The sequence below is a fragment of the Lemur catta genome, chromosome 13, assembly GCF_020740605.2.
Source record: "Lemur catta isolate mLemCat1 chromosome 13, mLemCat1.pri, whole genome shotgun sequence".
NCBI classification, from domain to species: domain Eukaryota; kingdom Metazoa; phylum Chordata; class Mammalia; order Primates; family Lemuridae; genus Lemur; species Lemur catta.
The window spans coordinates 18130784-18274962 of NC_059140.1; positions in this window are offsets into that span (position 1 = coordinate 18130784).

Consider the following 144179-nt stretch of genomic DNA (forward strand, 5'->3'; position numbering starts at 1 on the left):
ACATATATATTAAATTAATTTATACTGATCTTTGCAACATTAAAACAAGCTGAATAATTTTTCTTAGTGCATGTTCACATATTTCCATCAATTTTTTAACTTCATCTTTCCTATAAGATTGTTGCTTTATAAAAAATCTATTGTCTTTCAATGTCTAATCTTTTTTAATAAAAATTTCTATGATATTCTTCATAGTTGCATTTTATAGTCAACGACTTTGAAATTGTTTTTTTTTTTTTTTTTTTATTTCAGCTCATCATGGGGGTACATAAGTTTAGGTCATATATTGACTCTTCTCTAGGAGGCCAGGTAAACTCAGAAATTTTTGCTAAGAATAGAATATTCTCCATCTTAGCTTCTCTTGTTGTTTCTTTGTTTTCATTAATATGTAAAAGCATTTCAATCCACACATTTTCAGAGATCATATATTTTGCCTCCATTTGGGTTCATTTTTTAAACAAATGTGGTTATAAAACAAAACATCCGATATGCTGTTTCTGATTGTAACCAAATTTGTATATTAATATTTGTCAAAGTTTCATTAAAGGATTAACCCACAATTTGAAATATTCTAAATTGCGATGTTGAAATTTAAAAATCAAATATGCAATACTCTATAACCTGTCATGATTCAATTAATGCAGTTTCTCTCTTGCTTTTTTTAAGGGTAAGTTTAAATACCTTTTCTTAAGCATTTGTTTTGTCAATTGTAATTAACAAGTATCAAATTGTTACACAGTCATCCTCAGGTGTATCTTTTGTGAAATAGTTATTAACTTATGAAGAAGCTGAATTTCATGGAATATTGTGGTGTTGCATTCACCCCACAAAGGTAGGCTGGACTCACAACCAAAATAGGTTCCAGTGTTGAGACTGGTGATGCCACAAGCACACCGAAAGTGTATGACAATATTTATTACTCACCTGAATGTATTTATGGAGACAGCAGAGTCCTTTTAAGATCAAGGATATCCTAAAAAAGCTTGGAGACTTAGGGTGCTAAGGCAGTGGGGCAGGGGCCAGGCTTCCCTCACAAAGCCCGTGGCGTGGGCTATGGAAGGGGCGAGGCTTTCTTACCAGCCGGACCAGACCTGGGCAGAGGAGAAGGGAGAGGAGGCTTGAAAAGCTACCTGCAGCCAAACTTGAAGAATGCATTCAGACTTTTTATTACATACACTAAGCTATTTCTGTACATTCATGCAACCCTCCCCAAATCCACAGGTTGAAGTCCTAACCCCCAGCACCTCAGAATGTGACTACATTTACAGACAGGGCTTTTAAAGAAGTATTTAAATTAAAATGAGCTCATGAGGGCAGACCCCGATATTGGAGTCCTTATAATAAGAGGCGATCAGGACAAAAGCAGCACAGCCAGAAGGACCATATGAGCTCATAGCGAGAAGACTGCTGTTTCCAAGCCAAGGAGACAGGATTCAGGAGGAACCTGCTGACGCCTTGATCTTGGACTTCTAGCCTCCAGGATTGTGAGTAATAAATTTCTGCTGATTCCATACTCAGTCCATGGTATTTTGTTGGTCCATCCCCAGTGAACTAATACACCATGATTGTCAGAAATGCTGATCACTAGAAATCAACATTCATCAATTTTTAGGAAAAAATAACATTTCTGAGGAGACAAAATATATGTGGTTTAAAATGCATTCAAGGAAATGCAAAGTAAAGCCACGCTGAGCTACCATGACACATCCACTTCAATGGCTAACATTGAAAAGCCCATTATACAGAAGGTTAGTAAGGCCTTCGGGCAACTAGAACTCTTGTACGTTACTGGTTGAAAGCAAAATGGAGCAGTCGTTGGCGATTAATATGCATTTACTCTAAGGCCAAACAATTGCATCGCTAGCTATTTCTACTAGACAACAAAAACATCCTGTTTTTCAAAGTGTTGAACTTGAATTTTCATATCAGCATTATTTATACTACCCCCTAACTGGAAGTAAGTCAGTCTAAAACAGTGATGAATGGTAGAAAACATTGTGAAATAGCCATGATACTTGGCCATATGAAGAAAGAAACTACTGATACACACAAAAACGCATTGTGAATAATGATTCTTAAGACTGTTATGCTAGATGAATGATACCAAGCAGAAAGCTTATATTCTATATGTGACATCTTCATAAGAAAGTCCAGAAAAGACAAAACTGTAGTGAAAAATATTTGATCAAAGGCTGATACAGACTGAGATGGGGTGGAGGATTGAATGATATGTGGTGCAAGAAACCTTTTTATCCAAGGCTAAAAATGTTTTCTATCGTGCATATGGTGATGTTTTCTATCATGCCAATGGTGATGCTACGTGACTGTATATATTCACTAGATCTCATGAAAATGACAAATTAGTGAACATTATTATTTGTAACTATTACCTCAACAAAGCTAAGTTTTTAAAAGTTGCAGAAATGTTGAAAACATCAACAATTGTAGAGGACAGACTGGACATATTAAGGTCATTTATAGTTTGTCTCCACAACACCTGTTTATTTCTTGAGAACTGCCCTCCCTGATCCATAGGATATACTTTTCGTGACACAACCTCTCTGGTCTGAACTGATGATATCACATGTGAATGAATTTTCTAAAGCATACTGTTTAGGGAATTTCTAAATTAGAATTAAGGGCTAAAAACTGAAACAAATCACAAAAACTGTGATTTGTTAGCATTTCTTACGATTTGCAGTACTTACATTTCCTGCAGTGAACATGTATTTTTTTATAGTTTTAAGAATTAAACACATATTTATTACATTTTTTATTCTATCACAGGTTTGGATTTAACTCTGGGAAAGCACACCAGGCAGGATTTGTTGTTACTGTTGTTTATTCACTTGTGCTGCTACCTCTTTTCTCATTCCATGTTAGGAGTCCCGGGTCCTCAGCAGCACGCTGGATACCCAGGAGCCCACACCGATGCTTTCATGCAGCACCTCCTGCTTTGCATCTTTTCCTTGCCCCTTACTGTGTGTGCCATTCAAATTATTTAGGAGGGCACTGGAAGTGACCAATTGAACACAAATTGTCTATGAAAGACTGGCACATTCTTACAGGTGCTGCAGCACATGCCAGCTAAATATCAGCCCTGCCCATCCCCATGAGACACAACCTTCCTACTGACCAGTTTTTCTAGACCTAGTGGTTACTTTCCAGGCAAGTTACACACTGCTCCTGCTAAATCAAATGCATGCAAATCCCATAAATGTTTTTTTGGCATTTTTACCATACCTTAAAAAACACGGTGGTGAACTAAATGATCTCCAAAGTTTCCTGTTATCATTTGATTCAGCTCTGTCCTGAGAACCTGACACTGGGATTTATGTACAGTTCGCTTATTTGGAAAGTTGTGCCAGGAAGAAGGGATAAGTGACTGACTGAAGCAGGGATGGAATAAAACCAGTGTTAGAGTGCATTTTCCAGCTGTACACTGCTCTGGGTCACTGGGGCTTAATTCCACCAGGAACTACTGAATTGTCCACCTGAGGCTAGACAGCAGGGCTGAAAGAGAGACTAGGAGGTGAGACCTCATGGGCAATCTGATGTAATCCCTTAACTAATAACCTCCCTAGGAACAAAGCTGTGTGTGGGCTTTCTGCCATGATTCAGTCCGTTCTGTGAGTGACCACCTCTGCTTAGCCATAACACCATTACTAGTTATTTTAGCAGTAACAGTGGTCTAATCTCATTTTTACCTCTGCAGCAAGAAAAGGATTATCTCCAATACAAAAAGCACATTAAAAAAACAGCAAAGCATTTAAAAAATGTGTTGTAATATAGGAATAGTGTAGTCATCACAATGTAGAACTGAATTTGAGGCCTCCGACAAGATGACATGCCCAAAGTTCTCGATTCTTATCCCAGCTTCATTTAGATTGTATTTGTTGGCTCATAAGGACAGTTTGACAACTTTTTAAGGCCATGATGATGTCAAAATTGCAGCTTACCAGAATCCATCTGTTTTTGCTGCTACCCCATAATAATACAAGTGGGACCTGTTTTGAATATTACTGACAGTTTGAGGGTTCTAGCACATTATTTTGGAAACTTCTGCTAATTTATGTCACCGAAATTACTGATTTGAGACTGAGTGTTTGCCCACAGGCATGCATAATTAACTTTTTATCAATTATTTATTGAATTTGTTGATTGAACTTGTTTTTTTCCTACCAAATACCGAATCATTCTATTGATAGTTATTCATAATTCCCTTAAAATGTAGTAAAATGAAATAGAAGCCCATTGTGGTTTAAGAATAATATTATGTCTCTTGGCATTAACAAGATAAAGTTTATATAAAAGATTGAGATTGAGGTTAGATAGATAACCCACATCAATTCACAATGGTCAGAAAATCTATATCCAGGCAATAAGTTAACAGACTTCAAACGATAGGTTATATTTTGTTTTGCCTTTTTATAAAAACAAAGTACTATTTGCAATTTACTTACATACTAATATAGATCTTCCAGGTAGAGTTTCCATTAATGGATCTGTAGTGAGAACACTGATTGGAAGTTAGACTTACTTTGTTAAAACCTAGCCTCTCATATCCTACCTAGGGTAAGGCATACAAATTTTTGGTGCATTAGTTCTCTCAATCTGAATATAAAGATAGAACCTATATTATATAGATTTTGTGAGGATCAAATCAGGTAGTACATACAAAGTATGTAACAAAAATCATATTGGGCACATTTTGTTTAAAACTCCATTTTAGGTATTCAGGCCCATTTTTAAGCTAATTTGCTTATAACTAGATAAATTGGTACCAAACTTCAATGCAAGGAAAATAAGAATGAATGTCCTTAATGAAATACAGATTAAATGCTAAGAGAACTTCAGAGTAGAGAGATATAGATTCTACATAGCTGAATGCCAGTGTTCATTTATTATAGAGATAAAGTTAAGGACCAACATCAGAAGGCAGAGAGGCAAAATGACATTGAGTCTTTAGAAACTGATCTGTGGAATTGATTATCTTTGAGTAGGATGTCAGAATATGATAACAATTTGAACTTCTTTTCTACTTTCCCAAAGTCCCCAAAATTTTGCAGGGACATCGCCTATGCAAAGTAACTTAAAAAGCAATATATTTATATTTATATATACACACATAGACAAGTACACAGATACAGATATAATTATATATGTATATTAACACATATATGTATATTTTTATATGCTGTTTCAACCCTATTTAAATATATCTTCATCATAATATAATAAGTAGCAAAAACATATAATATTTTGTGACTATTCTGCAATAATAAGTAGAAAAACTGCTGAAAAAAGTAGTGTTTCTTAGGACTCAATGATATAATAATATGTTATTTTCTAGAACTAGGAGAAAAATGCATGCTTTCTATACCTATTTATTTTTAAATGACTATTGTTACTCCCAATAGTTGAAAATTTTAAAGCAGCTGTTGTCAAAGAATATTTTGGATGACATTTAGACAAACAAAATCAGCATTGAATATGCCTTGATATTTTAAAAGATGCTAATTCTTTGGAAAATAAAATTATTATTTTATATATCAGTAATTCTATAATCATTTTCATACTTTATAGACCTAATAGATTTAATGAAAGTTAAAGAACTGTCATTAAGTAAAATTTGATGGAATAAATGAACCAGTTTTAAAACTTCTTTTAAAGCATTCATTAATAATATAAATTGTCAATAATTTTTGAAATTACATCATGTTTTTTTGTTCCTTCTTAAATACCAATCTTATTAAAAACTAAGCTTGATAAACTAGTAGGTAATAATTAATATTTGCAAAATAAATAAATGATATATTAATTGGCAAACATAAGTTTCTGAAACTATGTGGTACAATTTCCTCATTTTCTCATGAGTACTGGGTTGGAAAAAAATAAAGCACTATTTAATGTACTCTGGCAGTTTTTTCTGGAAGTCAGCACAGTCAGTACATATCTTTGGGGCCAAGCTGAATTCAGCTAAATAGGATTCAATTCAGTTTTTAATTGAAACTTAGTTGTGGAGTTACAAGATAAAATAATTCAATAGCCCAAAAAGCTCAAGCTTATAGGCTAGGTAGATCCCAATAACTAAAATGGTGTGTCTAATTAAAACGGAAAATTTTCTCTCTTACATGATTCTGTTGTCTTTTCCTGGGAAAAAAATGTTCTTTCTGTTTTTCTTCCAATAATGAAATATAATGATCAATTAAAGAAAAATGTATTAATATTACCATTGCTACATGCAAACCTTAAAATACTCTAGAAATTTTCTCATCTTAGTTTTATTCATAGTCAGTGTTCTCACTTTTTTCAGTAGAAATATTCTATTTAGAAAAATGAGAAAACAGACCATTATATACTAAACTGATTAAATGTTCACTATGTGTCCCAATCTCAGAGTACATAGATTTAAAGTTTAATTTTTTTCAACAATAAGACAGAAACAAGTTTGGGAACAAAATAAAATTGAAATTGCATCAATAGCTCAATAAAGTCTATAACCACCACTGGATCTTTTAAGTATTAAAATATAATCTGTAGTAAGTATCTTGGCCTAAGTTCACTGTGTAATATTTAAAAAATGTAAAGAATTTTAAAATGTCAATCTAGTAAAAAACAGTTCAATAGTTAGTATTCAAATCCTAACTGATGATCACAACAGACAAGTTTTGTTTTCATCTTAGCCATAAGGTTATTTGTACCAAGTAGTATATATGTGTCCTTATTTAAGAAAAAAATTGCACCAAAGCATATACGGAAAATTAAAACTTGATTTTAATCAAGTCCCACAAGTATAGCCACTTGTCAAAATGTCATGAAGATATAGGCCAGACACTGAGAATGTCTACAATAGTGTCTTATTTAGAAACCTAATTAGAGTCTAATATACTACTTTTTAAATTAAACTTGCTTCTAAATTCATTATAAAGTAAAAAGTCAAACGACAATGACAAACGTTTTTCACCTGCACCCAGCCCACTCAGGAGCAGCAACAGGACTGAGGTTTTTAGAGTTCAGGCTTTTTCCATGTATGATGTCCTGCGTGCCCATGAAGCTCCACCAATGGAAGAAAATTAGTTGTATTTCTCCTCTGGTTCTTGAAAGTATTCTAAATTAGAGTGAGGCATGGTGCATGATGGAAATAGCATATTACAATTATTAAAAACGGTGACATGTCACTTGTAGTGCCATGTGCATAAAGTCTTTTTGGGTCACCCTGATGGTGACTGAGCCTGAGCTCAGAGTGGAGGATTTATCTACAGGCTTCTTTCTGCACTGGTTTTATACTGAAGAATGACTTTTCTCAGGCTGCCTTGTCAATTATCTAGAATGTTGGCTCACTGACTTTGAGCTGGTCAAAAAGCCAATTTAATAAACCACAAATATGCCTTTGGCTAAATTATGGCCTCAGTTGAAGGCAATGTGAACTACTCAAGTGTATCTGATGACAGCCCTTGGTACACAGTGCCCAGTTTGAATGCCCACTGGCCAGAAAGTTTCAGGCAGGTCAGAAACAAACCTTTGGCTTCAGAAAAGGTCAGTATTATTGAAAATCAAAGCATAAAGCATTTCAAGTATAACTATATAGCCTTAAAAATAGAAAAAAAAGCTACTTTTATATATATATATAAGTGTATATATATATATAAGTGTATAAGCTATACACTTATATAATAGTTTAGAATTAAATATATATGTACACACACACACACACACATTTTACCCCCAAGGGAAGTGTCTATGTAATGAATAATATATGTCTAGAAAGTACAAAATTATGGCAAGTCAGAATATCAATATATGATATTTAATAATGTGTACATTGATTGTTTTTAATTAGATCAATTTAACTGAAGTAAATCTACTAGGATTATGGTGCTTCAGTAGCCGCTACTGCATAAAAATATACCCCAATCGCTAGTATTTTAAAATAGAAATGCTTCGTAACTTCTCACCACTCAGTGAGGTGTTCTATGCTGCTTTCACCTGGCCTTACTCATGCAGTTGCAAGGTGACAGAGCTGGAAGTCCAGCAGGCTTTTCTCACATATCTGGTAGTTCTATAGGCAATTACCTGGCACTCCGCAGTTTTCTTCTATGTGGCCTCTTATCCTCCGAGAGGCTAGCCCAGTTTCTTTCCACAATGGTCTCAGGGGAATATTCTGAGATAGAGAAAGCAAAAATATACAAGGCTTCTTGCGACCCGGGCCCAGAATTTGTACAGCAGCACTTCCTCCGTGTTCTACTGGTAAAGCCAATCATTTGCCCAGGACAGATTCAAAAAGAGCAACATACTTCATCTTTCATGACAGAAGTAGCAATATCCTATTGAAGGAAATGAATGGGCAGCTATCTTTGAAAATAACACTTTCTAAATTTCCTCCTACACTGAGACAAAGTAGTAATATTATAGTCCCGAGTTCTAGTCCCATTTCCACATCACTCATAACGTTAAAGGATATCCATTATGGCTTAGAACTATTTTATATATCTGCAAAATGTTTTAGGCTTTGGAATACATATTATGTTCCTGTCAAAATAAGAACAATTCCTATTTTACAGTTTGTCTTTCTGTAGCTTCCTTAAACTTCATTAAAACCTTGCTCTAACCAGCTGAGATAAATAACCAAAGGCAATTAGTCTTAGAATGATATCTATAGGCTGCCTATCAGAGGAAATTTGCCCAAGGTTTTCCCTTTTACCGTAAATTGAAACTAGCATCAGATTTAAAACAAAGTAAGTAAATTAAATCATAAAATCAATTGTGCTAAAGTTTAAAAAAACCTACCATAAAAGGCAAAATGGAATATATCATCTTGATTCTTCCCTGAGTATTTTACTTCATTGCCAAATTGTAACCAGGGAGTTTCCCTAAAACAGGTCTTTTATGCTTTATGTCCTAGGCATAGAAAGAAATTATTTTCTTTTATGTACCTTCCAGAAACAAGCCATATACTGTGTTGCTGCAAATCCATGATCTGTTAAATTACATAGTTTTTTCTTCACTAGGGTTCAGGTAAAAACTCACTGAAAATTGTGCCTCTAGATAATTTTATTTATTTATTTTTGTTTTACTATTAATTGAATGAAAAATTTTCAACAATATACTCTTGATGTAGGGCTAAATCTTGTTTTTGAGGTATAAATCATTGTTTTTTTCTCTAACTTCTCCTGAATCTATTTATTTACTATTTTTATTAGGCATTTGAGTCTGATATTTATATGAGGTTCACAATCTCCAGGGCTTAGGTACATAAGTTGATATATCCAAGAAATAAATTTCTCTCTCCTTCTTATTTGCCCAGAGATGTGTTCATAATTTAGAAGTCATTTTATACAAAAGGTGATTGCTATTTATTTCCCTGGCACTTTACTGAAATCAGAGGCCAGATTTTATTTGCCTGGAAACACTAAATGTTTTGCTTTGGATCATTTTAGCTAAATAAATAATTTGACCTTCTGACCTAATGACTATTAAAAATTCAATAATATTTTTTTAAAAGATGGTATATAAAATGTAATTGTTCTTCTAAAGTACTCCATTAATTCCTCTGGGTATATCTCTGATCATCATTAAACAAAGATAACTGAAGTTAGAGTGAATGTAATTGAACTTGAAATAAACAAATTTTACATATGTAAAAACATCACTTTACACAATTGATTCCACCTACCTCTTGAGTGTTGTTTTTAAATAATGTGTATTTTTAAAACTAAGCCATATTTTTAAAAGACAATGAAACCTTCTTTCCCCTTGTCAAAGCAAATGGAAAAGTGACAATAGACACTCCAGCACGTGTGTGTGTGTGTGTGCATGTTTTGCAGTTATCTTTGAAATGTCTTAAAATGAGCCACAGTTACACATTAATATAATCTAACATTTAAGTACTTCTATTATTTATTTTATGTTTTTAAGAGGGTCCTATACATTTTAGATTTATAGCAGAAAACATTTAGAAGCTTAAAATGAGTGTCTGTTTTTACAGTAAATAAACATTTGATTTTTCTCAATTGGTAATTGCTGTCTTAATATTTCAGTTCTAGTCTAAGTTTTAAGACTCATTCCAATTCCAACGTTTGTCTGCTGTAGCATGAGCCACTGCTTTCTCTGACCAGCATACACTCTTACTGAATGGCAGAATGTGCTGTGTCCTTCCTCAAAGGATTTGTGGATCCCACCCTTTCTCCTAAACCTCAATCTTTATTACAAAGACACCATCACCTGTTGCCCTTACACCCTGATCTCAACTGCTTGACCTCTTGGACTACTGTCTATTATTTTCTCCAAGGTTCTCTTGATCCTATATACTCCTGACTTGCTGAGACAGCTGCCTGTCATCTAAGGCTGATCTCTGTGATGCCTCTCTTACCTATTAGAGAGCAGTCATAGGTGGATAGGCTGTAATAGTAGTTACACTAAGCAGTCAACAATCAAGATTAGGAAGAATGACTTATCTTTATGACATATGTTAGAGATTTGTGAAATATTTTTTATACTGTTTCATCCAGGCTCACACTTGACTCTGTGATATAGATAAAGTACTACTAAGGTCATTTTATATAAAAGGAAAGTGAGTCTCAGAAAGTTAAAGGGACTTATTTAGTATCACAGCACTAAAAAGCAGAAGGAGGACTCCACCTAAATTTTCAGACAAGTTTGTTTATTCTAATATGTATGCCCATGCTGTTATACTGTCTCTGGGAGCAGGGAGAGAGAGAGAGAGAGAGACATGGACATAGAGACAGAGGGAGAGAAAATAAATTTCAATCTAGCTGGATCTAATATCTATCAGGTTCCACTTTTAAAATTGTTTACTACACACACACACACACACACACACACACACATACACACGTACACAGAGGGGACAATCACATGAGAGAAACAACTAACTGGCCCCACACCCATTCATAAATACACCAACATTAGATTTTAAAGGTCCAGGAAATAATTGCAGAAGATCATCTATGTTGCATTTTGGAATTATAATAAACATATACTGTGAAAATATTAATATAATTGCTAGAGAATACTAGATGTACCAGAGAGTCTTCCAGAAGTCATATTTAAAGTAATAAAAAATTTGCATATCACTGCAGTAAGATATGTTGACGTGAGTTTTTGAATGGTAGTATTATATTATTGATAATATTATTAATTATCATCATCATCCTTTTCCAGGTATGGCTCAGTTTATACTGATTACTTCAATCATTCAGAGATATCCAATAGAAAGACAAACCAAGAAGGAAACATTATTATTCTACTACGACAAAAATTCTATTCATGATTGTTTTCAAAAATTAGTAACTAAAATGAAAGCAATTGAAATAATAAAAGAAGCCAATTCTACAGCATAAAAATATAAGTGACACAGGTATATTAATTGCATTATGTTAAATTATTTTATCATATTTTATTAGCCTATATCATATTCAAGTTGATATCTAACCCAAATCTGTCTTTCTATCATTTTTATCCATAAGCCACTATTCACATGAGAAAAATGACAATTTAATATTCTTGGCTAAAAATAATTCACTAATTTTGGAAGATTGCTTATCAGAATCACAACCCTTGCTTTAGTTATCAATATAATTAAATATAATTTGTATTAACACTTTTTTGCTCATGGCAAAATCAATAAAATGTCTCACTGCATTTTAATTCTAAGGAATGCAATTTGCTATAAACAAAACAATAGAATATTATTCCATTCACATAACAAAAAAGTAAATAATTCTCAGAATTTGTTACCCACAAACCAGATGTTACTATAGTAATTTGTTGAATTATTTCTAATAGATCTTCTTTTTATATAGAAACAATCTTTAGTTAACATACTGTGTTGTTTTTAGCTTCCAAGGTTGATTTTGTTTTTCATTTGAAGATATCAGTTTGTGTTTAGTAGAGTTATCACTTCCCACTTAAAATATACTCTATTATTATACTTACAACATTGACTTTTTAACACAGATTAAAACAAAAATAGCAAGAATAATGACAAAGGGAAAAAAAACATGGTTATTAGGTTATTTAATGTAACAAAACTCCTTTAGCCATTAGCAGTACAAACAATATACCATACCAAATAACAAGTATATGCAATGACTTTAATATCTTCCTGGACACACACACACACACACACACACACACACACACACACACACACACACACACACTCTCTCTCTCTTGAGTTTCAACAAGGCCCAGCATCTGAAGTGCAGTGCCATTCGATCTATTTTCAGTGGGATTTCTGTCAGTACAATGACAAATGTATTATAATTTGTCCCTTCTGGGAGATAATCTACTAATGGCATAAAGCAGCGATTTTTTAAAAAATTAATAGATTTTGTTGTTTTGGGCAGTTTTAAGTTAACAGAAAAAATCAGCAGGAAGTACAAGGAGTCCCCACATACCCCCTCACCCACCCTCAACAGAACTGCCTATTATTAACATTTTGCATTAATGTGGTTTATTTCCTATAATTGGTGAGCCAATGTTAATGTATTATTATTCAAAAACTTCCATAGTTTGCATTAGGTTTTGCCCTTGAGCTGTACATTCTTTGGGTTTTGACAAATGTAGAGCGAAATGTACCCACTGGGGACTGTGTCATAGAGAAAGTTTCACTTTCCTAAAATTCCCCTGTTCCACTCACTCATTCCTTCCTTCTCCACTGAACCTCTAACAACCACTAATCTTTTTTATGTCTCCCTGTATTTTTGCCTTTTCTAGAATGTCATGTTGTTGGAACCATATAGGATGTAACTTTTGCAGACTTCTTTCACTTAGCGATTTACATTTAATGTTTCCCCATGTCTTTTAATGGTTTGAGAACTCAGTTCTTTTTATCCATTATGTAAATGTACCACAGTTTGTTTATGCATTCACCTAGCAAAGGACTCCTTGGATGCTTCCAAGTTTTGGCAATCATTAATACTCTATTAATGTTTATCTACCAGCGGTGTGAAGTAGCACTTTTAAAACTCCAAGATGACTTTCCTGGTCTCCAGGAGCTGTTATTGAATCAAATGATTTCAACAGAAACCCAAATTTAGATATTTTTAATTTAAAATTTATTACACACATGAGCTTTACAGATTTTTTGATATATTTTAACAGGTGAACATATCACAAAAATAAAACAAAAATATGAAAAAAATAATAATGGTATTCAAGACTTCAACTCTTAGGGCAATTATTATATCATGAGTTAACAGAAAGCAGTCCTATGAAATCTGAACCGAGTCATCCCGTTTTTGGTTAATTTAAAAAAAGAATCTCTTAAGAATTCATTTCTAAATATAATAGCAATTTATTCTGTGCCCTGTTTATTCTGGAGAAAATTGAAATAGATTTAAACATAGTTATTTTTTATGTCAAAAATTTACCAAATACATAGTTTTTAGAGTTTCGAGAAAAATGACAGTATTGTTACTTAAACCAAGTTTATTACAAAACTGTCATTGCAAACTGTAGTCTTGTATTTCAAGAATTATGTTACACAATTCCAAATTGTCCTAAAAATATACAAGCTTAATGAGCAAGGCTTAAACAGTAAGAAACTTAAAAATTAGTGCTCATGCTGGATTTTCTAACTCTAAAAAGTGTATTCAGTGTATTTAATTCCTCAAGGTTATTCAGGCCTATAAAGGCTATTATAAAAAGTGTTAAAAAACACTTATTGTGAATTCTTAAATAACCAAATGAAGTGAATTAAATCAAGAAACCAATTATGCTTAAGTTTAATAAAACCTACTATATAATGCAAGATAGAATATATCATCCTCATTTCCCTATGCATATTTTCCTTTGCTGCAAACTGAATTCTTCATAGGTTAAAGTATCAAAATAATATATAACTATTCTTAACCGAAGAACTAAATATGATGTAATGTACTTTCCCAGGACATTAAACTCATTTAAATATAAATGACAAATGACTCTTTATTATATTAAAAGCTGCACTTTATGGGAAAATAAACAGTCCAATGAGATTATTAATATAGTATATATTAATATATTACAATACAAATTTAAATGATGTGGTAAAAATGAAGACATAAACTTTTACTGTCTGTATAAGCATATGCTTGATATTATGAAGCTACTGTTCTCTCTCTTTTCCGCAGCATTTTTCTATCTCTCTCCTTTAGTATGTAAGTGATAAAGGAAAAAGGGCTTTAGCATGATGGTTAGGAGACTTGTCTAGGCAGGGAGATGTCAAACAATGGCCATGATGAGTTTCAGTGAGTCTATCCCTGAAATCTTGCTCCCTCTGAAGTCCTAAGCTCTCCTGTTAACTGCTGTTAACTGTGTTAAATTGGGCTGACATCAGCTGAGAGCTTTGGAAAGGAAGAGGTAGAAAGTAAGAGGAGAAATATTTTTTTTCCTAATAAAGAAGGTAGTAGAGGTCACATGGACGAGAATAAGAAAATCCCTAATTAAAAATGAGCTTCTCAAATCAACACCCAAATTATTATTTTTAAAATGTAATTTTATTTGAGTCCAGTAATGTTCAATTTTTGATGGCATGAACACATTCCAAGCAAGATCTATCTATATCAATCTATCTTATATGTAAGATTATATATACACGATTAAGTTTATATATGGGTATGTATGTGTGTGTGTGTGTGTATATATATATATATATATATATATATATATATATGTCATGACTTGCTCACAAATTAACATGTTAATAATTCAGTATGAAATTCAATTGTATAAGATACCATTTTAAATCACTTTCTCTAGCTTTATTTTCCCATAGTTTATCCATTTTCCAAACTAGCATAGTCTTCTTTAACAGATTGTATGTTTAATAACAAGTTTCCAAGATTTGTGTTTCCAGTTATAATCAGTTGTGATATATCTCATGAATAGTGCCTGCTTACTCCACAGAATGAGGGGTTTTGTGAGAGAGTTAGATTCTGAAAACAGAAAATTCAGTTAAGTATACCTTAAATTGAGATTATCAATCCTAAGAAAGCAAGTTAAATCTTTGTATATTGGCTATGGTACATAACATAGTGCCTATACACCTGTAGTTTAACTATAAATGCTTGTTAATTCCCAAAAGAGTGTTTTAAGGAGATTTTGCTAGCTCATATATTTGACACGTTTGGTGATTGTTCTTTTCTCCTGTCATTTCTATCTCCTTCTTTTCTATCCTTCCTTCCTCCCTTCTCATATTACCTCCCTAACAATTTCTTGACATTTCTATCCTGAGCCTATCAGATTGACACTACGGCACAGTTGACATCTTAGGCCAAGTAATTCTTTGCTGTAGGTGGGATGTCTTGTGCCTTCTAGCAGCAAATCCCTAATGTTTCTGGGACCAGGGACTGGTTTCATGGAAGATAATTTTTCCACAAACAGGGGCAGTTTGCTGGGGGTAGCAGATCTCAGGAGATGATGCCAGTGATGGGGAGCAGCTGTAAATATAGATGAAGCTTTGCTTGCCCACCGCTCAGCTCCTTCTGTGTGCCCCCCACAAGGTTCATGGAAGACAATTTTTCCATGGAGGAGGGTGGCGTGGAGCTCTGCAGCCCAGTCCCCAATAGGCCATGGGTCATGGACTGGTACCAGTCCACCCCCAGGGGTTGGGGACCACAGCCTTATAGGATGTTTAACAACATCCTTGGTTTATACCTACTAGACACCAGCAGCATTCATTCCCAGTGTAAACAATCATCAATTAGTCCAGATGTCTTCAAATGTCCTCTAGGGAATGGAATCATCCTAAATTGAGAACAGCTTTCTTAGGAATTGATGTCACTTGTTTCACCAAGTGTCAGAAGGCAGTGGTATTGACAGCAGAAGAATACATGACCATGTAGTGGAAGGTAGAACTTGGAGAAGAGATAGCTTTGGTGTTCAGTAGTTGCACTTAGAGCATGCAGCAAGAGGTTATTTTTAATGTTTAGACAATGCAAGAGTGGTTGCAGACATATAAGACATTGCTTTGCATCAATATAGTCTGTGCCCTCCACCATTTGTACTTTAAGCAGAAAATGTCAGAAAGTATGCACTCAACCTGTTGATTGTCCTCAGGAAAGAGAGAAATAGACCCTTTGAAAAATAGTGTAGATAAAGAAACATGCCCCTTGCTCTCTTTCCCTTCTTGTCCATATTTGTGTCAGCCTTCTCTACCACAAAGTTATTCAACACAACACTGAGACGAGCAAAGCATCCTGATGCCTATTCACTTCTGAAAATGTTTATGCATTCTCAACAAGATCCACTAAACTTCATTTAACTTGAGAAAACTTTTGTGGTAATGTTCACACCTAAGAATTTTCACTAAATATGTAGTAAAGAGTGCTGGAATACTTAAATCTTCCAATTTAATCTCTTGAGTCACTTTCTGGGATATTTTGGTACATTTTGGAGAGAATATATCACATTTTCTGCTAAGGAAAATCTTTATATTAGGTCCCCTGTGGAAGAAAGACAGATGATTACCTAAATACATGCTATCTTGTATGAGAAATTATTTTACATTTATATTAAAGATTCCTATATAAATCAATGGGAGATGTGTCTATGGTTCAGAGAATTAATTCCTCTCATGCAATGAAGTTTGGAAAAACTGGGATTTGATTTTAGATTATAAAAATCAAACAACTTCATTTAATCTCAAGAATGGTAATGCAAGCTTCCTGCAGTTATACATTCTGTGTGTGTGTGTATGAATTTATATATATGTGTGTGTGTGTGTGTGTGTTTGTATGTGTGTGTTCAGAGATTATGAAAAATATCAAAACAATTCTTAATAAAGTCATGTAGTAAATTCTGTATGCCTAGCAAATACTACAACTTATTTGGGATTTCTTTAAGAATGAAATGGAAATAGAGAAGAAAAATTAATTTAATTAGATATGCTTCCTGCTAGGAGACACATAGAGCGTAGAAAGCATTACTTGAAAGAACAGAATACTAATTAAAACACCTTAACTGTTCCCCATTCAGTATGATGTTGGCTGTGGGTTTGTCATATATGCTTTTATTATTTTGAAGTATGATACTTCTATGCCTAATTTATTGAAGGTTTCTATCATAAAGGGGTGATGGACTTTACTGAATTCTTTTTCTTCATCTCCATCCTACTGAAAGGGGAAAAGTTGAAAGCATTCCCCCTAAGACCTGGAAAAAGACGAGAGTGCCCACTGTCACCACTTCTATGTAACATAGTACTGTAAGTCCTAGCCAGAGCAATCAGCAACAGAAAGAAATAAAGGGCATCCAAATCATGAAAGAGAAGGTCAGACTATCCTTGTCGGCCAATGGCATAATTTTGTATCTAGAAAACACTAAAGGCTCCACCAAAAGACTCCTAGAATTGAGAAATAAATTCTGAAAAGTCTCAGGCTACAAAATTAATGTACACAAATCAGTAGCATTTCTACATGCTGGTAATAGTTAAAGCTGAGAGTCAAATCAAGAATGCAGTGCCATTTACAATAGGTGCAAAGAAAATAAAATGCCTAGGAATATACTTAACCAAGGAAGTAAAAAATACCTATAAGAAGAACTACAAAACACTGATAAAAGAAATCCCAGATGACACACGCAAATGAAAAAAACATCTCATGCTCATGGATTGGAAGAATCAACATTGTTAAAATGTTCATACTAACCAAAAGACTTCACAGATGCAACACAATACTCATCAAAATACCAACATCATTTCTCACAAATCTAGAAAAAAATAAACCTAAATTTCATAAGGAATCATAAAAGAGCCCAAATAACCATAGCAATATTAAGCAAAAAGAACAAATTTGGAGGTATCACATTATCTGAATCCAAATTATACTACAAGGCTACAGTAAAAAAACAGCATGGTGCAAATATAGAGACATAGGCCAATAGAACATAACAGAGAACCCAGAAATAAAGCCATATAACTACAACCAACTGATTTTCAACAAAGCAGACAAAAACATACAGTAGGAAAAAGACCCTTACTCAAGAAATATTGCTGGGAAAATTTGATAGCCACATGCAGAAGAATGAAACAGAATCCCTATCTCTCGCCATGTACAAAAATTAATTCAAGATGGATTAAAGACTTAAATGCAAGACTTGAAACCATAAGAACTTTGGAAAAAATGTGGGAAAAATTCTTCTAGCAATTGGTCTAGGCAAAGAATTTATGATTAAGACCTGAAAGAGATTTGGGATTTTTTTATAAAAACCATTCTCATTGGAGACAAGTGATATCTCATGGTTTTAAGTTGCAGTTCCCGGATGATTAGAGATGTTGAGAATTTTTTCATATGTTTGTTGGCCATTAGTCTGTCTTCCTTTGCAAAGTTTCTGTTATGTTCTTTGCACACTTTTTAAATGGGGTTGTTTGATTTTTTTTTTATTGATTTTCCTGAGTCCTATATAGAGTCTAGTTATAAGCCCTTTATTGGATGTAGATTGTGAATATTTTCTCCCATTCTCTAGGCTGTCCATTTGCTCTCATGCTAGTTTTCTTGGCTATGCAGAAGCTTTTTAATTTGATCAGGACCCATTTATTTATTTTTGTTGTTGCTGTGATTGCCTTTGGGGTCTTATTTATAAATTCCTTCCCTAGACTAATGTCTATAAGGGTGATTTCAACATTTTCTTCTGGAACTCTTATAGTTCCATGCCTTAGGTTTAGGTCTGTTATCCATTGTGAGTTGATTTTTGTGAGAGTTGACAGGTATGGATCCTGTTTCAGTCTTCTACTTTAAGCAACCCACTTTTCCCAGCACCATTTTTGAATAAGGGTTCTTTTCCCCAGTGTATGTTTTTGTCTGCTTTGTAAAAGATGAGATGGCTATATGAAGACGGTTTTAATATCTGGGTTCTCAGTTCTGTTCCATTGGTAGATGTCTCTGTTCTTATACCAGTACCATGCTGTTTTGATTACTATAGCCTTGTAGTATAATTTGAAATCTGGTAAATTGATGCCTCCCAATTTATTCTTTTTGCTTAAGATTGCTTTTACTATATGGGATCTTCTTTGGTTCCATATGAAGCCTAGAATTGTTTTTTCTAGTTCTGCAAAAAATGATGCTAGTATTTTAATAGGATTGCATTGAATCTGTAGATCACTTTTGATAGCATAGACATTTTAACAATTTTGATTCTGCTTATCCATGATCATGGTAAGGTAAGTGTGGATACAGAGAGATAGGAACACTCATACACTGATGGTGGAACTACAAGGTAGTACAACAACTATGGAAAGTAGTATGGACATACCTCAAAGAGCTACAAGTAGAACTACTATTTGATCCAGCAATCCCATTACTGGGTGTCTACCCAAAAGAACAAAAGACATTCTATAAAAAGGACATCTGCACTCAAATGTTTATAGCAGCACAATTCACAATTGCAAAGATGTGGAAACAACACAAGTGCCCATCAATACATAAGTGGATTAATAAAAGGTGGTTTATGTATACCATGGAGTTCTACTCAGCCACAAAAAACAATGGTGATCTAGTACCTCTTGTATTATCCTGGACAGAGCTAGAGCCCATTCTACTAAGTGAAGTATCCCAAGAATGGAAAAACAAGCACTACATGTACTCGCCATCAAATTGGTATTAACTGAACAACACTTATGTGAACATATAGTAGTAACATTCATCAGGTGTCAGGCAGATGGGAGAGGGTGGAGGGGATGGGTATATTCACATCTAATGAGTGCAGTGCACACTGTCTGGGGATGGACATCCTTGTAGCTCTGACTTTTGGGAGTCAAAGGCAATATATGTAATCTAAACATTTGTACCCCCCCCAATATTCTGAAACAAACAAACAAACAAAAACAACAATCATTGGTGAAATAGGTCATGATCTTATAATTGCACATTGTTGAAAGTTATCACCAGTCACTTTATGAGTTTAATGTAATGTTTTGGATTTCATTTTCCCATAAATTAGAACCATCCATAAAAAGTTCATGGAATTAATCCTTTTTTCATGGAAAAGCTTACTTAAATTTAATAGCTATACACTGTTAAAATTGTAGGTGAATTAATTTCAAAAATAGAACACAAGTTCATTTCTTTGGATAAAAATTATAAATGGATATGCTGATTTGCTGAACTTGCTTTATAATCTCTTCCTCTACTTTTGTCAACTCTGAGATTAACCTCTCTAACATGAGTGTTTTTCAAACAAATCATAGAAGAGTTTAAATATGTATTACCTCCTGCAAATCATGAGGTCATAATCCACTCTGGATTTGATAAATTAATAGGAAAATAGCAAGCATATTTGCACATTAAATCTTTAAATATTGGTATAACTATTTAAAATAGGCCTAAAGAGGTTCTATATAGGAAATTGCTGTTTCATTCATAAATTTCTGGTTAGTTATGATGTATGATGATCAGTGCAATAATGATTCTCTTATTTCCTAAATGCTCACTTTCAACAATCAACTGGTACATTTTTTGTGAATATTTTCTCTTTTTATGCTATGATAGTTACTATATTTTATTGAAAATATAAGTTTATATATGTTTCTCTGCTAAATCTAAGAAAAAGACTCCAAAGATAAATACATCAACAACAAAAATAAGTGAATGGGACTTACTGAAATTAAAAAGTTTCTGCACAGCAAGGGAAATAATCAACAGAGTATACTGACAACTTGTAGAATGGGAGAAAATATTTGCAAGGTATACTTCTAACAAGTGGCTAATGTCCAGAATCTATAAAGAACTAAAACAAAACACAAGAGAAAAACAAATAATACCGTTAAAAAACAGGTAAAAGACATGAGCAGTTTTTTTCAAAAGAAGATATACAAATGCCCAACAATCATATGAAAAAATGCGCAACATCACTAATCATCAGAGAAATGCAAATTAAAACCACAATGAGATACCACCTTACACCTATCAGGATGACCATTATTAAAAGATCAAAAAACAATAGATGTTGGGATGGATGCAGTGAAAAAGGAAAGCTTATAGTTTGTTGGTGGGACTGTAAATTAGTACAACTTCTATGGAAAACAGTATGGAGAGTCCTCAAAAACTAAAAGTAGACCTATCATTTGATCCAACAATACCACTAGTAGGTATCTACCCAAAGGAAAATAAGTCATTGTATCAAAAAGACACTTGTACGCCTATGTTTATCACAGCCCAACTCACAATTGTAATGATATGGAATCAAGCTACATGCCCATCAATTGACAAGTGGATAAAGAAAATATGATATACATACACACACACACATAGACACACACACACACATACATACTATGGAGTACTACAGTCATGAAAAGGCATGAAATAATGTCATTTGCAGCAAGTTGGACGGAACTGTAGATCATTATCCTAAGTGAAGCATCTCAGTAATGGAAAAAGAAACACTATATGTTCTCACTCATAAGTGTGAGTTAAATGATGGGTACACATGGTCATAAAGTGATGTAAAGGCCATTGGAGACTAAGCAGGAGGGAGGGTGGGAGGGTGAGGAGGAATAAAAACTTACATATTAGATACAATGTACACTATTCTGGTAATGGGCACATTAAAAGTCCTAAATTCAGCATTACACAAATCATCCATGTAACAAAAACATGTGTACCCCCTTAATATTTTTAAATGAAAACTATTTTAAAATAAAGATGTGTGCACAAAAGTAATAAATTGCCATTTCCCTATTCTGAATTAATAAATTTACATACAGATATAAAAGTGTTATAAACAGGTTGTCTTTGCAGTTGGAAAACCCTATATATGAGGTTTTCTTTAATGAATAATATAATATTAGTGATCATATTATGACCTCCAAAGGACAAATAAACAGATTTAATAAAGTTGGATAATAAAAAAGAACAGTTAAAAAATGGTTTCTCAATCTTTCTTGGCAACAGTAATCTAAATGACTCTTCTATTTTCTGCTGAATTTATCTGACTTTTTCCACTAAAGTATTCCTTATTTAGAGGCATAAATCATTATTTCACATCATTCCCTTCACTACAAGATACAAATTTCAGGCTCTATGCTTATAAAGTGCTGACATTCATTTGCTGAGATTTATACTTACTTAAAAAAGTGCAACTGTCAACATCTGAGGATCATTCTGACTATATACCTGACTTGAGATTTTGTATCTTTTCTAAAATAAAAAAAGCTACTGGCAAGTTAAGGAATCTAGCATTTTGTCAGGATGAATGCATAATTCTATCTCCATTTACTTCTGAAATCATAGTTGGATTTTTAAAAGTTTTATGTGTGTGTGCATGCACAGACACACACACACACATATAATGCCAGTGGAAAGAGAAATGAAGTAGGCAAAAATAAAATTTCAGAATATAATAATTTTCTATTTAATTCAAATAATAAATTTGCTTTTGCATGTTATATGAAATTACAAAGAAATGAAAAAATGCTCAACATCTCTATTCATCAGGGAAATGCAAACCAAAACCACAATGAGATATCACTTAACTTTAGTGAGAAGGGCCTTTATCAAAAAGGCCCAAAATAATAAATGTTGGCATGGATATGGAGAGATAGGAACACTCATACACTGCTGGTGGGACTGCAACTAGTCCAACCTCTGTGGAAAGTAGTACGGACATACCTCAAAGAGCTACAAGTAGAACTACTATTTGATCCAGCAATCCCATTACTGGGTGTCTACCCAAAAGAACAAAAGACATTCTATAAAAAGGACATCTGCACTCAAATGTTTATAGCAGCACAATTCACAATTGCAAAGATGTGGAAACAACACAAGTGCCCATCAATACATAAGTGGATTAATAAAAGGTGGTTTATGTATACCATGGAGTTCTACTCAGCCACAAAAAACAATGGTGATCTAGTACCTCTTGTATTATCCTGGACAGAGCTAGAGCCCATTCTACTAAGTGAAGTATCCCAAGAATGGAAAAACAAGCACTACATGTACTCGCCATCAAATTGGTATTAACTGATCAACACTTAACTGCACATATAGTAGTAACATTTATGGTGTGTCTAGCAGGTGGGAGGGGGGCGGAGGGGATGGGTATATTCACACCTAATTGGTGTGGTGCTCACGGTCTGGGGGATGGACACACTTGAAGCTCTGACTTGGATGGGGCAAAGGCAATATATGTAACCTAAACATTTGTACCCCCATAATATGCTGAAATAAAAAAAAATGAAAAAAGAAAGCAAGAAACAAGAAGTAAAATTCCCTATGTGAAGTAAACACATGACAATTTATCACAGAGACAACTTGCCAATATGCCATTACTGTATTTCAGCCAATTTTCACAATGATGACCCTGAGTGATCAAAGAAAGGGAAGTTAGGTTCAGAACACTCTCTGAAGGGAGAGAAATGTTTAGTATGTTCTAGATATAATGATTTGAAAATGCTAAAATTACAAAAACTAAAGGGACCAGAAAACAAGGACTTGCAAAAAAAAAAAAAGAAAGAAAAAAAAGAAAACAGGAATTATTAAAAGAAAGTTCCATCTTAGTTCCCACTTCAGAACCTTAAGGTCGTCATCTTCACAAACCAATGTGGAGGTGACAAACCACGAAAAAATCATTGACTATCAAAGATTGTCTTTCACCTATAGTTTAATTTACCTGATCAAATATGCTTATTTTGCATCTACTGTGTATATAATTTATCTAAAGGATGAATTGTCCTCCAGCAACGTTCATTTAAATGCTGGAGTCCTAATTACATATTACATTCACTAACATCTTAATGGTTGGTCTGGCCATGGCATGCTGATTGGAATTTAAATTAAATAGTGGAAAAACTAGCATGATATATTTAAAACAATGGAATTTAGGAAAAATCTATAGACTGACCAGCATTAAATTTGTAAATGCAATATAGAGAATTTGAATTATGTTGTGTTATAATGGGTCTATTTTATTTTTTCTAGAAAAAAAATGTTAATAGAAAAAATGGAGAAAAATGATTTAATGAGCAATTAATATATGAATAATTTAAACATTTATAGTGTATATACTTACATATTCATTTATTGATATATTTGTCCATTATAAATCATCTATATTTTATTATATATTGATCTATTTATCATATATATAATATATATAATAAATATACTATGTATAAATATATAACCTATATGTTTATGGCATTTATTATATATACTTATTGTATCTTACCTACTGGCATACATAATTTTTATCCAACAACTCTTTCTTGAACTTCTCCCACCAGCTACATGCAAGGCTCTGTGCTTGGTGCAGAGGTGTCTGGGTGAACAAAAAGGGACACTTCCTGTGACTATAAGCTCACAGTCAGTCTGGTGGCAAAAAGTGACGTGAAAAGAGTGGCTCCAGCAAGGTATAATGCACTATTTTGCAGATAATAGGCATGGTTGGATTTGATCAGTGCTAGTTTCTCGACATTCTTGTAACAAGTACATTCCCTGAGTGAGTACTTCATGCTACAGTTGTGTTAACAGTTTATTTTGTTTTAAAACAAACAAACCACTAAGGGACATATTATTATTGTTCCTATTTAATATATGAGAGAATTAAAGTTAAAGATCCAGGTAACTTCCCCAAAGTGACAGAACAATTAATTTGTGATGCTAGAATATTAATGTCAGAGTGACAATGAATTCAAAATTTGTAATCATAGTACCAGTAATTGCCTACAGTTACAGCTTCAACGTTTGCCTCTAAAAAGATGTGTCAGGCTTTGTAATTCCATTGTTGTTTACTAATAAGTCAGTTTCTTATTGTGCATTTTATTATTTTCTTATTGAACATAAGCATCTGCTGCTGATGAAACTATGCTATGTAAATTTCTTAATTTAGGTTGATAGAGGATGGCAATCTTCTCTAAACTCATAAGCACATCCTGTGCATCTGCTTTTCTGCATTTCAGTCTGTTTTATCATTCTTTCCATTTCATTTTTTCCTCCAATATACACAATTTGTAGCTTGCCAGTGCCTTTCTCTCTCAATGTATTCATACCACATAGGGTATTTAGGTATTATAATATGGACTCAAGTTTAATAAGTTTATGATCTACTAAGGGAAAATATACATATATGTACATATATTTATATGAAAACATATATATATACAAACACACATATATGCATATACATGTATACATATATACATTTATACATATAAATATGTATACTGTTATGAAATCAAAAATGCTGGTGCCTTTGATAGGTAGACACATGCACATAATAAGAAACAAACCAATCCAATGAGAGCATGGGCATGACATTACAGAAGAGCATGGTAAGAATCCTGATGGGCTAAGACTGGGTGGAGGGTTATTGAGGTATATTGAACAGACCAGGAAAATGCAAAGGGAAGTGACAGGGCATGAAATGTTGACAGAAGGACTTTTTGAAAATTGAACAACAGCCTAGGTGAAAAATAAATGGAGACTATGAGGGACTTCTAAAACTCAATCCTGGCTAACCTGACAAAGTGTTGGTGCCAAAACAGACATGGGTTAATCTGGAAAAAAAACGGGTTTGGAGAAAATAAGAAAATAATATATATTTGATTTTGACCCAAGTTGAAGAAAGGTAGACATTGATGCTTGAGAGAGCCTAAGAGCAAGAACTAAATATCTTTTATTGACTTACACAGGTTGCATTTAAAGCCATAGGAATGGATTAGAATGCTGAACAAATTAGTTTAAGCAAGGAGATCAAGAAAACATCCTTGGGAAGAAACTGAAGAGGTGAAAGAGAAAACATTTCCAGTAGGGAATATGCCATGAAATGTCAACTAGTTCAGTATCATAGAAGCTAAGGAGGAAAACATTTCAAGAGAGAAGGGATGGTCAATAGTTGTACATGCAGACTGATCCAGAAGGATGAATACTAATGGGGGAAAAGAAATACAAAAGGTTTTGATGAGTGGGTCATTGACAATGTTTAAGGGTAATTTTGGTAGAATGGAAAGGCCAAATGCCATAATGAAAGTGGTTGTGGAGTGTTTGTATAGCAAACACAGACAGAATTCTACTTTTAATTAATAAATTTATTTAATGTGCATTCTCAATTTTGCATACGATTTTCTTTCTTTGAAAATCATCTTTGATGGAAGAGGAATCATACCTTTCTAATTCAATTTTATGGTGTCTCTAACACCACCTTGAGTTCTTAGCTGCTGTGGACAACCATGATGAATGACATTGGGAAAAACCGATATGTTTAGAGAAATTCTTGTGGAATTATACAGTATTGGCTATACTATGGGTTTAAGATTCAAAACCCAGCTGTTTGGCAACTGCCAGAGCCAATCAGCTATGAGTTAGGGTTTAGAATTTGCATTGCAAATAACCACCTGGTAATGTTAGTTACCATTTGCCACTGCTTACACATTACACATAATGGATTGCTTTGGGAAGGCCAAGTATTCAACAGGCAGGCAGCTAAAACTGTGTCTGAATGTTTGTGCCAAGAGGAAAATGTGCCCATATTTTTAATATGATTTTAAATTATGAAAATCCTCCTATCACGTTTTTCAAAGATTTGGCTTGTTTTTTTTTTTTTTTTTTTTAACCTTAAACCTTTTCAAGAAATTTTCAAACTGCCTCATAATTTTTTTTAGTAGGAAATTTTGCTTTTAATCATTGTTCCAACTAGGCTATTTTCCTAATCATCCCCTTGCCAAAGAATCCAAACAAAATTAATTTCCCATGAAAATGTCCCTTTCTGCCTTCCCTGTCATATTTAACTCTGAAATGATTAACAGATGCCAATTATGGAAGTTCTTCCCAAATGAAACTTTGGATGCATTTTAAAATAAATGAGAAGAATTATTTCTCAACTTGGTAAAACAAATACTGACACTTGTTTCCACATCTTTCATTAATTTACAAGAGTCTGTTTATTAAGGATAATGATGAAGCCAATTTGGAGGACTATGTAAGCCAAACTTATCTATCCCATTGCCCATTTCATATTTCCATTATATCTTTGAACTTAAACGTGAAAAAGGAAATACCTTGAGCTTTAATATCTCAGAATTTTATTGTTATATATGAGTGCTTGAGTGCTCTTCTGAATCATCAATTTGAAACGACAGAAATAATGAGTGAAAAGGTCTAATCCAAAATATTACCTTTCTCAATATCCATATCAATGACTTTTATCTGATTATGTTCAATGGCTCCTTTACAGTAACTAACAGCATTTGGTCACTTGGTAACACGTGGGTATACCTGAAAAGGACTAGCAAGGCAGAGTTAGCACCCTACATTCTAGAAATATAATATTCTCCCATATTTTCACACCAAGTATATTATTCAAGAGTCTGTCATATATGATTTCCCTAGTAAGTTCAGGTAAATTTTATTCAGAAAGATGATAAACTCATGTGTCAAACAATCCCATGGAGAAATAAAGGGGATTTACAAAATTCAACTTTATTATTGTCTGGCTATTGGTAAGAAAAGAAATAAAATATAATAGTTACGGTCTATTTTATGACAATGTCAAATTATTTGAATAAAAACATTTAGATAGTTGACTGGCAGAATAATATAGAAAGAATAAACTAAAACAGTATTGTTTACAAACCTAGAACTTTGATTGCTTTCATCTAAGTCATATCCTCTCATTATGTTTTGATGTAATGTTTAAAATCCTGAAGAACAAAATTACATAAATTTAGGATTAGGAAATATACTTTTGTATAAAAATGTTATTTACTTCATAGGCAAAAATATTGATTTATATAAATTTAATTTAGAGAGATAGTGTTAAATTATACGCTGATTATCACTTAGGAGGCCCATAGAGCATTTCAATAACTTGTCTTACTAAATTTTTGTTTTCCTAGGAATTTTTATTAGATTTCAGGTAAGAGAAATTAAAGATATACTTATTTATTCAACAAGTATGTGTTGAGAACATTCTGTATAGAGACACTTTATTATATCTTAGCGTAGTCTGGGGAAAAGCAACACACACACACACACACACACACACAAAACCAAGATAAAATGCAGTAAGAGCTGTCATATAGAACACTAGGTGAATGTAGAAAAAGAAAAAAAAAATGTTCATTTTGAGAAAGCAGACATCTGTGGTTTCTGTGCACTTTCCCAGGAATACTTGCTTAAAGAGCCCTCTCACATCTCTGGTTTTCTTCTGTACCTTTGACCTCAGCTACCACGTTTTCTCAGTCAGGGTTTTGCCAAGGAATCAAAACTCAAAAGAGCAACCATGAGTAGAAGAGGCTTCTCAGTCCATTTGTAAGGCTATAACAAAATACCCGAGAATGGAAGATTTAACAAGGACAGAATTTTATTTCTCACGGTTCAGCAGGCTGGGAGGTCCAAGATCAAGGTAAGAACAGTTTTGGTGTCAGATGAAGGCCCGGCCTCTGCTTCCAGGATGGTGCCTTGAATGCTGCCTCCTCCAGAGGAGGCAAACACTGTGTCCCTCATGGCAGAAGAAAACAAACTCACTCCCTCAGGCCCTTTCCTAAGGACACTGGCCTCATCCATGAGTGCTCAACCTTCATAAGTTCATCAACTCCTAAAAGCCTCACCTCTTAATAGTACCACTTTGGCTCTTAAGTTTCAACATATTAACTTTGAGGGACACATTTAGACTATGGTCCAATGCCGTTGCATTTAGCCAAGTGGACTTGTTTTTCTGGGAAGAATGATGTGCAGTAGACTCTATTTTCTAATGATCATACATGGGAAGGATGTTTTCTTACCCCCATGTTCATTTAATTAATTTAATTATTAATTAAGCTTTTAATTTTGAAATCATTTTAGATTCACATGCAGTCGTAAGAAGAAATAAGGCACAGAGATCCCACGTACCCCCTCTACCCAGTTTTCCCCAATGGAAGCATCATGCAGAACTCTGGTACAACTTATTTAGGGTACTTATACATTTACTCTTAAATTGAATTCTCTGTTTTCTCCCTGTGAATAATTCTACTTTAGATACAATGCTCTTCCATTCCTAGGCTCTCTTCTGAGATAGTTAGGGACAATTAACAAAAAGACCAGTCTCTAACTTCACTGGGGGCATTTCCTACTTCAATTAACCAGAATTTTTTTTAGGTCATCTACTCGGGGCTACATGGTCTTTGTCTGAAGCCTGTTTCTAGACTTCATCATAAGAACATCCAGCTTATAGTTCCTCAAATGGCTGCCATCTATTTAATACCTGCCCATGATAACAATTTAAATGAGCTACTTTTTAAATAATCATACCAGCTCCTTGTATACAAAGATTCTATTTTATTTACCACTATACTCCAAGTAGCTAGAACCTTGCCTGTTACATGGTTAAGACTCAATAAATCTTTGTTAAATATATAATCATGTTTATTTTTCAGCCAATAAATTTTCTATTATATGTGATTCTTCTCAGGATGGACATATATCATGGCTATGTTTAATATTATTTTTGTAATTTTAAAAGGGAACATTTTATACTAAATAATGCAGTACAAAGTTATCACAAAACAGAATTAATATGTAATTAACCAAATGAATTTTAATTCAATTGTTTTGCTGCAACATGAATAAATGACTAGCTCTGGTAATACATTTGTATACCAATCAAACCCATATGATATGCTATTTTGTAGATTTGTTATGAACTCATATGAACAAAATATATACCTCCTAAATAGGTGTGTATATTTGTGTTTGTATGAATGTATGTGTGTATGTGTATGTGTATGTATACATTTACACATTAACATGACTGTCCTACTCATAACTAATATAAATGTATAATACATGCGTTTTATAATTATTAAAATGTTTAAAGTATATATATAGCATTTAAAAACAAATTATTGACATTAAATGTACAAATTATGATTGTCATTATATAAAATTATTCTGTTAATATTTTGTGCCATTTGTGATCATTTGGAAACTTAAATCTTTTTTTAACTTTGACTTTCAGAATTGGTATATTTTATTTTAAGGAAATTACATAAATTTCTGGTACCAATGTTTGTGTTTTAGGAAGATGTTGAATATATATATAGTCTCAGAGTAATTTTAAAATTTTTGTCATGTTTTGCTTTAGAAATTAGTTAAATTTTCAATCTTCCTCTGTAGTGTGCATGTGAAGTTTATTTGATGAGTGTGTGTTTGTGTGTAAATGTATACACATGTGCACATAATTACATGCAATTTCAGATCTAAACAGCTCTTCTCACTGTACTTGGGTTGCTAAAACATAATACTTTTGACTTGATTACAAAATGGTAGATTTGAAACTAATGATATTTTACACTAAATATCAGGAGACAAGTTGAAGATGAACTTTTCTGAATGTTGCCTCCCATTGCTTTTCTTAAATATTTTTTCCCATGGTCAGATGGAAAGAGATCTTAAGAGCTAGTGACTTATAACATAATATATTCAATGTGATTTAAACAAGTGTTCCTTTCTCCCTTCCATCTAGATACAAGGTAGTTCCCTAGAGTGAGAGATACGAATATTCTAAAGTTGTGTGGTTCTTGCTGTCTTAGCACTCCTACCTGGGCACGAAATAAACACACTTCACTTAGGAACTGGATCTGTTGAATTTTCTTTACGGCCTTCTGTGGCCTAAAGACATAAATGATATTCTCACAAACTGAAAGTTTGTAGAAGACAACTTTGAAGCCTGGAGACAAAGATTTTTAGAGGATTTAACCTAACAAGTTCACACAGGGTTGAAGTTTAACAGAGAAGTCACAGACCAGAAATAAGGAATCCTGGATTTTTGTCACTATTTTACATCTGCCGCGGACTAATTGGATCACCTCACACAAACCACTTATTCTCTTTGGCCTCTCTTTACTCATCTGTGAACGTGCAAGGGTTGGTTCTGCAAGAATATATCTAACATTTCTTTCTTTTTTCATATTTTAATATTTTATTTTTCTTTCTGATTAGATAGTTTTTTTATATCTTCAGAAAGCACACTGTATATTTATCTATCATTTATCTCACTTCATAACATGCTGGGCTTTTGGCTTCCAAAGGCTAAATCATGACTTCATTTAGGGCAGAGGTCGAGTCTTTTCCAAGAGATACAAAATTAGCCCCAGAAGATGGTAGCTTTTAGATAAATATCTACTTCTAAACTGAATCTTATTCCAATTATTTAAGCAACTGCACAGTTTCTCTCACATGTTGAAGGACAAAGAGAATATCAGAAAGAAAAGTTCCAAAAGTTGTTCTGAAAATTTACATGTTCTAAAAATCTATTCAAAAAAAGAGAAGGTCAAAGAAGATATATAATAATTTTGCAATTTTTAAAGTTTCTTACATTTTTTATACATAGCAATATAATGGTTATACAGTTATAGCTAATAAGATAACATAACATTTTGAAAAAATCTACATGCTTTAAAATTCGTTAAAATAAATTTAAAATGCTATCAAATTTGTATATATAAATATTAAAGTATATTTGTTATTTTATAACACATTTTACAGCAGTTCTGAAACCATGTATTGTACATTAGGTCATGTGTTCACCAGCTTAAACAGCAAGGATGAGTGAAAACATTCTGCTAAGGTTGGCCTCTACTCAAACCCAATGCATTCTGTATGTCAAATGGATTCAACACTTTCAAGGATAGAATGCAATTTATTTTTTGGCAAATATATGAGTTCCTAGTTTGAAGAAAAGATTATTGGGAAAAAAATTCCATAGCACTTTTTTGTATTTCAAAACAATATTTTGATGAGTGAGTATAAATCAATCAACCAATATAGTGTATGATTTAAACATTCTGAAATCTTTTAAAAAATGAATTAGAAAGGCATTTCAGTAAGATGCATTTAGGATTGATGTTCCTGTTCAGTTCTAGCACACGGATGTTTTCTTTTCAACATTTACCTAATTTCACCATATGATTGGAGGTATGACTGTGATGTAAGTCAGAATTTAAAAAAAAAAAATGTTGTGGTTTTTGAGGGTAATTCTGTGCTCCTTGACAGAGCGATGTTTAGGTAGGGGCAGAAAGGCTGACCAATCTGTGCATTGAATCCTTGGCCATGGTTTAATCAAAGTTGCCAGTTGCTGATTTTGCAAAAGAACCCTAGAATATCTATTGATCATAAAAGGTGAGTTCACTCCTACAATGCTAAGGAGAATAACACCTTGAAATAGAACAACTTTCTTTAAAACTATTATTAGAAAACATTATTATTGAAAAGTTATGCTGTATATTAGGGTTTTTTATGTACTGTACATTCTGCCTTTTTACTCATATGTAATTACCCTTATTTTTACAAGTTTTACTATATTATGAATATTTTGCTTTGGATGATAAAAAATAAAATTTCTAAAATTATCTTTTTTCTGTAATTGAAGATACATCTTTTTCAGATTAAAGTGGTTTTTTTTTGCTTTAAAGTCTCAACTATTAGAAATGAAAACCAAAATGCATTTATTATAGCAAGAGAGTTAAAAATGCAATGTGGCAATCATAAGGATAAAGGTTGTATTTTAAAACAGTACATATAGTTTGAGAAAACCAAAAGTAACTTGATGATTGTATATATTTATATAACCCAGTAGAAGAAAAGGTCAATATCTCTATCACACACCTAAAGTTTTAAATGGTTTTACTTTTTTGCTGGTTGCATATCAATTTTCAGCTGGCAAATACAATTTTATGACAGGTGACCTTATCCCTGTCAGTAAGAGATGCGTCTTAGAGCTGTACATCAAAACAAAATATACTGTTATTCTTATATTCTTACAGGAACAGAATAACATATCTTCATTAAATGTCAAGTGTATATCTTATAAGATTTAAAGTTCATGAAAATGTGGAAGAAAATTGTTTCACAATAACTGATTTAACACCATCTACATTTATATTTTAGGAAAATAAGTAATAGTATAAGAAATGATATCTGACAGCATTTTAGCATTTAAAGATATCTACCTAGTGAAGTGGTTGTGCACATAGAATCTTAGAAACAAAATAATGTATTTTATATTTCACAGAATATCATTTTGGAAACATTTCTATGCATGTTTAGTATATTTAAATGCATTCCTTTGTCAAAAGATATAATGATACTAAATGCGGCAATTAGGTTACAAGCCACTTTTTTCCATGCCATTTTGTCTTAGGGCAATAAAACGGTTGGTCCAAAATCCAACTATTTTGTTTCTATTTAAGTTCACGTTGAGTAGGCTCAATTTTACTAATATGCCAGCCAATATCAGTAAAATTTGCAGTCTTTACTCATTCTATGAAAATTCTACGTGAACAAACATCAGAAATTTTTAGCTAGGTTTTGTTTATATAATACAGACAGAGCTAAAGTAAAACCATTAAAAAACATACTTTTGTTCTTAAAAATAAATCAAACATATGTTCCTCAAAAAGTTAAAAATAGAACCACCACATAATCCAGCAATCCCACTTCAGAGTAGGTATCTAAAGAAAGAAAGCTGTACCTCCAAGAGTTGTTTCCATCCACGTTTATCACAGTATTATTCACAATATCCAAGATATGGAAACAATGTAAGTGTTCAACAGCAGATACATGGATAAAGAAAATGAGGTGCACACACACACACACACACACACACACACAGTGAAATAGTAGTAAGCCAAAAAAGGAAGGAAATCCTGGATGGACCTGGAGGACATTATCCTAAGTGAAATAAGCCAGACACAGAAAGACAAATACAGTATGATCTTACTTATACGTGGACTCTAAAAAAGTCGAAGTCATAGAAGCAGAAAGTAACCTGGTAGTTGTCAGGGGCCGGTAGCTGGGGAAATAGGGAGATGTTGCTCAAATGGTGCAAACTCTCAGTTACAAGATGAACAAATTCTGGAGATCTGTTGTGCAGCATGGGTGGTGATGAATATGTCAATTAATTTCATCATGATATTCATTATAAAACATTTATGTATATCAGATTGTCACATCGTTCACTTTGAATACATACAATCGTTATTTGGTAATTAAATATTATAAAGAAACTAAGAAAGAAAATAGTGTTCATAGAGGTTAGAACATAAGTCCAAAATATACAAATAACTAATACCCATAATAAATATCTTTTTTAGAATCCAAGAAGAGAAATGAGTGAAATGAAGTACTGTTTATTTTGTAGAGCTGCTTTTTTTCTTCTTTCCTTTTTCCTTCTCTCCCTCTTCTTCCTCTTGCTTCCCCTCCTCCTCTTCTTCCTATTTTAATATTTGTGTCAGGAGGAGACTAGTAGGAATCAGCTGATAGCAAATGTGCCTTTGAAAGGTCTAACTCATCTTTAGATCTGGAGTATATGCAGGTTATTATTAGTTATTAAGAATTCTTTATGAATTCAAATTCTTCCTTAACTTAGAATGAACCATCTGAGTGACTTGTATTCATTGACAACATACATTATTGCCTTATTTGTTAAAATTAAATGACAAATAAAGCATTCAATTTTTTATTGTTTTTTATGAAAGATATCCATATGAACATTTCTTAACATTAATTTACTTTGGAATTACAAATCTTATTTTATTCCCAATATTTATTGTATTTTATGAACTACCTCTGGAAGGAAATTCTCTGATGTCAATGAAAGAAGAGTATTACATTTTTGTCTAACCTTTCAGGAGTAAAGAAAATATTTTCTTTGTTTCCATATTGATTTAATACTCAAGTGACTTCTGTTAGTAGTGAAGGTATAATGACACAAAGCAGAAGCAACAATTTCTCTAAATCTACCTTTTAAATGTTTCTTTTCCTTACCATTAGTTCCATCGACCAACTTCAAAAGGTGTCAATATTTGGACTGATTTGTGTTTTTATTAGACCTAATTACTAGCTTAGTAATTTCTTCGTTTGTATTGAGCCCAATTCTAAAAGCCATATAGGTATTAACTCATTTAAACACAATTTCCTATTAAATTGTTTCTATTTTATGATATTATTATGATGAAAATTTCATTATGCCTCAATTACAGATGACATATTTTGAAGCCAAAGAGAAATGAAACAACATGTCAACATTCAGCCACCCAGCAAGTGGCAGATCCTGGATGTGATCCCCGGCCGTTGTGCCTGGTGTCCGCGTTCTTCTCTCAGAAGCCCTCCACAGGCATCCAGGAGTTCTAATGGTTAACACAACTGTGCATTAGTTTCTTATTGCTGTAACAAATTACCAAAATCTTAGTGGCTTAAATGAACAAAAAAATATGCTTTCATTCCTGTTTGGAAGTCAGAAGTTTAAAACGAGATGGCAGTGCTGTTTCTTCTCAATGCCCTAAGTGATCATTTGTTGCTTTGGCTTTTCAGCTTCTAGAAGCTATCCGCCTTCCTTGGCCTGTGGCCCTGCATCAATCTAACCTCTGCTTTTCTTGTAATATTTCTGATGCTACTTCCTCTTTTGTCTTAGAAAGACAATTGTGCTTACACTGAACCCGCTTGGATAACCCAGAATAATCTCTCCAACTCAAAATTCTTATTTTATTAATAATAGTATCTGCAAATTCCTTTCTGTCATATAAGGTAACATATTCATATTAGGTAACATATCGGAATTAGAATATCAACATCATAAGGGGTGGGGACATTATTCTGCCTACCATAGCTTGGAATAGTAAATTCATAACCCATAATTTAGATAAGTAAATATATTAAATTGAATTGACCCAAATTAACTAACCATGATTTATTTTTACAATTTAAATAGGTAAATATTTACAAAGGAAAAGAAAAATTGCAGAATTGGAATAATAAAATGTGAATATGCTCAATTAATTCATATCTCCAAAAAGGAATAAACAAATCACAAAGATTTAATGATGTGTAAGACATTATGAAAATCCAAATTTGAGTCAGATACACATTATGTACTGCATTACCCTTTATGGAGAGGCAATTGTTCCATGTAATAGTACTGTAAGAAAAAATCTCTGTTCCAAATAAATACATGACACATGAATTTAAAATAATAATTAAAAAAAATCATGCAGAAGAAAGCAACATATTTGGGACAAGAGCTGAAGAATTTTATTTTTCTTGTAGCCACTATGTAATATAAACATATTTTATTTATATAAGAAAACAATAAGCAAAAGGAAAATAGCCCTCTTATTTGAATTGGAGTAAGAGACAATATATTTTCGCCTCGGGGGAGAGAAATTAAATGAATATAACTTTTACCTAAACTACCAGTTAACCTTGAAAATTAAACACAGATCATCAAAACCTAAAAGACTGGCAAGAGGAATGGCATGATAACAGACACTCAAAAAAAACAGTTCACTTTAATTACTTGGAAACACTGTACATTTCATGTTACTGACACAGATTTGTTGAGGTTTATTCTTTTCGGTTTTCTTTTTCTTTCATGATCCCCATTTGACATACTGCTTGTCATATTCCTTCTTGAAACAATTTTGATTCCTTTCTCATGCCTTCTGCAACATTGTGTTGTGATCAGCTACTCACCTACACCCTCAATCACCTAAACTCTCTCTGTAGTTTGTTCAGCTAAAATATGGTCAATGCCCTGATGATAGTAGTTTCATTACAACTCATTCAGGTGAAAGCTGGTTTTATTCCCCAATACCTCGTGTGATTATCTATCTATCTCAATTTCCTTAGGTTAGTCATGTTTTACACTTGTTCTGAGCATAGTGGTTTATACATTAAATGTTGTGATTACTCTACTCATATCCCCTGTATCTCAAACCAGCAAGAAAGGTGTATTTCCTTATCCATCTCTTTCTATTACCAGGAAAGAAAAAAAGAATGGATAGTAAACAAACACTTCCTATACTTTAATGAAAATCAGATAAAATGGATTCTTTGGTTAAAAATCCTTTGTTTATTACAGTGCATTTTGTGTAGAGAAAAAAAGTCAAATTTTATCTCAAGGCAGACAAGGCACTTGCCTAGCTCTCCAAAAACATGCCTTGCCCTCACAGCTTCACACCGTGTACCACCCACCCCCAAATACACAGAGATCTTTCCCAACGTAGAACCCTTACATTCGCTCTTCCCTTTATCCAGATTTTATTTTATTTGTACCTTCCCATAACTTCTCTTCATTTGGGTCTCAACTTATATATCTCTTTGAGAGATACACCTTGTTTAACTACAGCATCAAGATGCCCTTCTCATTTCTTCCTATCATAAGCCATTTAAAACAATTCTTCATAGCAGTTAACACAATCTTTAATATTTTAAGATACTTGTTTACTTCTTTGTTATTTCCTCTAAAGTTCTGCAAATTCCATGAGTTTTTTTGTTTGCTTGTCTTCCTTTGGTGTGCATTCCAGTTACTGAAATAAATTGTGTAACAGAATTTCAATAAATATTTGTTAAATAAATGCTGAAAGAAAAAACCCAAATGATTAAAAATATAAGATTCTCATATAGTGTGTAAAATTTAAGAAATAAAATTTTCCAAGAATCATAAAATGTTGTTTTACAACCCTTTGAATTTTTAAGGCAATTTTTCTACAATGAGTCAGATTATAAAATAGGCTATAAATTATTTTCAAAAAGTATGTTTGCTTAGCCTACCTTCTATAAACAGAAGGGTATGATAATTATTTTCAAAATTTTCCTGAAATTGAAGCCCATTCTTTTCTATTTAGATAATATAAAATATTATTACTTTTAGTATTTTTTCTCTTTTATTCTTTTTATTGATTTTTTAATTTCAAAATATTACAGAGGTACAATGGTTTTGGTTACATGTATCAGTTTTGTTATGCTGAAGTCAGAGTTTTAAGTGTGCTCATCACCCCCCTAATGTTCATTGTACTTGTTGGGTAGGTTTTCACCCACCCTACATTTAGTATTAAAAGGAATTGGTACAGAGATATTTATAAATGTTGACTTACATCATTAGTATCATAGAATTGGAAATACTAATAGGTGTTTACAGGTTCCTTTTAAAAGAAATATTTATTCAAGCTTTTTTTAATACCACCGAACTTAATATGTACCTTTAGGTTTTATACCTAGGGTTTTTCTTTTTGTCTATTAAAAAAAGTCTTAATTACTATAACCCTTTAAATCTCAATGCTCTAGACATATATTTTCTTATCTGGCAAGACATCTGCCGTTTTCCTGAATGACCCTCCCAAGCAAATCCTATACGATTTTTTTGAGAGCACGCCGACGTACCCAGAGCTGTGGAATCTACACCACTATCCTTTTCCTCCATTAAGTTCATAGATCATGCTAATGTTCATGAGCTGCTTTCGCACTGTTAGTACGTTTGGCTTTCTCATCGGTACCTCCTACCAGGGAGAACTACATTGGCTAGTTCAGAAGATGGTCAAGGAGAGCCTCACTTTGCACTGAGAAAAATGATAAAATACATGTAAAGGGGAAAAAAATAAAGAACGTAGAAAGGGAACTACAATTATTGAATAAAAGGTGAACATTATTTTTTCTAAATCCAGATATAAAATCACAGTGAACCATATTTGCTGAAGTTATGAGTGGTCATACTAAATAGACAGAAAATTATGTTAGCATTCACTAATTTCCACTTAAAAATATCCTGATTGCAATTAACTACAAACTTTAGAAAATATAAATATTTTGCACATCTATTTTTCTCACACAGTTTTTGGTTCAGATTCTGCCATTTGGATCATTTCATAACTTCAAGAATGTTATTATACTTCTCTCCAACTCAGTTTTTTGTTCTAAAAGGAAAGAATATTGGGATAAATGAATGATTTGTAAACTAAACAACTGTATAAAAATCTCCATTATTTTAAATACAGGAGATTTGATGAAAAATAAATATTTGAAACTAATAAAATTATCTCTGCATGACTTAATTTAGGAAAGAGAAAGTAGGAATCTAGTGCACTACATGCTCACCCTGCCAGCCAGCCAAGGAATTTCTAAAGAAAACCCAATGCTCGGAGTGGCTCAAGTACAAAGCATCAGTCCACTTTTGGTACAAGATGGCAGAGTGAGCACTTGTCAATCTCTCCCCATCCCTGCCAAGGTTTTACACAATAACCACAACATATTCTAAAAGTACTAAATAACAATGGTTCTAAAAGAAAAAATAACATTATCCCTATACAAAAATACAGTGATGAATACTCCAATTATTTTGATTTGATTAATTCACATTATATGACTGTATCAAAACATCACATGTACTTTATAAAGGTGTATAACCATTATGTACTCATAATAAAAAAAATAAAAAATACATTGTAATTGGCTATAAGATAGAATGCAAATGACAAGACTCACTGAGGATGCACAGAGGCCACTATTGCCCTAGATAGGAGATCTGCCTGTGGGTTGTTCCTGGGGGGCCAGGGGCGGCCCCAACCTTAAAGTTGAAAAATAAGAAGGAACAGCAGCACAAGGCATAACAGAAGTGCTTAGTCTTCTTTCAACTTGTATGGAAAACTGACAGATAAACTTTTAAATTAATTTTAATTGAAAGTTAAGTGAGTGTGATTTCTAAACAACTGAATGTTAAGCAAGGATTTTTAGGCATTGCATTTTTCTCTTCCATTACAGAAATGAAGCTTCTCTCTGAGGGGTGCACACACCAAGATCAAGACTGACTGGTTTGTACGTTACTTCCATTGTTTGAGAACGATGGTCAATAATCAGTTAATCCCTTCTTCTTCTTCATATGAGGAGGGATAAGTATATAAGGAAGAAGGAACAAGTATAGATAATTTCCTCTACTATCCTTCTCCCTTCCTCTTTAGTTTCCTTAATAAAGTTATATCAGTTTTATATTGCTCTGCAGAAAATTACCCTATGACTTAATGCTTGAAAGAAATAAAGATTTATTATCTAAAAGTGTCAGTGGGTTAGAAATGTGGCAAAGCTTTCTCTGTACTTCTCGTGGTCTCTCATGTGGTTGCAGTTAAGATGTCTCAGCTGTGCTCTCAAGTGCAGTCTTTCCTGGGGGAGGTTTCTCTTTCAACTTCGCAAACAGCTACTCTCTGGCTGTTCCTTACCATGGAGGTCTCTCTACATGTAAGGCAGTTCACAAAATGGTAGCAGGCTTCCCTCATGGTGTATGAGAAGAAGAGAGGGAGAGGGGGCACCCAAGACAGAAGCTCTTGTCTTTTTGTAACCTCATCTCAAAATCACATTCCAGCTCTTCTGACCTGCCCTATTCATTAGAAGCTAGTTACTAAATCAGTTCACATTCAACTGGGATTCCACAAGGATGTGAATACCAGGAGGTGGAAATCTTTGGAGATCAACTTAAAGATTGACTATACAATATTTAATTTACCACTCAATAGAAGCTTAAGCTTTTAAGACTGATTAACACTGTACGATATGAATCCCGTATGGTGCCATGTTATAATTATTCACAGATCTGTCCTACTCATAATAGTCATAGTTCTAGGTAAAAACAGAAAAACACTCAAACAAAAACATATTTTTTAAATGAGGACAAGTAAGATAGCATTATTTACCCCTGTTTGAAACAGTGATCATGAATAAACATTTATCAAACACCTAATATGTACTACCAGAGGGACACTTGGGATACTTAAGAAAAATAAGATGTAGTAATTGTTCTAGAAAACTTACACATACCACATGCATATAAATATAATCAGAGTATCTATACACTGTAATGCTGATGAAGGCATTTGGCACAGAAATTCAAGTGAGCATCTATAGAACCTTTTAATATGAAAAATGGAATGGATCAAAACATAAAGTTTAGATATGTCACCATATGTATAAGGTGTATTATATCATTCATGTATTTTACAAAGCATAATACTGTACTACATGTTTTTTATTTTGCTTACCTACAAGTGTGATTTTGGCAGTAATTCATTTAGACTCTTAGGGAGTTTTCAGTAAATTGGCAGACAAATTAAGTAAAACAAACTATCAATTCAGCCAAATAATTGGTCAAGTCAATTCTGTGGAGAAACAGTTTTGACTGAACTGGCTTCTTGTTTGATGAAGTTAATTTTTCAATTTATTCAGTGCTTTTAAAACAATTTTGTGTGTTTCCTAAAAGCTTTATGCTGCTGAGGGATTCCATTTCCGGTCTGAAGTAACTAACATTAATGGAGCTCTCTTTGATAGTATTGCCTTATATTCAGAAAAATCAGTGGTAGTCCAAGTCAGAAATAATAAACATAGCAACATGTTTTTGAAGCATGAGGAAGAATAATTTAGAAGCCTAAAAGCCCAGGTACAAATAATTATGTCTAAAATTGGTTAATTACAACTCAGAGATAAGTGGAAAGTATCCAATTGCAACCGGAATTGCTCAATTGCCTGCACAATTATCCAATTGCAGCAGTAATTATTGGCTGCTATAATTTTTCTCTTTAAAATAAATTCAATACCCATATATGCATTTTAAATCTCAAGTATATATTTTTAAAATTTGCTTCAAAGCATTGCTTTTATGTTGAGCACTTTTTGGAAAACATAAGAATACTATCTAAAATTATGTTTAAGACAAAAATTAAAAATTAATAGTCAACATTGTGTCAGCATACATTCTCTTCACCTAAATATTATTTACTAAGGAAGATTATAGATTAGTTTTAGACAAAATAATGCCTCCAAAAATTAATAAAACAGAGAGTATTCATTTTCATTTCAGAACCAAAATCATGCAGACACTAATTAGGCAGAAGTAATTTTGAAAATGTACAGCATTCAATTATGCAGGAATAATGGGGAAAAATTCCAAGTGTGATTTATAAATGTATTACTGTTTTCATATAGTACTCAATAAATGGTCTATATACATAATTATCTTAAAATAATTTTCAAAAGATTGGGCAGGTAATAATTTAAATTTAATGATCCTACCAAATCATCAATTTCAGACCAATATTTCCACATTGATTATACCTCTACTTTCTGATCCTTCTCCCTCATCTTTTTCTCTAGGCATTCTCAACATAATATTCAGAATGTAAGGAATAAAAACTGCTTAAGTAGGGCTTGTGGTTAAAGAAAAAAATTGTGGGAGATATCTGTCAAAAGAAAAGAGGGAGAGAGAGGGAAGGAGAAAAGATTGAAGAAAGAGCAGGAAGTTTTGATAATGTAACTAGAAGTAATATTCTGATGTCAGTACCATAGTTTTAAGTTATATGTACAATAGTCACTTACAATGTCTATCAAAATGCATTCTATCACAGGAAAATATTGAAGAAAAAAATTCCAATATTACCTATTAAGCTCTACTTGCAAACTTGGCAATTAAACAAATTTTAGCTTTATTTGATCATTCGGTTACAAATCTGCTTTTAGTGACAATGCAGATGACTGCCATGCCACTTTTTGATTGGGGAAGGCACATGCTGTATTGGAAAGAGCAGATACCAAGTGTTCTAATATAATCAGTTGTCCACTTTAAATCTGAAAACATAAATGGATGGTTTCATTCCTTTAGCTGTGACTCCCAAATGTATGAATTAATGAAATTCTCACCATGATGGGTGAGAATTCCATCTCCCCAAAATTTACATGTTGATGTTTTAACCTCCAGTACTTTAGAATGTAACCTTAGTTGGAAATAGAGTCTTTGAGAGTAGTTAAAGATGAGGTTAAACCAGGATAGGGTGAGCCTGCTAATCCAATGTGACTGGTGTCCTCACAAGAAGAGAGAATTTTGGAGGCAGACACAGATACAGAGGGAAGACAGCCATGTGAGGATGGAGGCGGAGGTTGGAACTACACAGAAGAAGTCAAGGAATGTCAAAGATTGCCAATAACCACCAGAAGCTGGGAGAAAGGCATGAGATGGATTCTCCCACACAGCCTCAGAAGGAACCAGCACTACTGACACCTTGATCTTGAATTTCTACCCTCATAACTGTGAGACAATGAATTGCTGTTGGTTAAGCCACCCAGTTTGCAGTGCTTTGTTATAGCAGCCCTAGAAAACTAACAGCACACCTTTAACCCATAGCTCTGTCATTCTAAATACTTGAGTTTCTGCTCCCTCAACAAGAAGAGAAAACAGCCTATGCAGCCAGGCCATCACAAATGCTTTTAATACAAGGTAGTATTTAATTTCTCTACCTGCAAATACAAATTTCAGAAAAGGTCCCACTAACCCATTTCTCCAGCACAAAAGAGAAAAACTTTAGTCTATGAAATTCTTGGTAATGGCAGGACTGTTTGAATAGCAAATATTTCTCTGTATCTGAACAAGTTTTGCATTGATTTTTGATACATAATATGCAGATATAACTTATTACTCTAGTTCAATTACACAAAGCCTTAACTATAAAAAGAGAGATCAGAAAGAAGAACATTTTCTTAAAGGACTCCTCTCCAAGGACTTTACCACTGTCCTTCCATGATCCTAACACACTAATGCTCTCATTTACTTATTGGCTTAATTTTTTTTCTTAAAAATAAAATGATGTATAGAGGAAAATGTTGCTTAATTTGATAGTACCCCAACAGTAAGAATAACCAAGTGTTGTTTTAAATTAAATTTGAAATATATGATCAACAATCATAGCAAAACAGAACTCAATTTCTTCAAACAAAGCAATGCATATTAAATAATAAAAATCATCCTTGGAAAGATACAAATTCTGAGATTCTAATATTTCTGTTGAAAATAGTTATATTTCAGAATATTGATTGGACATTTGTTTGATTCAACTTGCTAGATTTATTTTTATGTCATATTTTGATTTTATTTCTTCATAATTTGGTTTGGTTCAGAGGTCTACAATGTACATAGCATACTATTTAAATTGAATTTGTAGCAAATCAGTCTGATTCATTCTGCTTTTGATATACTCAGTGTCCTTGACACACTTTTTAAAATACACTCAGTGACCTTGATAAGCCGCATGAGAACAACAAATTGGATAATTTCTCACTAGGGATCACAGTGATTCCCACTGAAGTTTATGAATGTTCTCAGATCAATACATGCACGCACAGGTTGAGCACCCCGAGTCCAAAAACCTGAAATGTGAAACTTATTGAGCACTGACATGACGTCACGGTGAAAAATTCCACACCTGACCTCATATAACAGGTCACAGTCAAAACACAGTCAAAACTTTGTTTCATGCACAAAATTATTTAAAATATTGTATAAAATTACCTCTGACTGTGTATAAAGAGTATATAAAACATAAATGAATTTTATGTTTAGACTTGAATCCTGCTTCCAAGATATTTCATTCTGTATATTAAATATCCCCAAATCTGAAAAAATCCGAAATCCAAAACACTTTGGGTCACAAGCATTTTGTATAAGAGATACTTAACCTGTACTCACTTTATGAGATAACAGCACAGAGTAAACCAAGCTGCTTACCCATAGAAAATAAAAGAAGGAAAACCTTCTGTCGTCTCCAGGGAACATTATTTCAAAGCTGCCACTTGATCATATATTGCCACAAATTGTTGACATTTTCAGTTGGGCCATCAAGAACACATTACCTCCAACCATTGCTTGGAGAAAACTGTCAACAATATTGATTACAAATATTCTCATGCCAAGAAAAATCTGAACACTGAGTATGATACCAAAAAGCCCCTAAGCAAGTGGTTCCAAAGCTTCACTGCTGTCCTCTCAAGTTGCTTTCAAAAATGACCCGCACTTGTTAATTCAGTTCATGTTATTTCAGTAAATATTTGTTGACCCCTGATGGTCAGGAACAAAAGATTAAAAGAGGAACAAGACTTATCTTTGTCATCAAGCAACACAGTAGGAATATAATTGTCTGAAGAAATACTTTGAAAATGTTTATAGCATTGCAAAAATAACCAAAAATCCACACATCCAATTTTGACTGAATATATGTGCATTTATTCATTATTTATAATAGAAGTAGTTTAACCCTTTTGTAAGCAACTATTCTAATAAGTACAACATGCTTACCACCTTTTACCAAATATCGTAAATATGAAATCTATAAGATGACAGGAGTCATATACCAAATATAGGGGTGTTCATTGGACTGCAATATCTAAGGATGTTAAGTGATAAAAACATTATTGGAAATACATTGCATAGAAAATCTACAGCTGTTAGGTTTGTCTTTAATATTTTACATATAAACATGTTGTTACACTAGGAATATACAAAAGTTAAATTATCATATTATAGTTAAATTAATGAATATGATTCTTAAAATAATTATAAGCTAAAATTATTCATTCACTAGTACATGACTTTATAACATAATAGCACAAAAATTGTATAATATAAACAAAAACTAGACAGGTTAAGATACCGTGATTTATTTTAAGAACTTCCATTTCTTAAAGAATGGAGATGCTTTATAATTTCTACAATGTGGACACAGAAAAATGCTTGTTTAAAAATTCCAGATTAATTTGTGTTTTATTCATTCATTTAGTAGTTCTACCAGTCCTGGATGAGGTGTTGGGATCTATTAGGTAAAACTTTGGTTTTCTTTTCTCAACTACCTCAAAGTCTAGTAAACAATGAATTTTAATATAGAGTGATATATTTTTGTAATGGATTTATGAATAGCATCCTATGAGAGCCCATGCAGGTGAACTTATATGCTCAAAGGAGTTTGGAGAAGTTTCCCAAATGAGATAATATAAACAAATAATTTTAAAACATTATCTTATGTTTGGTTAACATAAGATTCTTAATTCATTAAATGATAAGAGTTAATTATTTTGGGGGTTTATAGCTTAATTAATTTCACTTTTTGAAAACACTTTTAGTTAAAAATCAAGAACAACTTATCCACCAAAGGATTTTTTCTCCCCTTCATACCATTTTTGGTTTTTTATATTTATTTATTTTATTTTATTTTATTTCAGCATATTACAGGGGTACAAATGTTTAGTTTACATATATTGCCTTTGTCCCACCCAAGTCAGAGCTTCAATCATGTCCATCCCCTAGACGGTGCACACTGCACCCATTAGGTGAGAATATACCCATTCCCTACTCCCTTCTCCCACCTACCTGACACCTGATGACTGTTACTACTATATGTACATATAAGTGTTGATCGATTAATGCCAATTTGATGGTGAGTACATGTGATGCTTGTGTTTCCATTCTTTTGATACTTCACTTAGTAGAATGGTCTCCAGCTCTATCCAGGATAATAAAAGAGGTGCTAGATCACCATTGCTTTTTTGTGGCTGAGTAGAACTCCATGGTATATCACATTTTATTAATCCACTCATGAATTGATGGGCACTTGGGTTGTTCCACATCTTTACAATTGTGAATTGTGCTGCTATAAACCATACTAGTGCAGATGTCTTTTTTATAGAATGTCTTTTTTTCCTTTGTGTTGATGCCTAGTAATGGAATTGCTGGATCAAATGGTAGTTCTATTTTTAGCTCTTTGAGGTATCTGCATATTACTTTCCGTAGAGGTTGTACTAGTTTGCAGTCCCACCAGCAGTGTGTGAGTGTTCCTATCTCTCTGTATCCATGCTAACATTTATTCTTTTGGGACTTTTTGATAAAAGCTGGAGTTAAGTGATATCTCACTGTGGTTTTGATTTGCATTTCCCTGATGATTAGCGATGTTCAGAGTTTTTTCCTATGTTTGTTTGCCATTAGTCTGTCTTTTTTTTTTTTTCTTACCAATTCAAAAGTTTATTTCACATTAATAATCATTGAACACAATTTTTCTGTCAACTACTCTGTTTTCTTTTGAAAAGTTTCTGTTCATGTGCTTTGCCCACTTTTTAATGAGGTTGTTTGATTTTTTTCTTGCTGATTTTCCTGAGTTATATAGATTCTAGTTATCAGCCCTTTATCAGATGTGTAGCATGTGAATACTTTACCCATTCTGTATGTTGTCTGTTTGCTCTCGTGATAGTTTCCTTGGCTGTGGAGAAGCTTTTTAACTTGATAAGGCTTTGTTTTTTTTTTATTTTTTTTATTTTTGCTGTTGCTGTGATTGCCTTTGGGGTCTTTTTCATAAATTCTTTCTGTAGGTCAATGTCTGTTAGACTTTTTCCTATGTTTTCTTCTAGAATTCTTATAGTTTCATGCCTTAGGTTTAAGTCTGTTATCCACCATGAGTTGATTTTTGTGAAAGGTGAGAGGTGTGAATCTTGTTTCAGTCTTCTCCATGTGGCTATCCAATTTTCTCAGCACTGTTTATGAAATACAGATTCTTTTCCCCAGTGTATGTTTTTGTCTGCTTTGTCAAAGATTAGATGTCTATATTAGGATGGTTTTATATCTGGGTTCTCAGTTCTGTTTCATTGGTCTATGTCTCTGTTCTTGTGCCAGTGCCATGCTGTTTTAGTTACTATAGCCTTGTAGTATAGCTTTATGTCTGGTAAATTGATGCCTCCCAATTTGTTCTTTTTGCTTTAGATTGCTTTTGCTATATGAGGTCTTCTTTGGTTCCATACAAAGCGTAGAATTATTTTTCTAGATCTGTGTAAAATGATGTTGGTATTTTAATACAGATTGAATTGAATCTGTAGAGATCACTTTGAGTAGTAGAGACATTTTAACAATGTTGATTCTGCTGACCCATGAGCACCATATGGTCTTCTACCTGTTTATAACCTCTGTTCTTTCCTTCCTCAGTGTTTCGTAGTTCTCATTGTAGAGGTCTTTCACCTCCTTAGTTAAATATATTCCCAGGTATTTTATTTTATTTTCTTTGTTGCAGTTGTGAAGAGTATTGAGTCTTTGATTTGGTTCTCAGTTTGACTGTTGTTGGTGTATAGGAATGCTACTGATTTCTGTACATTGGTTTTGTAACCTGAGACTTTGCTGAGTTTGTTTATCAATTCCAGTAGTCTCACGGCAGAATCTTTGGGGTTTTCTAGATATAAGGTCATATTATCAGCAAAGAGCAATAATTTGACCCCTTCTGCTACCCTGATTTGGATGCCCTTGATTTCCTTCTCTTGTCTGATTGCTCTGGCTAGGACTCCCAGCACTATGTTGAATAGAAGCAGTGATACATGGCAACCTTGTCTGATTCCAGTTCTAAGTGGGAATGCTTTCAATTTTTTCCCCATTCAGTATGATGTTGGCTGTGGGTTTGTCATATATGTCTTTAATCATTTTTAGCTAAGTCCCATTTGACTACATACCATTTGTCTAAAATACTCATCACCATGAACCACATGTCTATCTATTCCACATTCTGTTAATGGTAACGTGATAAGAAAGGCAGATAAAATTCATCCTATCTCTCAATAACGAGATTTGTAAGTTACCTGGAAATGCTTAATATTTTATCTAATGATAAATACCAATACCACATGCAACAACACTGATATTAAATAATACATAAACAAGAGCAACAATAAAAAGCTGTAGGAATGTAATTTAGGAGTAGCTTGAATAGTCAGGGTATGAAATAGAATACAATGCTATTATTATGAAAATTAACCAAGCAGAATGTGAAGACATTTCTATGGTGTGAGTAAGGGAGTTAAATATATGATTTTTAATTTTTTTTCTATTTCAATAGATTTAAGGGGTGCAAGTTGAATTCCATACAGGTATATATTACATAGTGGTGAAGTCGGCTTTTAGTGTACCCACCACCCGAATAGTGGAAATAGTACCCCATGGATTTTAGTAGTGTTTACTTGCTTGTTTGAGATGGAAACAGTTTCAGAGGAAGGTCAAGTGGAAAGCAGGGAAAGACTACAGAGAGCATTAAACAATGAACTCTAGTGTTTGGACTTTATTTTAGATACCAATATTATTCAGACTTCCACTTTTCCCTAAAGGGATTAGATTTGGGAAAAATTTATGGTGCTTCTAAAATCATTCCTGGCAGCCCAGCATTTGAAGCAAATAAAATCTTAGCCCTCATTTGGAAACAGCAAGGAGGTGATGAGTCCCATAGCTTGTCAACTCCTTTCTTAGCTTGAATGAGGGTAATTTGAGCATCTGTGTCTATAGAGACTCAAATGGCCAGGGGAGGAATCAGATATGTCCCTTTGTGTGTTTGGTGGAATTTGGATGACCTTCAAAGAGCTGCTTAGGAAGAATATTATGGACATAGGATTTAAGATGCATTGAAATTAAGACAGATGGGAATAAGGATTCCAGTGAGATATCTACAAAAGTCCATTAAAATATCCTAAGGTTGCTGAAAATGGGAAAGTGAGCAGAAAGTCAAAAATTCTTAATAGTTGCCTAACTTTGATAGTGCTACTTAGTGAAATATAAGATCAAGAATTGAAATTGGGATTCAATGATACAATTTTAAATGTAGAATAGTGGGTAACTTCAAATGACCTGATATTTAGGGATAAATAACTTTTCATTCAATCAGTCCCTACACTTTAAATAATGGTGATGGTAGTCTCTATTGAAGGGAACTGCACATACGCCAGAAAGAATAAAATACAATGAATAGCATCAAGCTATAAAATACCTAAAAAATATTGCTTATTATTGTTGCAATGGGGTAAGCTAAATGAATGGAAGAAAATATTTGGAAAAAAAGCATATCAACCAACACTCTCCAAACTACAAAATGAGAATTGCATTTTCAAGAAAAAGTAATTGTATCAGTGCTTTAAAATTTATATATATACATCAAATATCTCTTATCTTGCATATCTTCTAAATATTAAGATTGTTTGAGAGAATACAAATAGATACAGGAACAGAGTAAACTTTTTTATTAAAATAATTTACAAGTGCCCATCAATACATGAGTGGATTAATAAAATGTGGTGTATGTACACCATGGAGTTCTACTGAGCCACAAAAAGCAATGGGGAACTAGCACCTCTTGTATTTTCCTGGATGGAGCCTGAGCCCATTCTACTGAGTGAAGTATCACAAGAATGTGAAAACAAGCACCACATGTACTCGCCATCGAATTGGTACTAAATGATCAACACTTATGTGCACATATGGCAGTAACTTTCATCGGGAGCCGGGCAGGTGGGAAGGGGGAAGAGGGGATGGGCATATTCACACAAAATAGGTGTGGTACACAGTGTCTGGAGATAGACATTCTTGTAGCTCTGACTTGGGTGAGACAAAGGCAATATATGTAACCTAAACATTTGTACCCCCATAATATTCTGAAATAAAAACATTAATATAATTTATAAGATAATATAATAATTATAACACAATATTTTCATTTACATTTCTATTTAAAATATCAAATAGCCAAGTGCAGAAATGGCACTCAAGTATTTTTTAAATTTCAGAAGGCATTAGCCTACATGAAGTTTTAGGACTATGTCTCCTCATATTTAAGACAAAAATCCACCCTTCAAGCAAGTAATTATAATATTATGAACACAAACTAAAATTAAATTGTAAAATAATTTTTAAAAATGAAGTTTCCATAAAGACAAAATATTACTAATGAATGCCACATTATAAACCAAATACAGAATTTACAAAGGAAATAGTAGTGAAACTGTTCTTCATCTTTTGAACTGCTCAGTAGGATAAATGATACAAAAATGGATCATAATATGGAAGGAGGAGAAAATTTTGAAGAGATTTTATGTTGTTACAATTCTTTGCAGTCAATACTAACCCCTGTTGAGAGGAAGGCATTTAGTATGACTACCTGAAGAGATTAAATGTGATGAAGGTAGCTGGAAAAGGATTTAATTTTCACCAAAACAAACTGGAGGGTGAAAGACCAGCTGAACAATTGCTTTGGTGGAGGAACTTAAGACTTACTGCTGTATTGAAATTGGATTGAACTCTTAGAATTTGCCAGGATAAAGACACATTGTGTTCCTTCCAAACAAGAGGAGGCCACCCCAAGGAACAGAACTGGCATGTGGTTACCCTGGGTTGTGTAAACAGGGCCATCTGGGAAAGAAAGGAAGTAGAACAGGAAAAAGGGCAGACTGAAGCTGGATATGTAAGGACGGGGGAGGTGGGAACCACCACCAGGAAAGGAGCATCAAGGAGACTGCAGGGGAGATACCGACAGCTTTGACAATCTTCAGAGAATCCACGGAGACACCTACAAAAGAAAAAAACAGATTTACTACCTGTTAGATCCTGTGCACAAAGCCTACTCACAAGACTACCAAGAAAGAGCTTTCTATTTTTCTATTGTTGTCTTTTCCAAGTTCTGATACCCATAAAAGGCCTGAAGCCAAGGTTAGGGGTTAGGGAAATAAGCAGTGGAAGGAGAACTGAACCAGCTGTACGCCTTTCCCTGCAGCAGAGGAGTGTCTGAAATGTGTCCCAGCGGACAAAGTCGTCTAAATCAAGTAAGGAGTCATCCTTGTTAATTAGTACGACCCTATTTTGATGAGGGTGCTCTGAGCATTTGTTGAGCCTCATTAATATTGTACACACGAACATCACGATATGGATTTCATAGTGAAGTTACAAAATCTGACATAAACAAATGATCTAAGTATTAAGCAATAAACATGATTAAAACTAAAACTACAACATTGAAGTTAGATAGGAATTAATGGTCTGGTTCTTACAGCTTGGATTTTGTGGCTTACATATTAAATAAACAAAAAATTTGAAACTGGGCCGGGCGCGGTGGCTCACGCCTGTAATCCTAGCCCTCTGGGAGGCCGAGGCGGGTGGATAGCTCGATGTCAGGAGTTTGAGACCAGCCTGAGTGAGACCCTGTCTCTACTAAAAAAATAGAAATAAAAATTATCTGGGCAACTAAAAATATATATAGAAAAAATTAGCCGGGCATGGTGGCCCATGCCTGTAGTCCCAGCTACTTGGGAGGCTGAGGCAGTAGGATCACTTAAGCCCAGGAGTTTGAGGTTGCTGTGAGCTAGGCTGACGCCACGGCACTCACTCTAGCCTGGGCAACAAAGTGAGACTCTGTCTCAAAAAAAAAAAAAAAAAATTGAAACTCAAAAAAAAAAAACTCTATCATAAAGTAGTATCAGTTTATAAGGTAAAGATCAGGTCTTGTTTTTCAACTCCTTAAACATTTCTCCTAAGACTGTAGTTCAGATTAGAATAACCAGAGCTAAAGCCAATCTTATTCATCATATTTAACCACTAAAATCCAGGTCTCCTGATTGGCTAAATTACACTTATCGGGTTTTTATATCATCCTAAACATCATGTCATATTAGTAGATGATTCTGCCACTTAGGAAATGAAATATCTTTATGTGATACATTAAGAGCTGATTCATATTTTTTCATGTATTTAATCATTCAACAAGGAGTTGTTCAATACTTAATAAGTGTAAGGCCGATTCTAGGCATTGGGTTTAAAGCAGTGGGAATAAAATAGACAAAACGTGTCCCTCATGAAGCTTAGCGGGTAGTGGGGAAAGGGGAAAGGGACATTACCAATAAATTGTCAGGGAAGAAACAACAGAAGAAAAAGAAATCAGGGTAAGGGGATTGTGCCTGAAAGGAAATGCAATTTTAGATCTGTTGGTCTGGGAAACCCATCTGATAGTCCCCAAGGTGGGAATAAAGGTGAACTGTGGGAGAAAGAGCGAACTGTGTGTATGTCTGCAGCAGAGAACGAGGGGAGGCAGAGCGGTAGAAAATCAGACCAGAGGATTTCAGAAGCAGAAGCCAGATCATGCAGACCTGGGCGTCCTGACAAGGGCTGCAGACTTACTCTTACGTGAGGTGGGAAACCAGCGAGCGGCCCCAGTCAAGGAGAAACGCACATTTCTGGGCTTAATCTGGCCGCTGGGTGGAGAACGGACTGTTGTAGGAAGCCCGGGAGGATGGAGACCAGCGAGGACTCCCGTGGGAGATTTTAGGTGATGGGACCCTGACCTGCCTAGAGGTGGGACGGGTGTTATGAAGTGGTTCAGACTGCGAAGATCCATATTCAGTATTTGCTGACGGTTTGGAGGTGGGAAGTGAGCAAACGAGAGAGCTCCAAAATGAAGCCACCATTCCTGGCTTGTTGCATGAATGTGACGTCTACTGAGAAGAAACCTGTGGGACAAGGAGGTTTGGGGAGAAAAACCAAGAACATATTCCTGGACTTACTAGGTTTATTTTGTTTATTGTGTGTCCAAGAACAATTATGGGATATGCATTTTTTCTCTTTCAGTTTTCTCCTCAAGAAACAGAAAGATTACTTGGATTAATAACAAAAAGTGTTCGTTTTATTTATAAGTAAATCAATTGCTGCAAAATAATTATTCATTTCGAGACTGAATGTAAATAGCTTTAAAAAGAAGTTTAAAAACATGGGATAAACTAGGCTATATAGCCATGTGCTGCGTCATTTAATAAATAGGCCTAGGCTGGGGCACCTGCATGCATTTGGGGGTGGTTGTGTGTTTGTTTGTTCTTTAAAGCATTATACAGAGCATTTAAGTAATCCACAGTTGTACTCTTTATTGGGACTCGGTAAAACTTAGTTCCCATGTGGAAGACACACTGAGAAGTAATTGGTGACACAGACACGGGCATGACGATAATTACTGTTACTCTACAGGAGCCAAATCCTGCAAGCAGTGTGACTGTGGAGGCTGGTGTTAAAAGCCCTGGGTAGTGCTCTCATTCCCTGCCACTCAGACCTGCAATGACTGTGCTGTTCTGAGTCCCCCAAAAAGCAGATCCAGGCAGGACCAACTAAGCAAGGTTGTATTAGGGGACATGCCACTGAGAGAGAAAGCAGGGCCGGGGGCTGGGGAACGCTGACCTAGTACAGCACAGTCCCTGCCGAGAGAGGTGAGGTCGGTTACGTGCTATCTGAGGACGTCTGCCGTCATAAAGTGCCTGAGCCCAGGGTGGCCGGCAGAGGAGTTCCTTGTCGCAGTATCTTTGCAGCACTCAGACACTGGGTAGCAGAAGCCCGTGGGAGCTGTGGCCTCAGAGCAAACGCAGTGCTGGAATCCAAAGCCCAGTCGCTGCGGTCCTTGATCATTTTTGTTGGCTGCAGCGGGAGATCTGTGCGGTACATTCTCGTAGTTGCTGCATGTGCTGTCAGAGGAAACGGACAGTTAAGGATAGGTTCATTGTACAGCTACGTGTAAAAGAGAATTAAATGGTAGGAGTGAAAGCATTATATTAAGAGAGGCTTACTGAGCATATGTAAGAGGTACTGTGTGTAGGTTATTCCTTGGCCATTTTCAACGAAAAGGTAACTCCCACCATCAATCATATTAGAGTTAATTGTCAGGAACTAATATGAGCAAAGTAAGAATTTCAAATAAGCCTACTCAGGGAGTATTAAAAATTATTTGTAATTTTTCTCATGATACCCAGAAACCTAGGCCAGGGATTGCTGTGCATTTGTCCTTTAAGGCAGAACCCTAATGAGGCCTCTATAATGTAAAATTACAATCATATATAATAACATTAATAAGCCAATGTTTAGTTTTTTATATTGCCAGCAACACATTTAAGGACTTAACATGTTGAACTTGTTTATTATTATCATAAATATTTTCCAAAAGAGGCTATTGAGACACAGTGAGTTTATGTAACTTCTCTGAGGTCACACGGTTAGTAAATGGGAAAAGACACTTTTCCAATGCAGGCATTCTGATTGCAAAAACTGTAGTCTTACCTGATAAAGCATCTTGGTTGTCCTCAATTTTAGACCATTCAGAAATGGGTAATAGAAACTGTTTACTTAGACTGTGTCCTTCAAATATGTTGTTTTGACTATGGCACATAAAATGAATTAGTTTTCCGGTATAAAAATCTAGGATGTCATAGCAAACCATCCTCAAAATATTCAACATCATACCTATAAGAGGACTAAGAATAGAATCACATATATCAGTAAATATAGTAGAGCCTAAAAGAAAATAATCTTTTAGGGAAACTGCCTAATATAAAGTTGGTTTTGGCACATAGTTTGGGCATAGCTTGAAAAATTGTTTATCCATAACAATGCAATCCACTGACTGTGGTGACTGTTCATCGCAAGGCTTTCTGAAAATCTGAACCTTACTTTGTCAATCTGTAACAAAATGACAATATAAGCACTATCCGCACATAGCTTTTTACATCCAGGATAATTACAATGCTTTTTATGCCAGACATGTCAATTAACATTGATCTTTGCTCTGAAAGCATTACTAAGTCTTAGAACATCTGAGAAGGGCGTGTGTAAGGGTCACATAAAATGCGATGTATAACAATTCATTGAGTAGCTTCTACTTTAATGGAAAAAAATGGTTAGAAATAAGGCCAATTCAAATCATCTTAGGAAAAATAATCATCCATTCATTGGTAATCTTGGAAAGGATGGAAATTTAAAAATTCATAAAAGCAAGATTTGCCTGAATCTGTTCACTTACTGAAAAATTCTTCCGAATACACTATTTCTTTTGGTGGATCAATTGATACACGTCTACACAACTCAATCCAAACAATCACTAGCAATCATAGAGTCATGAAAATAAACCAAGCCTCAGGGCTCAAACTAGGTACATGTGGAGAAAAAAGGATATTTAAGAAGGACTTCCCCAAGCGGCAGACCACAGTGAATAAAATATTTTCAATTAGAAACTCAGTTCTAACTGTGTAGATGTTATTGCCCCTAAAAGTCTTTTTTGCTTTTCAATGCAATTGCCTTTGGAAGGAATAATAGTTTCATCAATGAATATTGTGTGACTTTATTTTACTAGCAGTTTTTAAGACATTTGCCTTTAAAAGCATTGAGAAAAATAAATAAATGACAGTGTCTAGTGTCTGAGCTGGGTAAGTTTAGGTGGAAGAGAAGGAGAGAGGCTCTGCCAAGGGGGCAGAGGGCCTGTATGAGGAGGGAAGGATCTGCCGAGAGCCTGGGAAGGTCTGGAGATCAAAGCGAGTAGATATGGTGATCAGGGGACATTCATATGCTTTACTAAGTCACATTTTTTCCTTTGAAAAATGTCTGACATAGTTGTCTGATTTGACTAAAAATTATAACCAAAATTGTAAAGGCGTCATTTTGCCCCCCTGCAATATAAGCTCCCCCAGAATATAAGGTCCAGGAGAAAAGCAGCCAGCTCTGTCTTTTTCACTGTGATGTTCTCTCTCCAGGCCATAGAAAGCATTCAATGAAAGTTTGTTAAATTAATATAGACATGCTTTTCTCTTCCTGCTCTAAGATGAAAAAGTCATAGCGACAAAGACTCCTAAAAAAAAGCATCTATGACAATACTCTGCATCAGTGCTAAATAAATAGTAGAACATCATTTACAATATCTACGTAACTTCATCTCCACTTAATAGATCTTAAAGGAGAAGGATATCTTCTGTCCAGATGATGTTTAGATCACAGAAAAATAGCTTACTTTCCAATAGTCTATAACAGAAACAAAAACACTCTATATGACTTTCTACTTTTGCCTAGAGGAATACTTTGCTCAAAAATCATGGGGATTTGTGCTCCATTAGGAATTGTCAGGTTGGCAAACAGGTATAGTGAGTCAATTCGTCAGTAGTACCATCAGAATGATTTTTTTCCAGATTATGCTGATCCACTCTCTCATTTTTAAGGGACCTTAGCTTTGCCAACCCATTTTATTCCTTCAACCTTCAATATATTCCTTCAATAGGCAGAGAAAACACTATGCAAGTTTTTCAATAAATAATAGACCTTTACTTTCCAAACATCCAGTTGCTGGTCTTTAAGTTTCCTTTTTGCTGTCCTAGGTGCTCCACTGTGGTGTCTGATTGAAACCTCAAGCTTCTCACTAATAAATCAACTTATCAAACACTGGGGCTCTCCACCGTCACTCAATGGCCAACAAGCAAAATATTTTAATCAACTCAGAAATATCTACTTTTGCATGTAAAAACACAGTACACAAGAGAACTCAAATTATATCTCATAGCAAAATTTCATGACACCCTCTTTTTTCTCTACCCAGATCTTTTTTGTCTTACAACTGCCCCCAAATCTTTTCATTGCCAGTCACCCTTCCTGAAATTCTAAACCTAGCCAAAGTCTCTCTTTTTTATTTTCACTTTTTCCCATGTATCCCTATTCAAGTTCTTTATAATGTACCTCAATTTATTTTCTCAATCTGGACCTGCCCCCTTTTCCTTATCCCCCTAATATTACATCATAAAATATCCTAGATCCAGACTGGAAAACACAATGAAGAGTTCAATGAAGAGGCTGCCCTTATTAATGAAACTTCAGCCTGCCATACACACACACACACACACACACACACACACACACACACACACACACACATACACACACACACATATATATATAAACTCATTTAATCATGACAATAAGGAAGGTATTACTATTAGCAACATCATCATCAAAATTGTAGAGATATAAAAACCAAAGCAGAGCAGTTGAGTGGCTTGCCCAAATATGCAACTTGCAACTTGTAAAGGCGGACTTTGAATCTCAGTAGTCTGACCCTAGAAAGCACACTCAAACCCCACTCCCCACTGCCTAGTAAGGGAATAACCCTGCGTCTCTTGCTCACTATGGCATTTCCAGCTCCCGAAACATAGAAAACACTCAATGCAAATTTGTTGAATGAAGGTAGCATTCGTACTCTCTCCTTGTTTCTGTAAGATGAAAAGGATCACAGAAATGTAAATGCTCTTAAAAAGGATAATTATTAGCTTCTGACAATATTCCATATCAAGCTTAAATAATTTCAGGGGAGCTAATGAAGTTAATATAAGGAGGAAAAGGAGAAGATGATAGTAATACTAGGAATGTACTACATATAAATGTCTTTGTTTTTGTTGTATTTTTGTTAGATGCTCTCTTTTTATTATTTGTATCATTTATTCATTTTTCCTTAAGTTTATTAAGGAAGAATTGACAAATAAAAACTGTATATATTTATGGTTTATAATGTGATGTTTTGATGAATGTATACCTTGTGAAATGATTAAATCAATCTAATTGCCATTTCTATAACATTACATACTTATAATTTTCTTGTGGTGAGAAAGTTTAAGGTCTACTCTCTTAGCAATTTTGAAGTATACAATACATTAGTATTAACTAGCGTCACCATGCTCTACAATAGATATCCGGAATTTGTTCATCCATTCTAATTGGGTCTCTGTGCCCTTTGACCTACAAATTCCAATTTCTCCCACTCCGCAGCCCTTGGAACCCTCCATTCTACTCCTGCTTCTTTGTGCTCAGCTGTATTAGATTCCACATATAAGTGACATCAGGCAGTATTTACGTGTCTGTACTAAGCTTATTTTACTTGATATAATGTCCTCTAGGTTAATCCACATTGTCACATATAGCAGGACTTCCTATTTATAGTTATATAATTATTCCACTGTGCTTTTATGGTTATATCCAAATAGTCATAGTGCAGACCAATATCAATAAACTTTTATCCTATGTTTATATTTTCTTCTAGCAGTTTTATAGTTGCATTCTTACATTTGAGTAATTAATCCATTTTGAGTTAACTTTTTATACATAGGGCAAGATGAGAGTCCAATTTCATTCATTTGCATGTCAATATCCAGTTTTTCCAATACCTTACTGAAGAGTTTGTTCCTTCCCCATTGTGTGTACCTTTTGGTAACTTTGTCAAAAATCAATTTACCATAAATGCATGGATTTATTTCTGAGCTCTCTATTCTGTTCCATTGGTGTATGTGTGTATGTGTGATTTATATATATCTGTATATTTTAATGCCAGTACCATGCTGTATGATTAGTATAGTGTTATAGTATATTTTGAATTCAGGTAATGTGATGCCTCCAAGCTTTGTTCTTTTTACTCAAGATCAGTTAGCTATTTGGGGTCTTCTGTGGTTTTATACAAATTTTAGGATTATTTTTTTATTTCTGTGAAAAGTATCATTGGGATTTTGATAGGGATAGCCTTGAATCTGTAGATTGCTTTGGATCATATAGACTTTCTAACATCATTAATTCTTCAATCTGTGAGCACAGAGTAACTTTCCATTTATTTGTATCTTCTTCAATTTCTTTCATCAATGTTTTATAGTTTTCAGCGTACATATCTTTCACTTCATTGGTTTAATTTTTTCCTAAGAATATTTTTGTATGCGATTGTTAATGGGATTTTTAAAAATTTCTTTTTTGGGTAGTTCATTGTTAGAGTGTGCTACTGGAAACTAACATATGTATCATTTAGAATATAATAATGCTCTTTTCCCCTTACTTTGAAACACTAGGTATTGATTCTTTGGTTCCCAGGCCAAGTGTCAGTCATAGAGACTCAACTAAATGTGCTGAATTGAACTATTTCTTTAGGGAGACAGCAAAGAAAATTCACATCTGTTGGCAGTCTTATTATACCTTGTTTACTTACATTATTAACCACTCTGTTTACACTAGAGCCTTCCTAGGAGCTTGCCCTATGTTGACTCAACCAAAAGGAATAGTTGGACAGTTCATTCAAATGACCACTTTGGGAGTAGGGAATGAGGAGTTGATTGAATAGATTGTGCTTGTAATTGCTGATTTGACAAATGAAAAAAAAAATGACCATGAAGACAACGTGTGTAATAAAATCTTCAATAAAAACAATGTGTGAAATAATATTATGAAGCCTTCTTTAAAATAAATTGTGCATTTCATTTTAAAATATAAGTAATGATACTAAAAAATAAATAAAGCAAACCCACAAAAAAGGCTATTTAAATAGGGAAGATATTTTCCAGCTAATGCATATGAAATTTTGCCTCATAAATTGTATTACCCAGCTGTAGCTTCCTGGAAAACAGTAGCTAGAGAACATTTTGTTAAAAACAAACTGCCAACATGGACAGCAAGGTGCTATACAACAGCAACAACAACAAGAAGCACATTTCAAAAGCAGACGATAATTATTCTTTTCCTTACATGCCTAGCAGTAGACTTTTTAAGTGGGAACCAAATTAATCTCTATTAATCCTTGTCCTTGTGATTGCATAATGTCTGGATTTGAATGTCTGATGTGCAACACTCTCTTCCCTCTTCCTCTGGCAATCAGAAGTGTGAAAATAAACCTTACACTTTAATAAAAAAAAAACAACTCTGAGTTTTAAAAAAAATAGGTATAATCATTTGAACCAAAATGAAAAAAAATTACAGGAGAAAAAATATACACGATGTCAGAGTTGCAGACATGCTCTTTTATGTTAATATATGCACTGCTATATGTCAGGGCTGTGAAAATAGGCAGTGAAACAAGAAGGCAGGTGGCCAAATATGTACAGAGAATTAAAAAAAAATATTCATGTGTATTTTTTAGAATCTCTCTGTAGAGCTTAATTAATACCTTTAAAATTACTTCCTGGAATGGTCTGTATATTGTCCCGATTGAAATTGCCATTAGTTGTTAATTAGCAAGGAAGGTCAAGTTTCATGATAACTAGATGAATGCAAACACAAACACCCATGACTTGTGAAGCAACCTGCCAACGGGGACTAGCTCCTGCCATGTTCAATGTTTTCATTTGCTTATGTGGTTAGTCTGGATCATGTCTGTGAATGTATTCTCTGCTTGTAAAAGACACACACACACATCAATATTTAGTGTATTTTATGCTGCCAAAGTAGGCCAGACACCACAGTGTTTTACTTACTCTTCCCTAAAATTTGATTCTAATCTGATCTCAGAATTCCAGACCTTATGATATGTTAGTCCACACCCGGAATCTGGCTGGCCGGCCCTGTCTCTTTCTGATCTAGCTCCCAAGTGTAGGCTGCTAAAAGGCACCAGGGGAGGCCAAGGAGGGAGGATGGCTCGAGGTCAGGAGTTTGAGACTAGCCTGAGCAAGAGCGAGACTCCGTCTCTATTAAAAATAGAAAGAAATTATCTGGACAACTAAAAATATATATAGAAAAAAATTAGCCGGGCATGGTGGCACATGCCTGTAGTCCCAGCTACTTGGGAGGCAGAGGCAGATGGATTGCTGGAGCCCAGGAGTTTGAGGTTGCTGTGAGCTAGGCTGATGCCATGGCACTCTAATCCAGGCAACAGAGTGAGACTTTGTCTCAAAAAAAAAAAAAAAAAAAAAAAAAAGGCACCAGGTACGTTCCTGAGATCATCTTTAAAAATTGTGGGTCTGAAAATTTCCTTATTAATATTTTTTCTAAATGATGTCTTATTATTTTCTGATTTATACATTGTTCTTAATATGGAAAAAATAGTGTCAATACATATTTTAGGTTAGGAATTGTGTCTTTCTGCCATAAATAGTAATGTATTATTTCATATTGTTAATATTTGCCTAAATTCCCTAATTTAACATTACATGAATCTCTTTCCTTCTCATGTTCTGGGTTTGACCAGACCATCTTTATCTGTCCATATTCCTCACAATTCTTACAACTAATGTCTTTATAATTGTTTGCTTGCTATTGTCTGAACCTTCATATATACTGATATTTCCTTCTCAATGTACCACCATTATCAATAAAAACTTTTACAAATGTCCCTCAATATATCTTTTTGTTTATTTTTTTCACATGCATTTATGTATCTCTATTAGTACTGTTAATATAAGAAAGAAAATTATTGTTACATGAAGCCAAAATAGGCACTTTCTAAGAGTGTGGTGTAATTCATGCAAGTTAGGAAATAAAACTGCATTATACTATCTTGCCCCTGAGGGTCCACTGGGGGAGGGAGAAAGTATATGATGGACTTGCAAAGTACCTGCCTGGTTTCTGCTGTTCTGGAAGCTGAGACTTACATTTGGTGAGTCTCTGGCTTCATCAGCACATCCATGAATCTTTAGGCTGCTGCTGGATGGAGAATGGAACGCTGACCTCATCTACTGTCATGTTTAAGTATTGTGTTTCCGAGACAAACCTGAGATGACAGTCAAGTGTTTAGGGATTAGAGGAGACAGGAGGAAGAAGAGAGATGGGTGGGTTGACCTTTACAAGAATGAAGGCCACAGACAAATATGGACAGTGAGAACTTTCTAGAAGTGAGTGACTAAATGTAAATATGTAATACTGGCATTTACTTTATTGTGCTGTTTGCCTATTATTTTGGGTTTCCCTGAAAGCAGAGCCAGAGGCAAAGACTTGAGGAGGAGGGTAGTTTACTTAGGAAATAATTTCAGGGAATAAGAAGGAGGGAGAATCCCAAGAAACTAAACTGCCCCTCTGAATTACTGGATTAATCCTGTCCCCTCTCGGTTGAAGATGGCCACCAGGGGCTTGCGTTCCCTTGTGCTTCCAGACTGTGCCTGCATGCACCCCGAGTGAGCCAAGATAAATGCTTTCCCTCATTCATGTACTTCACTAAAATCTTTTCCACCTATAAGTACATATTTTGGGGCATGGTTCTGCACTGTTTCAGAAGTTTTTGGGGGCAAAAACAAGAAATAGGGACAGTATTCTAAGTCTATGTCAGAGTGCAGCAGTAAGAATTGCTGTGAGATGTGAAGTGAGATGGAAGTTTTGGGGCCAGCCATGAAGTTGGACCCAAAAGTGACTAGAATAAGATATGTTCCTAAGGATTTGTGGAAATTTGGGGTAGGGTGTTGAAAATTTGTTAGGATAAAGGATAGGCAAACATGTGTAACAATATTTAGGCAAAATGCCTAATACCTATTTGTCTCACTAAAATACAATATATGGGGATTATTGTGTTCCAAATAAATATTTTTAAAAGTTTCCTTGATATCAATTGTAGTTATTTTGTCTTTTTGAATAAAACTTGCTTTAGCTAACTATCCCTTATCTTGGGAGGACCTGTGTTCTTCTCTCTTTCTCCAAATAGCAAGTAATCATAATACAATGCAATATGATATAATAATGTAATACTATAATATAATGATACTCTGAGGGAACTTAATGCATAGAAGAGAATAAAGTTATGGGTGCCCAAGCTTAGGGAGGTGTTTTGAGTAGGTCTTTAATGTCTCTGTGAAGAGGTAACATTTTAGCAAACATCCACATGATAAGGAACTAACTAAGGTTTGAGGAAAGGTTGTGCTGAGAGAGGATTTTCTAATGGTTGAGGGAACATAAAATGCCGTGGAAGGTGGAAGACAGGGAGGGTTAAGAAGTGGGTTTCTGGTTTTCATTTGTGTTTTCAGATGAGCCATGATAAAGCGTATTTACATGCTGATGGGGGGCAGGTGGGCTTGTGTCCACGAGAACCTGTGCACCCTGAATGAATCAGATTATTATGTGGGTCCTAAGGCCCAATATCTACGGAAAAACAAACAGAGATGTCAGTAGCCTGGAGTCCTGACATGATGAGCACATGTTCTACTAAGGGTTGCTGAACAAGGACTCTGCCTCAGTAGAAGTTAAAACTGTAACAAGTCATAGAAGTCAGCAGCGGTGGGGTTCTCAGGTTCAGCCACCACCAGGAAGCGCTGGCTTGGGACACCACATGCCAGTAGTCAGTGGGTGATCAGCAGAGAGGTGGGGGCCGCAGGCAGAGGGTGTGGTGACACTCACACTCCTCATCCAGGAGTGGGGCACTTTAAATAGATACTTTAGAGAAGGGAGGGGACACATCTGTTTTAATTACAATGAGGCAGGTGCGAGTAGGAAGCCGCTGAGGTGGAGCTGCACCTTATGGGTATACCTGCAGGGATGTTACCTGAGGTGGCCTACGCTCTATATAGCTTTTGTAAAACCAGAACTGGGAAACACAGCAAGCTCCAAGGACTTTGGCCAATGAGCTGAGGTCCTCTATTCCACTACCCATGTTTCCTTTGCCTCTTCCGCCCTGAGTCTCTCCTTTCCTTAACAAAATGTCTTTAAGCTGGAAATCCCTGGATATCTCGCTTTTCTTTTTTCTAGCTTATTCTCCACTCCTTCTTACTGTGCTCTCATGTTTGTCAGACTCTTAAATTGCCATCAACCCTGTCAGCAGTGCCATGGCCGGCATCACTTGGTGGCTCATACCCACACTTGCGGTGACGGACTGCATTTCCTTGCTCCCTCGTCCCAGGCCTCCTACCTTCTTACTCTATCTGGTTCTCCTTAGGCGATCTCCTTGACTCAGGACTTCAGACTCTGCCTGGTCTCTCCCTGACTCAAAGCTCCAGGTCCCAAGGAGCCTCTGACAGACCTTTATGAGCTACCATCTTCCCAGCACCTCCATGTGTGTATCACAGAGCCACGTAGAGTTTAGCACATGCAAAATTCAAGCCCATGATTTTCTCCCCAAACAGATGCTCAATCTGTTCATCATTTCCCAAAAAATGTTACCAGAATCTTTCTAGTTTTACAAGCTACACATATTTCTGAGTACTTCTTCTTCTTGTCTCCCATATTTTACACATCACCAGTTTGACATTTTCCCCTTAAAATTGTTTATAACCATGTACTTCTCTAAGTCTTCACTGCTACCACCTTAGTTAAAATAATGCTCATTGAGAGCTGAGGTGCCCAGCTCTGTGATAACTGCTTTATATGAATTATGTCATCAGGCGGTCACAGCCACCTTATCAAACATGGTCCATTTTACTGTTGTCATCTCCTTCTTACACCTGAGGGGTGGGGTTTAATGATCTGTCATTCTCCACAGTCACACAGCTGAACAGTACAACTCTGACTTTTCTAAGCTCAGAGTGTGCTACTCTTTCAAGCACTACTTCAAACTTATCAAACTTCGCTTATCCCCTGTATAGCAGCGTTAACTTCTTAACTGATGTGCCTGTAACAATCTTAGTTCATCCCTTTTGAAATGATCCCCGTCATTCCTCTATTCAGGTCTCATACAATTTTCCACGGTTCGTAGGCAAAAGCCAAGGCCCCGATCAGAGACGTATGGGTTGCTGCCTGACCTGGTCTGGCTCTTCTCCAGCTCCATAGAACTCTGACCCGCTGGTTCCAACCTTGTCCCTACTCCCTGCCTACGGGCGACCACAGGCCACAGACTTCTTTCCATTCTGTACAGCCTCAGGGCATTAACACAGGTTTCTGGATAGTTATTTCTCTGATGACATGATTATTTGATTAACCTTTGGATTCTAGACAACTCTATAATCATGAGGGCTAAATTGATCCTAGTTTTTATTCACCATGCCTAGCACACAGTGCTTAATAAATATGTGTTGGGACAACATATCTTCTTTTAACAACAATAGAATGCTAATCATATTATGCTACTATAAATTAATGTATACCACCAGAGAAAATGTGAAGAATTGGGGTAGATTACAAGGGCCAAAAAAAAAGGAAAAGGAAAAAAAAAAGAAAGATTACCCATTGATCTTCATCCAGAAAAATATCTTATTTTATTTATTATATTTCTTGCCACTGATGGGTATATGTCATTGTTTATAAATTTTTAAGACCATAATTTATTTAAAACTTTATTTAAAATGTTTCTCATATCACTAACAACTTTAATGCTTATTATTTTAATGGCTGCATACAAATGTATTGTTTTTATATGCTATAATTTACCAAACACTCATAACATAATTGGCTGGTTAGATTGTTTCCAAGTCTTGGCAATATAAATGATGATCTAATAAACATCTCTGCACATAAAGTTTTTCTTCTTATTATATTTTGTAAGAATAGTTACCTGATGGAAAATTAGTGCACAGAAGACTACACAGGTCTTTAAATATTTTGTGTGCTTATTGTCAAGTTGCTTCTGAAATGGCATTTTCATCATATTTGCTAGCATTATTTGTCCTCCATTCCATCTTTGCTAAATGGCTAGGTCCGCAAAAACTACAGTAGTCCCCTTTGTCTGCAGAGGATATGTTTCAAGACCCCCAGGGAATGCCTATACTTCAGATAATATCAAATCCTATGTATACTGTGTTTTTTCCCATACATACATATGATAAAGTTTAATTTGTAAATCTAGCACTGTAAAAGATTAACAACTGATAATAAAATTGCACAATTATAATGCTATATTATAATGAAAGTTATGTGAATTGGTCTCTCTCTCAAAATATTATATTGTACTAGAATCACCTATTTTTGGACTGTGATTGACTCTGGGAAACTCAACTGCAGAAAGCAAAAACATAGGTAAGGAAGGGACCACTGTGCACTATTTTGTTGACTAATTTGTAGTTTAAAAAAACTCATTGAGGAATGCTTTCTTAAAATAACATGAATTTTTATATAAACAATCACATTTATATTTTTGTATTTACCATATATATGCATGCATCCATATAGATTTAGATATATATGTGTGCATATTTTTCATATGTAGCTATTTACTACAAAGGTATAATTTTTCAATATAAGATATACATCTATATATTTATATATCTATATAGATGGATATCTACTTATATAAGTAGATATAGGTATAGATATAGTTGTAGACATTGACACAGATATAGATATGGATTTAAATATAGATATATTTTCTGTGCCAGGAAGTGTACTGGATTCTGAAAACGTGAGTGGGTGAAACAGCCTTTTAGGTTATAATAGAAGTAACCAGTTGCAAAAAATGTTGCTACATATAACATTGCTATCTTTCTAGAAAACTCAGAATTTAAGGCGTATGAATTCAAGGATATAATAAAACCCAGCAGTGACTTTTCAAATCCGTTTCTTTCTTACTTAGTGTTTTTTATAATTTTATTGAAGTTGATGTCATCCCCCACTGTGGGTAGTGACAAAAGACCACGTGTGGCATGCATTCTGCTCAGAAACACACAGGTCTGTAATATCTTGGCACAGCTGGAGTGATCTGAGGGGATGCTGCCCCATCTGAAGGTTCTGTTCAGGGTATTTTCAGTCCATTCTAAAATTCCTGGAATGTACTTTACCTGCAGTTCATTATTAGCTTTGCCAAAAGAATTGCATTTTGTGACATGTCTGTTTTTAGTATTCTAGGTTGTGGAGAAAACTCATTTGCCAGCATGCTTTTCCTAATCTCCTGGAAGACCCTGAAGATTTAAATCAAGATTAATATTTCCCCTTTATTTTAAGCTTGTTTCAACAAATTAAATTAAGTAACTTTAGAGCCATCAAATGCAGTTTTTCCATTTTGCATTAAGCATGTAACAGACATTTCTGAATGTGTGTAGGGTTTTTCTGCACTTACTGTATTGCAAATGTAAGTGCTTTATTTAGATTTTAATGGGGCTCAGGGTATTAAAATCAATGGATTTTTTTTATCATTTTGCTGTCAGTTAAGACATTGCCCTAAGAACAGACATAAACCATTTATTTCATATTGCTTCGTAGTGATTGATCTATTGCTCTTGAACTTTAAACTTTGAATTGTATGATCAGTGTGATGAGTACCACTTGGTTTCAAAATTACATCCTACGGACAAGTCATTGAACAAGCGTAAATGAAAAACTGCACTACAGCCAAAGTCTAATAACTCTCAAACTTGTCATGACTTTCAGAATGTTTTTCACATTGAGATAAAACGCTGCAGAGAATATCAAAGAGCATTTTTGGGTACTATGCACACACCTAATAACTCAGTCAATTGCTCCCTGGTTGAGATAAGAAAATGATAAAGCTTACAAAAATCATATTTTTCTAAGTAGAATTATACACAGAAGTCAACAAAATTGCTAGAAAGTAAGGAAGTAAGGCAGATAATTTGAGTAGTCTTTCTATTTCTTAGTTTTTTATATCAAAACACTCTGTTATGTATTAACTTGCCATTTGGACTTAAAGTTTTGTGGGGATTTTATACAAATTTTTAATATATAGTAGTTTTACAATTAGTTAATCCATTTCACCCTGACCTGGTTTTTGATCTGCAGGGGTTACATGTTAAATTATACAAAAACACATAGCCATATTTAATTTTTTAAAAATCCAAATTCTAACAAATATCCCTTCACATCTTCAGATATTTATTTCACTGTTCTTCACTTTATGCAAATTAAGATATGTATGCTATTAAATGCAAAGCCCTCCATGAAAAATGCGAGAGTTGCACTGTTTAATAAATAATACTGTTTTAGTGTATTCGAAATGAAACTACATTTTTCTAGATCTCATTGCTAAAGTCTAGACATGGAATGTGGAAAATATAACTTGAAAAAAGACTTAAAATACATGTAGACATGTAAACATTTTCTTCTCATGACTCCTCAGAATTTGAAGAAATAAGCATTATTATTTTTTCTTTCTCAATATGTGGTTGATCTTCTACAGTTGTTCCATTTCACAGTATTTCTTCTAAATTTCTAGAGAGGAGGTAAATTGAAACTATGAGTTTAAAGAATTTTAAAGAACAAATATTGCCAAAATGAAATTAGTTGCATTTTTGAGAGCATGGTCATTTAATATTGCTTTTTGGTTCGGGCAGTAGGCGAAAGAATAACCAAAAATCTTCTAAAATAAATATTTCAGTGTTCACCCACCTTTATAAAATTACCAACACAAGTATTCAGTTCTACTGTTCTTTCTTATGGTTCTAGTTCATAGCAATCTTAGATTTCAAATATATTTTCCCCATGTGACTTTTGCATGTTTTTTAAGAATTTAATGTAGGACAGTTAAAAAATTTATTAAAACTTCACTTTGAACAGTATCTTTTAAAGGATATGAAAACATACAATGAAATTAAGAGAGGAGAAATAATTTCAACATTTGTTTCTTAAGTATCTACTTTGGGAAAAGTTGTTTTGGGTGTAATTATAAATTAATTAAAATTAATTTGGAATCTAATGAGAAGCAAAAGTATGGTAAGCCAAATAAATAAGTTTCCTATCCCCAAATTCCCCTGTCTTACATTCTAGTAGGAGAAGATAGTCATATAGGTAGTTGAAGAAAGCAGTAAAAGTGATAAATGCTATAATAGAGTTATGTACCATGAACGATAGAAACTTAAATATAGTGCAGTTGAATGCACCTGAGGTATTTAAAAAAAAAAAAACACTGCATAAGCCACTGAAATTTAGGCTGTGTCTTAAAGAATTAATAAAAATGCCGACAAATTTTTTTTGGTATGTGAAAGGAAAAGTGTATTCTAACCAGATGCAATAAATCTTTCTCGGGGTAACATTTTCAGTAAAATGTACTACGTATTTTTGACAGTTTTAATTAATCACATTATTTCATAATTATGATTATAATACAATGATTATTATTATAAGCTTTCAATGTAATATGTGAACATGTCTTGCTTACATAGAAAATATGGAGGGAAATTTAAATAAAAACTCTAATGTTTCAGGCTCTTGCTAAGTCACTTTTGCTAACTACCTCAGTTCAGATTAGCATAATACCTGAGTGTTTTTGTTTTTGTTTGTGTGTTGTTTTACATACAACTCTTGATTCACAGGAAAAAGAAGAGATCTGGAATCAGATATGATATGTGGGTTTGAATTCAATGCTGCTTCTCACTAGAGAGGTAAATATATGCAAGTAGCAATCTCTCTAACTCCTTCACCTGCTCATTAAAATAGGGATAATAATTGAAACTCCTCCTGGTAGGAAGTTCCAGGCACAGTCCTTGGCCCATGGCCCATGTTAAGTCATCAATTACAGTTATTAGCTTTGCTATTATCATCATCGCCACCATCACTATTTTTATAATGACTCATTCAGGGAGAAATTGTTACAATAATATTAAGGAATTGAATAAAAAAAATCTAGTTTGAAAAACAGCAAAGCAACTTTATCTTTTTTTTTCCTAGAAGAAATTACACATGAAAAAATAAGAAAGGAGACCATTGTCTCTTCTTTTTTATTCAGATTCAATTTTATTTTCACATGAAAATTTAATTCTAAATATGATTATTTTCTTTTTTGTCTTTTCCTTAAACATTTATTTAAAAAATACCAAATATCTTTCATTTTATAAGTAAACTACTCATTTTTGGAAATTTCGACATAATGTGTCTTTTCTTTACATGACTATTTTGAACAAAGACCATCAACATTTTTTTGTAAGTATGGTTGAGGCCACTTTACTTCTAGGATTTAAAATCAGAGAAGAAAAGGGAATAAAGAAACATTTTGTTTTGTAAATGACCACTATCCCTTCCTTTCAACATCACTAGAAGTGAATATTAAATGCAGGCACATAGGATAATATGTTTCCTAAAGGATTTTGGAGGTAGATTTGGTTTGGGAGAAAGAACATTGAACTTGGTGCCAGAAGATATAATGTAAATCCCCAAATCTCTCTCTTACTAACCAGAGGATCTTAAATCAATCACTGAATTTCTTTGAGGCTTTTTTTCCTTGATTGAAATTAAAATGATAAAACCAACCGTTTGTTTTTGTTGCAAGAATGAATTGAGATAAAATATTTTGCTGACTGCTCTCTCATCTACAACTCCAAGATATTACTAATTAAAATAGATGTGGTTATAATTGAAACTGATGAAAAAATACCTCCTGTTCAATTTAATGAAAGTATGTTTCCTAGCAAATGGAAACTTTGATTTCCTCAGCTCCAGAAACAATTAATTCAGGATGATTATGTGAAGTGTCTATGTCAAAAGGTACTGCTTCCTAGAAGCTGAACTCGTGTGTGTGCGCGTGTGTGTGTGTGTGTGTGTGTGCGCGCATTTGCATGTGTGCTCTGATGGCTTTCAATATCTGAATACTCTCTGTGTTTGCTATTAATTGTTTTTAAAATTGAAGCCCTACAGCTCTTTTTTCTTTAGCCTCTGTTGGGCTTGGGGACTGCAGTACAGTGAGGACTTAGAGCTGGCAGTTGCTCTCAGAATTCTTTGGCAGTGAGAGCTTCTTTCATCTCCCCTCCCATCTGCAGTGTCTCACCTTCCACCTTTTCAGGCACTATGTAATTATCATGTCCGCGGACCACTTTTCTTTTCTCCATCAGCTTTGACAAGAAGATGGATCCTCCAGCTACAGAGTACATGTCATTGTTCATGAAGCACTTGCCCAACAGGAACTTAAATATTAATTGTGAAAAAACAGCATGGGGTAAGGATCTTTGATGAACTAAAATTGCTGTTGTGCCATGATGTGAAGGGCCTTTAATTTTGCCATCTGGGTCTAATTGACAGAGGAGGACTAAGAATTGTAGCTTGGAGAATTGGTGAACTTTGCATATGGACAATTAACTAGAAAAAGAACGAGCCAGTTTGGAAAACCCTAGGTATCTCTGAAAAACAAGTGTCTGCCTACTTTTGGATTATGCAGTCATTTTTCCATCAAGGAGACACGTTTCTCACCATAAAGAGTATTTTGGACTGTAGTTAAGATTAGTGTTGGGGCATTTAAACCTAAATAAAGCTTAGAGCATCCTCTAGAAGCCAAGGCTCTCATCCCATGATCACTGGTGTTTTCCCGGCTCCCTTTACCCCCTACACCTCCAATTACAACAAAGATAACATTTTGCAGGATCTATGACAGTGAATGTAAATATCTCATTCATGTGATTTGATAGATATTCATCTCTGATAGAAAATAAGGAAAATAAATCCTGTATATATTTTTGTTAAAAATGAATTGATTCTGAATCAGTTTTTATACTCACAAAAGCCTGAAAGAGAGCAGTATTGAGTTAAACCAGCAGATGTTTAGCAAACAATTTACTAGAACATCTAGAAAGATAGTTATTAATCCTGTTAGTTTTCAAATAACAATTTACTAATTTTAATCTTTTAAGTGATCTTGTTTTTTTCTTTCTTTCAAATCAGATTGCTTAAACAAATACACAGCCTAACTCTCCTGCATCCGACATTATGTTTTATGGTTATCATGGAAAAAATATGTTTAATTTAGATTTGTTTTATTACAAAGCCAATGAAAACACCTGTTTTCCTTACAAACATTAGCTATATAAAAGTGAATTTTAAAGAAATGAACTATTGAGGTTTTGACCATTAAGGTTAACACAGTAGTATTTGAAGATCATATTCCTTCCCCTCCCCCACTTTTTTGGTAGTCAGGACTTTATAAATGAAACGTACGTGTGGGAAATTTTCATATTGGATAGATTTTATTTTATATTTGAAATTATATGCATTGGCTATTATAATTTTAGGGCTAATTATACCTTAGAAATCACCTAGTTTAATCCTTTCTTTGTGAAGATGAAGCAGCTGTGACCCAGAGGGTTATACAACTTCACAGGTAGTATCATAGCTGCCGCTGGCTCTCCCGACCTCAGTCTAACACTCAGCCTATTACAACAATTCAGAAGGAATTACAAGTACAATTCCAACACATCACTTATAGCTTCAAGATCTGTGAACAAAAATAATTATAGAACAATTACATAACAAGCCCAATTTGCAACCTCCAAATAAGGTTTGAAGGATAATACTAGAAGAATCTTGAATCTGATCTTGAATATTGCAAAGTGTTAAGAAGGGAGGAAAAAAGAAAACAAATTCCTAGGAGAAAATACATCCGTGTTTCTTACTTAAAATATATTTGGATAGGAGGAAAAGAGCAGTTAAGACAATCGCTTTCAGTAATTCTGTAGGGTACCTCACAGTACATGACTGAACAAGTTTGGGTTTGGCAAGCGTCTCCATAGCTACATAGTTCCTTTATTCCTTATCCACCTCTCTTGGCATCCTATAGTCACTGCTTACATATGTTAGAAAATACATGTTTCTGTAATCTATTTTATAAGCTCTGTGTTTTCACTTAACACTTGAGGTGTTGGCATTGACTTTCAGAAACAAAATAAATTTTAGAAGAACCTTACAATATGCTGCTGCCCCTGTTTCTAGCCATAACAATGGTTTACATGTGTTGAAAATTGTCATTTCAAAAATAATTAATGGTCTTTTTAATATTTGAAGGTTAGAAAAATATTTACAGGTTGCCTAAGAATTATGCCAAAACTTATTTCCTTTTTATCATTGCAGGATATGCAAATCAAACCCTTTCACGACATCCTCTTAATTCAGATTGCTAAAATACCAGAGGTTGCTGAACTTTTCTTTTCTTATAAACCAGTCAGTATGATCAAAATGAACATGCCAAAATCACTTTATCTTAGTCACAATTCTTTAATTAGAATAACGTATGTCTTAGAAAAAAGACATTCTATGTTTTCCATGGGCTGTGCTTCCATCCCCCTGAAAAGCCATCAGAGTGAAGGTGCACTAATAAATGCTTTTCCAATCTCATTTTTGCTGTGTTTAAAAAAATAAGTATATTTCTTGTGATTCAAATGCTGCTCCCTGTGTGTCTTCCGTACACTGCTATTAGCCAGTAATGAGATATTCCATGCACTGATATCAGGCTTCTATTTCTCTCCATGCCTGCCAAAACACTCTCTTTTAATAACACCCTAAAACAAGTCTTTTCTGTCCTTTCTGTTATATAAATGTATTCTTGTTCCTGTGTTTTATTAACATCACCAGTGCTGTCTCCTAGGTAAAAGTTTAATTACTTGGCTGTGATTCACAGAAATGGAGTAGCAGCTAAATTACTGAGAGAATATATCAGAAAATCAGTTATTGTTATGTCACAGGTAAAACTCTAAAAGAGGAAATAAAGAAACCATATTCAATATATTAATATGCCCATATTTCAGGACAAAACACCTCAAATCTTTTTTATACGTGGAAGGGTAAGAAGAAGAACATCAATATGCCAATAAGCAATGCCTACTTAACACTGATAAATGGGTTCTGACTTTATCATTATGCCACCCCTTTAGTGAATATCTCTTTGTTGCTCATTAATTAAATTTGGGTTAGCTGTATTTCTGTGAATCTTCAATAACTGGTTGAGTGCTAGGGGAGAATCAAAACCTCACTTCTAATTAAAGTCATAATTGTGATTTGTAGTCTTTGAAAGTATTTTTTTTTTTTTTGCCCAAAATGCTGTTCCTGGGATGATGTTTTATGTCCTAACCTCTTTCAAGAAATTTTAACTCTCAGATCCATTATACAGTATATACAGTAAAAGTATATCAAAAAAATACAGAGAAAAATATAAAACAAAACACTATGTCATTGTATTTATTTCTATTACCAGATAATTTTTTGGAATTCACTGACTCATTCTTATCAATTTTAAAGAATTTATTTAAAAGTGCATGCAGTAATAAGAGCTATTTCAGTTCTTGTAGTCTGGGAAGGCACCCTTGAGGAATGGTCAGTTGAACATGATCCTGAAGAAAGTGTGGGAGTTAGTCATGGCACTGTCTGGGAAAGAGGAAGAACCCAGAGAATATTAGGTGCAAAGCCATCCACTCTCACTTACCTTCTTCCCATACACTGCTTTACTTTTACTTTTCATAAATAACTGACACTAAACACCACACCCCCCCAAATCCCCCAACACACATACACACGTACACACATGCACTAACCCACTGTAGGGGACAAGGGAAATCTTCTCTTTCATCCTCTGAAGGTTCATCAAAGAATCAACTCACAACAGGCATATTAGGAGAAATGGCCTTCAAATTTATCAGCATGCGCAGGGAAGAATCCGGGGTACAGATGGCTACATATCCTTCTTCTTGGGGAAAAGCAGATGGGAAAGTGTGGATGATTGTAGGGAGGTAGTGGATGATTTTTAGGGGAATTCAATGGGCTTCAAGAACATAGACTGGCCTGGAATGAAGTCTGTTGGGCTTGCAGGGAAGACAATGGTGGGTGACAAGTCTGCCCAAGTGTGTTGACAGACTTCAGTCTTTCTCCTTGGCAATGTGAGTTCAATTAGTGAAAAATTGACCTCAGGAAAGGCTTCCAGAGGTCAGTGTTCTCTTCTTTGGTGGGTCCAGACTTTGGCAGGTGAGGGAACTTCTGAGAACAACTTCATCCTGTGCTGTGGGAGGAACGGAGGACTGAGAGATGTGGTGGGGGAGGCTGTAACAGACCTTGAGGCTTCTTCTTCAGGTCTACATGGCAAAGTGCATATTTTGGAGTATTGATCTCTGAGACCTAACAACACACACACACACACACACACACACACACACATTCTGGCTCTCCTTCTAGAAAAGAATCTCCATAAAGAAAGGAGCCCTCTTGGGTTTACCACTATTTCTCCAATTATAGTGCAATTAGAAGATGCTTAATAAATATATTTTTCATATATTTTTGAGTGAGTTAAAGAGCTGTGTGAAGAAATGCACCATTCCTGCAAATCACATGAAGAATAAATAAACCCCCAACTATTATTTATTTTTTGCAACACTTGCCATTAAATGATTTGATACATTATGGTCTGTGACTACACTGCTTTGAAATGGTTTGAGAAGCAGACAAGGTGGGTGGGAAAATTCTCAGCATGGAGGTTAGGGTATAGCACATATCTATGCAGTATTAAGTAACTAAAAAATTAATGAAAGTAATAAAATTTTTATAATTATATAATTAATAAATATTTTTAAAATTATGAAAGATATCAAGGTACAGAGAAGCCAATCTAGTGAATAACATTTTTATTCTTCCTACCCAGAGATACAGAGATAATTGCCTTGTGTTAAATTTTAGGTTCAAAATTTTACTAGGAATCTAAAATATCCAGGGAGTTTATAAAAATGCTTTAAACCCATATTTAATTTCTGTTTGAAAATGAATTCAAATTTCTTTCTAAAGTACTTTTAAACAATTTGTGGAAAGTTATATTATGCCTCTTAGTTCTGGGCAAGTTTTCAAATAATTTAAACTAAGACAGGTATTCAATTATTAAATACATGCAAGTTGCATCCACTCAGCCAAAAGCATAAATGAAAACAAACAGAGTAGCTCATTAATCCCCAGTTAAGATGAAGTTAAACCTCGTAAATATGGTTTTAAATAGAAATACACACATATAAATATATGCATAACTTTCTATAAGAGAACATTATTAACCCCAAGAGAGAAAACTTGTTGTAATAATAGAAAAAGTCTCTAAAACTCAGCCTCTTTGGAAAATATGAGAATATACATTAAGATCATTATGAGCTAATAATAACTTAACACCTAGTAGGTTGGCAAAAATTGGGACAAAAACAAATGTTGGCAACAAACTGGATCAATAGATTACTCATACATTGTTGGTAAGAGTAAGAGCTGAAACAAAACTTTTGCATTGCCATGCATAGTTATTTTTCATGCCTATTTTATTCCAGCCCATAACTCCAGAGTATGTAGTCAAGAGAAGACTTTGCACATGCGACCTGAGACGTGTATAAGAATTTTTACAGCACTTCTAATAGCAAACACTGAGAAATATTTGCTCTCTGATGAAAGAATGTACATAAATTACAGTTTATTCACAGAATGGGATGGAATACTACTTGAAGAAAAGTGAATGAGCTGCAACTATATGCAACAATATGAGGAAAATGTTTTCCTGCCCAATGAAAAAACCCAGGAATAGAAGTCTTCACACAGTAAGATATGTTTTTTTAAAAATACAACTCAAAAGCAACTGTTACTAACCAATATGTATTTTACTCACAAACATATACTCTGTGAAACTTTAAACATGAAAATACAGATGAGTGTATATTTCAAGACACTGTTTCCCTCTGTAAAAAAGCAGAGGTGCCAGATCCAGGCTGAGCGCTTGAGTAGACAGAAGTTATGAATGATCTTTTTAGTTCTTGAGTTGTGAGGTGTGTCCATGGGGATTTGTATTTTTAATTAATTAGAGGGTCATGATGGACCATCAATAATAATTTTGAATCAAGGATTATGATTAAGCCAATTGGGTGCACCTGAGAGCTGCATTAAAAACATAAGGATAATAATAATCATAATAATGACAAAACTGGAGAATTTCACATAAACAGGAATCACATCTCTGTGACTTTATTAGCATAATCATCCTCTCTCTCTCTCTCTTTCTCTCTACCTCCCCCCACCCTTTTACTATCAACCTCTCACTCCAACTCCTCATCCTAGGTTGGGTCCTGTCTAGTATTTGATTATGGCCCCTTTGAAACTTGCTGTCAACTTTTCAACTATCTCATTCTACAAATATCATATTAGTGTCTTCTAATTTTTTTAAAATTAAACTGCTTCATTCATTGAATGTGGAGGTTACCAGAAATACCAATCAGAAAAGCACTGGAGTGTGGCATTCAAAGAGTGGTGGGTTTGAATTTGAGGGAAATATTTATGTCCATTCATTGTTTTTCAAGGCAAGGATCTATTGTCCTCAATATACATCAAGCAATCAGCTAGCCAGAAAGTTATCTGTTCCAATAATATCTTTAATCACATTTAAATAAGATAGAGATAATTCACTGTCATATAAGGAAACTTAATTTCATCCTAAAATGTCTACGATTCATTGTTGAATGCACCAGAAACATTATATTAATAATCTGGCATTAAGCCAGGAGATACACTAATGGTATCCTCATTAATAACAATTAAGTGTTGTAGGAAACATATTGAGTTCATCCTTACACTTTGTTTTCCTTAGACACTTGTGCCGAAGCTTTCAGTTTGATTCACTTTCTCTAATTAAAGAATTTTTGTTTGATTTTAAAATAATAATTAGAAGAAATTAGTGAATTTGGATTTCATTCCAAGGTAAAAAGAAATGTTCTATTTTGTTCATATTTAAAAGACATACCATAATTTAGAACAAATAGACAGAATAACAAATTCAAATACTGAATATGACAGGATCTTTATTGCTGTGGTTGGAATGTGTCCCTTCCAAAATTCAGGTGTTGTCAATGTGATAGTATTAAGAGGTGGGGCCAGTAGCAGGTGATTAGGTCATGAGGGTTTCTTTCTCACACACGGGATTGGTTGCTTTTATAAAAGAGACTTCACGCAGCCTTCAACTCACTTGCGTTTCTACCTTCTGCCATGTTAGGGCACAGTGGGCCTCCCCTTGGAGAATGCAGCAAAAAGGTGCATTTTGAAAGCAGAAGGCAGCCATTACTAAGCAACCCAAACTGACAGTTTCTTAATCTTGAAATTCCCATCCTCCAGAACCGGGAGAGAAACTATTTCTGCCTTTTATAAATTATCCAGTCTCAAGTAATTTGTTATGGCAGCACAAAACACACTCAGACAAAAATTTGTACAAGAGGAGGGAGTGTTGCTTTATCAAATACCTAAAAATGTGGAAGTGGTTTTAGAACTGGGTAATGGGTAGAAATCGGGATAGATTTGAAGGGCATAATAGAAAAACAGCCTAGATTGCCATGAACAGAGGTGTTAAGGGCACTTCTGGTGAGGGCTCAGAAGAGGAGAACTGTAGGAAAAGTATGTCTTCTTAGCAATTACCTAAGTGGTTGTGACTCGAATTCTGGTAGAAATACAGACAGTAAAGGCAATTCTAAAGAGGTCATAGATGGAAATGATGAATATCTTATTGGAAACTGAAGGAAGAGCCATCCTTGTTACAAGGACAAATAACTTGGCTTAGTTATGTCTGTGCCCTAGGATTTTATGGACGGCAGAATGTAAGAGCAATGAACTAGGATATTTGGCAAAAGAAATCTCTAAGAACTAAGTGCTCAGCATGCTGCACGGCTTCTCTTAGCCGCTTGTTGTAAAATGGGAGAAGAGAGATACGATTTAAAGATGGAATTCATAACTAAAAGGGAAGCAGAATGTAAAGATTTGGAAAATTATGAACCTAGCCTTGTAAACAATAATAAAAAGCTTGTTTAGGAGAGAAAACCAAGGGTGTGGTCAAGGGACCATTTGACAAGGAGGCTAAGTATGGGTAGAAATAAGCCAGGTGCTATTCACCAAGGCAGTAATAGAATGACTATGAACACATCTTAGAGATCTTCAAGGCTACCACGCCTGTCACAGATCCAGGGTGCCAGGACCTTGCAGAGGCCCCCAGCAGGGCAGTGCTTAGTGGAGTCAGGGGGCAGGCGTAATTTAATTCCTTGTTTTTCTTCATTTTTTAACTGGAACGTATCTATAAAGATAAATTTTCCTCCTCAGCCACTCATTGATTCTGTCATATAGTGCACTAAAAAGATTGAACAAATGCTTAATTATTTCCCTTTATTTCCAAATTTTAGAATTAATTTTTAACCCAGGATTCTTCACATAGGGCCAATGTCTCCAGTTGTCAGCCAAAATTCTCAAACTCGTATTTTAACCCTGAAATTCAGGATTGTTATTTTAAACCCTGTGTCTAATGTCTCCATCATATAAAATCCTGTGTTTTTACTTCTACTTGCATGCATATATGTAAATATTTTATATGTATACTTTATATATGAAAATTGATTAAATTGCTGCACGTTGAATAATGAAAATTCCCCAGATAATTTGATGTTTTGGGACTATATTATCTTTCTCCACAAATGACTTCCAATTGATTCTGACATATGTCTAAACTGTAAAACTTGAATCCTCAACTATCCTAAACTGATCAGGAATGAATATGTTTGTAGTTTGACCTCAGTATCTATTAAATTTGGCCCTTCCAGTTCACTATTCTTCCTAAACTATAGGTAAATTATAAGCCAAAATTTACCAAAAAAGTCTATACTTGACTGGTCCTGAATTCCAATTTCTGTCTCCAGAGCTCTATTATCTTTTGAATGTTGTTTTTTTTTTTTTTCACCTGTTAGCTGAGCAATTCCTTATTATGTGTTAGTCTCAGCTGTTATTGCTACAATGGTGTCTTAATCTGCTTAGGCTGCCTTAGAAGAATATCACAAACTGCATAGCTTAAACAACAAAAATTTATTTACATACATATCTGGAGGCTGGAAATCCAAGATCAAGGTGTCAGCCTGATTGGTTTTGGGTGAGTCTTCTCTCTTTAGCTTATAGATGCCTTCCGTCTCAGTGTATGCTTATATGAACTTTCCTCTGTGTACACACATTCCTTCCTCTTCTTATAAGGACATCAGTCCTATTGGATTAGGGATTTGCCCTTAAGACCTCATTCAATCTTATTTTTCCGCTTGAAAACCCTATCTTCAAATACAGTCCCATGTGGGATAGGGCAATGATATATGGATTTAGGGGGACACAACTGGGTCTATAACAAACGGAAAGAACTCTCGATGCATATCTGGGTTCATCAAGAATGTCTGCCTTTGTGCAGGAGAATTGACTGTGTACACTGTATGGATCTTCTTACTCTATTCTTTCTTTAAAGTATTTGCCTCTTCACAGAAAGATTTAAAGGTGTTTTTCTTTTCAATAAAGCTATTGGTAAACATTCTGAGTCAATAGAATCTTGTGTAAATGGTTTCCATAATTGGTATGGTTTAGGCTATCCCAGTGTAAACAAATAAATAAATAACTTCTTTGTTACTGTTGCTAAATATCTGATAAAATATGCAGAGAAAAGAGATCTTGGAAAATACTGAATATGAGTTTTGGAAAACATTACAATCTTCGACACTAAGATAGCAATTTTAAAGTTTCCAAAATTAGCTGCTTAATGAGATAGTCTTTGGTTAAGCAATGTATCATACCAAATGTATTATAGTAAGTTCATGTTATCAAGTTGGCATAAGCTAAGTATTCTATTTAAAAATGACCAATAGAAATAAATTGTTGTCATGGGAGACCATCTCGAGAGTCAACTCACCCTAACCTACCTCTTCATGTGGCAACTGTAAATTTTACCACATTCTTGAAAGTCTTGGAATCTGTTTCCATTAAGAGTTATATATTTCAAATAAATGTAAACAAAAATAAATTATTTCCCGTTGGCATCAACATTTACTTCTAAGTTGATATTTTCCCTGCATTCCCCAGATGTGGTTACTGGGTCACACTCAGAGTTTGCTGCAGCTCTTACTACACAATAATTTTACAAAATATTATGTAAAGAGAAATAAATAGAAAATTCTAAGTGTAGAATATACATAATTGTAATAATCTTATTTTAATATAATTAAAAGTTATTAGTAGTTAATGTGTGTGTGTTTGTGTGTGTGTGGTCTGAAATAATGACTCAACCACCATTAATCACATATTAGGTCATTAAATAGGAAATGTCTGATTTCAAGTCAAAAGCATAGTTTATATATCTCAAACAAGAAGCATTATAATTAATCAAAGTATGTGCCTAAACTAGTGACACAGTTTTGCCATCTTAACAACAGTTTGTTTATGCCAGCAGGAAAGACTCCTGGAGAGCAAGTGGCGATGAAATTGCCAAAGGCGTTTTCCACAGCTTGTTGAGAATGGAATATTTTTCCTTGCAAGAAGTGGTCGGAAGCCTGGAAGAAATGGTAGTTAGTTGGTGCGAGGTCTGGTAAATACAGCGAATGACAGAGAGTTCCAAGTCCAACCTCTGTAGTTTGAGCAGTGTTGTTTGTGTGACATGTGGTGGAGTGTTGTCTTGCAAAATAATCTCGGCTGCTTAATCGCAAGCATCCTCATCATTTCATCCAGTTGGTTGCAGTAGACATCTGCTGTAATCGACTGACCATGTTTCATGAAGCTGTAGTGGATAATACCAGCGCTGAACCACCAAACAGACACCGTTAGCTTTTTCTGATGAATATTCAGTTTTGGACTGTGTTTCAGCACTTCATCTTTATCCGACTATTGTGCTGAATTCTTGTGATTGTCAAAAAAATCCATTTTTCATCACACTTAACACTATGGTGTAGAAATGGTCCGACTTTATGTCATAACAGCAAAGAAAGGCAAGCTTCGAGATGATTTATCTTCTGACGCCTGTTTAATTCATGCAGAACCCGTCTATCCAGCTTCTTCCACTTGCCGATTTGTTTCAAATGGTCCAGTATTGTTGGAATGGTAACATCGAACCTTGCTGCTAATTCACATGTAGGCTGAGATGGATTCGCTTCCAGTACAGTTTTCAGTTCACCATTATCTACCTTGGTCTCAGGTGGCCCATGTGGCTCCTTTTAAAGACTAAAACCACCAGAACGGATCTTCTCAGACCATCGACGTACTGTGTGTTCATTAGCCACATCCTTCCCAAACTCTTTGTGGATATTTTGAGCTATCTATGCTGTATTTTTTCCACAATGAAACTCATATGTGAAAATAACATGAATTTTTGACCTATTTGTGGTTCACCAAAATTGCTCTAAAAAAAAAATGTGAAAGATAATCACAAGCCAAAACATGCATTTGAAAAACTGAAGATGTACCTTCACAATAAAAATAAAATAAGAAATGTCCAAGTGAAATGTCAGAGATGTCAACTGTCAAACTTAGTACTTAAGGAAATCGGACTTTTCATATTTAATATTTGTGACTGCACTCCTACCCACACAAATGTAGAAAGTATTTATCTGGCCCTTTATAGAAATAGTTTCTAAGTCCTACATAGTATGACTTGTCAATATCTGGAAGATGGTAGAGTGCTTATGACAATATAATGTGTTTCTAAACGTGTGGTTCATAGATCTACTGATTCGTTTAGAAATGTAACAGATTTGAATTTCACAGGTATTTGTGGAACATATATTCTTTTCACATATTTTATTCATAAAATTCCTATTTTTTCACAACACAGTGATATAACTGCAATCTGTGCAGAGCCTTTTTCTTTACATTTTGAAACTTTAGAAAGTGCCTTTTGGCATTTCTCACTTAGCTCTTTTGAACAATAAGCTCAAATAAAGACTGCCATTTTAGGAAAAATTAAGTAACCCCAAGATAACCAATTTATTTGTTTTTGTTTTTATTCTATTTATATTGAAATAATTCTCCAGAGTCCTCAAATACTCTTTGATACTTCTGTTACCTTTATATGTTCTTCTCATTTTGTTTTCTACTAACAACAAATATTTTACTGCAAAAGGATATATTAAACTTAATATATATTAACTACGAAAAACTTGGGTAAGCTTACTTTTGACAACAATACATTAGATAAAATTAAGGAAGAAAGATATGTTTATTTGAATATGAGAGAAGCTCAAGATAAAAATAACTATCAAGATGGTTAAAGACTATAGACTTTGCGAGGCGACTTTTCAAGGAGGAACATGGGCTGTGATCTGGATATTGAGAAATAAACTTTATGTAACAAAGAGCCAAAATCAAAGAGAAGTGACAGGAAGGAAAAAACAAATTTAGGTGGCAATGATAAGTATAAACTAGTTCTAGTAGCAGGATTAAGCTACTCCTGTTTTAATGCTACTCCTATTTCTGCCATGTCTGCTACTCCTATTTCTGCCATGTCTGCTACTTCTATTTCTGCCATGTCTGCTACTCTACCTTAGTCTCCTTGGAGGATATGTCAATGATCCCATTCCCCGGTTAGCATGTTCTCAGTATTTATTACAGTTAATCTACCCCTAATCTGTAATGTAGATTCATTTTTAACTAATTCTTCCATTAAATTACAAAAAATTATTTATAAAAATAAACGTTTAATTATAGCTTAGCTACTTTGGGAATTTCTATGATTTATTTTTTGTTTCTCATTCTATCAAATGTTTACCTTTTGCTTTCATGTAATAAGTGCTATTTTTCTTATAGTTGTTTTTATGTATTTCTCCACAACACAGTTTTATAATTTATTGGTTAGAATGTAGTTATATCCCTATGGTCCTTTCTTTAGTAATATATTAAGAAATTCTTGCACCGGGATTACCAGAATCTAATTTATGTTTAACAGAATCAGCACCAATTAAATTCGTGTAGAATAATAAAAGAATTTATATAAAAATAAGTATATTTGTAACTTTTTATCTTTTCATTATTTAAAACCACGTATTATTATAGAATCAAGTACAACAGCTTAGAAAAGTTTTAGAAAATATAAATAGACAAAAATAAGATATATTCCCCATCCATCCAGAGATCATCTCAGTTAATGCATGTGGATCATTTTTATACTCATAAGTAATTATGTATTTTATAACAAAAATAAATCAGTACATATTATTTTGTTAACTACCTTTTCAAAATTAAATATCTATACATTTATTTTTAATAAATGTTATCTTATTTAAACCAAGATCAAAATTTAAACCTTAGAGTTTCAAAAAATACTCTCAACATAGTGAAAGACAATCTATAAAATGGGAAAAAATATTTGAAAATTATATGTCTGATAAGGAACTAGTATCCAAAATATAAAGAATTCTTGCTACTCAAAATTAAAAATACAAGTGACTCAATTAAAAATAGATAAAAGATTTGAATAAATATTTCTCCAAAGAAGGTAAACAAATGGCCAATAGGCACACAAAAAGATGATCAATGTCATTAGTTATTAGGGAAATGCAAATAAAATCATTAATACAATATCAATCCATTCTCACCTGGATGGATATAATAAAAATGATGAATAATTACAAATGTTATTTAGAATGTGGAATAATTATAATACAACTAGATTGATGGTGAGTATGGAGAATGGTGCAGAAGTGGCTTTGGAAAACACTTTAGCAGTTCCTCAACCATTTAAAGATGGATTTCCAGTGAAAACTATTCAGGTGATGGGCATATTTATAGCCCTGACTCAAGCCATGTAACAAAAATATTTGTATCCCCTTAATATTTTGAAATAAAAAAAAAGAGACTGTGGGACCAGGTGCAGTGGCTCATGTGAAAAAATAAATACACACACACACACACACACACACACAGATTTACCATATGACCTAGCAACTTCACTTCGAAGTATATACCCAAAAAAATTAAAAATGTATATCTACACAAAACTTTCACATGAATGCTGATTGTAGAATATTTCACAATAGGCAAAGGTAGAAATAACTCCAATGCTCATCAGATGATGAATGGATGAACAAATGTAGTATGCACATACAATGAAATACTATTCAGCCATAAAAGGAATAAAGTACTTTTACATGCTACAATGTGGATAAACTTGCAAATTTTATGCTAAGTGAAAGAAGACATAGAAAGCCACATAATATATGATCCCATTTATATGAAATGTCCAAAATAGGCAAACCCATAGAGAAAGAATGTAGATTAATAACTCTCAGGGAATGCGGGCATAATGGAGAATGCTTGCTAATGGGATGATGAGAGTGATACACCATTATTTAATTTCATAATTCTGTGAATATACTAAAACTCAATCAATTGTAAACTTTAAACATAGATTTTATTATATGAGATTTATATCTCAAAAAGCTATTATTAAAACAATTATGAAACTAGTTTGAAATTTATCTAAATAAATTTGCAGTAGGTAAAAAAATTATATTCTCAAGATATTTTTCCACTGATCTAACTTTTTTTATCTCTTTACACTTTACTACTATATTTTTCTGCATATTTATTTTGTACAAGTTGTACTGCAAAACTCTAACTGGATTCTTTTTCTCCAATTGGCTAAATTTTTACAGCTTTCATTCCACATTTCTGCATAAGGATTTCTTTTCCAGATTTCAAGTTCATGCATAGCCCAGGGTCTCTTTAACTTCTATTTATTACATTTTGTTTTGTAACTATAAGGATTTACCTATGTGTCATATTGTTTTAGATAGTTTTGTTTTCCAAGTTGTTTTAATACACTATTGGGCATGAAGTATGTATTTATTTTTTCAAATTTTTCCTAAATATTTTTTTAGCCAATCCTAAAAACCACTTAAAATGGAACAGCACCTACAATGTACCGGGGCTTTTGGTAGATGCTGTGAACACAAATGTAGATGAATCACTGCGGCCATTGCAGAGAAGTGTTAACTTCTGCTGCTCATGGTGCACAAGTGCCCTGCTCCAGATTCAGGGTCACAGTGAGCTTGCTTTCCTCTGCAGCTCTGCATCCTGTACTATTGCTGGGAACGTCTTCATCTTCTTTTGTGTCTCCAACCACCTTCACTGTCTTAAAGGGAGTCTTAATGTGAGACTGTCTTTGCTACTCTTCCTTGTCTTGCTGCTGAAATTGGGTGACCCTTAGATGCATAGTTGGATACTGAATGTCAGATTTTCATCATAGCCAAGTTGACTGCTTCACTTTATAATTTTTGACAGTATGACTGAGGAAAAGGTTTTTATTTGAAATTAGCATCAAGGTATATTGTAAGAATTTTTTTTAACTTTGTTATTATTTTTTTTTAATTTGTAGAGTTGACAAAACAAAGGATTCCAGGAGAGAAATCTTGAGCGTTGGGGATCTGAAAGCAAGAGTCTTCATCTACTCCACGCAAGATCAGATTACTCACCAAGAACGGGTACCAACATCACATCTAGTCTTTCATTAGTGGATAATGAAAGGCAGTTGAGGCTTTTTGAAGTAAGGGAAGTTTGGAAATTAACTTACAACCATTTAAGAATATTTATATCTGGATTATAAATCAGTAAGTGCTTATTCAGAAGAGATTTTCATGTAAGCCATATAAAAATAAAGGTAATTAAAACCAAGCTGAATCATTTCATGTTTCATCCTAATGGCAATCTTTTGCTTCACTTGTTTTTTCCTCGCATACCCATTCCTTGATCCTTTGGATTTATTTTCATGCACTGGTATAAACCTGGCACATGTTACAAATTTTAATATGCCATATTTTATCAAATATGAGATGTATACATTTTCACATTTTAATGTGCCTGAACTCAGAATGTGTCTTAAAATTGTCATCAACCAGGCCACAGGCAGGATATATTTTTTACTTCTTTGCATGGATAGACACAGGTTAGAGCTTGTTATAATGTCCTCACTTTTAACTGAGTTGTATATGTTTGGTTCCACAAGAGGGAATTTAATTGCCAATTAAAATATATTCACAAAGATCACACCATGAGTCAGCATTAAAACAAAAAGTTATTGTTTCCACAGAAAAGCATGAAATTCTAGTAGCAGGGATTAAATTTGATATCAGTGAAGGAAATATTTGTCATTGGAGTAATGATTACAGTTTCATATTTTCTTGCCAAGTAGCAGGAATGTGCTTTGTGAGACCTAAGGAAGTAAGATATCCAGAAGCTGATGCAACTCTACTGGGTTTTGCTTGATTTAGGATTGCATGTAGCATAACAAACAATGGAGTTGATGTCAGGATAAATTGCCAAATAGCTAGGAATAGTTGAACAAAATTCAAAGCAATGAGAAGCTGGTGTAACAGATTTATGCATCAAAAAGGACTACTGTTATGCTGTCAAACATCAATTTATCAGAAATTTTCTGCTACTGTTGAACAGAAGATAATGCTGAAGAATCTTTTAAGAACTGCTGAGTTAACAACTGTCTTGATGGCATATAGTACAATACTGTGTGAAAAAATATGGCATTAATATTTCTGAGTAGAAAGATGATTGGAGGCTTTAACTCAATATGAAGATAACATCATAATGTAACCTTAATTCACTTTTCTTTTTTTATATACACAAGAGTGATATGATAAAAAGATATATGTCTAAATTTTAACAAAGGTCTTTCATTAAATGTAAAATTTATAAACATTCTATGTGTTACAAAAAATGCATACATACAGAACCTGTCCATATGTGACTTTTACAATGTCAAATAGCTATAGATGTGAGTGTAAACTATTTATCTATAGGGCTTAGGACAGGCAAAATGGTAGTGGAAGTTTGAATGAGAGTTAAATAGATAAGAGGTAGAAAAGCATTCTGGGCAAAGGGAGCAGAATGTAGGGCACCCATGAGAAAGGAGAAGGATCACAGGTCTGAAGCAGCAACATTAAACTAAAGGGACTTGACAGCAGACGTGCAGGAAGATAGTTCCACGAGATGATGGTGGAAGGCTTGTCAGAGACTTAATTCTGGCCTTGAAAGCTATGTTAAGATTCTTTATTGCTATTATTTTATGAGCAATGAACTTTTATGTGAGTTATGATATGATTAGATTTGGGTTTTTAATAGATCACATTGCGAAGAGATAAGGGTTGGCAGGAAAGGATATAGTAGGAACTCTTTGGAGGCAACCAGAGGTATTGTAGGCAATAGATATTGGAACCTTAAGTCAGGGGATTGGCCATGGATGTGGAAAGAAGAGGATGCATTTGAAAGATGTAGTGAAGAAACAGAACAGAAAGTGATAGTATAGGCAGAAAGGTAGAATGAGGTGTCAGCATGCTTGAGATGACTGGCTTTGATCGTGGGAAGAGGAAGCACTGTAGAAGGTTCAGATCTGAGAAAAAGGGAAGAGTCAATTTGGGACTTATCAAAGCTAAAGTGTTTCAGACTGTACTAGTGACAAACACTTGGTTGGACAAGACCGGAGTTCAAATTTGTGGTCTTGTACAGTGATAGAAATTGTTGAAAATAATCTAGACTTATCGTGTACATTTGAAGCTTCCCATACCCTGTAATGTAGTAATTCATTCCTAGGTATCTATATTAGAAAAGTCTGTGCACATATAGATTGGAATATTGTACAGAAACAGGTATAATGGCATGGCTCATGATAGCCAAATATTGGAAATGATTTGCATAGTTATCCACAAAACTGTGGTACATTGAAGAAATGCACAGTGTACTTTAATCAAAAAAAATGAACTTACAGCTACTGGGCTCTATATCTGTAATTATAATTTCTCCATTTGTAGAGTAGTCATAGAGGTTTGCACTGTCTAATAATTCATTAAACTGTTCATTCATATTTTATATAATTTCAAAGTATATATAGTATATTTTACATTTAAATATGAGTATAAATTAATTATAAATACATATATACACATAAGTGCATATGTATATGCACATATACATATGAATATTGATATAAAACAACTATGCATTAAACTATAGTCCAAGAACTATATGAAGTAAATTTTGAAATGCTTCTTATTGTCATAAAATGTACCTTCAATAAGGGAAATGATATAGTGTGATGTTGAATCAGAATACAGTTAACATGAAATAATTACCTCCTTAGATAACTTATAAATTTAACAATATCTTGATGAAAATTTCAACAAGGATTATTTTTAACTAGACTGTTTGATTTTTAAGTTTATAAAAGAAACAAATAAATAAGGACATCTTGGAAAACTCTAGGGAAAAAAGAATAGTAAACAGTTATTGCAACTAGTATAAATGGAAACACACCATATAAACTACAAACATAAAGTGTCGTGATTCTGGTACAGCAAAGGCATAGAACAAGGGAAAATGCTAGCTGTTTGGAGATAGATCTAAATAAACACAGAAATTTAGTTTTTGTTGGCATATCAAATGAGTGTATTAGAAGCAGGGAGAATGGGACAATCCCACAAATAGTGAACACATTACTGTATAGCCTTCTGGGAAAAAAAATAAATTTGGATCCATATTTCATACCATAAACAAAGATAATTGTTAATAGATCAAAAATTTAAATGTTAAAAAATTATCAAAGTACTAAGCAGGTTAATTATTATAAACATTTAGAATAGGGAAGGCTTTTCTCCTATGATTCAATTAAAAAGTCATCGATTAAAGATTAAAGTTTATTCCTCTTGTATTAACTTCAAAAGACTAATTTCCTTAAAATATGTATAGCTACTACTGGTATAACTTAACAGATCAACTACCCAATAGAATAAATAGTAAATGTTGCCAGTTCACAAATAAGCAAACAAAAACAGCAAAAAAAAAAAAAAAAAAAAAAAAAATCCTCTTAAGCATTTGAAAAGTTGATCAGGCATGCTTATAAGTAAAATATAAATTAAAAACACACAGATATACAATTTTACCATTACACTGGCAAAAATATAAAAATTTAATAACATAGTGTCTTGAAGCCAGCATTTGCCTATATTATAATACCACAGAAGCACTTAGGTAACACCTGTGAAAATTCTGATCCATGCATGTAACTTCTATGAAGTAAGTAGAATTATGGAAATTTAACAGTTATGTGGAAATAGGTACATGTTTATTCATTGCAACATTATTTTTTATTATAGCAAAAGAGTAGAAATAGACTCTATGCCAGAACAGTTCTAACAAATTATGGTAAAAAAATTAAATATTAATAAATACACTATGAAATAGAAAGGCAGGATAACATTTAAGCAAACGGGTGGTAAATAATATCTATTTGTGTGTGTTTATCTGTATTTGTGGGAGTGACAATTATGTTGAATGGGAAGATAGATACATATATTATATTTGTTTTTAAATATTTGATGTCTGACCCATCCCAATGCAGTATCCATTCAACATTAAAGAGGTAAGTATATAAATTATCATATTCTCTTTTCTCTTAAAGTATCGTCAATGAGAAAATGTATACTCAGAGTCCATATTTCCCAAAAGGCAGGGCTGTGTGGCCCTTACTTCCTCTCTGGGCCCTGAAAGCTGGTCTAGCCCAGTCTTCACCCAGCTCATGTCCACAGCTACTGGTCCAGCTCCCAGTGTGCAGGAGGCTCTCCTCTCCTCCTCTCCTCCTCTCCTCCTCTCCTCCTCTCCTCCTCTCCTCCTCTCCCCATGTCCTCCAGGGCTGGGCTGCTGGCAGGAGGTCCTGTCTTCTCTCCCCGCATTTCTGGGCTTTCTGGGCCTCAAAAGAAGCACAACATAAACTCTGGCTTCCAGCCTGTGGTAACACCCAGAAACGCCTCCTCCTGTCAAGCTAGCGTGGACTGTGACTCACCAAACCCAAGTCACAGCTTCCCTGAGAGTTTTCAGCAGTTGGACAGATGTAGAAAAGCGGCATTTGTGGAATCTCAGGTGAAGATGACAAAGGCGTACACCAGTCTCTCAAGAAATAGATTCTGTCCAGGATTAGAATTGACACGAAGACTTCCGGTGATTACAACCCTAGAGGCATTCAACTTTCAATAGGCAAAAATACACTTATTTTTCCCGCCTTTCCTGCCTTCCCATATTCCTCGTGCCGTCTCCCTCTCTCCTCTTTTCTTCCTCCTTTCACTTCCTATGACATTTAATGTGGGGTCATCTAGTCATAAAGTAAAGCATATGCAGACCTAATAAACCGAGCCCTCGCTGCACTGCCCTCTTGGAAATTTCCTGTTACATTCTGGTACCAGGTTGTCTGTCACTCATCGGCATTATTATGCTGCAATGTGTTATACTGCTCTACCTCTGTGCATGTTTTAGTGGATGTCCAGGAGAAGCAAAACTTCAGGAGAAAAGAAAATTGGAACGTTAAAAAAGACATAACTTTTAAATTTCAATTACAAATATGTGGCACAATTTTAAAATTGGCTTTTAAATAAAGCCAATTTCTTGTTTAGGCTGAGGAATAATAGTAAGTATTTGAGTTGTATGCTTTTTGCGAAGTTTGTCATGACAGTCATGTTTTGCCATATTCGCATGCTTCCTACTCCTAGATAAACTGGGTTATAAGGAAATATTGTTTTTGTTTTTGTTTTTGTTTTTTTTTTAATATATTTTTTTTTATTTCAGCTCATCATGGGGGTACATAAGTTCAGATCATATACATTGTCCCTGTCCCGCCCATCCCCCCGAGTCAGAGTCCCAAGCGCGTCCGCTCCCACTCTCCAGACAGTGCGCCTGGCACTCGCCATGTATTCATACCTCGATCCCCTCCCCCCCCACCTCCCCGGGTCTGCACCCTCAAGCATGACCATTCCCCAGAGGGTGCGCAATGCACTCGTCATGTAGGCATACACCCATCCCCTCCCCCCACCCCCCCATCCCAGTCTGATATCCAATTGGTATCCTTCCCTGATGTACATTTAGGTGATGATCAGGGAAACCAGTTTTCTGGTGAGTACATGTGATGCTTGTTTTTCCATTCTTTGGATACTTCACTTAGTATAATGGGTTCCAGCTCTCTCCAGGAGAACCAAAGAGATGTCGTATCATCGTTATTTCTTATAGCTGAGTAGTACTCCATGGTATACATATACCACAGTTTACTAATCCATTCGTGGATCAATGGGCACTTGGGTTGTTTCCACATCTTTGCGATTGTGAATTGTGCTGCTATAAACATTCGGGTACAGGTGTCTTTGTTAAAAAATGACTTTTGTTCTTCTGGGTATATGCCCAATAATGGAATTGCTGGATCAAATGGTAGGTCTACTTGAATCTGTTTTATTTAAGTAAAACTAAATAACAGCAACAAAAAACCCTTAATGCTTAGCTTTGGTGAGTACAGAAAACTAAAGTCAGGCTCTTTGAAAAATCAGGTTGGATCCAAATCATGCTCTAGAGCAATTTGTAATTTCTCTCTCTTTCCCCCGTCATTCTGCCTTTCACCCACACAGACATGCACATTCACACACACAAGGACAAAGCCAGAGAAAGACTCAGACGGCTATTTTACATCATAAACTAAGCTTGTGAGATGTTTACTCACTAAGAAGCTAATAACGATAGATTAAAGAGACATATACATAGCCTTTTATTACATCTTTAAAGCCTATAAACCATCAGACTAAATAATCAAAATGATTATCTTGTGATTTTTCTGAAATTTAACTATCAAGTATCCCTGTGGGGAATATGCTATTGATTTTGTTCAGAAAGGATTAAAGAAATGTGATGAAACCAAAAGATCAATGGAAAATTATTGTTTAGCAAATTGTCTTATAATCAGAAGGGTCTATTATAATTATTATATTAATTATGAGTATCTTCTTTCTATTAAAATATACTGATCATTAAGTGATTTTATGAAATAAATATTTTAACCTTATAATGTTATTAAACATTGTTCATAAAAACATACAAAGAAAAATGTCTATATTTCAGAAGACAAACACTTAAAAGGCTTTGGTGCCTGAATGTTATTTTTTTACTTTACTCATTTCAATGCTATGTGATTGCTTTTTTCGTTGATCATATTCATTTTCTTCATATATTTCAAGTTTGGATAGAAACAATTCCCCTTCTATGAATGCTTTATTCATTCATTCATTCATTCATTCATTCCTTCAACACTCAAAGCTATGTTGTATGCCTTCCTTAATTCATTGCCTGGGTAGACAGAGAAGAGAACACATCTCCCTGCATTTGAAGTGTTCATGGTTTGATAGAAGGTGCTGGAATTTGGGGCCAGGATGAGGTGTCTGAGCAGCTGCTCATTTAACGCTTACTCACCCTCCCGGCCTGTGACCCCTGCACTCCAGTACATAAACTGAGCACCAAAAATGAGAAGGAGATGGCTAATTAAGAGTTGTTAGCATTTTATTCCAGACAAAGGAAAAGCTGTTTTAAAGACTGAAGAGTGAAAAGAACTCAGTGTTTTTGAAAATTTGAAAGAAATCCAAGGAGCAAAGCTCTGAAAAATAGTCAGAGAGTGGACATTCAGGAGCTTTGGGGCCATAGAAGGAGTTAGAAACTTCCTCTATAATAATAGGAAGGCATTTAAATATTTTAAAGGGAATGGTGAGGAGGGAAAGTAATAAGAGCCAGCCATGCACTTATTAAATTAATAATAGCCAGAATTGCAAATAATATAAATGTGTCCAACTTGCAGATAATCATAAATGTCGATCCATCCTAGTAATGAAAATGTGACAACCATTTAGAAGATTTTAACTTGAAACAATTGCTTGTGCTATAATATATATTAAAGGACAGACAAGAAAACAAAATACCTATATATTATATTTTCACCAAATAAAATTTTTAAAAAAAGATCTTGAAGTAAATGCTAATCTCTGGTGGAATATATGACACATTACATTGTACTAGATGAGTACATTAGAAATATTGGATAAATGAGTGAATTACTTAGGCAATGGGAATGATATCATCTAGTTATTATGTTAAATATTTAAATGTGTGCATGTGCACGTGTGTGATCATTTGTGTGTATGTGTATTTGTGTGTGTGTTCTGTATGTGTGGGGGGTGTGGAAACAACACTCCAAAGAACTAATATTGTAGATTTTGTATTTATATTTTCTTTATATTTAAAGATTTTTACTGTAAGCATTTGTTATTTTTAGCTTTACGTAATAAAGTCTATTCTTAATGAAATATTACAACATGTCTTTTTATTCATTTTCTTAGATAATGTTATATTATGTCTCTATAATTGGTATTGGTAATAGTCATGATATATCATTATCACTATGTCCTAAATTATTACTTAATTTTATTAGATTCATATTTTAGGCATAAATTTACACTGCGCAATTTGATATATATATAATTGGTTGGTTTAGTACTTAATTCTGCATACTTTGCTGAGACAACATAAATATTAATACTAATAGATTTGATCACCTGGATTTATGTTTTTATTCTGGCCAATTTCTTAAACTACCTTGAGATACTAAATTTCAAGATGCTCAGCAAAAATGATGCTATGACTTAATTTCCACCACTCTAAAAGCTACCCAATTTGTATGTTGAAACGATCACTTCCCCTGTGATCGTATTTGGAGAAGGGGTCATGGGAGGTAATTAGGGTTGAAAGAGGTCATAAACATAAAACCATAATCCAATTGGATTGTGAGTTTTTTTTTTTTTGTTTTTTTTTTTAGAAGAGGAAGAGATAAATGTCTTTCTTGTTGCCATGGGAGGACACGGTGAGAGGAGGCTGTCTACAAGCTAGAAAGAATGCCCACATCAGGAATGGGATTGCCCAGCATTTTCATCTTGAACGTCCAGGCTCCAGGGCTACTAGAATATATATTACTGTGGTTTAAGCCACACAGTCTGTGATATTTTGTCGTGGCAGTCAAAGCTAAGACAAATGGTTTCCTTGATAAGAAAGTTTTGAAAATGCTAAACTAAACAAAGTTAAAAGGATTATGGGTGGTGTGGACGAGTGTGATGATGGTGATGATGATGATGTGGCTTTCCAGTATGAGAAGAACAGTCTGAAATTCTTTTCAAAATTATTTCAATGTCATAGCTAACCACAATATATAGTATTATCTCCTTCAAGGAGGCCTCTAGGGAACATACTTTGATAAACAGTGTCATTCTGGCTCTGAGAGCTTAGTAAGGCAAGGAGGTACAAATGTGCACCCAATACACTGCATGGTAGAAGAACGTAGTTCTGACACTACATAAATGTTTAGCCTGTGAGCAAGAACATTCAAATCATCTAGTCCTAAATTCACTTAACTGTATCAATAAATAGCTAATAGCCTATCTTCTACAGATAGGCCTTCTAAAACACTGATAAGAAAATACTATAAAATGCATCTAATTATGAATTTTAAAGCACTACAATGTGCATATATTTATAGTATTATTTTAACATATTGACAAAAACTGTATTGAAAACTCTATCAATGGAGAGATTTTATATTTACAATATAGTTTTTCTTGGGTTGAAAGAATTAGATAGCCCCCACTGAAGCAGAGAATGTTTCCCAAAATCCCTTTCCTGAGAGAACAGAGCTGCCAGAGAGTTTAGAATGCACTTTTTCAACCCTTTGTTCCACCTCTATTATCAGAAAAATGGATGGATAACTTCACAGTTGTAACAGTGATGTTATTATCTAAATTTTAAGGCCAAAAATCAACAATTTATCATAAGGAAAATACAGAAACGCATCCTGTTAATTACTTTAAAAGGTTATGCCATTATAATTTATAAGTGGTTAATTGGCAAAGAGCAAACTCGACATTACAAGTACTAATCATATTTCTTTCCTCAGAAGTTGTAAAATGTACACACTACATGTGCAAAATGTAAAGTGTGTTACTTTCACAGTACTTAAGAGAAAAATATAGAACTGTCCCTATCAATAAAGTGATATCAAAATTGGACATTTACTACCCATTTTCTTAAAAGAGAAGAAGAATATCAAGCATCTTATTCGAAATATAAATTTTGGCATATTATATAATAGTATTGGGGCTTTTCCCAATCTATCATCATAATATAAAAGGTTTTATGGCCTATTATGGTGTCTAAGTATAATAGGAGGTCATTGACTTTTCATCTCCTATTTCCTCATTAACTTCATATTTACTGAAGCTGATTAGAATATAATAGTATAGAAATAGCTAATTAGAAATTAAAAGTAATATGAAGAAATAATAATTATTCAGAGGACCAGTATCAATTACTGCTAACCTTTTGATACATTAGCTTCCAATCATTTTGCATGTGCATTCTTCTTAAATACAGATATTTTTCTTTTTCTATCATACTAGGACACTACAGATAAACTTGAAATCGCTTTTGACCATCAACCCCATTTCAAATACTTCTTCCCTCTCCAACTACTATATACTTGTTTTCACTTCTGACACATTTCCTGTTACTTATCTGGCAATTCTAATCACATAATTCCTGAGCTTTGAAATTACTTTCTGTATTTCCAGCAGTTGATCTCCTCATATGTTTGGTAATACTTTTTATTTTCCTCAAGGAATTTCATTCAATCAAGTTCTGGGATTTAACAACAGCATTAAAGTGTGGTCTTAAAAAGTCTTCTGTACTGTCTTTATAGAAACACTCTACAATTTTTTCCCAGTACTTGTGTTCCTAGCCCCGCCCTCACAGGGGTCATGGTTTTAGATGAGACTTCGCACATGCACCATGGATAGATTTACCACATACGTGCTACTAAGGACAACAGATAAGGAAACATGTATTTGGTCAGTGGAGGTTTTCTTTGATTTGTTAAAAAGTGTGGGTTTGTAATTTTGTTATTACTCTTAATGTTACTATTATTTAATTATTCTATGCATTTAATTATAATTGAGTTCACCATCTTGTATCAAAATCTCTCATTTAAATGTCAGTAACATTATTCTAAATGTTTCATAATAGATAATTTAATATGTCCTCTATTCTCTTTTTCTATCTTATTATTATCACCCTTAGAGTTCCAATTATTCTTATTCTTTAAATCAATTTAGCCACAGGCACAAACTCTGAATTATTCTTGCTCTTAGAGGGTAGGTAGACAATGCATTTGTTATTTTAAAATTGCCATCATTGAATTCAATCACATTAGAATTAACAGCGATTCTGAATATTTCTTTGAATATTAACTCCTTTCAGCTTTCAAGGGATTCCAAGCTGAAGAGTATAGGAGCATATGCGTGGTTTTAGCTGATAGAAATAACATGATCAAATTAGCAAATCAATTGATTTCATTATCAAATGTCTAATAGGTAATCAGAGCAAGGGGAGGTTTTATTTTGCAATTTCATCAAAACCTAGTAGCATGAAGTTACAATCATATGTTTTAAAAAGAGTTCCTGCGTGAGTAGGAGAAAAAAAGTGTATAACTGCAAGTAACTTCAGAGGGGACATAAAACTGGAATAACACTGGTCTGAATATGAGACTCTGAGTTGGTCAGAGGTCAAAGAAAATTAGTAGATAGAGGAAAGAACCAGGGATCAATTAGGAGATCACAAGTCATTAAACCTGTGCTTTGAGTATTTCATCTCTACTGAAAAACATATTTGGTTAATACATTAGACCTCGAGGTGATAGTCTGTCAATTATTTCCATGTGTCCATTCTATCAAGTTTGTTGGGATCAACTATATAAAATGGAAGTTTAGATTTTCAACCATGAACTCATAAATGCATTTTCCTTCAATAAATTATAAAAGGTTATGAAATGTTAAAAATTTGATTAAACTTGAGATTAAATAAATGAAAATCCCATATTTAGAATAAATTTCCCATGATGTAGCACCCGTCTGCAAGGATAAATACACTACATATTAATGTCAATTATTAGTGCCATCTAAAACTTGTCATTGCATTATGTTTTACACTGTCTACAGTCCCACATTTAAAAATAGGAAATTCTTATTCGATAGACATTGAGGATCACATTTAGTCACTAATAACTGATTACCTTATTTCTTTCATTGAAGCCATCTGGATTTTGCAGATGTCTGTTATGATTATGGAATTCCTTACACTAAAAGGAAGTTCATAGAGCAAACAGCAAGTTAAAGGTCCTCCAAGTATAAAGGTGCTAGACAATTTATGCCTTGGGAAAGCCTGTGGTTACAACCGATATAAGTTTTAAAAATAACCAGACTTTAATGGACTAATTGTGAAAGATTAGCCCATTTATCTGAGCTTGTTAAACACTGCGGTAGACTGGAACCAATTAAATAAATAACTCTAATTCCATGTTATTAACTTCAAAAGTCCCCCATTCCCATCATTGTAGCACTCTGATAGGTGAAATTTTTTTCAAAGCACAGTTCTTCTCACTCACAAAGGGAAGTGCAATTTGGCACATTTTGATGGAGTCAACATATATTAGACTAAATATGGCCAATTGAATTTGCCATGTTAGCCCTACATATGAAAAGCAAAATGTCAAATTAAAGTTTTGGCCTTTAAGTATAAGTAAAACTTCACTCAGATAAACAGAAATGTCAATGTTTTTAACTCACTGTGTTCAGGTAAATGAAATCTATTTGGGGAGCTTAAGGATGACCCTGTGTTTAATAATTTAACTTATGTACCCAAACTTACTACCACAAAATCCAATACCAACTCAAAAGTTCCAAGATAGGTCTAAAGAAAAAAAAAAGAAAGAAGAACATCTTTCATAATTCATTACCACTGATTAGTACACAAGCATTTGATACAAATGTGACACTTATTTCTTAATATTCACTGTTGCAGAAACAGAAATATAAACTTTAGTTGTTTTATCTCAGAATTTAATTGGAATTTGGAGGCTGAGTTCCTTACTTAAACTTTCTTTGTTCTATGTACATTAAACCAGAAAAAAGTATAAGTAAATCTAATACATGAAAATGAAGATTGTAAATTAAATGATCTTCAAAGGAAAAATATTTATTGATTCTCTGAATGGCTTTATTGGAGATTAATTATTAACATGAGTACCCTTTACAGGTAACTAAATATGGTGGTAACTGAAATGGTGCCAGTACTGAATGGGAAAGAAAATTATTTGTTGCCTAGATTCATTTTCAAGAGTTGGCACTTCTCCATTTTCATTCTCTCTTTCTCTTTCCCATCTATTTGTCCATCTGTTTATCATCTATCCATCTATCTATACATCTCACAAACATGGGTTGTACAGCTGCATTTTCACAAACTATTGGATTTGATGACAAATATATTTTAGCTGAAATTCTTTCTTCTTAAGAACAATTTGGAAATTAGAAAGCAAAAGAACAATTTGGGAACATTGTAGCTAAAAGCAGGGGCACGTTCTGATACCTCCTTCACCTCTATTTATCAACCTAATTTAAATTCCAAGTCAAACTGGAACAGTATTGAATCATGTCCATCCATGCGTCAGAGGCTTACAAGAACTGATAAAAAACTGAATCAAGGATCCCGTACCATTTAAAATAGAAAAGCTTGTTTTGAGAAAAAGCAAGGATAAATATTTTATTCTGGCAAGTACTGAGCACATAGCAAGAGTACAATAATATATATGGGGGAATGAGTGAGGAAGTTAGAATATGCTGGCCAAGTATCCAATATTTTATCATTAAACAAAATATACTCTCATACATTGGCAACTTTGAGAAAAAAATAGCAAATATGTTTGTTTGGCAAATGGAAGGCCATTGTCTTCTTTTGCAAGATGAGATGAGAAAAAATGAGATTGAAAGAAAACAGGTAAAGAGCTTGGGGAATGGGTTATTTAGAAAGCACCACCTCTTGAAGAAGAGAAGCTTTTAAGGTGAGAACTAATGGATAGTATAGACTTCCTAAGACTGAGCCCCATTTTACTTTTGTTAACGTCCTCATGTTTGCTTTGACAATAAGACCAGTAACACTAATATAGCACCAGCTCACTTGTCACAAATCATAGACTCACAGTATTAAATATTTCCTGGTCATCTAATTGACTCTGCTTACTTTCTAGAGAGTCCTTCCCAGACATGGGAAAGAGGCAGTGAAGTGACATGTTTGCAATCATTGGTTGCAGATTTTGTGGGAAACAGACCAGCTCTCAGTTCAGTGTATAAAATGTTTTATTTTAAAGGCTCATTTTTATTACTATTAGGACTATTATTTTTAGGCCATTGCTGTTGCATTATCGGACCACGCATTGTGAAATAAACCACTAGGGAAATGTCTTATAAATTTAATAATTTACACTGTAAAACTTGCCTTAATTTAATAGCTTTTTGATTTCCCTCTGAGACCAGGAGTCTGTATTTAGAATCCAGTGCTAAATTTGTTAGTAGATACTTTAATCTGTGTCTATATTTAGTTTTTAATCAACTTTCTTGTAAATAGGTCAATCTTCATCATTTTTCCTCCCTCTATTTAATATGAAAATGCTTAATAAAACTCCTAATAAACCTTGTTGTAATTTTTCAGTCTTGTTTTCTTGAAACAGAATTTCAAGGCTAATGTTACCATTTAGTACATTGCTCTGACTTTGTAGCAAATAACTGGCAATTCTTCAGGATAGATGCCTGATTTAATATAGGGTATCTACAATAATCCAAAGATTCTCATTCCTCTCATTTCAAATGATCCTGTAGCTCTCACTGGCTTTTGACTCTGTAAAATAAATTCACTTTCAGTCTGGGTACTTAGAGACAATGAGATTCTAATACTACAGTATCCCTGAGAAAATTATTCTGATCTTTAAAAAAATACTAACAATTTTTTCTTACTGAGAAGTATACAAAGTAATATATATTTCAACTGCAAGGCAAAGTGATTCCATAATCATGTACTTATAAAATTGTCAAATAAATGAATGTTTATACATTAACCAATACTTAATTATCTTCATTATTAATTCTAAATTAAGTTCACCTAAAATATATGCAATGCAATCTGATCAGAATTATATAGAACATATAATAATTTTCCACATTTACTCCTTAACTTTGGAATACACTGCTTTTCTTGGTGTAGTGTCCTTGACTTTAGAATATTACTAAGAATCTTATATATTATGATTAGGACCAAGGATAATACTGAATATAATTTAAACTAATCCTATGTTTTTAGTTATATTTATTATCTCCATCAATTTTCATCATTCAATTATTTGGGGTCTACATCAAAAACTCTACATTCTATTATTTCAGAATATTATGGGGGTAAAAATGTTTAGGTTACATATATTGCCTTTGCCCCACCCAAGTCAGAGCTACAAGCATGTCCATTCCCCAGACAGTGCACAGCACCCATTAAGTGTGAATTTACCCATCCCCTCCTGCCCCTCCCCATCTGCCCGACACCCGATGAATGTTACCACTATATGTGCACTTAAGTTGTTGATCAATTAATCCCAATTTGATGGTGATTTAAATTTACTTTCAGGAAGATTTTTAAGCCAATATTTAATCACTGATATTCTCTGAATTCAGTTTCCTATCTATAAAATATACAAATTCTCACTAAATTTTTAAAAGATTTAAATATATTAATAATAACGTGTAAAATTGAATGCACATCACAAAGATGAATGTCATTGCTCTGTTTTTGCATGTTTTCTTATTGGTGAATGGATTATGGAATTATTGGAATATAATAGCTCTCTTTTCATGCCTGGATTTCTGCTGTTGTTAGATAATCATTGCAAGAACACTATTAACATTTATATGAGTATCCTTTACATCACTGTTCTTTGTAAAAATATGTTGCCATTTTCAAAGCCAGAATGTTCCTTTAAGAATATTCAAAAGCACTTGATAATATTGCTTGTAAGATCATTGCTCAAATTCACAACTTTACTGAAAACCACATGTATATTTATTTTGGAGAAAGGGAAAGAAGAGAAATGGAAAGCTATAGAAACACGTTCTTATACCTGCTCACTTTCACTAGAGGTTTACAGCATGTAATAGAAGTTTGAAGTATCAGCAGGACAGAAGATATCTGAGATAGTAGCTGAAGAGGTAAAAATAAAAATTATAGTGTATAAATTTACTAAGTTGATGTATAGTGTCTGTATATATTTCTAGTCATCCATTCATCCATCCATCCATCCATCCATCCAAATTAAGAGTTCCTGAATGTTTTAAAAGCAGATTCCATTATTCAGTTTATTAGTAAGTAACGAGCACTTGTAATGAATTAACATGCCAAAATTTATCAACTTTTCTCGTGAGATGTAAGGCATAGCAAAAGATCTTTGTCATAGCAATATTTAATAAAAATTTTGATAAAAATAACTTCAAATAAGCTGCCAATAATTACCTCCCCAGGCACTGTTCTAATACATTTCATTTGTCTTTCACAAGCCTAAGAAGTAATTATTATTGTTCACGTTTTAAAGATAAGGAAACTAAGGCATAAGAAGCTTCAATACGTTTCTCAAAGTCACAAAGTTGTTGACTTATCACTAAATCCACAGGAAAATTTAGACCACTCAATCATCATTAATTCTTTTGAAATGATTTCTTTGTTCCTTAAGATTTTCTGTAACCAATTACAGAAGTAACCAGACCAAGTTGCTTTTACGTCATTTAGATTTTATAAAATACAAGCCTGGATAAATAAGCTCATATTAGATTGTAATGAAAAAATTCTGCTAAAAAATGTAACTTATGAGGAAACCAGTGCTTGAGTGATGTGTATTTTGTATTTTTGCATGTCAGCAAAACCACTATACTTTTAAAATACCAAATAGTTAACTCTGTATGTTCATCTTTCAAGAAAATTGGTCAACAGATTCGAAGTAGGGGAAATTCCCCAACAAGAAAAAAATATTCTTATTAAAGTTGCCTTTCTTTTTTTCTTTTTTTTTTTGAGACAGAGCTGTATTTGACATCTTTAGAACATAACATGTGTAATGAAAGAATTAGAGCATTATAAAATTTTTGAGCAGATAATTATCTAAGGCTGAAAGATAACAAGGAAATTATTATAATCAGAATTGTCATCATTATCAAAATCATCATTGGAATAGTCTTGGGTAATTCCAAACAATATGAAAGGGGATAGTGGTTGTCCAGAAGCAATTTGCATATTAAAGTTCATATTATTTTTCTTGGATACATATAAAATGTATGAAAGGCATTTAAACACTATTACGCTAAAACAGGTTGGAAACAGGAAACTAACAAAAGTTCTGGAGTTAAATTTTGAGGAGTAAATATATGGATACATTGGATACATTTTTGTCCCTAAATACTTAAAAACAGGATCCAGGCTCTTGGGATGGCTACTGAAGGGAATAACATTTATTTTCACATCCACCTCAGTGACAGCTGCTAATTGCTTCCAATTTTCTCTTTCCTGAGACAGGACTCTTACTAATTTCTTATTTATTCTTTAGCCATATTCTGCAAATTTACCAACTTCCTCACAAACAAATTCTCATTCTGTTTTTCTTTTTTCATACAGAGATGTGAAGATACCACAAACTTTACTCTATATCTTGCTTTTTTCACTTTTAACATATTATGAAGATCATTCTACCTCGGTACATATACAGCAAGCTAATTCTTTCTAAAATCTGAATGTAATTGTATAGATGGATTATGATCTAAATAATCAGTCAGAAATGGAAAACCATTTAGATGTTTCCAAACTTCTACTGTTTTAACTATTTCCATGAATGATCTTGTACACAATTATTTAGCAAATGTGGGGATATAGTTGTAGGATAAATTTATATAAAGATATTAAATTTCTAGGTCTAAGATTGAGTACATTTAAAACATATATATGTAAAAGATATAAATAAAGTATTCTAACGTAAATGTTTATGTAAATTCCCTCTATAGCTATGCCAGTTTATGGTCCTGTCAGTAATATATGAGGATGCCTCACCAATACAAGGTAGCTCTATTTTGTTTTCATTCTTGCCAATCTTTGCCAAATTTAATTTACATTCATTTTATGATGAATGAAATAGAATATCTTTGCATATAATTAAAGCATGTTTATTTTCTGAAAACTGCCTATTCATATCATTTGTTAATTTTTCTTTTGCACCCCAATTTAATTCTAATGGATTTGTAGACACTTTTTATGTACAAGTTCTCTATTTTATTTAATATGAATTATAAATTCAACTCTCACTGTTGAAAATTGAAATACAAGTCCCAATTTTTTACTTCTCTTTGGTAGTATTATACATGAAAATCCTGGACATCACCATGTCATGATGGTGTGCACTTCTTCACCCTTTGGCTTTGTCATTATCAACGTGACCTGTTTTGGCCAAAGATGAGTTAGTAGACCTGGCAGGATTAGAGAATTAAAATTTATTTACAAGATTGGTCTTAAATACTGACATTTTGTGATCCACAATTAGAAGAGGTTTGCTCTCCATTGTTGCCCGGTTAGTGTGGTCACCATAATAAACACCAGACCCCGACCACAGCCAGAATCCAAGCCGCACTGGTGGTGCGGGCTGAAGTAGAGCCACCCAGCACAACGCAGTCTGGGTTACGTTATCCAGAAGGCAACCAGAGGATGCCTGTGCATGAGGAAAAAATCTCTCTGCAGTGTGCCTTTGAGATTGTCTGGTACTTTGCTATTGCAGCAACAATTGACACAAACAGCAAATGGTCAACTGTTCCCAAATGTCATGCTCTTAGAAAATTTTTCTTTCTTTTTTTTTTTTTTTTTAGAAAAAGGTGTTTATTTTGGCTTGTTGTATATTATACTGAGTATTAGTGCTTTTTATGCATTTTTTTATTTCAGCTTATTATGGGGGTACAAAAGTTCAGGTTATGTATATTGCCCATGCCCCCCCATCCCTCCGAGTCAGAGGTTCAAGCGTGTCCATTACCCAGACGGTGCACATCACACTCATCATGTAGGTATACACCCATCCCCTCCTCCCACCCCCCACATCTGTTGGACACCCAATTGGTGTTATTCCCAAATGTGCACTTAGGTGATGATCAGAGAAACCAATTTGCTGGTGAGTATATGTGGTGCTTATTTTTCCATTCTTGGGATACTTCACTTAGTAGAATAGGTTCCAACTCTCTCCAGGAGAACGAAAGAGATTCTATATCACCGTTATTTCTTACAGCTGAGTAATACTCCATGGTATACATATACCACATTTTACTAATCCACTCATGAATTGATGGGCATTTGGGTTGTTTCCACATCTTTGCAATTGTGAATTGTGCTGCTATAAACATTCGGGTGCAGGTGTCTTTTTTATAGAATGACTTTTGTTCTTTTGGGTAGATGCCCAATAATGGGATTGTTGGATTGAATGGTAGGTCTACTTGAATCTGTTTACGGTATCTCCATATTGCTTTCCATAGGGGTTGCACTAGTTTGCATTTTTTTAAATTATTTAGTTTGAACTTATTAATAATTTTCACATATACCTTCTGGAATTTGTATACTGTTGAGAAAATCTACCCATGGACAAAGTGAATTAAAATGAGATATGCTACATTTATTTTATTGTACTTTAATGACATTTTTCTTTTATTTAATTATTCAATAATTCTGGAATTTATTTTAATATAAATTGCAAAGTAGGAATTCAAATTGATTTTTCAACTGAAATGTTATTATGCTATTTATTTAATAAGTGATCTTTTCTCTATGACTTGAAATATCTCTTAAATATATTGAATTATACAATGTATATTATTATTATATTATTATTTCTCACATTTTTGATGTTTCCGTCTCTCTCTACACTTCCCACACACACTTATCATGTGAAGTATTGTTATTTGTTTTGTCTAAAGGACTTTACAATCACAGTGGTGTTTTTAAAAATATTGCAGTTGGTATTTTCATTGGAATTACGTAAAATGCATAGATTGATTTAGGGAAAAAATATGTCTCTAGGACATAATAAGATTTCATTTTCAAGAGCATAACCATAAATGCTATGTTTTCATTTATTCTGAATTTTTGTCTTTCTACAGAGTTTTAAAATTTCTTGATTATATCTTCTACCTCACTGTTATTTCTCTACAAAAAAGATATGTAACTTTTGTATCCAGCCAATTAAATGAGTTAAAGTTTTAATCTGCAATTAATTTTTACCTTATCTTATTTATTATTATTTTCTGGGTAAAAATGTTATACTTTAAAATAATCACTTTTTTTTAATATAACACTTCCCTTCTGAATTTTTAAAAACATTTACTGGGAGAAAATTATTGTTGATTCACTTACAACTGTAAGAAATAATACAGAAATAACCTTTGTACTCTTTACCCAGTTTCCTCAAATGGTAGCATCTTGCAAAATTGTAACACAATATCACAACCAGTAAATTGTTATTGACACATTCAAAATACAAAACTATCACAACACAACATCTTCCTTGTTGCCCTTTTGTGGCCACACCCAGACACATCCTACCTCCACCCCATCCTTAACCCCACTGAAACCAGTAACCTGTTCTCCTGTTCTATCCTTTGTTATTTCAAGAATATTGTATAAATATAATCACATTTTAAGGCAAAGTTTAAAGATTAGTTTTTTTTTTCCTCAACATAATTCTTTGGAGATTTATCCAAGCTGTTATGTGTATCAATAGGCTATTCCTTTATATTGCTGAGACTATTCTATGGTATGGTGATACCACAGTTTACTTAATCATTCCCTGTTGAAGAACGTCTGTATCCTTCCAGTTTTTTATTACGAATAAAATTGTTATAAACATTTTTGTACAATTTTTTGTGTGAGCATGTCTTCATTTTTCTTGGATAAATGCTCAGGAGCACAATTGCTTAGTTGTATTTTTAGTGTTTTAAGAAAGTGGCGTACTGTTTCAGAGAGTGGCTATATGATTTTACATCACTTCTAGCAATATATGAGTAGATCAGTTCTTCTCCATTCTCATTATGATTTGTTATAGTCACTATTTTTTTTACATTAATCATTCTAATGGGTATGTAGTGACATATCCTTGTGGTTTCGATTTGCATTTTCCTAATGGCTAATGATGTTGAACTCCTTTACATGTGCTCAATTGCCATCTGTATATCTTCCTGTATATTTTCTTGAGTAAAATGTCTCTTTATGACTTTTGATCATGTTCTATTTGGATTATTTCATTTTTTATTGTTGAATTTCAAGAGTATTTTATAAATTCTATACTAATCTTTTGTTAGATAAGTGATTTGCAAAATTTTCTCCCACTCTGTATCTTGTTTCCTTCATCCTGCTGTCAAGTAAGTCTAAGAACTCTTTGCCTAATCCTAAATGCTAAGGATTTTCTCCTGTTTTTAAGTGGAACTTTTATAGTTTTACATTTCACTTTAATTCCACAGTTCATTTTGAGTTAATTTTTGTATAAGGTACAAGACTAAAGTCAAGTTCACTTTTTTTTTTTTTTTACATATAGATGTCCAATTTTTCTAACACTATGTGTTGCAAAGGCTATCTTTCCTCCTCCATTGTTTGGCTTTTGCATCTTTGTTAAAAATCAGTTGGGAATAATAGTGTGGTTGCATTTCTGTGTTTGCTGTTCTGGTCCTTGAACCACAAACACATCTATCTATCCCGCATCCCATATTACACTGTTCTGATTATGGTAGTTGTATGTAATATTGAGTAGAGGAATTCCTTTCACTTAGTTCTTCTTTGTCAAGATATCAAGATTGTTTTAGCTATTATAGGTCCTTTACATCTGCACATAAATTTTAAATTAAAGTGAAGAATTCTTACTTTTCCAACACCTAAGAATATCCTAATTTCCTTTTTATTCTGAAGGATATTTTCACCGAGTATAGGACTCTGGGTAAATAGTTCTTTCGTTTCAACATCTAGAAATTCTGTTTCTCTTTCTTTAGACCTCCATGATTTCTAATGAGAGATCCATTGTCATTCTAATTGTGATTTTCTTATAGGTAAATAGTCCCTTTTCTCTGGCCTCTTTTAAGATTCTTTTATCTTTCTTTAGTTTTCAGTAAATTAATAATGAAGTGCATTGGCATGGATTTTTTGTCTTTTGGTTTTTGTTTTTCTATTTGGGTTTGCTTAGTCCCTATAACCTGTGAGTTTATGTCTCTTAACACATTTGGGAAATTTTCTTCCACTATTTCTTTGATTACTTTGCTAATCCTACTCCTTTTCTTTTCTCCTTCTTGGGCTCTGAAAGCATGTATATTAAATTTTTATTATGGTCCCACAGCTTCCTGAGGCTCTGTTTATTTTTTTTCTAGATCATTTCATTTCTGTTATTCAGGTTAGATAATTTCTACTATTCTGTCTTCTAATTCACTGATTCTTTTCTCTTTCCTCTCCATTCTGCTCTTGAACTGAATCATACAACTTGTATTTTGTTTTTTGTATTTTTTCAGTTTTAAAATTTCCACATTGTTCTTCTCTCTCTGTCTTTTATTTTTTCTGTTGAATCTTTCTGTTTCTTTGCTGAAGTTTTTATTCTTTTGTTTTAAATATGTCTACATGTCCAGAACAATGTTTAATAATAATAATATAAAGAAGAAAAAAAAACAACTTTTTTATGATTCCTACTTCAAAGAAAATGCTTTCAATAAGGTTTTATATGCTTTCATCAAATTAAGATCATTTCCAAAAGGAAATTTCATTTTATCCATTATAGAGATAGGAATATTTTTATCTATTATAAGAGTAATGAACTATTCATATTTAAATAAGAATTTTTTTAAAAAGTATGGACAATGCATGTTAAACTACCTATTGAATATATAAGGAGATGATTATAAGATTTTTAACTTTCATTTATTAATATGATAAATAAAATATTCAAGCACAAAAGCATTTTTACATTACTATCATAGCTTCTACTTGGTCATGATGTGTCAATAACATGTTGAAGCTGGATTGTGTTTCCACATGAGATTTTTTCTGTTGATATTCAAAAGGATGACTGGTCTGTGATTTTTTTTGTCCTATCTTTTTGAACATTTTTTTATGTCTGTATAATCTTAGCTTCATTTTGAAAAAAATAATGTTTCTTTTTTCTTTCTATTTCAATTCTCCAGATAGGAAAAGTTTATTTTTACAAACATCTCAAATTTCTTGATTAATGTATTCCTAGATATTTCATTTGCTATTCTGAATGAATTATTTTATTATATTTCTTAAATAATTAGTGCGATATGCTTTAAAATTTGCTAGACCTGACACTTATCTGTGTATAGTTCTTTATAGTTTTCTCTATTTCTCCCAGGGGTCAGGCTAGTTAGTTTATATTTTCCTAGAAAACCATCTAATTTATTTAGGATTGCAAATTTATTTATGTAGAATTGAACAATGACACTTCAATTATTTTTAAAAGCTTCTGTGTCTATCATAATTTCCAGATTATCAGTTCTTATTCTGTCATTTGTGTTTTCTTCCTTCACAAACAGGTTTGGTACCTTACATAAACATCCCAGAGTAACTGCTCTTTGCTGATATAGTCATAGACTCATATTTCTGGCAATGCTATTGACTATGATCATATCACCTTTTCAAGGTGGCTTGGATGAGTTAACTTTCACATTTTAGGCAATGTTCACTCAGGAATCCTTGTTGTGTTCAAGATGAAATCGTAGATTATTTTTTGTGCTTCTCTCCTCTCCCCTCCTCCAGACTACAGATCTACAGAGGGAATGCAGATGCCCTAGGACTTATCCTACCAGGACTCCATCTCTGAGACGTTCTCTTGAGACTCTTTCTCTTAAGAAAAAGGCAGATTGAGCAGTAGTATATGCTTTATTTTTTTTTTAATTTCAGCTTATTATGGGGGTACAAAAGTTCAGGTTATATATATTGCCCATGCCCCCCATCCCCCCGAGTCTGAGCTTCAAGTGTGTCCATTCCCCTAATGACTCTCTAGCACTACTTTTATCTTTCAGTCTCTAGACATTTATTAGACTCTAAACAGTATATATAGGAGTGTGTGTGTATGCATGTTAATGGGCTAGGGTTTTTTTGCAATAAATCCTGCTAAGAAGTATTTAACTACTCTAATTTTAGAGGGCCTTCTCACCCATTGTTCTCATCTTTTGGGTCTCATCTAAACTCTATGCCACAGCAAAGTCCTATTTAAACATACTGTATCTATCTGTAGCACTAGTAAAGAGAAAAGTTGATCTCTCTTGACTTTTACCTTCCAGGAATCAGTTTTTACCTTTTGTATCAAAAAAAGTAGCCATATTGAATGCAAGGGATTATTTTTGGGTCATCGTGCAAAATTGCCTATATTTACTATGTTTAGTTTATTCTATTAGAATATGGTTATTCATACGCCCAAAGTTTGGCATATCTATCTTTCTAGCTACCTCTCTGTGCCATAGACATTAGACATTAAAAGTACTTCCTATGCTTATTCTATTACTGGATTCCTCATAAATTTTAATATAAGACATTCTTCTAGCAACTTTGGAGAAAGTAGGTACTTAAAACATGTTTGTTTAATTTCAAAAACAACAGAGTAGCTTTTAAACATAATTGCACCATCCTGAAGTGATATATTTTGTGATTTCCTTAAATAGATGCAGAAATAAGAAAACAAGTGATGGAAGAGATGTCAGAAACTTCACAAAGAAAACACCAGCAAGCCAGAAAGAAATCAACAGGATGTTGATAATTAAGAAGAAGAAATGACTTAAAGTGACAATGATCACTTTTTTTTTTTTTTTTTTTTGAAACAGAGTCTCGCTCTGTTGCCCGGGCTAGAGTGAGTGCCGTGGCATCAGCCTAGCTCACAGCAACCTCAAACTCCAGGGCTTCAGCCATCCTACTGCCTCAGCCTCCCGGGTAGCTGGACAGGCATGCGCCACCAAGCCTGGCTAATTTTTTATATATATATTTTAGTTGGCCAGATAATTTCTATTTTTTAGTAGAGATGGGGTCTCGCTCTTGCTCAGGCTGTTCTCGAACTCCTGACCTTGAGCGATCCACCAGCCTCGGCCTCCCAGAGTGTTAGGATTACAGGCGTGAGCCACCGCGCCCGGCCAATAATGATCATTTTTATATGCACAAATGGAAAGATGACAGCAATTAGAGCAAAAACATGAGCTTCCACATGAGAAAATATTGAAGTCGAGAGGTAGTGGTTACAAGGAGAAGCAGCAACAAGCACCGGGCCTGAGAACTAGCTGACATTCAGTAAATGTGTTCTGAATGAAGATTAAATGAATTCCATAGTAGATACCTTGAGCTTGATGTGGAAATGTTCAGTAACAATATAACCACAAATCTATACTGTGCTTTAAATTTACAAAGCACTTTCATATGTTGCTCCATTAATCCCTGCAATAAACCCATAGAGTAAACTATCACTATGGCCTTCTTACAGCAGAGGAAATGAGGCTTAGAAAGATTAAGTTCCTCAATTAAAGTTATATATTTAGTATGAGCCAGAGATGAGGTTTAAGCCTAAGTGTTTTTAAACCAAAACCTGGACTCTGTCTCATACTGCAGAATTTTTTAAGTAGAACCAGGTGGGGCTGACATTAGCAGGTTATCTCAGACACCCTGGAGGAAATCATAATGTTTGGAAAGACACAAATAATTGCAGACCAAGTTAAAAATTAGAACACATCCCCACTAGGTGGGAGATTCATGAAGATTGGGACTCTCTATCTTTTTCATTGCAGTATCACCAACACTTAGGAAAGCTCAGTATATATTTGTTGAATAAATGATTTGACTAAAGTTTGGAGTATGCTGGGAGGATATAGATTCATCACTCAAAGGAGATATATGCCTGAATCCTGATGGAAGAAGGATCACTATTGCGCAAGAAATTTGATGTTAAAAGTTAAGAATAGTGGGAAATAAAAGGAAGCATTCTAAACATTCCTCTTGAAGGAAAGGTCAAGGACATAGCAAGGAGAGAAAACAATTATTTTAAAAGGATATATATTTATTTTATAGTATGTTTTTATAAGTATTCCATTAAGTATAAGATATGGAATATAGTTCTGAGGAATTTTATAATTTCATAATTTTTGCTTCATTGCTTTGTTTTTTATTTGAGGTCATCTATTATTGGTTGATTAGATATTCTTTTAACATATTCTATAAAAATCACTTTTCCTTGAATATTTTTAATTTCTTTCATTATTTCTCTTTGATTTTAATTTTTTTCCTTTGCTTATGTTATTTCTCTGACAGCATCACCTGCTATATTAGTCCTCATTTTTGAAGTAATTTTATTCATTCATTTCAAATTATTTTCTGTGCATTCTCATCTCATTTCAGAATTAGATTTTTGCAGTTATGTCTTCTATCATTTTCTTAATTTATTTTAACTTGTTTTAAAACATTCCATTGAACTTTCATCTCTTATGTTACATGTCTTCCTCGGATATTTTCTTTCTTTTTAAAATAATAATGTATAAAATATTATTGCAATTCTTTTTTTGGCGACATGAAATTAGTTTCATGAAATTTTAAAAGGAATGGGTGGCTCAGGAAAGTTTTTCTAGTTTCACAGCTCTTGTGCTCTTTCCTCTAATTTCCAGCAATCCTTTAAGTTATGGTCATTCACTATTTGAAATTTCCTCACAATTTCCTTTGGTCATTTTAAACATGACTATCTCTTTCCTTTGTCCCTGTTGCTTCCATTCTGATAAATTTAGATTCTCTTTCAAGCAATCTTTCCTCAGTATTGGGCTTTGTTGTATAGTTGTGGGAGGTTTTAAAAAGTTTTGTAGACTTCAGATTCTTCCTTCTACTTCATCCCAAACCATAGATCCATGGTAATTATGCACAATTTAGGAGTATGAAAAAACATAATTTTTTAAATTTAATTTTATTTCAAAATAATAAGGGGTAAAATATTTTTGTTACATGGAGACCTTGTTTAATGCTTAAGTGGGGGCATTTAGTGTTCCCTTCAAGAGAATAGTGTTCATTATACCTGATAGGTAAGGTTTTACCCTTTAGCCCCCTCCTACTGCTCCCCCTTCTTGATTTCCAATGTCCTCTTACATCTCTTTGTGTCCATGCATACTCATCGTTTAGCTCCCAATTATTGGTGAGTATATGTGGTGTTTGTTTTCCCATTCTTGAGATGCTTCACTTAGGATAATGGTCTCCAGTGCCATACAAGTTGCTGCAAAAGACAATATTTCATTCCTTTTTATGGGTGAGTAGTACTCCCTGGCGTCATGAATTGATGGGCACTTAGGTTGATTCCACATCTTTGTAATTGTGAATTGGGCTGCAATAGATATTCAGGTGCAGGTGTCTTTTTGATAAAATGATGTCTTTTCCTTTGGGTAAATACCCAATAGTAGGATTGCTGGATCAAACGGTGAGTCTACACTTATTTCTTTGAGGAATTTCCCCACTACTTTCCATAGAGGTTGTACTAATTTGCAGTCCCAGCAAAAGTGTACAAGTGTCCGTTTCTCACTGTATCCGTGCTAGCATCTATTTTTTTTAAATTTTTTAATAATGGAAATCTGACAAGGGTAAGGTGGCATGTCCTTGTGGTTTTAATTTGCATTTCCCTAATTATTAGTTGCGTTAAAAATTTTTTCATATGTTTATTGGCCATTAGTCTATCTTCTTCTGAAAAACTTTTGTTCATGTCTTTTGGCCATTTTTTAATGGGGCTGTTTTTTTCTGATTTGTTTGGGGGAAAAACATAACTTTAATGATTTTCCTCAAGTTGTGATGCTTTGTGTTCTAGTGCAAGTCTGGTAGCAATTTTGAGGTGATCCAGTTTTCATGTCTATCACATACTAAGTTGCTTCCCTCTTTTTCATTCTAAAGAGGTAAGGGTAGCACTCAGGTAGTGTGCTACCAGTGATTTATCCCCCAGCTCATATGTTATGATTTCTTGCAGCAGGTGTAACCTGTGAGAGTTTGGATTTAGTGAGGATTTGCTGTTCTAGGTTCTTTATTTGTTTTTTTTTTTGTTTTTTTTTTTGTTTTTTTTTGTAGTGAGAACTCTTGAAACCCACTCTCATAGTGATTTTCAATACAACACTTGGTATTAATCTTAGTTACCATGTTATACAACAGATCTCTTAAACTTACTTCTCCTATGTAACTGAAATTTTGTATCTTTTGACCAACATCTCCCTATCCTCCTTCCACCCAGCTCCTGGTAAACACTATTCTACTCTTGACTTCTATGAGTTAATCATTATATGCTGGAAGTAATTTTTTTTTATTTCAAGATAAAAAATAATGCCATATTTTCTACCCAATAGTATCAGCCATCCACTGGAATCCTAACCAGTAGAGGGGTTAGTTACCCTGCTGTGTCCCCCATCCAGACTCTTCCAAAGGTACTCCATGGCACGTGACCATAAAGCCTCATAGTTTTGTGTATCAGAGATTTACCCATTGTATGCCTGTATCAAAACATCACGCGTGCCCTATAAATATATACAACTATTATAATAATTCAAAATGAAAAAAAAATTAAAAAGAGATTGTGGCATCTTTGCAGTGTTTTCTATTTTTAACCAAATTTGATAGCTAATTTAGCCAAATATAATATAAGATTAAAAAAATCTAAAAATTACCTTTATTTGTCTACTTGTTTATTTGGTTTAACCAATTAATACAGTCAATTAAAAAATGTTTTCCCATGCTTAGGATTTACTAAGTAATTTGTACACTGCACAAGTTCCAGCATGATATGACTAGCAGTAAATCACTTATAGTTTTTCTTCACTGATGTCTTCTTACTAATATATATGCTAAATCATTCTATGTAACATTCAACACAAGAGTTCTAGTAATAAATTTAATACACTCTATAGCTAAATATTTTCCTAGAGTTGTTTAAAACATTTATCCTGGAGCTGAAGAACTTAACTTACATTTTTAAGATAGTCATTATTTCCTATCTCATGCAAAAGAAAATCTCACAAAGGTGTTACCAAATCAATTTTCACTTGAATAATTACATATTTTTGCCAGAGAACAGTAATTACTTAAAGCTTGAGGGATTTGAGGTATCATAGTAAAGGACAGTTTACTCTATGTTTATGCATTGTGATTTGTATCTCTGAAGTTGAATTTTTCAACTATTTTAAAAATTAAATCTTCCCAAGCTGTTAAATCTTCCCTAGATATAATTAAACTGGAAACATGGTGTAGGATGAACAAAATGAAAACCATTCCCATGACACCAAAAATAGGAACAACAAAACAGTGATGTAAATCTCAAAACACTTGGATTATAGTCCCTTTCTAGTTACCCAAGATTGAATAAAATGAATGAGATACTTAACCTTTTTGTCCTTGTATTTCTCCCCTGAAAATTGGAAGAGTTTAAACTGGCTCACCTCTCCGAGGTTGTTTCCAATTCCTCTGTTACCCCCTTCTTATATAAGTAGTCTGTCAGTCTCTGCAAATGCTTTCTTATTTCTCCCGATTATGGAAGAGTTAAATCTTCAAAAACGACATCTATTCATTTTATTTTCACAAGGTATTTAGCTGTCATTTGCCCCTCAAATATTTGGATTTCATTTTACTTAGCTGTAAACTGACAATGCAATTTTGTTAACTGCTCCATTTTGTAAAATGTCCATGGAACTGGTAATCTTAAATATCTATTATCACTAAGACATAGTATGATTACTAAGCCCTTTCTACTTACAAAAATCTTAAAAGTATAAAAGAAAAATATAGGAAGTGAAGGAATTAAAATGTGTTGGAAGTCTAATATTTGCCAGCCCCTATACCAGTACTTCTACTTAATTTCACCTACTTTTATTTAAGTCCTTTATTTAAATCTTTAAAATATAGGTAGTAAATTTGGGGGGAGGATGCTCAGTTTACATGTGAAGAAACAATGAGATAAAAATTATGACTTAATTACCAAAGGATGCAATACTTGTATACTAGCATCCCTGACCCAAGCAATGCTTGTTTTACTTCTTCCATGGCAGAAGGCAGGCTTGTCAGGGAGAGCAAAGTGTTTTGTATTCTTTTGTGATCCATTCAGTCAAGTGTGGCCATAAGAGGGGACAGAGAGTAGACTCAGGAAAACAAAGTTTAATATACTTAGAGTTCCTAGAGATAGTAGGTGCTGCAAGCCACATGGAACCACAGGAGAAAGACACCAAGGTGGTCCCAAGACAGGAGCGAGGGGGAAGTCTAGGCCACTGCCTTTATTGGGGCTTCTGCAGGAAAGACATGCAGGACGGGGTGGACATCTTAGGAATGTCTAGTTTGAATAATTTCAGTGGGCTTTGACTGTAGGGGTGGCCCTTAGTTACTTAACACCTGGCCCTACAATGAGTAAGGCAGAAGACAATTGCCTCCTAAGGTGTGCAGGTCAGATAGCAGCGGTGTGGCTCTGGATTGTGTAGTTTGCATAGCAAAGTCATGCTCCAGGCTGAGCCCTTTGTTATCTCTAAGAATTAAGGAGCCCTACTGGGAGCATTTTCTCCCAGCCAGAAAGGTTTCTTTTTTTTTTTTTTTTTTTGGATTCTGAGTCAGAAATTATAATAAAATTCACATCACCAAATTCCTACGTTCATGGAAAATGCTACTATAAAGGTGACTACTCTAAATTTCTTCCAGTTAATACAAGTTATCATTGATAAAATTCTTAACAAAGGGTGGAAAGTTCTAGTTATTATTTGATGCTGGAGATGACTTCCAGAATGCTGGTTTCAACCACAGGAAGCCATTCAAATGGATAGTCAATTCCTGCTAAATAATCATCTGTCTTTCCCTAAGATAAAATTTTAAAAAGCTGAATTGAAATAAGGCTATAATATTTACTTGCATAAGTGACAGGTGATTCATGCCACTTGTCTAATCTTAAAATGGGAGTGCAACTCAAATAAATAGAGACAATATGTAAATCAACCATGAGAGAAATTATACTTGTTTGGAAGGTTGACGGTCATATAAAAGGGCATGTAATACTGTCACACAATATTACCAAAAGCTTTTTTATTCTTTTTAAAAATTCAAACAGAATTTCTTCTTGTGATCCTTGTAGTCTGTAATCTCTACAAATAACACGTTATCATTAACATGGCTTAGAACTACATAAGCAAGCAAGAATTAATTCTTGGCTAATGACAAATAGGCAGTATGATCATCAAAAAATAATTCACCTGTGTGGACATCAATTTCCTTATCTATAAAATGATAGCAAAATAGAATGTTTCAGTATTGAACAAAGTCAACCCCTACTGCTCATGTGGTCCCTCTCCCAAGAATTAGAAATGTAAGCCAGCAGAGGAAAGCAAGAGTAAAAAGCAGCAAAAGCAAAAAGACTAAGAAGCAATTTTTCAGGCTAGAGGTGAGTATGACTCGAACCAAGGGCATCATTGAGATGTGGTGAGAAATATTCTGAATATATTTTAAATTTAGAACCAGCTAAATTTCCTGATGATTGCATCTAAGGTGAAAGAGAAGGAGAGATGTTATGGATGTATCTCTGAGTGTTTCAGAGAGGAGAAAGAGGCAGAGAATAAAATGGCGGTTACCAACGGCTGGGTCTACTATACAACACAGTACCTTAGTTAACAAGATGGTGTTGTGCACTTGAGAATATGTTAAGAAGTTGGATGTCATGTGGAATGTTCTCATAACCAAAACACACACGCACATATACACACGCAAAAACACAATGAAATTTTTGGAGGTAGTGGATGAATTGAGTACCTTGATTTTGGTGATAGCATCATGGGTGTATGCATATGTCTGAACTCACCAGAATGTGTATATTAAATATGTGCAATTTTTGTGTATCAATTATATCTCTGATAATATTTTAAAAAATGACAACCATAACGTCCCCCCCAAAAAAAAATCCCAAGAAGAATCAGGCTGTCATTAACTGACATGAAGAAATCTGTGGCCACATAGTGTTTGAGGTAGGAGATCATTTTAATTTGGGACATTCTATGTTTAAGGTGTCTATTGGATGTTAAGAAGAGATGTCAAGTACAAAGATGGAAAGGTTATGAGATAAACACATTTGAAAGTATTTAGCATATAAATTATTTTAAATCAAAAGTCTTAAGAAGTTAACCCAGAGCATGGCAAGCCTATGGAAGGGGACGTGCAGGGAGTTGAGAGACCAAGAGAAAAGACTAAGGAAGAGCTGGCCATTAGGAGGGAGAAAAATCTGTTCAAGGTGACACCTTGTTAGCCAAGTATGGAAAGTATGTATTCACAAGGAAGTGCTTAGTGGTTGCAAATGCCCTTGGTGATAAGATGAAGGTTAAGAATTGACTTTTGGGGCTCAGCACGGTGGCTCACACCTGAATCTTAGCACTCTGGAAGGCTGAGGCCAGAGGATTGCTCAAGGTCAGGAGTTTGAGACCAGCCTCAGCAAGAGCAAGACCCCATCTCTACTAAAAAATATAGAAAGAAATTAGCTGGACAACTTAAAATATATATATAGAAAAAATTAGCCACGCATGGTGGCTCATGCCTGTAGTTCCAGCTTCTCAGTAGGCTGAGGCAGGAGGATTGCTTCAGCTCAGGAGTTTGAGGTTGCTGTGAGCTAGGCTATGCCTCGGCACTCTAGCCCAAGTGACAGAGTGAGATTCTGTCTCAAAAAAAAAAAAAAAAAGAGAATTGATTTTTGTACTTTTAGAATAATTTAAAATCTCCCTTAAGAAAATATTTTCCTCAGGCACATAGTTACAAAAATCCTAAATAAAAAAGTGATCAATAAAATCTAACTCAGTATTAGAATGAGAATATATATCATTAACAATTTGGACTTATTCTAGAAATTTAAAAAAATGTTTGCATGCTTAGAAATGCACTAATATCATTCATCAGATTCTAAAGTCAAAGGAAAAAGCATATGATCCCTATGGAAAATCTGAAAGGTATTTATGAAATTCCTCACTATGCTATGTGAAAGAGCAGTATAATGTATTTGTGACAGAACAACAACCAATAGCATTCTGAAACTTTGAAGACTTTTTCTTTAATGATAGGAGAAAGTCAATATCCCCTATTATTTTCATTGTTATCTATCAATGTCTGAAAAGTTCTAAGCAATGAAATAACATAAGAAATAGATATGTGAGGCATCCCTATTGGTAAAGAAAAAATAAATGTATTGTTATTAGCAGATTCTATAGCTATAGGTTTCTAAATAGAAAACTCAAAAAATAAATAGAATTGTTATTAGAAAATATATGTGAATTATGAGGTATGGTCATGTATAATTAAATTATCATAATCAACATGTTATGAAGCAGACATAATCATAAATATACACTTGAAAATTTTCTGTATATATTAGGAATAAAATAAAGATATTAATGACTTTAGAGAATAATGATCATGAGTTATATGGTCAAAAAAACTATCAATGAAAACTACAATTGAAGTATGGAAACAATAAATAGAGAAACATATGATATCCTTGAATGTAAAGATTGACTATTATCAATAATAAGGATCATTAAGTTTTGTGAAAGCCCAACAAAAATATCTCTAGGTTTGGGAGGATGAGTTGTTTTTAGTGTGCCTGTGTACAGTTGTGGTCACAATCAGAAATATTTTGAACTTTTTTTGGAACAGTAACTGGGGAATGGTAATCAAGACATTTTTTATATAAAAGTCATGACCAGGAAATCACCTTCCCACATACCCACAAACCCTGCCCTTTTTAATATCTTTCATTCCAATTATCAGGCCATGTGCCAAGCAGAAATCCAGATGTTATTTTAGACTTTCTCCCTTTAGGCTTCTCCCTTTAGGTTCAACCTATCCCCAAATCCTGCCATTTCAACTTCCTCATTATTGCTTAAATCTGTCTGCTTCTTTTCATTCTTAATGACTGGGTGAAACATTCTCAAATTTTACATGAATTATAACGACTGTGTTGGGCCTCAGAAATCAATATCCCAAAATGAAGGCCTCAGAAGCAGCCTCAGGTGCAAAAGTTTTCCTCTGAACTTCTTGTGCCCTCCTGTCTCTCAGTCCCATTCCCCCCTAAGAGAGAGAGTCTCTATTCTCACCGTAGAAAGTAGAATCCCTCTTCCCTAAGGCAGGTCGTAGAAAACAGAATTCCTTTTCTTGAAAGTCAGCCTAAACCTAAAAATATACTGTGTAAAAACTGGCGTTAAAGAAATTATCTGACCTGCCTTGTTTGACTGTAAGTCATAAGAGCCCCATTCCAGAGAGAGGCCTGCCCACTCCCAGAAAGGAGGATGCTGCTCAGAGAGGCCAAGAGGAATCTAGACAGACAGGCCTTGCAGGGTCTCCCTGATCAGTGTATGAGCATTAAATCCTATCCTTTTTTTCCAACCATATTTCTACATGGGTTTATACTTTATTGAACCTAAGCTTAAAAATGGACAATTTCGCCTGTATCTTTGGATCTTCATTCTGAAGATGTCAATGTATACATGTTAAATGAATTTGTTTGCTTTTTCTCCAATTAATCAGCCTTTTGCAAGGTGATTTCTCAGTAAAACTTCAGAGGGTCAAGGGAACCACTTAGCCCCTACAACTGCCTTCGTGCTGCTCTTCTGCCTCCAGATCCTCCATTCCCTTCCACAAACTTGCTGTCAACTTTTACCTCAATTACTAACCATACTAGGTTAAGAGCCAACTTGGAAATTGCCAAATAAATATCTGCTTGATAAAAAGCACTTCTGGCTTTCCATTTATCTGAAAATAAAGTGCCTTGGTTGCCTATATATCTTAGACCTCGGTTATCTATCAAGTTGTATGTTTTCCTACTTCCCACCCACACTCCTGCATGATAAATAAAAATGTGTGTCTCGTGCTGTCCATCATTATTATACTCTCTTTAATTGCTCGCAAGTTCATACTTTACTTCCATGGAAAGTTCTCTCTAAGCCACAACTCACATCCAAACCAATCCTGGCTGGGTAGATGCCTCTGTTATTAATTAGTTCTTGTAGCTCCCATATTTCATAAATGTTTCCTTCCTTGTCCCTTGCATTGCATTGTAAACAAGTGAAAGCTAAAATTGTAACTTTGAACAACTGGTCCCATTTGTGTGGTGTCTCAGTTAACAAATATTTATTGAAAAAAATTGAAGAGTATTAAAATAATTTATAAATTCACAACAGTGTGGTTAAAATGCAGAAATAGAGAAATCTATGGCTCAGGAATGTTTTAGTTTATGGTAAAAAGATTATTCAAATAAAAACAAAATGATAAATTATTAAATAAATTTCAGTTGGCCAATTGGATAACAATTTCAAAATAATGAAGTTAAAAGCCCATTTCTCACCAGAAAACCAAAGTTAATTAATGGTTTAAAGGCAACCAGGTATAAACATATGTGGCTGTTTGCTCTCATTGAAGGGCTATCCCTTTTTTTTTGCCTAACAATAGAAGAAGAATTAAAAAAAAAAGAAAAGAAAAAGAAAAAAATTATAGATTTAACAAAATGTAAAACATTAACATATAAAAATTAAAATGTGTATGACAAATTTTGATAGGAAAATTAGACGTACATAGGTAATAAAAGTTTATAAACATGTTTAGAAAGTTGTTTGAAAAAATAAATTTAAAAAATCATTATCTTTGCTAATTTTGAAAGACAATTCTCCGTGTACCTTTTGGGATTCTGCATGTCTTGCTAGCAATGGGTCTGACTGCATTTATTCTGGGCTATATTTTAAATGCATTAGACAAATAACTTTGGAAGATAGAGATAGTGCCTCTCTCCTAAAGCAAAGGAAAAGGTTAGCTTTCTGTTCCAGGTAATAAAGACAATGTTTCACTCTGAACAAAAGTCAGACAGGTGTACTCTCCTTTATAAGATATTTGAGTTCTGTAAGCACAATTTCTGTCTGGTAACACAACCCACTGCATTTGCACATGTTAACTGGTTCTTTGTGGCTCCAGGTGATTACTCCTGTTACTGTGAGTAATGAAGTTCTTTGTCTTTGACTCAGGAATCTCACATCCACTCTCAGCATCCAGCAAACTATGACAAACTAGACTGTTAGTTTGCAAGTACAGTAAATTCTAAGAATGGTTCCTAGTTCTCGAATACTGGGTATTTCAAAAAATTACACATGGCTCACCAATATACATGCAAAAAACCTTCAAGATCAATAGTAACTACTAAACAACGATATTTCGTTTTTTAGCTGTTAAAAGTATTAATATTCACATAAATTTTGTGAGGTGTTTGGAAATTTATACATTTCTATGAATATTACTTAATTCTATAAGATGATTCAATGAAAAGTTGAAATGTCTTTAAAACTGTACACTGTAACAAATTAAAACTCTTCAGTGATTCATCAATTTATTTTCCAAGAATATATGACTCATGTATTCACAAATACATTCTTTGCAATTTTGATTATGATATTACCAAACTGGAAACACGTTATATATGTATTGTCTAAAAGTAACAGTTTTGGACAAACCAAATAAGATATATTGACATAAAATATTTTGTAGCAATTTGTAATGTGCTTTCAGATGTTTCTTTGTGGACATGGAGAAATCATAATGTAGTTAAGTAAAGTAGGTATGATATAAAACAGGATTTTTAGAATTGTTCCATATTTTGAAGGTAATATATTTAGATTAATTAAAGAAAACAAAAAATATATACTGCCATCATATACTAGTGGATAACATGGATGTAACAGACAGTTCATAAGAAAGAGCGAGGTTGGAGATACAAATTTTGGAATTTTCAGAGTCTAAATGAGTGAAACATTTATCAAACAGGGTAGATGGAGACATGATGAATCCAGGGACTTAAACCTGTATCCAGTGAGACTAAATTAATAAGAGATTGAGGTAGATTGACCAGTTAAGCAGGAGGAAAATTGATGAAAATAGTAACTCGGAAGCCAAGTGAAAAAAGTGTGATAAAAAGGAGAAACTGCTGAACTGAGGCAAACACTGTTAATAGCCAAGGTGAAGACTAAAGCTGACCTTGGACATGATCAATATTCCAGTGAAGTCATTTAGGAAATAGAAATGATCTCACTTGTTCGAGATGAAGGGAACAACAACCTCACTTAAGAACATAATTACAAAAATCTTGAGTAAATAGTAACGAAAATATCTAGTTCTGTATTCAAATAAATCTATAACATTACTAAACAGGATTCACAAAAATGCGAAAAAAAAAATTGTCATGCCCAGAAATGCAGTAATTTTATTCATTATGATAGAAATTCAAGTGAGAAAATCCATATCATCATTTTGAAGAAATCCCAAAAACATTCATGAAATTCTTCACTAATTTACATGGAAAACAAGCTATTTCATCACCTAATAAATGAAATGATACATCTGTCTATAGGCACTGGAGTGACTGTAGTTTTCAATTTATACTTTTGTTTTTGAATTCTCAAAGTATTTAGGAAGATTTGAAAAAAACAATGCATGCTACACTGGATAACACCTGTTGTTTCTGTTTGTTTTTGCAAACAGCTCCTCACAAACCATATTTGGTGTTGGTTGACCTTCCCTTATCTGTATGGTTCTGTCAGAAGCAGGGATGCTGTTGGATCATGAGTCCATCTTCTACTCTACAGGGGACTGGTTCATTGGTTCAGAGCTGGCCATCCACATAGGCTGAGCTAATTCAAACTTGGACCCTAGATTTTGGAACAGTATCTTTCTGAGTGGATGAAACTGAAGTTAGGTACATACAACCTCCCTCTTGGTCCCCAGGTTTGACATATAAACAAAGAAGAAGAAGAGTTAGATTGCCAGTGGAAAAGAAAATACAAGAAGAATGACAAACACAGGTCATAGTTAAAGTGAGAGAACTGTATGTATTCCCAACAATATCTCAATTCTTTCATTTTAGTCAAATTCTGATACACCTAGTATACTTCCGATTTTGTGAGACACATCCATACCCTTATAACAATTTTCTTTTCATATTGAAATTCATGCAGGTTGAGTGGTTACTTAAAGCCCAAAGGATCATAGCTAATGTGTTAATTCTCATCTTTTCAAAAAATTTTTTAATTGTATAAATTTTTTGTATTTTTTTTTATTTCAGAATGTTACGGGGGTACAAATGTTTGGGTTACATATATTGCCTTTGCCCCATCCCAGTAAGAGCTACAAGCATGTCCCTCCCCCAAATAGTGCCCACTGTTGAGAGTCATGAAATCATTTTGGAAAATGAGAAAGAGATTCTTAGAGGTTTCATCCCCTGTTGAAGAAAAATATTTTTCTTAGCTTAAGAAGTTTCATTCAGACATTCTATCTAATAGCTTGAATATCAAATGAGTAATCAATAGCCAGTACAAACAATTTGAAATGATGGAGTTGAGACAGGAGTGAATATACAAACACAGAGCTAAACACGTGTGGATGTATAATACTTCCTTGGTATCCTCAGGACCCTTGCAGGGTTTTGTTCCAGGACCCTTGCAGATACCAACATTCTTGGATCCTCAAGTCCCCTGTAGAAAATGGTATAGTATTTGCATATAACCTGTGCTCATCCTCCTATATAATTTAAATTGTCTGTAGATTACTTATAATACCTAATGCAATGTAAATGTATGTAAATAGCTGTTATACTGTATTATTTTTATTGTTGTATTGTTAATTGTTTTTTTATTTTCAAATATTTTCAATCCATAGTTGGTGAATACCTTGCTGCTACAGTGGAGGGTCCCCTATTTTTATCTTCTATCACATATTCCTTACAACATTAATATATTTCTAATGCACTGAAGAATATAATGGTGTAGAAGAACATTTTATAATGTATTTCACCTTCTTGTTTATATTGCTTTATAGTAATATTTTTTCTTTTCTACTTTTTGTAACTCAACATCCTTTTTATAGCTTTCAAAAACTTATTTCTTTTTAAAAAATTATTATATTATGGATACATAATAATTGTATACCCTTATAGGGTACATGTGATTATTTGATACAGGCATATAATGTGAATTCATCAAATCAGGGTAATTGGGGTATCCATCACCTCAGGCATTTATCATTTCTTTATGTTAGGAATAGCAATACTTTCTCATGTAACTTTTTGAGTTCTGATTGCTCTGACAAAATTATGAATTAAAACAAATTCAGCATTCCTTAGGGGCTTTTTGGCACAATAAAAGTAATTTTGAAAACTCCTAAGTTGTAGAATTCAGGACCATGTAGTTTGTGCCTCTAGTTCACAGTTAACAAGTTAGTGCTGACTTTACTGTGCATAATCTTATGGATAACCTCAAATAGTATCACCAAAGTGCTGAAAATCAGAATAAATTTTTGAGTGATGAAAATAGTTAAAGTCCTGGAATCATTCATTGTGATATGATATTACAGGTTGGAATTAAACACTCTAAAATAATTGCATGGTGAGTCAAGTATTTTTCTTAGCATATAATACCTTTCATGTATTTTAAAATATTGTTTTCCAATTTTTTCCCAAGTAATGAACCATGAAAATCTTTATTATTTTTCGTGCATAGTTAATCCATGTAGTACAACCTCAATCTATTGTGTTGTTAAAGTGCTTAGTTTTTTTCAGAAAAATAAAGGTAATGCATATTGAAGTAATTTGGGAAACCCAAAACAAATAAAACTTCAGTATTATACTGTGAGAACCAACTGCTACTGTTGGCCATTGGTCTTTTTTTATATGTTTGTGTTTTTATATGGCTGACATTAGCTTATGTATAAAATTATGTTAACAGCTATTTTCAACATGGATTTGAATGTCAATAGTAGAACACAGATGATAAGTTATAACGCAATAGTAAAAAAAATCATTATTTCTGAAAAAATATTAAAAAGCAAATAAGTTTTTATGTCGACTTTGAATTTAAGTTCATTTTTATTATGCATTTATGTTTTATAAATGCCCATATAGGATTATCAGGAAACTATTGTCCACAGGCCAAACTGACTATCTTTCTTTGTAGATATAGATGTAGATGTAGATTTTAGTGAAATACTGCCATGTTCATTTGTTTATATATTGGCTATGCACTCAAATGGCAGAGTATAGTAGTTTCAACAAAGACAATATGGCCTGAAAAAATGGAAATATTTACTCCTCTACAGAAAACAGTTTGCTTGTCCTTGCTTTATAGGTTATGAAAGACATATAATATTTGGTCATTGCATCCAAAAGGTTACAATCTAGTTGAGTAGGAAATTATACACATCAAATAAACAATGTCTAATTTGTTGCAGTTTGTCTAATAAGCTCCCTTAGCCGTGCTCCTTCCACTTGGGGGATAATCTAGTTTGGATTTGTGTTTAATTATCTTTGGTGATTTAGCTAAACTGCTCCTTCTGGATAGACCAGGGTCAATTAAAAACCTAACATTTCAAAATTTGAATTGAAAATAAATGAAAAAGCAAATTTCTTCTATCTAATTAGATTTTTAAAATTAACATACTTAATAATATTGATTTATACTTTGTTCTTTGATTTAAAGTACGAAGAGTAAAACATATCAGGAATTCCCTTTTGAGGATGAAAAATGGCATCTACCGGTTGAGAATATAAACATGACAGTAGAATGTAAACATCTTCATTCCCATGTATGTTTTATGTTTTGATAAATGGCGTCCATAAAGGAAAATAAAGCCATAGGGAAAAAAAAATAGTTGAGGATGATGGGTTCTCTAAGGTAGGGATTTTGATGACTGAAGAGTTTGAGTGACTAGATGAATCTCTTGAGGTATGTAGAGAGTTAATATTCTAGATGAAGAACTACATTTTGAAAAAAAATTAATGTGATAGTGAAAAAAATATAAGAAAACAGTGCTAGAATGTTACTCAAGCTGTTTATACCTCTTTTCTGCCTCAAAGATAATATTTATAAGTACGCGTGGAATAAGTGTAAAGAGGCTTTTCCAGAACAAAACATTTTTCATAGCATGGATTTGTCCCTATTTGATGCAAGAGTCACTGGGTCATTTCAATATAATAATGGACATTTTGTAAATGGAAAAAGAGATGTTGAAAAAATGATTTCTTTTCCCACATAGAATAGATTTCAAACACTTTGAATTAACACTGGCAAAACTAAAATTGGCAATCTTTTTATTTCACTCCAAATAGCAAATTCCAACTCTGTCCTGAATTTCCAATGTTTAAGACTCCTTTTAGATCTAAATGTGTTACATATCAAATTCTAGTATTTCTTAATCATACGCAATCGTAAAGACTATACATTCTAACCTGTCATATTTCAGCTGAGAGAATGAGATTCAATGAGTATGATGCAGTAAATTGGCTAGAGAGTTAGTTATTTTTCACGCTAAAATAAACCTTCACATTTTCCTAAAACATAGTATATATTGCCGAAAGTGTATAAACTTGTTGGTTATTAGTGCAGTACAAAAAAGGTAAATAATAAAAGTAAAATATTAGAAACACTCATTAGGTTAAATCTGGTCTGTATTAGTGTTGCTGGACAAACTCACTTAGCCATTGTTTTCATTATTGGGGAAATATTCCCCAACACTAATGCCCATTACATATGTAAATCCTCTGTTCAGTGATGGGAGAATAACCCCAATGTGGGTGACTTAATTAATCTTTTCCTAAGGCTCCTCACTACAGAACTAAAAATCTAAATAATGAGTAGGGACAGAGTATTAAGTATCTTTCTGCGCTTAGAGGATGATTAATTATAATGGCTAAACCCCTGAACATTAAGTTGAATACTAATCTAATGACAGAGTTTGGAAATAAGCCAGTACTGTGCATACATCTGGGTGTTTTCTAACGTTTTGACAGAATAATAAAGGGGAAAAGAAGAGAAGCATATTAACAGTTCATGCTCATTCCACTTAACACAGTCTCCTTCAAATTTGTTTGGAAATTAAGTGAAAAACTAAGTTTCTAACAGTTTCTTTACCTTAAGCATAAGCTGCCTACTTATGTCTTATTGAAATGATACTCATCTGTGTATTTTGAGATGTGTGATATTGTAGATTTTGTTCAAACATAAATGAAGAAAGTAAATAAGAAAGAGGAAATGACCTGAGATTGCAAGTTGCACTTGCATCTTTTCCATCGTGCTTGCCTGTTGTCTGCAGGCATCTTGGAGAGAAAAGTAGAGTTCTGTATCTTTGCAAACCGCTGATATGGTTTTGATTTACAGAACAAATACCACTAGATTGGTCTCTATCACATGGATTCACAGGACTGGTGCAAATAAACCCAAAGGGCAGATGGATAAAAGGTCAAAAGATAAATGTTATTAAACACTTCTGCCAATAGACAATAGAAGTAGGAAAACAGCTTTCACAGAAAGAGTTGGAATAAGAAGAAGCTCCTTCTAATGTATTGTTCCAAGGATTAACCATACACCAATGATAATAGGAGGGGAAAAAGTTTTCTAGATACTTATTTCTAAATCCTCCTTCTCTAGCTTTGTTATTTAGGAAGAGGGAAGAATATCAGGTCTAGCATCAACCTCCCTAAACACTAATAAATTTCCTCTTTCTTCACTGTGGATCAACTGGGACATGATGCTATTCTTCAAACCTCTCACCTTGCTTCATTCAGCTGGAATAAAGCACCATACCATTGCTGTGTGATAGGATTTTTCCCCATTATCATGGCTATTGTTCACTTTTCTCTCCTTATAAGTCACCTGAAAGTAGACACCTATCTGATCTTACAAAGTTTATATTAATTATTATGAATAAATGGAATTTTAAAAATTGATGTGAGTTCCACTGAAGTCTTTTATGAAGGAAAGCTATATGCCCCCATGATCATACTATCAACTGTATGTAGCTAAAAGCATGTGACCCAAAGAATATTGGACTTCCTGCTTCTATGGTGTGTCTCGTCTGTCCACAAGGTTATAATCTCAAGAAGTATTGAATAGGAAAGAAACATTTAGTGGGGTTTTATCAGTGAGGAAATGATAGTGTACATTTCTTGTCATAAACAAAATAATTGCTTTCACTCATTTGCCTTCTAGATGACCACAATGACTGCTTAAGTTCGAGACATTTTGATCCCTGTATCTTCCTTTGAAATCTCTTTGCCAGAGCTTCCCTAATGTCTTCTCCATTGCTGTCCCAATTCAGTAATCCAGTATGTAGCAGATCAACTTATCCTCTGTGCTCTCTTTTTCACTAACTTTCTGTCATTTTACTTATTTACTTCTTTTATTAAAGGATTTATCAAGGTATTTACTTCACAAAGCCTTGATCTACATGCAGAAATGCCACAGCTATTCTGTGAGAAGACAGAAAAGTATTAATCTGTCAACATGCAGACTTTGCAATTTTATGGATTAATGTTATTGTATGACATGAAATACATTTCAAATTTATCAATATACTTTTTTGTTCTCTTTGCATATCAAAAGAAAGCCTAGAAAGTCTATAATTAGTAAATACCAGAGGAAGAAAAGTTCTACTTGCTCAGGAAGAAGTAGGGAAAAAAAAAAAAAAAACTCCTTTCTTTCCAGTTCAGGAGCAAGAGAAGATTTTAGCACTGATGAGAGGAAGAAAAGAAGTCAGAAGTCAGCACCTTGAGCCGAAATAGAAATATGAAATCACAAACCCAAGACCTTGCAGTGGGCTATCTTCTGGGAGATGTAGCCTGGGATAGACTGCAAGCATTCAAGAGAAATCCTGCAATCTATGGGTCCACACAAATGAGGTAGGGAAAATACTACAGCACTGGTACAGGCATGTCAAAATATAGACATGCAGCCAAGTGCAGTGGCTCACGCCTGTGATCCTAGCATTCTGGGAGGCCGAGGCAGGAGGATCAGTTGAGATCAGGAGTTTGAGACCAGCCTGAGCAAGAGCATGACCCCGTCTCTAGTAAAAATAGAAACAATTAGTTGGGTGACTAAAAATAGGAAAGGAAAATAAAAATTAGCTGGGCATGGTAGCACGTGACAATAGTCCAAGCTACTAGGGAGGCTGAGGCAGGAGAATCCCTTGAGCCCAGGAGTTTGAGGTTGCCATGAACTAGGCTGATGCCACCGTACTCTAGTCTGGGCAACGGAGCGAGATTCTGTCTCAAAAAAAATTAAAAAATTTTAAAAAATTTTAAAAATATAAACATGCCTAAAATGGCATTCCTGATTACCCACAGCTGCTGTGTGCCATTCAGAATTTTAAGAAATTTCTGTTTCCAAGTAGAGAAGTCAAATAGGTTGGGAATAGGTTTTGTCTCCATTCAGAGTCTCAGTTCTCCAGTAAAAAAAAAAAAAAGAAAAGAAGCAAACAAACAATTAAACAAGTGAGTGAGTAATTCTGCATTGGTGTTGAATGACCAGGACTGTGGATTTGCACAGTAGATGACGCAGTGACAACCCAAAGAACCAATGGGACCAACTGGACCTGAATAGATATCAACGCAGCAAGCATCAAACATGCTATGTCTGTGATAATCACAACCTTCAGAATAAGAGAAGGTCTCCCTGGGATGTCAACAGCTCCTTTTTCACTTCTTTTATGTCAACACAAAGCTATCATCTTAGAGAGTAGATGAAAGAGAAACCCTAAAAGCCTGACCACTGACATCAACTTCTGTCTAAGATGGAGTAGCAAGAACTATATTTACAATCTCACCTGCAACAAACAAACAAACATACCAAGAAAAATTGTAAGAAATAATTATTTGCAAGGCACTGGACATCAGAAAAAAAGAAAGACCGTGATTTCTGAGTATGGTAGCCAAAATTCTAAAGGTGATCCTCCAAGAATACTGTCATCTAGTTATTTATTCAAAACCAAAAATAATAATAATAATAATAATAAAATTGTGAAGAAACTTTGTAAATAAAATTAAGATTGCTGATCAGTTGACATTATGATAATAGGTTCATCCTGAATGATTCAGAGGGACACAGCGTAACCCCAGAAGAAAGCGAAAGGGTCAGTGTGAGAAATGCAGAGGCATAGGAGGCAGGAGAGATGAGGTTGCAGGGGATGTTGAGAAGCCATTAATGTTTGACCCATCCATTGCTGGCTTTGAAGGGACTAAGCTCCAGGAGATGTCAGCAGCCTCTAGAAGCTGAGAATAACTCCTGTTCTATAGCCACATGGCAGTGAACTCTGCCAACAACCTGAATGAGCCTGGGAACAGACTGTCCCCTATGTCCAGAAAAGGGAAATGCTCTGCTGACACCTCAGCCTTGTAAGACTGTAGGAAGAGAACAAAATGAGTAACACTATCCTATAGAACTAAGAGACAATAAGTAGGTACTGTTTTATACCTCTACGTTTGCAGTAATTTGCTGTGGCAGCAACAGAAAACTAACACACTGAAGTACAGTAAACAATCAAGGTGAATTCTGCAGTCATCCCAGCCTACTGTCCTGAAAGAGTGACCAGGCCATGGTTCAAAGAGAAAGACCTCAGGCAGAGCACCAGCACCTTTTCATTTGAGGAGTCAGGGCTGAGAGTCACAGGAGACCGAGGTGGAGGGTCCACAGAACAGAGTAGAGAGATGCATAGGAAGAGCTCCGATGATGTGCAAAGGGCTTCCTGTTGAGTGTTCCAGACAGTACTGATCAGCCCTTGCTTGTGAAGACACTTCCCAAGGCTGTGGAAAGGATCATTAAACATGATTAGAAGAAACAATACCAGGAACTCAAATAGGGCTGGAAACAGCATTTGTTTCTACCAATGAGACCAAAAAAACCTCACAGTTCACAAGACATGCATAGAGGACAAAAAAGAGTCCTGCCTCAGTATTGTGAAACCATTAGCCCTAGACTAAATGACTCTGGTCCTACTAACAAATATTACAGGCAAACACTGAAAGTATCAAACTATTTCTGATTAAACTACATTCCGGAACTATTCTCAAGAACATTTAGAGGAATTTAAAAATATCCAATCTCTAACATGGTAAAATTCATAAGGTCTTGCTCCAATCAAACATTACTATATATGTAAAACAGAAAGCAAATATAACTTAAAATGAGAATATTCAATCAACCAAAACTAGTAGAGATTGGGAAAAAGTATTTGCAAATCATAGCAAATCAGGGGTTAATGCACAAAATATACAAGGTGCTGAAACTACTCAATAACAAGAAATAACAATAAATATTAAGAAAGGTCAAAGGACTTAAACAGATATTTCTCAAAAGAAGACATACACATAGGCAACAGATATATGAAAAATGCTCAATATCTCTAATCATCAGAGAAATGCAAATGAGAACCACACTAAGATACCACCTCACACCTGTTAGTTGTTAACAAAAAGATGAAGGATAAGTGTTGATAAGGACGTGGAGAAAAGGGATCACTTGTACACTGTTGGTGGTATAGTAAATTGGTACAGCCATTTTGGAATACAATATAGGTGTTTCTCAAAAAACTAAAATTAGAACCACCATAGGATCCAGCCATCCCACTTCTGGGTATATATCCAAAAGTGATAAAATCAATATAGCAAAAGGACATCTACATTCTCATGTTTATTGCAGCATTTTTCACAGGGGCCAAGATATAGAAACAACTTTTGTCCATAAACAGATGAATGGATTAGAACAATGTGATATATATACACAATGGAATACTACTCATCCATAAAAAAGGAAAATCTGTCATTTGCAACAACATACATGGATCTAGAAGATATTATGTTAGGTGAAATAAGCCAGGCACAGAGAGACAAATACCATATGATCTTAGTTTTATATGGAATCTAAAACAGTCAGGCTCATGGAAATAGAAAATATAACTATGGTTCCCAGAGTCTGGGGCCAGTTCATGGACTGGGAAATGGGAGATGCTGGTCAATAAATTCAAATTTTCAGTTAGATAGCAGGAATAAATTCTGGTGTTCTATTGCAGGTGACTATAGTTAATAATGATGTATAGAACATTTCAAGACAGGTAAAAAAGAAGATTTTAAATTTTCTCACCACAAAGAAATAATAAGTATTTGAGGTGATGGATATGCTATTTAGCCATATTTGCTCATACCACAATGTTTTCTGTATCAAAACATCACATTGTACCCCATAAATATATATATATATCATTTATCAATTAAAGTAAAATAAAATTTTAAAGAATTAACCCAGAACTGATACTTGCTAGAATTACCAAACAAGTACATTAAGAGAGTTATTATAATTGCATCCCACATGCTCTAAAAATAAAGTGGAAACATGGGAGATATAAAAAAAGACTGAAATTGGACTTTCAGATATAAGAACTATAATTGCTAAGATAAACAATGTACTAGGTGAGGTTCATGGGAGATTAGATATTGCAGAAAAAGGTTAATGAATTTAAAGACACAACCATACATACTGTGTAAAAGAAATAACAAAGAGAAGAAAGACCATATGACTATATGAACATAGCATCAATGAGTTGTAGAAATAATTTTAAGAAGACTAACATACATGTATTGGAGTGCCCAAAGGAGCAATGGAGAAAAGAAACATATATGAAGAAACAATGGGCTAACTTTTACAAATCTGATGGAAATTATTAAGCCCCACAAATCCAAGAAGCTCAACAACTCAAATGCTCCATAAGCATGAGGAATACTACACCAAGGTTAATCAGAATCAAATTGCTTACGGCCAAAAGTGAAGAGAAAGTCTCAAAAGGAGAAGATAATGGGACAATCATTTTAAATTCTATGCTCACTGAATTTAACATTCTAGACTTCTATACTCAATGGAAAATTTTTCAAAAAGTGAAAGCAAAATAAAGATTTTTCGGGCAGATAAACTCTCAAAGAATTTATCACTAGCACATGTGTATTATAAGAAGTGTTAAAGTAAGTCCTTCAGGAACAGGGAAAATGATACTAGTTGAAAATCTGTATCTACACAAAGGAATGAAGAACACTGGCAATAGTAACTGAATGTAGAAAAATACGAATTTTTTATTATGTAAATATTTGAAAGAAAATTGACTATTTAAACAAATAAAATCACAATGTAGAATAAAGTTTATAACATATGTAAAAGAAATAAATTATATCACAAAAATAGCACAAATCCAGGTAGGGAAGAATTAGAAGCAATATCATTTTAAGTTTCTTATATCATGCATGAAATAGTATACCATCATTTAAGACAGACTGTAATGACATAAACGTGTATGCCCTAAAACCTAAAGCGACCATTAAAATAATCAAAGAGTTATAGGTAATAAACCAACAAATGAGGTGCAATGGGATAACTTTAATAATACTCAATTCATTAACAATATTAGAAAAACAATAGAAATGGAACAAAGAGCTTACAGGACTGTTATTAAATAAATAGCAAGATGGCAGATTTAAACCTAACTGCATCATTAGTCATGTTAAATATACGTGATTTAAACGTGCCATAATCTGTCAACTGTATATAAAATGAAGACCTAATTATATGCTGCCTATGAGTAGTGCAGTACACACAAGACAAAAATAGGTTAAAAGTAAAAAGAGAGGAAAAGATTAGATAAATATGTATCCAACCTGGAGACAGAAACCACATGGTAAAGGGGATTTTAATATAAAAAATATAAAGCATTTAACATTTCTTTGTGTTAGGAACACTCCCATTCCACTCTTTCAGTTATTTTAAAGTAATGATAGGGGAACAAGGAAAAACACGAAAAGAGGGCTCTAACACGTCCACCAGGGCTGGAGCTTCCAAGGAAGTGCTCACATGGCAGGCGGGCATCAGCCCTTGTTAAAGAAAGTGCAGCTGCAGCCAACTGTGCTCAGCACCCCTCATGTTTTCCAGTGGAGCATGAGGTCAAGATCGAAATAAGATGTTACAGATTTTTTTTTCAAATCTGAGTTTTAGGTGTACATTTTTAGCTGCATTTTCACAACTACGTTCAGTTATGAACAGCATTTCTTATAATATTCATTGACCTTTAGATAAATCCTTGTGCACTTTCCCAGAGCTCAGCTCAATAAGCACTTTTATCCTGCCCTCTGCCTGAGGGAATACTATATATATTATGCAAACATCTCCACTAAAATCAATCACAGTGCATTGAGCTTAAATAGACTTCATTCAGGTCTTTGAATTCTTGATAATGCAAATAGATCTACATTCCAGAAACTGCATGATTCTTATGTAGTTGCCCTGAGTATTTCTTTGGGAAGACAGCTGGCAGCAAAAGCATTGAACTGGGATGGTTAACCTTTCATACAGTTTATCTTGGTACATTTTGAAAAAGACAACATGTTGACAAAGCTATAACCCAGAAAAACCATTAATGCCAAAAGCTAATCCTGCCAACTGGTTAATTGGATAAGACATTTAGCAAGGCCACAATTTGTGAGTGGAAAATGCCAGTTAAATAAGGCAATACCAAAGTAAGTACAAATACCAATATTTTGATAGGTAAATAAAATATGCAAATCAGGAGAAGTACATTTATTATGAATATTAAAATGGCTTACAAAAGGTAATCTTATATTTCACAGGATGTTTTACAAAAGAAAACAAAAATTCAGTTAACAGCTATCTTCCTAAAAGTCACCGATCAGTGTGCTTCCCCGGGCTACTGATTTACTCTTTTCCTCATTTAACCTCCAAGTCCTGCCAGTAGCACAGCCACTATGGGCTTCCTATCAAAGCACTGGGCTTTACTACTAACATTTAGGGAATAGACTCACATGAAGCACAGTGCTTGTTTAATAGAAATGTTCAATACGTACTTGATGAAGGACTTACATACAGGTTGAGCATCCATCCCTACCCTGAAAATCTGAAATCCAAAATGCTCCACAGTCTGTAACTTTTTGAGCACCAATATAATGGCACAAGTGGAGAATTCCACAGCTGAGTTCATGTGATGAGTCAAAACTACAGTCGCGACTTTGTTTTATGCACAAAATTATTAAGAATATGTGTATAAGGTATATATGCAACATAAGTGAATTTTGTGTTTAGATTTTGGGTCCCATGCCCAAAATATCACACTGTGTTTATGCAAATATTCCAAAATCTGAATAAAATCTGAAATCCAAAATACTTCTGGTCCCAAGCATTTTGGATGAGGGATACTCAATTTGTAACAATAAAGATGATACTAATAATAAGCACTTATTAATCACTTACAATGTTCCAGGGAGTGTTTAAAGTGCTATACGTTTTGTCTTATGTCATGATTCCTAGAGCAGAACTTTCTTTGATGGTGCATCTTGTTGAAGGAAGGCCCCCAGGAAAGATCCGCAAATGAGTTGAGGGGGACAGGCTAAGGAAGGAAAAATAGCTTCTCAAAAATGTGGTGTCAGGTGAACATCACATAATTTTATTAATTTTGATTGCCAATGTATTTAGAAGATGAAACTTAGAGCATAATATTTGTCATATAGTTCTATTTTATATTACAATTTGCAAAAGGTTAATATGATTTCAATAAAATTGTGAAAATATTGTGGCATTGAGATGCTAATGCAAATTCCATCTAGGAGGTATTCTTTATTTCAACGTACTACTTTATATCTTTTATTTGCCATATTTCTCTCTCAAAGTTCCCCAAGGAAGTTTGCTAATTCTCCCAATTTCTGCCAGGCTTCTCAAACAGTCCAGCAAAGCTTTGACAAAGACAGACAGAAAGGAGGGAAAAGAGAGGAGGAACAATTTTCTACATCAAAGGTATTGCCAGACATTCAACAAAGTTGTATAATAAGGTGTATAACACACATTATCCATGGATCCTGGAAACATCCATCTCATTCTAAGACTATGGTGAGTCTTGCCAGACACTTTAAAATTGTACTTGCAATGAGAATTCCTACTTCTTGCCAATGATCTAGGTGAGTGATGCATACGCATCTCTCTTATCACCTAATTCCTGGGAAGACAAATGGAATTCAGGTAGCATATCCTGAGCAATTATATGAGAGACTACTCCCAGTGGTACCTCTTTTCATCCCACACATACCTCACTGCTTATATAAAACAATCACTATCTGAGGAATGATTTTAACAAAGCAGTGATGAAACAGCACTATGATAGTATAAAGAAGCAAAAGTAGATCTAATACAGATCTATAAATGAAGACATCTAAACCCAGCAATGTAGCAAGTTATAATAATAAAAGTTGAAAAGAAAAGTACACATATTGTAAATATTAATTTTATTTTGAGACAAAGGAGGGAATATCATAATTTGGTTAGCATAACCTTTCCTTTAATGAAATCAGGGATAGCCAGAATCACTTAGCAACAGCTGGAAGAAAAGGAAACTATCTTAAGTGGCTTAAAAACTTCTTTTCTCTATTGTGTCAAGCACAGTACTCCACATAGTGTAGAAACAATATATAGTGATGGCATAAAATTTTAAAATCAAATCAAATAATTTCTGGCATCAGTTGAAGACACAAACTTTATCAATGATCAGTGCAGAAAGTTACAGATATTAATGATGCTGTAATACATTGATATGCTTTTCTTAAGCCTACCTACTCTGAATATTAATATAATCTTATGTATTTCTAATAATAGATGGCCCATGAACAAATTAAAAGTGATAAAAGGCAAAGATGTGCAATGATTGATATATTTATTAATTTATATGACATATAAATTAACACATTCTAGGCTCACACATTACTAAGGAAAATAACACAAACACACAGCACTAGAAATGCTTGAATATAAAGTCTCCTATATATAACACTAAAATTTAGACACCTATCTATAAAATTTGAACAAATGAAATGCCATCTATGTTGCTCAAATAATGTATATTCTTCTTGTTATACCAGTGCACGTTCAGATCAAATTCACTGGACATTTATTTGAAAGTAGAAATTTCTCTCATCCTAAAGAATATACACAGCAAACTAAATTATTTCCTTAGGTTAATATCTGTGAGACTTTTGATAGACCAATCTATTTATTCATTTAAGTGAATTCCCTTGATATTTTCGTTCTTAAAATTCTTTGATGAAAATTAAGTAATTAACTCAGTCCAATATTGTTAATTAATGAACAAATCTCGTTTTCATTGTTTATTAATATGATTGATATTCATTCCACACCTGAGTAAATATTCGTCTTTCAGAAAGTCACTGGTTAGATTGTCCTGTGCCATTTATCACTGAAAGAGCAGACATGTTTGTACTCTGAAGTTCTGTCTCTGCTAGAAGTAATTGAGGCTTTGAGCTTCCAAAAGGTTAACTAACCTATGAATGACCTAATAGTTTCATCTTAGAGGGTCATTGTTCTTAAATGTCACAGTCATTAGAAGCGATTATGGCTTAACTACCTACCTTGGACTTGTTTTTAGATCATGAAGAATTAGAAAGCAAAATAAAAATTCTCACTTTTATCAGGGGTTGGATTACCTTAGGGTCAACATCTTCAAGGTGAGGATGTCAGAGCCTGTGCACAATTTTGTACTCAGTTTTGAATAGGACCTAAATTGCTCAACCAACTCCTTTCTCACGTAAAAAAAATTCCATACGTATAACTACCAAGAAAACAAAACAAAACTTGTTATGGAGCTTTTTGTTGCTGTTTTACAGTTAAAGATGATATTTTCAGAGCTTAAATCATAGAGGTAAAATCACAGGTAATTAAAAAATAGTTTCAGATATTGGTATATAAAGAGGAGACAAAATGTTTAAAAGAATCCGTCTCTTTTACCTCTCCATCCAGAGCAAGACCTGAAAAAGGGCAATAATACAACAGTTCTACTTTTCTCAACTCAGATGGCACAGTGGGATGAAGGGTGAGGATGTCTTAAATGGAACCAAACTTCTTATTACTGCCTTTGATTTATATGTGATATACTGAGTTCCCCTGACTTCATTCCTTATAAATGTTTGTTGAATAAGTGATAAATGAATCGTGATAAAGGCATAAATAACATGGTCATTAAACACTATTTCTTCTCCTTTCTAAAACAGATGAAATAGAAAAGTGTTTTTATATAAGATGAGTGTGTGCATAGCTAGAGTATACATGTATACAATGAGAATGTGTGGTTACATGTTAACGGATGAACTGTAAAAAAAAAAAAAATCGTTCCTGACCAGTTAAACAGGCAAGGAAGATTTATGCAAGACCATTGCAAAAGGGGAGAGATTGAACTGAAGTCTGTGGAGACAAAAGGTGGAAGAGATTTTAAGTGGTGGGTAGAACTGGTGGGAAAATGATGGAGGACATTGGGGTGGGGGGTGATCAACGCCATTAGGCCATCTGTGATTGTTCATCGGGTCTCCTTGAAGTTAGACTCCCATCCTCCCTTAGAGACAAGGTCATAGGGAAGCCTGTCTTTTGTGATGATTGCATTTCACAGCACGCCCCCAGGTCTTTGAAACAGACATCAAGTAGTTGTAGATTTACATCTCAAAGGGGCAATAAAGAAATAAATAAATAAATAAAAGGACAACTGCAACTTTTTTAAAGTAAATCTAGGAAAATGGAGTTCAGAGGCCCATGCTCAGGATGAAACCCATCTGAAGTTCAGTCAAACTGAGAGGAACATTAAGTCCATCTTGGTCAGTACCTACCCATATTTATGTATTTCGCTAAACCTACATGTTCAAATGTTAACTTCATAGGCGTGAAAAATGATATTGACCCGGCCCATACGAATTGGAATTGAAAATGTGCCCAAAGGGCTTAAATAGGCTAATAATACATTATTTTTTAAAATGAAACTATTAGATTATGCTACAGACACCTAATTCCAATCACAGCATATTTATATACCAGGTAGAAGAAATATCAGGTGAAAGGAAACTATCTGTTCATTCCTTTATTTCCAAGAAAAATTTTGTTTTACATTTACTGATTGAATAATTCATTTTTAGCTATTGAAAAATGCAACTTAAAACAATAAATTAAGGTTTAAAAAGCAGATAAAGAGAGGATTTGCAAGAATAGCCTGAATACCAAACTTTTAAACGATTGCTGATGATTTTATTTTACGTGGAATTTGCCAGTGGCAAATTTCAGGTTGAAGAAAACTTCTGTGTCTGATAAGACGAGGAAGAGATGCTGAGCTGAGAGGCCCTTTCTTGCCCGGCTCAGACCTTCATCTCTCTTTCCTGAACTGCAGAGCCTGTTCCTTTTCTGGCCCCCTTTCTTTCAAACATGAAGAATCATGTCATTTGTGCTTCATAAGGAGTCCAGATTTGCCTAAAATGCTAAAATGCAAATCTACCTTGTTATTTTCCTTAAATGCAATTTCATGCATCCCCAAAGCCTGCCCTATAATTCAAATGCTAAGCCCCATAAAAAGCCCAGGGAACCCTCTCTCCACCACTCCCTGCCCTAGTACTACTGCATCGCTTCTTTGTCCAAACCATCTCACCAAAATCTGAAGACAAGATGTGTTAGAGTCCACTATACTTAAGAATAAGACAATTGTTTGAAATACATATTTTGGGGCTTTATACCCAGAGATTCAAGAACAGCATGTCTGTATTCGACCCAGAAGTCTGAATATTAACACCACCACGTGACTGTGTGAGGCAGCTGTGAAACATTTCCTTAATATTTAGCTTAACATTTAAGATTGTCACCCTAAATAACAGACAGAAGAAAGCTTTCTAAAAGAAAATGATGTTTATTAGGGAATGGGCATGGTAATGGGAAAATTAGGACACAGCAAACTATAGGCCTATTCAGGGAGGTAAAGGAAGACAGGGATTTTTAAAGAAAAAAATGAGAAAAATTGCATAATTGTTTTGCAATAATAATCCTTGGCTACAGGATCGATGACCAGGGTGGTATCAGTCTGAGACTGGGCAGGGAGGTGCTGGGAAAATGTCCCTGTAGACATATTTTTTTGTGCAAGGTTCTAGTGGACTTTTTTGCAAGATTGTGCAGAATTTTTGTGACGGTTCTTGCAACCAGGCATTCGTTCATGAGCATCCTTCCTTCGTGGCCTTCCTCGGCTCCACTTGGCAAAGTTTTTAACACAAATGACTCCATTTTGATTCTGACAACTTTCACAGGTTTTATGTGTGGGTGGGTGATAGGACAGAAATGGAATTCATATTTCTATGAATTTGCTTGTTATTTAGTTTGGCTTTGCAACTATGAAGATATTTTACATAATTAAACATTTTAAAAGTGATCCTTAAAATTTAAAACAGTCAATTTCTGAGAATCCTTTCCTGACACAGACCCTCAGCCCTTGCAGACTCTGCATTTCTTCTGGTCTAGATGGCTTCAGGACTGAGCACACACATCTATTGTTGTCCTTGGTATGTTGGATTGTGATTATTTTTTAAGCGTAATTAATTATGAGCCCCTTGAAGAATCAGGGTATAACATATTCATCCTTGTATCACCAACATTTAGCACTGGGGTTGACACATTATGATTCTTTAGTAAATACAAAATTATTAATATAGTGCATATACACATACTCTCTCAGGGCTAGAAAGCAAAGTAGGAATGCTCTTGACTCTTTTAGAATGTCATAGATTAGACTATTAACATGAAGGCAGGGTGGGGGGAATTGTACATTTATTCACTGTAATATCCCCAGTGCCTGGAACAATGACTAGCACATAGTAGGTTCACAGTAAATGTTTGTTGACTGTTTAATGAATGAATAAATGACTAGAATAGCCAGGCCTAATGTCCCCATATACAGTGGTGCATCAGGGTCATTCATTATGTGGATTCTAATGGTCATATTTCTTGGTTTACTTATTTATTTACTTAGGAAGTAACTTTTCCCTGAAAAAAATTCTACGATATATTGAAGGACACAAAGATATTTAGAAAAGAGCATGTTTTAGAATAACAAATTCTGAGGTAATACATATTAGACACATACTACCAAATTCTTTGGTGAGAAGGATCCCTGTCCAGGACTGTCATCTTATTGACACACGAATGATCACAGGGTTATCAAACACCCTTTGTAAATTGTTATAATCAAAAAGAACAACTCTTTTCTGCCATTGTTTGACAAGGGCATAACTTTGATCTGAGGGGCACAGCCTCATTTACTTAGTAAATGTGAAAGCTTTTTTTAATGGATATTCTGGTTTAACTACATTGGGCTTCATTTACTCAATGAACAGACCTAACGACCTTCAAAATGATTGATTTGAGTCCATCTTTTCAAAGAGGTTTATATAGGCAGGATGCAATTTAGAAATAATTTCCCCTGAATGGGCTGAATTCTTTTTATTAGCAAACCAGAAGTTTTGCTTAGATCTTTGCCTAATGATTTATGTTTAATACCTATTTAGCTCCTCATTCTAAGTATTCTGCCAAGTAGTTCCCAAATGCTAGTTGATAGATTCTCATAACAAATTTTTACTCTTCTGTAGGACGAGGAAAAAATTACTATTATATCTATATCTGTATCTACCTCTATATCCTGACACAGTAAACAGTTCACAGTTCTACATTGGGCTCCAATTAAATCAAAACTTGTATTGTAAAAAAATCTAATGTCTATACCTGTTCATTCTGGGTTCTTTCTGACCTCATTACCCAGGAGACAGTGATAATGATCAGTCCTTTGCCCCATCATAAACTCTTCATTCTCCTGACACCATTACGTTTTGCTTGACCTTAGCCTCTACTGTGCTCCATTTTCTCAGGGTCTTGCTAGATGGTGACATACCTTATCTAATAAAATTAAGTGTAGTTCCCCTGTTCTCTTCTGCTTGCCTATGATGAGGGTAAAAAAATAATTTCATACATAAGTAACGGGACTTTCTATTTAAAAGAGAAGAGATTTTGAAAGATCTGTTGTTGTTAGGAGCTTTCAGGTGCTACTGATTAATAAAATAATCTATTGGCTTGGAAAATAAAAGTACATCAGGATTACGCTTCCCTCCCATTTCTCTGTTTGAGTACAATTAGAATATGTCAAATGAGAAAAGTCAGAAAAACTTATACCAGTCATCAAGATGTGAGAAATCAGGTAAGGTGAAGAAAGCTAAGACTACAAAATATCTAAATGTGTGTTAACATCAGGCCTGAGGGGTAACCAAGTAAACAGCTGGATTTGCTCAAACACAGCAGAGGATATAGTTGAACTAAACTGCACTTGCCCCGCTGCTTATAGATGAACTGTCGCTGTCATCATTATAATGATATTAAGGTGAGAGAAGCCTCACAGATGAGGTAAGTAGTATTGAAGAAGTAAATGTTTGATGGTGTTACTGGCTGTTCAAGTAACTGGTGGGTCCTCCATTTCAGAGTCACAGGGGAGAGCTTTGGGAGAGGTTTGCACAGGAATGAAAATTGAGGACAAGGGAAGGAGGATTGGGTCTGCATTGCTGGACATGCCTTATATGTACACTGAGGATGCATGCTTGGAAGCGTTTCAGGTAAACAGTTATATTGAATCTACTTATGAATATTCAGTGAATATGATGCTGGTAAATGTTCTGGAGGCTTTCTTCACCTCATCTGTTTTGGCTGCCACAATTGCTATATGGAAAGACACACTGGGTAGCAGAGCCTTGAGCCAACACTGCTTATATACTATTTTTTGGTTTTCTCCTTGAGGGAAGACTCTGGGCTTTACTCATCCTATGGGAAATCCCTAGAAGAGAGACAGGTATATGGTAGGTCTAATTAATTACTGACTAATAGAGTTTCATGTAAGATTGCCCTACCTGCAGGCTCTGGATTGAGCATGGCTTTGTTTCAGGATGTGGTTCCATTCCACATGCCTTCTTTATTCTTGACCAAGGTTGGAGGAGTAGCCTCCATCCTGGGCATTAAATTGGATGGCCCGCGTCAACCAGTCACATTAAAGTCTTTTCATAGACCTGACATTCATTGCGTTCTACTGACCTAAACAAGTTACAAGACCCTAAATGACAGTGGACAGGGAAGTAAGTATATTTGAACTACATGGTGACAGGCCAGGCAAGAGCCAGGCTGTATAGTGCTGTGGTAGCAGAGGGCACGCAAAACTGTGAACAGTGTCCTCAGACTTGATACTCAGGCTCTCACTGTGAAATCCATGAATGCCCACACACATGGTTTCTCACACACAGTCTTCCCCCTTCTTCATCTTGGGATGCCCATTTCCTGCAACTCTTGCCATCATAGGAATGTGGAAGCAAGAGAGAAAGAAGAGAAAGACTAAGAAAGAGTTAGTAAAAACAGTAATCAGAATTGTCAGTGTATTTTAGAAGCAAAAAGGAATTCAGAATAATTTATCTCAACACTTTTATCTGTAAGATGAGGAAATGAAGGAACAGGGATGAAAGGCACAGACTCAAGGTATTACAGATGGTGATAGTTTCAAGTTTTGATAGTTCCAAACCTTTAGACTTCTATGTTCTTTTGGACAACATACAACCTCCTCCCTGCCTGTCCTCGCCCATTGATTATAACCACAGATTTTTCTTTTCCACATTCCTAAATAATAGTGACTTTTTTTCCCCTAAATAATGATATCCACATCTGTCTCTGAGATGCTTTTGTTTATGCTATTACTGGAAATAAACTATTTGGAAAACTAATCTGCCACCCACTGAAATCCCACTATTTTACTTGAACACCTGAAAATAAGTTGAGCTCTGTAGAACTTCTTAAAGGCCTCAGATAAATTTCACTGAATGGTAGCTCAATAATTTTATTTCAATTCACATGACTCTATGTACGGGTGAGATTGGACACTCTCATCATCACAGTGAACTGTGATGTCTCTTCTCTGAATTAAATTTAAATTGAATTTGAAAAGACTTTCCAGCACATAAAAGGAAAGACAGGGGAAAATGCCTCATTTCTTTCCCTCTCAGAAACTGAAGGAAATAGGTTGCTGAGTATTTTATCATGAGAAATTCACCTTCTATAAATCTGAATTGAGAAATGTGAAAAATCAAGCCATTTAAAATATATCAGGAGAAGAGAGAGGTGAGAACCATCGAAAGCTCTAATTCATTTTCAGTGAAGAGCTGACTATACTCTGATTTAAGAATCACACACAAAAAATCATTCCTCATTCCCTCCTCAACTCTGCTGTGAGAGTGAACACAATGATCATGAAATGATGAATATTTGAATATATCTCTTGCTCCTACAGAGAAAAAGTAGCTGGTCTGTCAAAATAGGTGCTTCCTTCCAAATTCCCAGTTCACAGGTGTCCCCCATGATATAATTAACTTAAATGAC